This window comes from Salminus brasiliensis, chromosome 10 (genome assembly GCF_030463535.1).
Source record: "Salminus brasiliensis chromosome 10, fSalBra1.hap2, whole genome shotgun sequence".
Taxonomy (NCBI): Eukaryota; Metazoa; Chordata; class Actinopteri; order Characiformes; family Bryconidae; genus Salminus; species Salminus brasiliensis.
In genome coordinates, this window is record NC_132887.1 from 32,539,298 (window position 1) to 32,683,476 (window position 144,179).

The following is a 144,179-nucleotide window of genomic DNA, read 5'->3' on the forward strand; positions in this document are numbered from 1 at the left end:
CTTGATTTTCCAGGACAAATAACCATGTCCACCCTGAGGATTATAAAAATGTAAAAATTCAAAACACTACTGCAAAAAACACATGCTGCAAAATAATTTACATTCTCAATACTTCTTTGTTTAAATTAGACTATGTTTAAAGCTGCACAACTAACTATTTATGAATGTGTGGATCTGGAGACTTCTTCTTGTAGAAACATTAACTGCAAGCTTCTTGTGAAGTGAGTGTATGCTTATTAAACATTTTCACAACGCACTTCCTACTCATGAGTAGGGAAAAAATCACAATAATTATACTACAAAACATCCCTTGGTCTTGAAATGAGACAATTAACACTAAACAATACTTACATATCCAGGAACAAAACAACAATTCCTTTTGCAAACATTTCTCAAATGTGTCGTGGAGGAGAATATAAACATTTGTATTTAGCCCACAATCACTACAGAATTTAATGACATATTACAGAGTGCCAACTTCTTGTTCCTAAATGCATTAAGAAAAAAGTCTTATTTTACCCATACTTCTCAGTCATATCAGCTGTAAGGATATTGATCATCTTCCTTCTAGTGCTGTCAGTTAGGCTTTTGTTTTTGTTGTACTCAAGGATGACCTCCTTCCCACCAGGTTTTGTCTGCATTATGTTTTCAACCAGCTGCAGAAAAAAAGTCATTAAAACTACACAACAGTTTCCATATCCGTGTCTGGTACAATACATTACAACTCTGGGATATTAAATAAAAAAAGATTATATAAACTAACATGCCAACATTTGGTGGACCATTCTCAGCACAGCAGTGACATGGTGGTGGAATCTTGCAGGTGTTATGCTGAGGTTTTTTTTAATCCCTCAGTTTTACTTCTGGATTTAGAATAGTCTACAAACCTAAAGTATCCAGACAACAGCATGCTATAAATTATTATGTAGTATAGAATGACTGCAAAAACAGACCAAGTCAAGGCGGCCCCGTCCGCCTCTCAGGTCAAGTCAAAGCGGCCCCGTCCGCCTCTCAGGTCAAGTCAAGGCGGCCCCATCCGCCTCTGTTCGTGTCTCGGCAGTAGCATCTGCGCCTCCTATCAGGCAAGCAATGCCAGCTGCCGCAGTCTCAAGGTCTGGTCGGGCGGTGGTATCCGTGAATGCCCCAAAGTGAGCGGTACCGGCTGCCCACGGTCCAGCGATGGCAGGGCTTGCTGCCCGAGTGTCCATGAAGACCACGCCCTCTGCGTCTGTCCCTGCAACGGCGCCCTCCTGCACAGGGCAGTGGACTCAAGCCCAAGACGCCTAGACCCTGTTCAAGTTAAGTGGTTGTGGTCATTGTTGTTTTTTTTCTTTTCAGGGTCGTAGTTGTGTTCATGTTTTCACCCCAGATGTATTTATGGTTCCTGTTTTTCAGCTCACCCTGTGGGGCCCGGGCCCCTGGCCGTGGTCACCCCAGCGGACCGCCGCTGGAGTCTGAAAACCATCAAATCAGTGTCTGTGCAGTGCTAAGAATAAGCCACCACCCAGATAATACCTGCTCTGTGGTTGTCTTGATAATTGAAGAACAGGATAATGGGAGCCTAACATATACAGGGAAACAAATATATAAAAGAACTTCATATAGCACTTCATATAGCTATTTCTTTAATAGCTATATGAATATGAATAGCTACACTTTTATAATAGCTATTTCATGACTTGTGTGTATGGTACATAGTCATGTGGGAAAAAAATGCACCCTCTTTTCTAGAGCTGTATTTAATTTAAAATCTCCTAAGGTGCAGGTTTTGATACATGAAACAATAAAATGTAAAAATGGTGTACTCTTAACATGACTACATATTGCAATAAAAAAAGGGACATCAAATGTAGAATAAATACACTTCTTTCTTTTTGAGACTGCATTCCTGCAACTAAAATCAAAACATGCCACACACTTAGTACAGTGCATGTTTCTTTTGCATATTAATTTAGCAATTCTCAAACATGAAAGTATACCAAAGACTCACATTCCTGGCTTTAGTTTAGTCAGTACATTTCCACATAAACATGACTCCAATTTGTAACAATTATAAGCTCCAACACAGACATAATTCTGAATATAGCTACACAGAATATGAATAGAATTAACAAAATATGGTAATGTTGAAATTATAGCTAGATTTAAAATCTGAGTTGTTAAGTATACATGTTCATTCAGAAAGTAAAATAACAAAAAATTGCAATACTTGTTAGGTTTTAGACTTTTAAACTTACCTGTCAGCATTTTTTACATATTTCTGCTCTTTTCCAAACTTCACTTTGATAAGCATCGCTTAACCTGAAAATGAAATACTACTACATGAGCTTAACAGGAGTTAACCTGCTAATAGTGGCTGCTTGAACAATTTTGGCGCAAAAAAAAACCTTTAAATGCTGGCAGCCAACACTGCAAAAATCTATATTTCATGTATTTCATGTGAATACAGAATGGCGCTCTGTATTTAAACTTACAGAGAAAAGACAATCGTTACACTATTAGAGTAAAAAAAACAATTACCTTTCAATTAACTCCAACTCGAGTTGTACATCAACAAGGACTCTCCAGTTGTACATCAACACATTTGTGTGTCAATACAACTCCATTAGTGTTAATGATATTTAATGCTGTCATTTTAACACTGCTTAATTTACTGTGCATCCTTCAATACTAAACTTTTTGTTTTACTTACTTATTTTGATGTAAAAGCCTGGAAAAAGCATCACCACCAAAAAATAAAAAATTAATAAAAAAAAAAAAAAAACTGTAAAAGTCACCTTTAGTCAAGGAGTTATTTTCATGCATTTATACTTCAGTATAAGTATACTTTAGTAACAGTAAAGGTTTACAAATGAGGAATATTTTGCTAGGTAATTAACATTACAAACACATTTGTAGAAGGCTAAATATTATGCTCTATTATATAGAACAGCATACAAAAATGCATGAATAAATAGGAAAATTTTATTTAGCTGTTTATTTGATTTTGTTAGCATAATAATAGGCCCATGGGTCAACATTAACTACCCAAAGTGGGTTTCTGCTTTGAAATCAAAGGTAGGTTTTAAGTTGATTTGCATGACAGTCTGGTGAGATAATTTGATACTAGTAATAATATATGTTATTAGTGCAATACTTTAACTCAGAAAACAGTAGAATGATGTATACTGTGTTCTCCCCTTTGTGGAGATTCACAACATGCACATTGATTTATCTCATTTACGAATTGTGCAGCATAATGCAAAAGTTACAAAAGCAGAAAAAAATTAGCTACAGCAAGCAGGGACTGAGTCTTGTTCAGGGGCAGCAACAGAAACAGTCCTGCCTAAAGAGATGAGTCAAGAAGAGGGTGATTTGACATTACAGGAAGGGTTTGTGGAGTAAAGAGCTGTTGATAAAATGATTTTGCAATTGCAAAAATAGCCACCATGCAATATCCTACAGATTCATCCCATGTTAAAACATTTCGCATCAGATGCAATGAGAGCTACATTGCTATGTGCTGCAGTGTAGGGCCCTTACAACCAGATATGGTTTTCCCCAAAAGTGCTGAAGGGTGGTAATTCCAAAAGCATTGGTTTTCTAGAAATTTAGAGTATTTTCCCAGTACTGATTCAGTGCATTGTTTAAATTTGGGTGTACCTGTAATATTGTAAGTAGCTCTGGTGTGCTAAATGCTATAAATGTCTATAGCATTATTATTTATGATACAGAGTGCCTGTCAATTACATTGGTTAAATGTATTATTCATTAATGTATGTACTTATTGACAAAATTAAATCATGAATAGTTTTAGTACTGTTTTATTTGCAAACATAATTTCCAAAAAGCTGGGTATGAACAATAAAAAATATATATAAAATATAATTATTAAATATTAATGCAATCAAATAACTATCAAACACTGACTTCACACTTTAATAGTGGCACATCCAGAAGGGATCATTATGCTTTTGTGAATAAAGAATATACTAAACTCTAAACTGTGTCTGTAGTGCCTTTCATAACTATATTTTCTGTTAATTTAATATTTGCGCATTACATATGTTAAATAGTTTTTATTTATAGATTTTATAAATATCTTTTAAAGAAACAGCATTTCAACCAAGTTCCACACAGCAATACAACTAACTGCTTATAGTGCACAAATGTCTCAATAATCATGCACAATACACAGTTTATTAATAACATTTTTTAAAATTGGAAATTCAATAAAATGAAATAATTAATAAAACCACTGAAACAGAGTGTTATTTAGTATGTATGCATATCTTTTGTTTTCTTAAAAATGTACAAGAGTAGGTTTCTTAATCAAAATTGTTACATTTTGAATTCAAAATCATTTCAGCTAGGTCATGTGCAACACAAATCGTGGTGTGGCACAGAATCACCTGCAATCATGCACAGCCTGTTTAACTAGCACTGGGAAAATAAAACTAACTTTAATCCTCTAATAATTGTCGTTTGTCTCAATGAATATGTAATGGTTATTGTTTACAAAAAACAGTTGAAAAGCAACAACAAAAAAACTGGAATCAAAAGTTTATACTAAATATTCTTAAGAATAACCTTAAACAACACAATATACAGTTCCCTCCATAATTATTGGCACCCCTGGTTAAGATGTGTTCTTTAGCTTCTAATAAATTGAGTTTTTTTTCTAAATCATATAGGACCACGATGGAAAAAAAGAGTAAAATCCAACCTTTAACTCAAGTGAATTTTAAGGGAGAAAAAAAATCCCTGACTAAGAAATAATTATTTTTCATAAAATCACCTGTTCCACAATTATTGGCACCCCTAACATTTCTTAGAAAATAAATGTAATTAAAGTATTTCTGTCAATTCTACAGTAGTTTACGAAGTTGATCAGAGTATGTAGGAACATTTAATTACTAATTCACAACTTCCTGTTTCCCTGGGGTATAAATATGACGTGACACAGAGGCCAATTCTCATGGGAAAGACAAAGGAACATACCATTCAAGTAAGGCAGATGTGTGTTGACCTCCACAAGTCAGGCAATGGCTACAAGAAAATAGCCACTCACCTACACCTGTCCATATCTACTGTCAGAGGAATTATTTAAAACAAGTTTAAAACAACTGGAACAGTGGTAAACAAGCCTGGACGAGGACGCACGTTTATTTTGCCACCACGCACAGTGAGGAGGATGATAAGGGAAATAAAAAGGTCTCCAAAGCTCACTGTTACAGAATTGCAACAAACGGTAGCTTCTTGGGGTCACAAAGTCTCCAAAACAACCATCAGGCGCTATCTGCATGCCAACAAGCTGTTTGGGAGGCATGCACGGAAAAAAACCTTTTCTCACTCACAATCATAAACGCAAACGTTTGGAGTTTGCTAAGCAGTACTGGAACTTCAACTGGGACCGTGTGCTTTGGTCAGATGAAACTAAGATAGAGCTTTTTGGCAACAAATGGTCTAAGTGGGTCTGGCGTAACACAAGAGCTGAGTATGCAGAAAAGCACCTCATGCCCACTGTGAAATATGGGGGAGGATCAGTGATGCTGTGGGCCTGTTTCTCTTCCAAAGGCCCTGGGAACCTTGTTAGGGTGCATGGCATCATGAATGCTTTGAAATACCAGGACATTTTAAAACAAAATCTGGTGGCTTCTGCCCAAAAGCTGAAGATGGGTTGTCACTGGGTCTTTCAGCAAGATAATGACCCAAAACATATGGCCAAATCTACACAGAAATGGTTCACCACACACAGAATCAAGCCTCCCATGGCCATCTCAGTCCCCAGACCTCAACCCCATTGAAAACCTGTGGGGTGAGCTGAAGAGGAGAGTGCAGAGGAGAGGACCCAGGTCGCTGGATGATTTAGAGAGATTGTGCAAAGAGGAATGGTCAAAGATCCCTCTATCTGTATTCTCCCATTTTGTGAAACATTATAAGAGAAGATTAGGTGCTGGGGTTGTACAAAGTATTAACATCAGGGGTGCCAATAATTGTGGCACACATGATTTGATGTTAAACAATTATTTCTTAATGTGGGATTTTTTTCCTACTGAATAAATTCACTTGAGTTAAAGGTTGGATTTTACTCTTTTTTCCATCGTGGTCCTATATTATTTAGAAAAAAACTCAATTTATTAGAAGCTAAAGAACACATCTTAACCAGGGGTGCCAATAATTATGGAGGGCACTGTAACTATAAGTAAATCAAACATCTGTGAAATCAAACTGTCCACCTAGGAAGCAACACTGATTGACAATCAATGTCACATGCTGTTGTGCAAATGGTCAGTAATGGTGTGGGGTGGCATTTCTTTAGAGGGCCGCACAGCCCTCCATGTGCTCGCCAGAGCCTGACTGCCATTAGGTACCGAGATGTGAGACCATATGCTGGTGCGGTTGGCCCTGGGTTCCTCATAATGCAGGACAATGCTAGACCTCATGTGGCTGGAGTGTGTCAGCAGTTCCTGCAAGATGAAGGCATTAAAGCTATGGACTGCCCCACCTAGAATTTGGGAGTGGAGAGGATGGAACGCCTGCCAGCAATCGTGACCTTAACCCCGTTTACATACACACACACACACACACACACACACACACACACACACACACACACACACACACACATACACATACACACATACATACATACATACACACACACTAGAATACTGGATCAGAACATCTCCAAAACAGCTGGAGTGGATTTTGAAGAGATGTGAAGTGTTAGCACAAGAATTTCCCTGGTGGCTCCACATTTGTATACAGCTGCACAGTTATATAGAAAGCACAGTCAAAAAAGCCAAAGACAAAACAAGATTAGAATGTTTTTATTGCTCATCTTACCTGCACATGTTTACATAACACACCACTTATTAGTTAACTTAGACATAACACAAAAATTTAGGCAGCTTACATGGATGAGGTAAAAATGTTTTGTTCAAAACATTACATGTTTTTCTTTGAAGTGTTGATTTTCATTACTGTGATGTCACATGGGTAGTGCAGACAGTGGTAAATCTCCTCAGCTCTACAGCGGCTTAGGCATGCACCTGCCTGCAGTGAATCCACAGAACTGGAAAAAGACAAATTTTGGTTAATACAAGCAACTCCAACACATAACCAATATAGAAAATGAGGTCACCTACATTTTTTTTTCCTCAAATTTGCTTTTATCAGCCACCCTAACAATGTCTTAGTGGACAGAAAAAGGTGCAATTTCCCCAAAAGTGTGCATTTTCTTTGCTTTAAATAAGATTTATGAGGGCTTACGAAACTTGAGGCAATCATTGTTATAGCACTGCTTATTTTAAACCAAATATGGTCAGAACAAAGAAGAAATGGAGTAAAAAACATTGCAGAGAATGTTAGAAGAAAAAAAACATTAATTTAAATGTAAAGTAACTTTGTTCTAATAAGCACATTTAAAAGTAAATCGGCTGCATCAGATTTCTCCAAACAGACTCGTTTTAACATGGAACATCAAATTTGATTTTGGTGTGTTTGGTGTGTTCTGACTTGATAATGGAAAGATTTGTGTGTAAAATACGGTTTGTAATACCTGCGCACCAGATGACCGACAGAGCTGAAGCTATGACACATGTAGAGGGCATTAATGTAAGTGACACAGGGTACTGTGAGGTAAAACTTTAGAGCTTGCTGTTGAGGACCTTTGACCTCCAAGGGCACAGAGATCGCCTTCCCTTTTCTGAGTTCCGCCTGGGCCAATTCTGCCAATAGTGCAGCAGTGTCCTCTGGACCCTGGCTTACCAGCAGCCGGATCCCTGCCCTTACCAGCCCAGTTACAGCGCTGTCGTAGTAAGGGCTGCGCTGAAAGAATTTTTCTCCTAAGAGTGAATGTAAAGAGCCATGAATAAATTAACTAAATAATGAATGAAGTAAAGAAGAATGAATAACAATTTCAATGCAAATTTATTATGGTTACATTATCTATCATGGTTATTAACATCTACCCCACTGAAAACCAAAACATGTATAACACTGTGGCAAAAGGTCTCAATAAGCCCACATAGTCTGTCACACTTCAGCAAAATAAAAGGCATGCTCCATTGAGTTGAGAACAGGTTTGAAACCAGTCCATTTTATGTTAATCAGTCGATGTATATCTACTTAAATTGTCTTCAGTATTCCAGGCCTTTCGGTGGTGCTGAGCTTGCCAGTGCATTCCTTCTTTTTAAAAGTGCTCGTTTTGGGGTTTTTTTCAGCCTAATGTAGTTTCTAGATGGTTAATGTGATATTATTTTGGTAAACATTATCTGCATCACTGTCACATCTAAATTGCTTTATTTATCTTTATTAACTAAATTACTTTCAAATCCATTGAGGTGGTGTCCAGAGGAAATATGTCAAAAACAACCATTGTTCAAATACTTTGTTCCTGTGGACTAAATGGCTTTTCTAGACTTAGTTTAATTGCATTCTTTTTATTAAATCCCTTAAATTAAAGCTGAAGGTCTAAACTAGCACATTCAAAAAGAGGCTAAATGTAAAAAAAAAAAGAAATAATAAAAATGGGTCACTGTCCAAATACTTACAAACCTGACAAAATGCATTCATATGCAATAATGGTAAATGAGAAACAGGACACTGCATCAAATGGCAAATTGCATCTATAAACTGATACTGGACAGAAATTATGGTATCCTTAACTTAATATTTTGTTGCACAGCCTTTTCAGGCAATCACTGCAATCAAACGATTCCTGTAACTGTCAAAGAGACTTCTGCACCTCTCAGCAGGTATTTTGGCCCACTCCTCATGAGAAAACTGCTCCAGTTGTCTCAGGTTTGAGGGGTGCCTTTTCCAGACTGCATGTTTCAGCTCCTTCCAAAGATGCTCAATAGGATTTAGGTCAGGGCTCATAGAAGGCCACAGAATAGTCCAATTGTTTTCCTCTTTCTTGGGTGTTTTCAGCTGTGCGTTTTGGGTCATTATCCTGTTGCAAAACCCATGACCTGCGACTGAGAACAAGCTTTCTGACACTGGGCAGCACATTTCTCCCTAGAATCCCTTGATAGGCTTGAGATTTCATTGTACCCTACACAGATTCAAAACACCCTGTGCAACAAAACAAAAAAAGTTAAGGATACCATCATTTCTGTCCAGGCCTGTTTCATGAGTTTTTTTTTTTTTTTTATTCTGTTGAAGCATTGCTGAAAAGCAATGTTTGACTTTCATTGGTTAATTTTAATAGAATTTTATTTATTATTACTTTTGTCAGATTCAAGTTATTTCTGTGACCATTGTGGGTTTTTCTTTTATTAACCGAGGGGTACCAACAATTTTGTCCACGTGTGTATGTAGTATTGGGCTCACATTGAGCTCGCTATTGGCTTGCTCACTTGGGCTCGGTAAAGCTTGACGTTAAGCTGTTTTGTGAAAACATCTGTTTATAGCATTATATAAATAAACATAAACCTAAAAAACCGTTTGGGTCTTCTTTTGGACTTTGGCAAAGTGGCTACACTTTCTAGTAACTTGTTTGAACAGATTTGTTTGAACAGATGTCTGCTTAACACTTATTCTTACCAAAAAATAACAGTTCAAATAAGCCATTGAAATCTTAAGATGGCCAAGACAATGTCAATTATGAGTATATTTAAACCACCAACCAGAACTGCATGTACCGTATGTACAGACACACTAAACAGTAGTGAGTACTGGCTTCCTGTTAAGTTCCACAATGACCACAATGTCTGATTTGGTTTAATTCTAGCGTATCTTATTCTGCTTAATTCTTAATGCCATTTTGCTCAGCTCACACATTATTAGTGCAAACTCCTAAGGTCACTAAGGTGGGCTTATTGAGCACTTTCTCACACAAAAACACAGCATATAAATATATGGATTCCAACCATACCATTTTAAAATCAGCTTTACCGTACATTTCAAACACCCTGCCACACCCATACTCTTTACAAAGGTGCGTTTAACTTACCAGGTTTAGTATGCTCTTTCTCCACAATAAAGCATACCCGATCAAATAAAGCCTGCAGGTTCTGTATCCTCTTTTGCAGCCGTTTTCGACTTTGAGGGCTTGCTACCTCAGACTCGCTCTGCCACTCCACTGCCATGCGGTTGCTCACAATGAAATCACAGTTCATCAAAGAGCAGACCTGCACTGCTACCCCATGCTTTAAGCGAAGAGCGGACACAACATCTGCACCACTGATGATGCAACGGCTGTCAACTAGAATACTCCCACAAGTCTCTGAATCAGCAGCTTGGATGTTTGAGTAAGCAAAAACTACAGGACCATCGGCCACAGAGGATGAAGAACTTTCTGCCTAAAGACATAAATTAAAATTATGTGAAATTTGGGCACACTGAACACATTGTCTATTGTTTCTTTAGGTCACTACTGTTGCTTTCCTAATAGCTCCTTGCTGTCTTTACCAAGCACCATTTTTAACATTTTAACGTACCAATTGTATATATAAAAAATATATTAAATTGTATATTGTGTGTGTGTGTGTATATATATATATATATATATATATATATATATATATATATATATATATTTGGCTTTCATGCCTTACCTGAATTTTGTCAGCAGAAGTGGAAGGAGGTTCCTGAAAATCCCATTTTTCAGACAACTTTTGTCGCATCCTCTCCTTTTGGTGTTGCATAGCCTGCTTTGTGCACCCCTTTACAATAGGGGACGTTTTAGACCCTGTTTCAGTTGGTCTTTCAGAAACTGGGGCTTTCAAAGTGTATAGCCTCTTTATCTTCGTCCCTCTAGTCTTCTCTTCATCGTCACTAGAATCCTCCACTCGGATGATTCTAGAGCGCTTGATTTTCCGGGGCATCTCTGTCCCAGCCTGTCTGAGTTGAACTCTGCGTCGTGTAGCATACATTCTCCTCCCATCTATGTATGTGTCTTCTGGGCTGATCACTACTCCAATGTCTTCATCCTCATCAAAACTACTAACTTCATCTTCACTGCCACTGACCACAAAGCTGTCTTCCACATCAGTCTCATCCTGCTCAGGAACCTAAGTAAATAAAAGTGGGAGCTGATTATCTGCATATCCTCTTTTTCTTTGGATCTCATTTCGTCACTTGCAGCAAGAGAAACTGAGTTTAGTACTTGTTAACTTGTATATATTTGGCTTTTGGGTAAAACTTCAGAATAAACATAAATGCACTCTAACCTTTAAAGGTGAATTAAATGTAACCTTCTCTAAACTTTTTAATGCATATGTCCAACTGTTCAATGTTTCAGTACTTTTTGCACAACAGCAAAATTCACAGGTGTTTGATTCATTAATAGACCAATACATGTCCTGGTTCTAATGTAATTGGTATCTAAACAGTCCCCCTGAGACCAAGACAACACCTAACAATTGATCAACATCGTCTTGCATGAGCCAGGTAGCCCTTAGACTGGACGAAGGAACAGTCAGCCTCAGTGCTGTTCACTGATAAAATCTGATTCACGCTGTCGAGCAATGATGTTGGAGACGTCAAGTAGAACGCAAGGCATCAGTCACTGAGTTAATATATTGACATTATTGTTGTGTTATACCCACCACTGTTGTTGGCTTTTGTTTCAATACATTTTTGAGATGAGGAATTCACCATTGCATGCTTCTACTTCTACTGATATATTGCTGTAGTGTGACCTTTTTACCTTTTTACCTTTTTACACTTTTTACGTTATGTCAATTTTGCCCCGAAAGCCAAATATCCCCAACATATATATATATATACATATATATACATATATACACACACACACACACACACACACACACACACACACACACACACACACCACCTTTGGGACAAAGACATTTTCCTTTGATCAAAAAAAATATATAGCATCTCTAATATAGTAACCCTAAATTCAAAAGCATGTGCAATAGAAACTTGGATAAGACCTGATTAATATTTGGCACTGAATAAAGTCATCCCTGCAGGCTACAGTTATGTACAGGTCTGATATTATCAGCCATTATTGTAGAACAAAGGCTGGAAGCCTTCTGCCCACGTCCACAGCTAGAACTAAAGAAAATTATTTCCTCTGCAAATTGTACAATCTATGCACTCAATCCAACTCCCTCAAAAATACTGAAAGAAATACCCCTAATAATAATCAGACCTCTTTAACAATAGTACATTCACCCCTTAGCTTAGGGCATGTACCCAAAACAAACAAACAAAAAAAACAAAAAACAAAAAACACTAATCTTGATCCTAGTGTACTGTCTAGTGTACTGCCCGGAGGAGACGCTACAGCCCGGAGGAGACGCTACAAGCCCGCTCTTCCTTCTGTAGTCATGGGGAATGTGAGGTCGCTCCCCAATAAGATGGACGAGCTGGCTACACTAATGCGACATCAGAGGGAATACCGGGAGTGCAGCATCATGGTGTTTACAGAGACCTGGCTAACCACGCTGACTCCAGACACGCCCGTATCTGTGGAAGGATTTCACCTCAGTCGGGCGGACAGGACGGAGGAGAGCGGTAAGAGGAAGGGAGGCGGACTGGCAGTATTTGTGAATGATAGATGGTGTAACCCTGGGCACATCACTATTAAGGAACAAATCTGCTGTAAGAACATTGAACTGTTAGCCGTTAGCATGAGGCCGTACTATCTGCCGAGGGAATTCTCACACGTTATCATGATAGCTGCGTACGTCCCCCCCTCTGCTAACGCTGACTCGGCTTGTGATGTCCTGCACTCAGCTGTGTGCAGGCTGCAGACACAGCACCTGCAGGCCCTCCTTCTTATCTCCGGAGACTTCAACCATGCTTCTCCATCCTCCACTCTGTCCACCTTCACCTAGTATGTAACCTGCCACACCAGAGACATGAAAACACTGGACCTGTTTTTTGCCAACACAAAGGAGGCATACAACTCGTCACCTCTCCCTCCCCTTGGAAGATCTGATCACAGTCTGGTTCATCTTCTGCCTGTGTACAAACCCATTGTACATAGGGAACCAGCTGTCACCCGTACAGTGAAGAAATGGTCTAAGGAGTCTGAGGAGGCTCTGAAGGACTGCTTCGAAACAACGGTGTGGGAAGAACTGTGTGATCCTAATGGGGAGGACATTGACAATCTCACTCACTGCATCACGGACTACGTCAACTTCTGTGTGGATAACACCGTGCCCACCAAGACTGTTCTGTGTTTTTCCAACAACAAGCCATGGATTAATCCAGATATAAAGGCTCTCCTAAAAGCCAAAAAGAGGGCCTTCAGATCTGGTGACAAGGATGAGCTGAAAGCTGTGCAGAGGGAACTGAGAAGGAAGATCAGGGAGGGGAAAGCCAGCTACAAGAGGAAGCTGGAGGAACAGTTGCAGCAGAACAACGTCAGGGGAGTGTGGAAAGGCCTTCAAACCATTTCTGGCCACACAAAGTCCAACTCCCAGGTGGCGGGGGACCAGAAGTGGGTGAATGATCTCAATCTATTTTTCAACAGATTTGATCAATCAGCCCCCACACAGACACCCCTGCTGTATCCCCACTCAGCAGCACTACCATCATGCTGCCCTCCCCCTTCTTCTTCTCTCAGAACTTTTGGCTCACAATCATCACCATCATCATCCCCTAATGGCTCATCGTCTGGCAGCATCAACCACCCATTCACACATTCCAGCACCCAGCCCCCCTGCTCCAACATGTCCTTCACAACAACCCAGGTGAGAAATGAGCTGAGGAAGATCAAGGCAAAGAAAGCTACAGGTCCTGATGGAATCAGTGCCAGGCTCCTCAAGTCCTGCGCTGATCAGCTGTGTAGGGTAGTTGAGCATATGTTCAACATGAGCCTGAAACTGGGAAGAGTACCACAGCTGTGGAAAACATCTTGTGTGGTACCTGTGCCCAAAACACAGCACCCAAAGGACCTAAACAGCTACAGGCCGGTGGCACTGACTTCCCATCTGATGAAGTCACTGGAGAGGCTGGTCCTCAACCACATCCGCCCTCTGGTGAGCCCATCCATGGACCCTCTTCAGTTCGCCTACCAGCCTGGTGTCGGGGTGGATGATGCTGTCATCTATCTTCTACACAGAGCTCTTTCTCACCTGGAGAAGCCCGGCAGCACTGTGAGGATCACCTTCTTCGATTTCTCCAGTGCTTTTAACACCATACAGCCAGGGCTTCTAAAGGACAAGTTGGGACATTGTGGAGTGGACAGTCACCTGTCAAACTGGATACTGGACTACCTCACCAACTGACCACAGTATGTGAGGGCACGGGACGGTGTCTCTGACTTGGTGGTCAGCAGCACAGGAGCCCCTCAAGGAACGGTCTTGGCACCGTTCCTCTTCACCCTGTACACTGCTGACTTCATGTACAGCTCACCGACCTGTCACCTCCAGAAGTTCTCTGATGACTCAGCGATCGTCGGCCTCATATCCAATGGGGAGGACAGCGAGTACAGAGAACTTATTCAGGACTTTGTGGACTGGTGTCTGCAGAACCACTTTCAGATAAACGCTGGAAAGACTAAAGAACTGGTGGTGGATTTCCGCAGGTGCAGACACCCCCCTCCATCAGTGAACATCCAGGGTATGAACATCGAGAGTGTGGACTCTTATAAATACCTGGGTGTTCATCTGAACAACAAACTGGACTGGTCAGTCAACACTGCTGCACTCTACAAGAAAGGCCAGAGCAGACTCTACCTGCTGAGGAGATTGAGGTCCTTTGGAGTGCAGTGAGCACTCCTGAGGACGTTCTTCGACACAGTGGTGGCATCTGCCATCTTTTATGGAGTGGTCTGCTGGGGCAGTAGCATCTCGACGGCAGATAAGAAGAGACTGGACAAAGAGAGGGCCGGCTCTGTCCTGGGGTGCTTCTTAGACCTAGTGCAGGTGGTGGGAGACAGGAGGATGACAGCCAAGCTGGCATCCATGCTGGAGAACAGCTCCCACCCCATGCATGAGACTCTGGCAGCACTGGGCAGCTCCTTTAGCAACAGGCTGCTTCACCCCAAGTGTGTGAAGAAGCGGTATCGCAGGTCCTTTGTTCCTGCTGCCGTCAGACTGCACAACCAGCACTGCTCCCAGCGGACCACATACACACACACTTAACTACACACATGTTCACATGTTCAGGGAATACTATGTGCAATATCCCCCCCCCCTCCCATGTGCAATTAAGAGTCTTGTGCTGTAAATAATATTGTTATTGCTCTTTTAATTTTTAATTCTTATTTATATTATGTATATAGTGTAAATTATTTATCCAAATTTTTGTAACTGAGTGTCTTGCTATCCCTTTCTGCTGTTACACTGGGAATTTCCCCACTGCGGGACTAATAAAGGACTATCTTATCTTATATCTTATCTTATCTTATCACAGACCCATTTGAACCCTTTCTGCTGTTACCCGAGTAAGAATGACATGTATGAGAAATTCCAATTCTGATCCCATCACACCACTGAGGTGAAGGTTACAAATGATCTTTTTACCTGTGAGGCTACATATCTTTATTACCTCTACTCAACCTCAGTGTAGGCTTTGATACAATAGATCACACCATTCTCTTAGAAAGGTAAGAGAACATTGTTGGAATCACAGGAACAGCCCTATCGTGGTTCAAATCATATCTAACCAAATGTTATCAGTTCATAAAGGTAAAAGATTTATCTTGAAATTATAGAGTCGTCAGACACACTCTGATACTGCTCAACATTCTCTTCTCTCTATATAATTCTCTTCTCTCCTGCCCAATGACCCTGTTAAAACCTAAATGGACCCTTAACTATCTGCTACTATTAACATTACCACTATTAACTATCATTACTCTTACAATCACTGCCATGACTATTAAGTTATACTACACCATGACTATTATATTATGATCAGAGCAGTTCAACAGTACAGATGGTTTGGTAATTTCATTGGTATCAATCATTTATAAATAGTTCTGACCAGAGGAAGATGGGACCCCCTTGAGTCTTGATTCCTCCCAAGGTTTTTTCCTCCAGCTCAGAGGGAGTTTTCCATTGCCACTGTCGCCTTTGGCTTGCTTACTGGGGGTCTTAGATTTTTCATGTCTTTTTATGTTATTTCTTTTTCTTTTTTTCTGTCTTTTACTAATGACTGATTATATAAAGCTGCTTTGTGACAAAAACAGTTGTAAAAAGCGATATACAAATAAATTTGACTTGACTTGACTTTATTAAAAAATCATGTGAAAAGAGTCGGCGAGCTCTGGAGGACAAGATACTCAGTTTGGAACAGCAACATAAACATACACCTAACCAAAACAATTGGAACCAATTGGCTAAAGCAAGAACACAGTTTAACCTCCATTACACAGATGATATAAAGAACCTTTTTTTAACATGTATTTAAACATAATACATTACCAGATTCAAGATCAAGATATGGAGCAGCTAATGTGCACAGAGCTCTTAATATCATAGACCATCTTAGTAGAAACTCAGATCCTGCCCTCATTGTTTCCCTTGATGCTGAAAAAGCCTGACGGGGTCCAGTGGGATTGTTTGCTGTATTGGAGAACGCTAATCTGGAACCAATTTTTATTAATCTCATTAAATCACTTTACTCCTGTCCTGCTGCCATAGTTAGTACTAACAGCTTTCTTTCTGATATGTTTCCAGTGGGCAGAGGTTGTCGACAGGGGTCCCCACTCTTCTTTTTTTTCTCTTAGAAATCGAACCCTTAGTTCAGTCAATCAGATGTAATGAACTTTCTAGCACTAAGATTGGCGTAGATCATCACTATATTTATTTATGCAGATGTCCTCTTGCACCTATCTAACCCAGAGGCTTCTATTAAAGTTGTCTTCAATATGATATCTAAATATCGTATGGTGTCTGGTTACAAAATGAACAATAGTAAATCACTGGCCCTACCAATGAATATCTCCTTTTCAAATCACTAATGCAGGATTCAGATATCTTTGTTTGTTTATCATATCTAAGATTACCCACCAGTTTGGGGCAAAATTGAAAAAGAGTTACGTGTGGGGTTCTCTCCCCAATTCACTCTTTGGCTGAATTAACATAATAAAAACGAACATTCTACACAGACTTAATTATTATTTTGAAACTCTTTCTTGTTACATCCCATCTGACTTATAAGAATATAAATGCTAGTATAACAGAGTAAATCTGGAATAGAAAGAAACCCTGAATCATGTCCTCAAAACGTACTAAACCAAAAGAACTGGGAGGTGCTTCTCTTCCTAATTTCAAACTTTACTTCTGGTCAGCACAAATTAAACATGACATCTTGGTTTTTGGACAGATTTGATTCCAGATGGGTTGGAATTGAGTCTTCCTCTTGCAAGCCAATTGAGTTAGAATTTCGTCCGTTCATGAGTTCTACAGAAAAATGTTAAAATCTAATAGATAGATACATAATTTATGACACACTTCTGGCTTGAAAGGATGTTAGACAATATTTGAAAATCCCAAATCATCTCTCATTGTACTCTCCAATTTCTTTAGGTTTTCCTTTCTATTAAATTGAACAATGACATATGAAACAATATTTATGAGAAAATAATTCCTAAATGTACCTCGGTAAATATTCAAGAGCAGAATTTCAAACTTCTTCAAATATTTTACCTAACTCCAAAATGTCTCCATAAGAGAAGGCACCTACACTTTGACCTAAATGCAATACTGATTAAGATATACTTATGCATATGTTTTGGGAATGTACAAAAATTAAAACATTTTGGAGAGGAGTTCATCAAGCTGTTGGAGATATTGGACCCAAAGCTTCGTCTTCTGAACCACATTGTGTGTGTGTGTGCGTTTGCTTTGTATGTTTCAATCTCTATAAAAGTAAATAAATATACAAAAAAGTACCCTTCATTGCTATTTCCCAAGGATCATGGTGCCAAAAAGTGGGCACTGTGTACAAAAGTCCTGTAATTTCAACAGAGTGAAACCCTTAAATCAGGACAGGAGTGTGCATTTTAATAATGCCTGATTGTTTTGATTAGAAAATGTAAGCTGTTAACCATCTCAAGGCAAAATGTGTCTTTGTCCCAAAGATTATGGAGGGCTTGCATTGAAATCAATCAATCCTGCCCAGTATCCATTAGCATAGCAAATGTGTACAGGCAATGTAAATCCTTAAGCCTTGATACCAAACGCTGATCCTTGTGTTTAAAAGAAAACACATTTGTTTACAGCAATCCATACCCAGGCAACACACTGATTAGATACTGCATCAGGATCTTTTGCCTTTATTACTTACTATTAAATTCACATCAGGCTTTTTTCTCACAGTAGATGTATTCATTATTATACTACACATCACATTTGGCTTATACTTTTTTTGTTGTTTTGTTTTTGATGTTGAAGTGTACTAACCTGTGAGAAGATGTCCTCTGGTTCTCTGTTGTGTAGAGCCTTATATACCAATTTAAACTTGTTTGAGATTGCAGGGCTCTTCACAGACTTCAGATAAAATCCTTGCATCTCAGAATCTAGAAACAAGAACGTTAGAGGTTTCAATATTATGCACCCTGTATCATTCCCAGATAATATCCCATCCAAAAACAATTCCTGAATACGTTTATATGGATTAGGTTGTTAGTAAAACAGTTTAAATCAAAATGTGTAAATGTAATTCCTAACTTAAAAAGATATGGCTTTTAGGTTGGAAGTCTCATGCATACACAACTTTAAAGTTGCATACATGTCCATGTTATATCAAGATATGATATAATGCCATCACATGGATAAAAACCCGATGACTCATTCAGCATGCCAGTGTTTCATAAACAAAACTGTTCTACAAAAATAAAAGCAATACAATAAATACTTTCTTCCAGCTCCATTTAGCAATTTTTACATTATAGTCTCCACTGGCATTAAGGTCTATCAAGGTCTTTATCTTACCATTAAGGCCTTGAGAGAACTGGGTGGTATCCACTACAAATCCCTGCAAAGACTGGTCTTCTACTTCATCACATTCATCAGAGGAGCCAGTGCCTCCTTCAGAGAGCTCTGCCTCCATATCCAGGAACTGCCTCCCCTCGCTGTGCATTGCCTTCTGGAGGATGAAAGTAGTATATTACTAATCTGGGCACTCTTGCTGCAAAAGTCATAAATCAGACTCAATTTTTTTACTCTCTTTTGACTTAAAAAATAAAGCTAACCTGAGTAAAATGTGAAAAATGAGACTCCTCATCATGGCAGATTTTTGCCTAATAATAAAGTAAATGTAAGTACATCATATATAGAATTACCACAATCAGAGTGAGTCAACAGACAATCAATAGGCAGGCTGTTTTGCGTTCATGTAATTAAGAAATGTTTCACAATATACATAAACCCAAAAAGGTCTACTAGTTTTTTTGCTGACTCCATAATTACAGTAAACTAAAACATAACTGTTACAATTTGTTAAAAATAAAAGATGAAATATCTCAGAATGAAAAATACACTAGCACACATATGATATTGAAAACAATTAACTGTGCAGAGCAATGCCCACTGTACAAAGAGGAAGGGCAGCGTGGACCTTGGTGGCAAAATTAGCTCTTGGCACATGGAAATTATAATTACCTTACAATTTAATTTCCATTTAGAGTATTTACATTGCACTGAACGAAACTGTTTTCCATGTGCTGTGTTTAAATTATCTGTTTTACATGACTACAGTTTTGGCTAGCCTATTATTTTTTGTCCTACCCAAATAGGCACAGCATGTAAATCCATACTCCCAATTCATGTAGCATAAAAACAAACAAAAAAAACAACATTACTTCTGTTTACATAACTGCACAATAAAAAAAAAAGTATTTCTTTTGGTACTAAGCAGTCCTTACCTCTGGAGAGCTCAGAAGATTCATCTTAACCTGACCTTTTTTCTTCTTTATGACTACTTCCTCCTCGCTGTCACTGTTCTGTTGACCTTAAAGAGACACGTATATGATAAAACAAACATTAATCCAAAGAAGAAATTAAGTGGCTGTATAGTCTGCATTATCTGCTAAAAAAAAACAGGCATATCCATATGGTGTCAAAATGCAACTTAATCAATTTCCAGATAAAGTTTCAAAACATTCTAATTATAGGGTACTGTTCATTACTTCGTTCAGTACATTATATTTGTTTGTTGTTTTAATTAAGGGCATTTTACATGCGAGAATGTCTGTATGTATGTAATATCTGTATTGTCTATGCTTATACAGTTGAAACCAGATGTTTACAGACACTATATAAAAAGACACAAGTATTTTTAGTCTGACATGAATGTAGAATAACCTTCTCCCATTTTAGGTCAATTAGTATTACCAAAATTATTTCTATTTGGTCAATGCCAGAAAAATGAGAGAGGATTTTTAAGGCAATTTTTATTACTTTCTTCAAAGTCAAAAGTTTAAGTTAAGTTTTCATTAGTATTTGGTACCATTGCCCTTAAACTGCATGACTTAAGTAAAACATTTTGGATATCCTTCCACAAGCTTCTCACAATAGCTGGCAGGAATTTTGAACTGGTGTAACTGAGCCATGTTTGTAGGCCGCCTTGCTCGCACATGCCTTTTCAGCTTTGCCCATAAATTTTCAACACACACACACACACACACACACACACACACACACTCACTTACTTCACCCCTTGGTTGTTTTCACTTTTCTTGCTTTTGTAAGTTGGACTGCATAAATACTCACACTCTTTAAAAGTGACTAACCTAAATCAACAGAGGTCCAGGCTATTAGTGTAAGTAGTCACATAATTAGTGAAATTTTAATCACCTAAGTGCAGTGAATGTGCCTCAAGTGAATGTAGTAATATAAAGTAGTATAAAGACAACTGTCTTAAAGGTCCAGTCAGTTATTTAAGAAAAGGTTACTGAAGTCAGGGGATGGATACAAAAGGAATTGAACATCCCCTGGAGGTCAGTTGAAGCCATTATTAAGAAACTGAAAGAATACGGCACATAATAATCTGCCTAGAGCAGGCCATCCTCACAAACTAGTGAGAACAATTAGCGAGGAAGGCCAAAAAAAGACACTAAGCTTCAGGTGCTGAAGCTTTTAACCCAGTGAGGATGGCTTGCTACAGGCAGATTTACACGTCACTTTCCTTGACTTTTTACTCTCTTTATTAACCTTTTTCCATTTTGCGTGGAGTGTTCATTTGTCTTCAGTGTATTGTAGCTGGGAATACTGATTATCCAGTGATTGGACCTTTGAGACAGTTGTCTTTATACTACAATCACTTGACACATTCAATACACCAAGTTGAGTGAGTTTCACCAATTAAGAGACTACTAGTACCAACTGCCTGGACTTCTGTTGAATTATATCACTTGAAAGTGTCTAATAATGCCATCACTTATTTTACATTATGTATTTTTGTTTAAGTGACATTACTTTGTAGAATTGTTTCTACAAGGTTTTCACTTAGAGTGTTTTTATTCTTGTCAAAAATTCCATTATCCATCCTTTTTTTTTTTTTTTTTTTTTGACACAATAAAAGCAGAAAACATCCAAGTAGGTGATTTCCTTTTATAGACACTGTAGTGATATTGTAGTGACACAAAATTAAAGGAATTTTCAATAAATAGTGGGAATTTTGTTTTACTTAATGAATTTGCTCATAATTACCTGAACAAGCAGGGTCTTCATAAATGATCTCCCTGGACTGAAGCAGAGACTGTATGAATGATCTGGTGCTTCTTTCACAAGACTGTGTTTGAGAACTGCAGATTTTTTGAACATTTTCTTTTTTCTTTTGTTTTGGTGTGGCAAATGCAGGAGTCAACATGGAAGCATTTGACCTCATTACCAAATTCTTTCTCTCAGTGGTTATGGGAGACAGGTTAGTGTTGACCATGAGGGATGAAATTGTCTCTCTCTGGGACACTCTTGGAGTTGAAACACATCCAACAGGAAAGTGATCAGTGGCTGAATTAAGAGTGAATGAGGTAAATGTCTGTTTTTTTTTAACTACTGGTCTTGTGGTCATGTCAAGAGCTTGTTCTGCAGTTTCTTCCTCTGAGTCAAAAGAAAATCCTAGGTCAAAGTTCACTGAAAAAATGTCCTGAGAATAAGCAAAATCCTCAGAATTTTGTTGATATCCCAGTTCCTTTTCTAACAGTAGAGAATGGGGCATCTTTAAACTCCTTGATGAGTCAAGAACCTTGAAATTGTTTGATATTACACCAGGTGTTGTCCGTCTCCTCTGTTGAATATCCTTTTTAGGGGTTACTGAGTTTTTGTTCAGTGTTTCAGTTTCTGATAAAGACACTTGCAAGAAAGCTTCATCATCCCCAAAAAGGTCAACACTCTCCTCTAAGCTGGTAAACTCCAGATGCTTTTTAGATTCCAGTGGTAGATCAACCTTCTTGTCTGCCTCATCCAGACCATCGTCAAAAAACACATCCCAGATGGGGCTTTTGAAAGTACTGCCTGGTCCAGAGAAAAGTGTCTGGTCAGCGAACCTTGCAGATTGAAAATAAATATCTGGAGTATTAGGTGAGTCATGAAGGACATTTGCCATGTCGGAGTTAGAAGAGTCACCAGCTACTGAAATCTGATCTTGCTTAAGACTAAAACCAACCACTGGACAATGGTGTATATTCTTTGGTTCATTAAAGAGAGCAGGTCCAGTGTCACAGCACTTTCGTGGAGATCTAGAGAGGAAGTGCTTGACATTGGACAGAATTAATTTCAAACTTGCTGCATCATGTTTCAAAGGGTGTGTCTTTGGGCAGACATTCCATTTTGGTAGGTAGAACATTTTCTCAGTTGTTGAGTTTTCTGAGAGTTCTTGCTGCAGATTACAGTGAAGATGAGGGTTTGTTTTAATCATTTGACCCTCTGGATCTCTAGGGTAACTCTGTAGCTGCTTTTGTTGTGACAGGTTAAGGTTTGAGTACTTCGTTAGATCAGCTGACATGACCTGTACAACGCTCATATCACTCACAGGGTTGTCACAGATGCACTGGGATGCACAAAGACATTCTTTGACAGGACAAATTTCAAATTCAGCACCAGAAGTCCACAAAAAAGAAACTGGACAGGCCTTTTCATTCTCCCTTTTGTGTGTTGCAACTCTCACACCTGAATTAGCTGTTAAGATAGGGTGGCCGATGTCTTGACCAACAAATGCATCTTTAGATCTTCTCTGCCGAGGGGATTTTCCACTAATTTGTACTGGTGCACTGCCATCCTCCTTGCAATCCACAACACCCTCCTTATGTAGACATATGAGTTCTGACTCATATCTGCAGTCAACCTGTTGGATAACCAAAATTTGATTAACATAAATGTGCAGAAATTAATCTTGCATGTCGGCAAGAAAAATACAAGGTGGCAAAGGAGGATCCAAATATTTAACAATAAAATGTAAATATGTATCCCAACTGGGGTCAAATTATTATTGCAGTATGCAGTATTTAAAAGACACAAAAGTCCAGTCTAGTCCACTCACTACCCCAAACTAGCTTTTGCAGCTAAATACTGTGCACCAGCCACATTAACCCCATCAGAGTGCATTTTTCCAAATCGGCTAAATAGTTCACAAAACACAAAGCTCAATTTTACCAGAAAATGTGAACAAACTTGTGTTTCTTGCACACAACACGAAGGTGTAGGTCACCCTCTGTTTTATTATATTAATATTATTTTTTTCTTTTTACAAGGGTGATGCCCAGCTACGCTGCTATATGTGCTATTGTGTAAAATGTATTACAATAAGATGTGGTATTTTGTAAAAATATTAGTTTTTTTGTAATTACAATGTCAATTTAAAGTGTTTTTGTTTAAGCTGTGCTGTTATTGTAATGGTGTGGCCTGTGCTATTGTGTTAAATTTACTAAATTTTGTATTTAAGGTAATGCAATTTAAAGTGTTAATATTGCCCCCATTTTAACAGCACAATGTGTGCTACTTTTTAACATTTACTACACTCAGTGTTCTGTATTTAAACTGTTATTTGTGTTTTGTTAATTTTGGGAGGGCTTCGCTGCTATTTTAGCAGCAATATTCTTATTAGCTTGTTAAATACACTGCTCAAAAAAATATAGGGAACACTTAAACAACACAATATAACTCCAAGTAAATCAAACTTCTGTGAAATCAAACTGCCCACTTAGGAAGCAACACTGATTAACAATCAATTTCACATGCTGTTGTGCAAATGGAATAGACAACAGGTGGAAATTCAATAAAGTGGTTAGAGTAGAGTGGTTCTTCAGGTGGTGACCACAGACCACTTCTCAGTACCTATGCTTTCTGGCTGATGTTTTAATCACTTTTGAATGTTGGTGGTGCTTTCACACTCGTGGTAGCATGAGACGGACTCTACAACCCACACAAGTGGCTCAGGTAGTGCAGCTCATCCAGGATGGCACATCAATGCGAAAGGCTGGAGGCACTACCAGGAGACAGGCCAGCACACCAGGAGACATGGCGGAGGCCGTAGGAGGGCAATAACCCAGCAGCAGGACCGCTACCTCCGCCTTTGTGCAAGGAGGAACAGGAGGAGCACTGCCAGAGCCCTGCAAAAATGACCTCCAGCAGGCCACAAATGTGCAGGTGTCTGCACAAACGGTTAGAAACCGACTCCATGAGGATGGTATGATGGCCCAACGTCCACAGATGGGGGGTTGTGCTCACAGCCCAACACCGTGCAGGACGCTTGGCATTTGCCAGAGAACACCAGGATTGGCAAATTCGCCACTGACGCCCTGTGCTGTTCACAGATGAAAGCAGGTTCACACGGAGCACATGTGACAGATGTGACAGAGTCTGGAGACGCCATGGAGAGCCATCTGCTGCCTGCAACATCCTTCAGCATGACCGGTTTGGAAGTGGGTCAGTAATGGTGTGGGGTGGCATTTCTTTGGAGGGCCGCACAGCCCTCCATGTGCTCGCCAGAGGTAGCCTGACTGCAATTAGGTACTGAGATGAGATCCTCAGACCCCTTGTGAGACCATATGCTGGTGCAGTTGGCCCTGGGTTCCTCCTAATGCAGAACAATGCTAGACCTCATGTGGCTGGAGTGTGTCAGCAGTTCCTGCAAGGTGAAGGCATTGAAGCTATGGACTGGCCCGCCCGTTCCCCAGACCTGAATCCGATTGAGCACATCTGGGGCATCATGTCTCGCTCCATCCACCAACGTCACGTTGCACCACAGACTGTCCAGGAGTTAGCGGATGCTTTAGTCCAGGTCTGGGAGGAGATCCCTCAGGAGACCATCCGCTACCTCATGAGGAGCATGCCCAGGCGTTGTAGCACGTGGAGGCCACACACAATACTGAGCCTCATTTTGACTTGTTTTAAGGACATTACATCAAAGTTGGATCAGCCTGTAGTGTGTTTTTTCACTTTCATTTTGTGTGTGACTCCAAATCCAGGCCTCCATTGGTTAATAAATTTGATTTCCATTGATGATTTTTGTGTGATTTTGTTGTCAGCACATTTACCTTTGTACAGAACAAAGTATTCAATGAGAATATTTCATTCATTCAGATCTAGGATGTGTTATTTGAGTGTTCCCTTTTGTTTTTGGAGCTTTGTAATTAAATTTCATATTACTTTATTTGAAATTATAATTTTTATTTTAAGTGTTCAAGGAGTTCACATTAGTGTTTAAGGTTTTTTTTTTTTTTAATTGAACTTAACATTAATTTTTTTCATGTTTGCTCCGCCGCTATGATGGGTGCTACTCATGTTCCATTTTTAAATTTAAGTCACTTTTTTCCCGTTTGCCGTTTGTAATCCATAATAATTTTATAGTGATTTCTTTTAAAGCTAATAAAAGTTTTTTGCTTACAGAATGTTTTAATAGTTAAATAATGAAACAAACAACAAAAAACAAACAAAATGAAGCTTTGAATATTCACTACAAATCAGTGCTGAATATCTGAAGCTCAAAAAATTATTATTACTAGGGCTGGTATTCGGGCTAGCCCTAGTAATATTATATTCGCTTTTCTTTGCAAATAAGACTGAGGGGACACGGAGAGAAGCAAAAGCAAAGAAATACACATCCTCTTCATGATTTAACTGCAGCATTTCTTTGCTTAAAAGGGAGACTACAGTAAATTAAATCAGTTGTTGTAGGAAATTTGGGCATAAATAATTCTGCTCTCTTCTCCCAGACTATCTCTTCATCATTCATTGCACATGAATGACACATTGCATTGGTCATTCATGCACAAATAGGCCACTTAGGCCTACCCTACTTACAGCTTTCTGCACTTACATAACCATTATGAGAAGAGTTATGTAAGCCTGGTTGCCAACACTATCAGTCACTAAGCAATCACCTGGGATGGTATAACAACCAATAGCAAAATCATAGAAGCCATGCTTACCACATGCAATTCAATACACACTTACACACCACACACACTTTGACAAGCCAACTTAGTTTGTTCACAAACTTTCCTATTTTGAATTTATTTTAGTTTAGTATTATTATATTAAACATCTGGTTTGAATGTGGACAAAGATCAAATGACTGATGTGCAAGAATTACATAAAAAATATGGCAAAAAAGACCACCATAAAAGGAACTCGCTTCAGCAGCTACTCAAATGACACCAGCCTTTCACATTGTGAGAGTTACATCAGACACTGCAAGCTGTTCCCTGTACATTGTCACTGTATATGGTCTATGTACAGTTTAAAAATTGTGTAGGTATGCTACTACAATACATTGTTAATTATCAGCTATTTAGTGTTATCGGTATTGTAACATCAGTAACATAACTTTGTCCAGTTGGTCTTAGAACAGTCTAATATAACGCCAAGTAGCAAACAGTCTGACTGTACTGTAACTTCAATAGAAGCTAAGGCTAATGCTAGCACTAAGGCCAAAGCTAGACACATGAAAATAGCTAGTCCTTTAGGGGCGCCAGCAGTAACCATTAGCTGTTTACCGGGAGCCAGAGCACCAGACATTAGCGGAAGCCTTCTACCCACTTCTACAGCCAAAACTAGAAAAATTCCTCAGCAAATTGTACAACCTGTACACTCGAGCCGATTCTTATGATCAGACTTTTTTAACAATAGTAAATTCATTAGCTTAGGGCATGTACCCAAAACCTTTAAATTAGCAGTCATAAAACCTTTAATCAAGAAACCAAATCTTGATCCCAGGGTATTGTCTAATTACAGAACTTAACATTTATATCCAAGATGTGGTCCAACAACTCTGCTTATACCTGAGTAAAATTGACATGTACAAGAAATTCCAATCTGATCTGGATTCAGACCCCATCACATCACTTACTAAAACTAGAAAATTTGACCATATCACTCCAGTTCTATCAGCACTTCATTGGTTCCCAGTTAAATTCCGTACTGACTACAAAATTCTTCTATTAACATACAAAGCCTTACATGACCTCGCTCCTGAGTACCTGTGAGATCTTATTACACATTATTACACATCTCAGCAGGGGGAAGAGCATTTTCTTATAAAGCCCCCCCAACTCTGGAATAACCTTCCAGATAATGTTCGGAACTCAGACACAGTCTCAATCTTTAAATCTAGGCTGAAAACTCATCTGTTTAGCTTAGCTTTTGGTAGTAAGTAATGCTACCCCTTAGATAAAGGTTGTAGATCCAGGGGTTCACAGACAGGGAATTGTAGTATACTGAGATGCTGGAGCTGTCGTCTCGCTGCTTGCACGTGACCACTTATGTTTGTGTACGGTGTAACAACGTGGTTTAGTCAGACCTGCCAGAGTCATCAGACACACTGATACTGCTCAACATTCTCTGCTCTCTATAAATCCATTCAGAACTAACTCAGAGTAAATAGTCACCCAGCCTGACCTGCTGGAAGACTGCCCACTGAGGTTCCCTTTACCTGCATCAGACCAGCTGCCACCTACCAGTCCGACTAGCAGACCCCTCACCACCCCCACCCATGCCAGACCAGCGGCACACCCTCCTACCACTGCTACCTGCCTAATAACCATGTTAATACCTAAATGGACTCTTAACTATCCCCCAAGAGAGAACTGTCTGGTTAATGATAAAAGGTCACAATCTCTGAGTAAGAAGTCAGGGGGACAAGAATGTACAGGCTCTCCCTTTCTCTCTCTGAGATCAGACTCACTTAATCTCTATGTCACTTTACTCACTCTGACCCTTTCTATTATACTCTAAAGATTCTAAAGATATTATCATTGGTCTTTATATATGGCATCATAGATGATATTTACATCCGTTATCTGTATCATGTAACTCAGGTTATTGTGTAACATTAATAAAGCCATCTGTGTGACCTTAAACCAACATGAAATTTAGCCTACTGGTTTGCATTGTTTATTCTAAACTGTAATTTAGACCATAATGCTATGTTAACTCTTAATGTTCTTTGGGTATTTATATTTGAAGTTACTTAAAGAGTATTCATATCATTTAATCTCTATGGAGTCAGATTATTTCAGTAATTGGAAAATGGGAATTGAAAAATGAAAATTTACCCTTTTTCCACCAATAGTTCGGAAAAGTTGCCTCTTATGTCTCACCTCCTCCCCCAGTTTCATTCTGTCAATGAGGTCCATAATCGCAGTGAAATGGAAACAGCGGTTGGAGTGCTCCACTCTATGTATGGGAAGAGGCTGGTTTTGCCAATGTCTCCATTCCCAAAGAGACAGATCTCTCACTCTGTTGTGCATGGACATATCCTATAAAAACAATGTCACAATTACGGTTAAATGGTATTTTGATTTCTGTCATAATAGGAATTAATGACAAAACGGCTACAAGATCATACTTGGAACCAAGTGGATATGCAGGCACATGCATTATTTTACATAAACCTTCAATGAAACAATTTAATGAGGTGTAAGTTTACAACAAAAACATTGCATTTGTTTGTCCAAGTCATTAATTACTGAGTAATGCAAGTATACAGGCAACTGATGGTCTGCACTGAGAAACAGAAAAGATGACTGTCTGAGCACGAGCTGGGGTTCATCCTCCTGCAACTTCATGGTGGAAGCCCACACAGCTTGTTCAGCAGGGCTGAGAAAACCATCCTCCTTCACACGGTCCTGCTCATCACCCACTGCAGGAACTACCCAAAAAAACAAACATACAAACAAAACACATTCAACCTATCCCTGCCCTTTGACACAAAAAGATGTTAACTTAGTGAATTGCCATAATTAATAAAAAAGAAAAAAAAAGAAAAACTATGACATCAATTTGCTTCTAACAAATTTCTTCATAGAAAATAGCATTAACATTGTGTCTAGGAATCTAGGAAATCAGTCTTTAAAAAAACGAATAAGAATTTTCATTTCAACTCTGATTGAATGTGTTTAAAATACATACAACTCAATACATGTAACTCATACTCAAGTATTAGTAGAAGACCTATGACCAGCTTTTCACCAAAGTTCAGAAAAAAATGTCAAGAAAGCAAAAAATGTTAATGTTTTTATAAATCCAAAAAACTTAATTTGTGTGGGCCCTCTCCAATTACTCTTTAATCCAAGGAAACCCGGACAGATATTTCACTTAAACATTAGAAGCTTATTAGAAATTTAATAGAAATGGTGTAGTGGGACTATTGCAGAAACACTGTGTAAGCAGCAGGAAAACTGCCTGCCACCAAAGAACAGTGCATTCAGAACCAAGTGGAAGCCAACACTAATGCTAATACACACAGGCTATACAAGGGAACTGGGAGCTGAATGGTTAGGGAAGTCAGGGAGACCTCTGCCTCAGACTGCAAAGTACACCTGCTGCTTTCCAGCTCTATAAATTCTGATTTTATTATTGTAAATATCACTGGCCTGGCAGGTTTAAAGAGAAGAAATTCAAATTTAACCCTAGCTAAACAAATGATCTTTCAAAAGTGTGCATACTTTTTTGAACATTCCTTTAACATTTTTAAAGAGAGAACGAACTAATTACTACTTCCCTTTTTCGTAGGCTTTGACCTAAAACTACTTAAACATTTAGAAAGCCTTAAAAAAAAGTGTTTATACTACGAGTTGTCAACTTCAATATCAAGTTCACATAACACCTATAGCAAGTGAGATTTTAGCACACTAGTTGATTGATTGTGTCCTGACACTATCTGAAGACTATCTGATTTGTAGTTTGGTTAATTACCAAGGACTCTTATTGGTGTAAGGGCAGCAAGGTCACTGGAATCAAACCCTGGCCTCCCACATAGTGTGGTAATTCACTGGCAGGTAGTGATAACTATTGCGTCACACCAACCACAATGTTCAGAGTTGTGAATTTAGTTCATAATTCTCTGCTCTAGCAACACTATCTTCTAAAATAAAATAAATGAATAAAATCTTGGCGCCATCTTTGATTCCGATCTATCATTTGACCAACATATAGCTGATATTAGTAGGACTGCCTTAATACATCTTAGAAACACTGCCAAACTAAGAAATTCCTTATCCTTGCCTATGCAGAAAAGCTAGTACATGCTTTTATTACCTCAAGGCCAGATTACTGTAACACACTTTTGTCAGGTTGTTCTAGCAGAAACCTCAGTAAACTTCAACTAGTTCAAAATGCTGCAGCCAGGGTCCTTACTAAAACTAGAACATTTTACCATATCAGTACAGTTCTATCAGCGCCGCACTGGCTCACAGTTAAATTCCGTATTGACTACAAAATTCTTCTATTAACATACAAAGCCCTACATGGCCTCGCTCCTGAGTAACTGAGATGTTATTACATATTATGAACCATTAAGAATACTTGGGTCTCAGGGTGCTGGCTTCTTAATAGTTCCCAAAATTCAGAAATCCTCAGCAGGGGCAAGAGCATTTTCTTATGAAGCCTTGGAACTCTGAAATCCTTCCAGATCATTTTAGGGACTCAGCCACAGTCTCAATCTTTAAATCTAGGCTAAAAAGTCATGTGTTTAGTTTAGCTTTTGGTAATTACCAAAAGATAAACTAAACAAATGAGTTTTTACAACCTACAACCTTTACCCAAGGGGAAACGTTAATTAACATTTCCCCTTGGGTAAAGGTTGTAGGTTCAGGGGTTCACTGACACAACCACCCATGCCAGACCAGCGGCACACCCTCCTACCACTGCTACCTGCCTAATGACCATGTTGAAACCCCAATTGACTCTTAAATATCTGCCATTAATTTTAGTTAATATTACCAATATTACTCTTACCATCACTGCCATGACTATATTTAGTTATACTACACTATGATTATTATATTATGATTAGGAATATGTTGCAAACCTGAGCAGTACAACGGTATAGGTGGTTTGGTGACTTTTATCAATAATTTATTAATAGTTTATAAACCAAAAGAAGATGGGTCCCCCTTGTGAGTCTTTGTACCTCCCAAGGTTTTTCCTTGCCACTGTCACAGTTGATTTTAACAGTAAAATCTCAGACTTAGATTTAGGTTAAAAAAAAAAAAAAAGTTTTAAAGGAAAAATTAGACCAACTTCAAAAGGTTTATTGAATTTGCACACCCACAAGTAGTTGTACACTATCCATGTGTCACATATGCGGCCGGATACTTATCTAATTTGTAGGCATGTGATGTGGATGTGCACGGTCAGACTGGATTTCATTCTTTTATTCCTCTATCTTTTTGCCTGTACAGGTGCTATATTACTCTAATATTGAAATCCAATAATTTAATTTAGTCAATCACCAACAGCACTAAGCGCATGTATTTGCACGTGTGCCGTTTTAGGGACAGATACACATTACAAACTAAAAAACTAAACACTAAATTATTGGATCTCAATACTATAGTAATATATCAGCTGCCTATACATAACACACATTATCAAAAAAAACAAACAAACAAACAAAAAACTTTAAACATAAGCTAGAAATTAGTGCATCCAAATTGGCAAACAACATGGTCTGAGACTTTGTTAGGCTCTTACCTTGGGCCTGAAGGTTGAACAGTAATCTACCTCTGGGGAGTAAGTGGCTATCCTTGATGAAGCACCGGCTAGTGTTTTTAGGTTCAAAGTTGCCACAGGTAATGTGCATTTTGTGTAGGGTGGGAGTGACAGCAGTCGGTACCATTCTTGGGCTGTGTGGAAACATGTGAAGGCTGTGCTTGTTTCCCATGATGCATTTATTCACATGATTGCGGTTACTCTGGCTCTGATTATAGGTCTGCAGAGCAGATGAAGTGATAATGGAGAGAAATTAAACGTTTACAAGAAGAGACACAAAACTGTTCACAAAACAGGCATAAACACTACAATACAACAATAAAATTTAAATAAAATGTCAACGTGTCAATCAAATCATAAAGGGTGATATCTAAAATATATTTGCTTTATGTTAAATTTAGCTCATTATTACTGTGACCTATGAATATATAATATAAGTCACAGATACTACACACTAATTGGTCTAATTAATAACTGTAAATGATGAGATCAATCTAAAATCAGCCAAAGGCTGCATATCACTGTCCAATGAAAAACATCTTCAAAATGGTGAGGAGAAAATGTTCTTAACTTAAAAAAAATTTATGTAAAATAAGAGGGAATTTAGTAATTTAGAGCATTTGTATTGGTCTGTTCATCCAGAATTACTTACACAGTGTACAGAGCAGCTACAGAGTTCAAATGATTGAGAAAACTAAAAACGAACAAAAATGGATATAAAATGTTTTTCATTGGACAGCAACAATACCTTACTTGTATTTGAGTGAGTTCTTTTTTACTTTGTATATCTAATTAAATAAAAATAAGAGTAAAATGATTCAATACTTCAATTAAAGGTACTGCTTACCCGCTCCTCTCGCCCTTCAGCCAGTATGATCACTATGCGTCCCTGCCTATGGCGTCCAGTACGGCCCATACGCTGGACAAGACGGATGGGACTCTTCTGAGCATCAAAGCAGATGATGAGGTCTACTTCCCCGATGTCAAGACCCTCCTCCCCTACACAGGTTGACACCAGTGTGTTAAAGCGGCCATCTCTGAACCTCTGTACCACCTAATAACACAAAGTAAGATTAATCACACTTTACAGGTTTTGGCACAGCAGTACAATTGAATCCCACCTCTGCATTTAACTCATCTGTGGCAGTGAGCGCACACACATTCACTAATGATTAATTATAATTAATGATAAGGGAGTGAACACATCAAGAAAGGTGGGCAGCCATCTCAAGATCTAGACGGTACTCCTGGACGGTAGAGACAGTTAATCCAACAAAGTCAGGATAAACATGTGAGAAGGGTAAACAGTGTGATGAGACAGAAAACACAGCTTGTTCAGGCAGCATTACGTAAACGAAAGCACTTAGTCATGTCTGAACATGCTAAAAAGTTTACATAATCCCGGCTTTCTTGGCCTTTTTTAAGAGAACATGAATGATAACATTTTTTCCTCACTCATGGTTAGTGGTTGGGTAAAGCCATTTATTGTTAATAATTTATTTGTTTATTTGTTGTTCTCTTTTTAAATTGTAATGACAACCAAAAACATCCAAATGACCCTGATCACATACCCTGCTGATTTTGGCCTGATAACATGCACAGAAGTTGACACAAATGGGTTTGAATGGCTACTAAAGGTATCCTCACCTGTGACCTGTTTACATGTACTCAGTGTGTGTGCATAAAAGCTGAGTGAGTTTCTGGGATCCAGACAGACTCTTGCATCTTTCATCCAGCCACTGACGTTTCTGGATTGTGAGTAAAAGAATTGTCAACGGATCTACAGGAAAACTGAACTGTTTAAAACAGGAAATGGATACAAAAAGATCGAGGAATCGATAATACCAGTCAGCAGTGTTCAAACTGTGATTAACAAATGGAAAATCAGGGGCTCTGTAAAAACCAAACCACGATCAGGTAGACCAACAAACATTTCAGCCACAACTGCCAAGAAAATTGTTTGGGATGCAAAGAAAAACCCACAAAAAACATCAGCATGAGGGGGCAATACACAGTGTTAAAAACTGGGGTATGTAAACTTTGATCATGGTCATTTGGATGTTTCTGGTTGTCATTATGTTTATGATTATGACCCTGATCCAACATGTCATCATGATAATCATACACACGAGTATCCAAGATTAGAGTAAAATAAATTATATTGAACACGCAAAGAAAGAAATCTGGTGATCTTGCCCATCCAACTTGGTTAATGGTATTACAGAATCTGAAATAATTATTAAAAGTGTGTCAAAGTTATACACACACACACACACACACACACACACACACACACACACACACACACACACACTACAGGCCAAAAGTTTGGACACACCTTCTCATTCAATGCATTTTCTGTATTTTCATGACTATTTACATTGTAGATTCTCACTGAAGGCATCAAACTATGAATGAACACACGTGGAGTTATGTACTCAACAAAAAAGGTGAAATAACTGAAAACATGTTTTATATTCTAGTTTCTTCAAAATAGCCACCCTTTGCTCTGATTACTGCTTTGCACACTCTTTGCATTCTTTCAATGGCAAAGAACTCTCTGAGGATCTTAAAAGACGAATTGTTGCGCTACATGAAGATGGCCAAGGCTACAAGACGATTGCCAACACCCTGAAACTGAGCTGCAGCACAGTAGCCAAGATCATCCAGCGTTTTAAAAGAACAGGGTCCACTTAGAACAGACCTCGCATTGGTCGTCCAAAGAAGTTAAGTGCATGTGCTCAGCGTCACATCCAAATGCTGTCTTTGAAAGATAGGCGCAGAAGTGCTGTCAGCATTGCTGCAGAGATTGAAGAGGTGGGGGGTCAGCCTGTCAGTGCTCAGACCATATGCCGCACACTACATCAAATTGGTCTGCATGCCTGTCACCCCAGAAGGAAGCCTCTTCTGAAGTTTGTACACAAGAAAGCCTGCAAACAGTTTGCTGAAGACATGTCAACAAAGGACATGGATTACTGGAACCATGTCCTATGGTCTGATGAGACCAAGATTAATTTGTTTGGTTCAGATGATCTCAAGCATGTGTGGCGGCAATTAGGTGAGGAGTACAAAGATAAGTGTGTCATGCCTACATGGCATGCCATGGTCTGGGGCTGCATGAGTGCATCAGGTGTTGGGGAGTTACATTACATTGAGGGACACATGAACTCCAATATGTACTGTGAAATACTGAAGCAGAGCATGATCCCCTTTCTCCGGAAACTGGGTCGCAGGGCAGTGTTCCAGCATGATAATGACCCCAAACACACCTCTAAGACGACCACTGCTTTATTGAAGAGGCTGAGGGTAAAGGTGATTAACTGACCAAGCATGTCTCCAGACCTAAATCCAATAGAACATCTTTGGGGGATCCTTAAGCGGAAGGTGGAGGAGTGCAAAATCTCGAATATCCGCCAGCTCAGTGATGTCGTCATGGAGGAGTGGAAAAGCATTCCAGTGGCAAACTGTGAAGCTCTGATAAACTCCATGCCCAGGAGAGTTAAGGCAGTTCTGGAAAATAATGGTGGCCACACAAAATATTGACACCTCAGGAACTTTCAATAAGGTGTGTACTCACTTTCGTTGTCGTGGTTTAGGCATTAATGGCTATTGAGTTATTTTGAGGGAAGAATAAATTTACACTGTTATATAAGCTGCACACTGACTACTTTTCATTGTATCAAAGTGTCATTTTGTCAGTTTTGTCCCATGAAAAGATATACAGTGGGGGGAAAAAAGTATTTAGTCAGTCACCAATTGTGCAAGTTCTCCCACTTAAAAAAATGAGAGAGGCCTGTAATTGACATCATAGGTAGACCTCAACTATGAGAGACAAAATGATAAAAAAAAAAATCACATTGTCTGATTTTTAAAGAACTTATTTGCAAATAATGGTGGGAAATAAGTATTTGGTCACCTACAAACAAGCAAGATTTCTGTCTGTCACAGACCTGTAACAACTTCTTTAAGAGACTTCTCTGTCCTCCACTCATTACCTGTATTAATGGCACCTGTTTGAACTTGTTAACAGTATAAAAGACACCTGCCCACACCTGTCACAACAGTCACACTCCAAACTCCACTATGGTGAAGAAATAAAATTGTAGACCTGCACCAGGCTGGGAAGACTGAATCTTCAATAGGCAAGCAGCCTGGTGTGAAGAAATCTACTGTGGGAGCAATAATCAGAAAATGGGAGACCTACAAGACCTCTGCTAATCTCCCTCGATCAGGGGCTCCACGCAAGATCTCAGCCCGTGGGGTCAAAATGATCACAAGAACGGTGAGCAAAAATCCCAGAACCACACGGGGAGACCTAGTGAATGACCTGCAGAAAGCTGGGACCAACGTTACAAAGGCTACCGTCAGTAACACACTACGCCGCCAGGGACTCAGATCTTGCAGTGCCAGACGTGTTCCCCTGCTTAAGCCAGTACATATCCGGGCAAGGAGTTTGCTAGAGAGCATTTGGATGTTCCGGAAGAGTATTGGGAGAATGTCTTATGGTCAGATGAAACCAAAGTAGAACTATTTGGTACACAACTCGTTGTGTTTGGAGGAGAGTGAATGCTGAGTTGCATCCAAAGAACACCATACCAACTGTGAAGCATGGGGGTGGCAACATCATGCTTTGGGGCTGTTTCTCTGCAAAGGGACTAGTGTACATGAAAGAATGAATGGGGCCATGTATTGTGAGACTTTGAGTGCAAACCTCCTTCCATCAGCAAGGGCATTGAAGATGAAACGTGGCTGGGTCTTTCAGCATGACAATGATCCCAAACACACTGCCAGGGCAACAAAGGAGTGGCTTCGTAAGAAGCATTTCAAGGTCCTGGAGTGGCCTAGCCAGTCTCCAGATCTCAACCCCATAGAAAATCTTTGGAGGGAGTTGAAAGTCTATGTTGCCCGCCGACAGCCCCAAAACATCACTGCTCTATAGGAGATCTGCATGGAGGAATGGGCCAACATACCAGCAACGATGTGTGCCAACCTTGTGAAGACTTACAGAAAATGTTTGACCTCTGTCATTGCCAACAAAGGATATATAACAAAGTATTGAGATGAACTTTTACTTATTTACAATACTTATTTTCCACCATTATTTGCAAATAAATTCTTTTAAAAAAATCAGACAATGTGATTTTCTGATTTTTTTTTCTCATTTTGTCTCTCATAGTTGAGGTCTACCTATGATGTCAATTACAGGCCTCTCTCATCTTAAGTGGGAGAACTTGCACAATTGGTGACTGACTAAATACTTTTTTCCCCCACTGTACTTAAATATCTGCAGAAATGTGAAGGGTGTACTCACTTTTGAGATACACTGTAGATAGATAGATAGATGGATAATAATGTACCAGATAGTCGAAAATGATAGATTAGATGTTTAATTTGTCACAGTGTCTTACAGTCTCTCTTGCCAGAATAATCAAACCCAAAGCAGATGTCTATGGCCGCTCTTTCTAGGGAATGGAAGCGTGTCGCGCACAGTTAGGCTCCAAGGTGTCTGCACATCACACACTCTTACACTATTTCACACCTTCAGTTAGTATGTAGATTTGGTGTTCTTGGGGGTATTTCATGAACGCTGGTTTCGGTTTAGATCATGTGCTCCGGTCAGAAGAGGGTTCATATACAGGGGTCAAGGGTTCAATACCCTGGGGTATTTCTTGGACACAGTTTATATTATGTACTCCCGGTCAGGAGTTCATCTATATGTATTACAATGTATGTTCTATGTTTCCATATAAGGAGTAAAAGCTGAGTGTGCAGTCAGTGTCTCTCATCCATTTAGGCCATGACAAGAAATACTTACCTCTGTGAATGCTGATTGGGCCAGAGGGCCAGTTCAGGTATGCCAGGGTGTTATAAATTCCCATGCTGGAAAACATAAGTGCAGTTCTGGCTGGAGGATTGTTTGTTCAGACTTTGAGAGAGAAGCATAACTCATTGTCTTGGCCTAGATAGAAGAAAGATCAAGACTGAGACCACACTCAGTTTTACCCAGGGCTGATTAAATAACACCCGCCAACATTCTTATATTTAGCATGATGATTTGTCAAATTTCTACATTTTTCCATTGACGAAAAAAATGTGTCCAATGGGTTATTTCAATAAACTGGCAAAACTAGTTTTGGACACAATTTTCCAATATTCACAGTCCTTCAATGGTAGACATGTTATGTAAAACAACAACAGTGCCAATTATCCTCTTTTTAAATCAAGCAGCCAAAAGGCATGATGTGTATGATTTATGAGACATTGCATGTCCTACAACGTGAATATTGCATATGAGCACAATGCAATATATTGTGCAGTCTTAATGTTAGAGATGTACATTAATATATGACACGGTAAAACAGTAAATGCAATCTAGTACTGTATTTCTAAGGATCAGGGGACCTGTACGCTACTGATTTTCTTTGGGTTTTCTTTTATATGTTTTTGGTTTTCCTGTTTGTTGTTTGTTTGTTTTTTTGGTGACAGAGTTATCATTTATAGAAGATTTAAGGGAGCTTTATTATGTGGGAATGGAGCATCACTGAAAATGAGGGTTATCTATCTTATCTTATCTATCTTATCCTCAATGTATTTCCAAGCTGTCAATAAAGGCTAATATTTTTAGTCAGTATTTCCATGCACTTGATGCACTGCTGCAATCAGTGCACACTGCAAGCATAACAACAAAGGTGTTCAACACAACGGAAAAAAGGCATACACACTGTGTGCAGAATTATTAGGCAAATAAGTATTTTGATCACATCACCCTTTTTATACATGCTGTCCTACTTCAAGCTCTATAGGCTTGAAAGCCAACAACCAATCAAGTAAATCAGGTGATGTGCATCTCTGTAATGAGAAGGGGTGTGGTCTAATGACGTCAACACCCTATATAAGGTGTGCTTAATTATTAGGCAACTTCCTTTCCTTTGGCAAAATGGGTCAGAAGAGAGATTTGACGGACTCTGAAAATTGCCAAATGTTTGAAGCGTGATCACTGGACAATTAAGCGTTTCATGGCAAATAGCCAACAGGGTCGCAAGAAACGTGTTGAGAAAAAAAGGCGCAAAATAACTGCCCATGAATTGAGGAAAATCAAGCGTGAAGCTGCCAACATGCCATTTGCCACCAGTTTTGCAATATTTAAGAGCTGCAACGTTACTGGAGTATCAAAAAGCACAAGGTGTGCGATACTCAGGGACATGGCCAAGGTAAGGAAGGCTGAAAAACGACCACCTTTAAACAAGAAACATAAGATAAAACGTCAAGACTGGGCCAAGACATATCTTAAGACTGCTTTTTTAGGTTTTATGGACTGATGAAATGCGAGTGACTCTTGATGGGCCAGATGGATGGGCCCGAGGCTGGATCAGTAAAGGGCAGAGAGCTCCACTCCCACTCAGATGCCAGCAAGGTGGAGGTGGGGTACTGGAATGGGCTGGTATAATCAAAGATGAACTTGTGGGATCTTTTTGGGTTGAGGATGGAGTGAAGCTCAACTCCCAGACCTACTGCCAGTTTCTGGAAGACACCTTCTTCAAGCAGTGGTACAGTCGGTATCGTTCAAGAAAAACATGATTTTCATGCAGGACAATGCTCCATCACATGCATCCAAATACTCCACAGCGTTGCTGGCCAGTAAGGGTCTAAAATAAGAAAAAATGATGACATGGCCCCCTTGTTCACCTGATCTGAACCCAATAGAGAACCTGTGGTCCCTCATAAAATGTGAGATCTACAGGGAGGGAAAACAGTACACCTCTCTGAACAGTGTCTGGGAGGCTGTGGTGTCTGCTGCACACAATGTTGATTGTAAACAGATCAAGCAACTGACAATCTATGGATGGAAGGCTTTTGAGTGTCATCGTAAAGAAAGGTGGCTATATATATATATATATATATATATATATATATATGTATATATAAATAAAGGTGGCAGATATCCTCCTAAGATAGCCAAATCTTAAAAAAAAAAAAAAAAAAACCCACTCCAACTTCCAAAAATATTAAGCTTGAGTCTTTTGGGTTGATTGAGTTGTTGTTCAATAATAAAAAGAATCCTCTCAAATACAACTTGCCTAATAATTCGGCACACACTGTAAAGCCAAGAGTCATCCCTGTGCTGGAAAGAATGGTAGTCTCGAAGAGTTTGTTAGCAATTATATGAATTTGAATACTGTGATGGTAAATAAAACCTGTCACTGATTACTGAAAAATGGTATGAATTCTGGATATGGCATTTTTTATAGAAAAATGTCCCCCCCCCCCCATTTATGTTTCTGGCCTAATGTCTTGACACTTGTTTGTGCCTTTTCCAAGCAGAAAAACCCAAAATAAACATTCACTATACTTTAAACCTGGCATGAATAATACTGGGCTGTATATACATACACACGCACACTTTAATGCAAATGGAACACAAGGTTATAGTGACCAGTGATTGTACCTCAAGCTGTTCCTTCTGAGTAAACCCTCTAACCCCCTTCCGTGCTGATGCCTGCCCCATAAAAGTCATAACCCTAATCAGGGGCTGGTGGCGGTTAAGCATCTCTGCAATCTCCTGAACGCTCTCACGAAAAGAAGAGAAGATCATCACTCTTGTGCTCACTACTTCTGAAATGTCTCCAGAGCCTGGATCACTGCCTAGGACAAACAAAATGTGTTCAATTTCACTTTGAAGATCATTTTTACAAATCATTTATATAGAAAAATGTATCAGAGATGGTGTCAAAATAATTAGAATTATAGAAAAGATTCAAATACAAAAAGTAAGCAAAGCATGAAAACGTGATAAGTGGAGGCATTCGAATAAGAAAAAAAGGGATAGTTTACCTGAGTTTTCAGACCAAGCACTGAAATGCTGTAGAACTACCTCATCCAGTTTATGCAGTTTGGGGTGACTGTAAAAATATTGCTCCTCTGGGCCTAAAATAAAACCAAACCACTGATTAGGATAGTCTAATTAGGTCATAATATAATAACATAATGGTTTTAAAAAATATTACCCCTATTAGTGGTAAAAAAATACAACCTTTCATAAATGTAAGAAACATGGCCTCCATTTCTTTATAAAAAGTCATAAAGATAGTGCTGCGCTGGAGTTCGTTTCTGGCTCGTGTCAACTCTGGAAAAATATGAATCTGCATTTATTTATTTATTATTAAACATATTTTGAACGTATATTACTTTTGAACATTCACATGTATATATGAAAACCGACTGAACTGCTTACAATAATGAAAAATAAACCATGTTAGCAAAACTTATTTTGTAAGCCAAACTTCTGTATTGCCATCTAGCGGTTGAATGAAGAACCTGATCCTGATAGCTGTGTCAGATCATATAAGTTGCTGAGCGTTGCATAAGGTCACAGTCACAAGACGTAGTTCTTCACTCAACCGCTAGATGGCAATACGGACCTAACAGTCACAGGACAGTTTAACAGTTTAAATTAAAAGGTAAATAGCACCTTTAGAGTCCAGCATGATGTTCTGTAAAAACAGAAATAAAGATCGCAGGCCCATCTGCTGTAGAAGTTCATACCCATGGTACAGGCTTATACACAGAGCAAAATCTCCCTCCAATGTGCCATGTTGTGCTCCCTGTCACCAAGGAGAGGGGGGGGGGGGCAGAACTAAGTAGGCTCATCTTTACAGTTATACTTTATGGACTCCTAGTTTTCAATATGTTGACCATAATATACAATCAGAAAGAATTTACCAAAAAAAAAAAAAAACTGAATATAAACAAATATAAAAAGTTATATTCGTAAACTTATGACATCCATTTATTAGCCAATATGAACACTATTACTTCTAGTAGTATGCAGTACCATAATGTGAGGTGGAGGGTTGCGCCTGAACTGTTCCCGGGCCAGAATAAGCTGGTACTTGGTGAGGGTGCGAAGGTCATGATGTTTAAGCACCCTCATCTGGGTCAGTCGAAATGTGAACTTCTCCAGAACCTTCTCAGAAGAAACAAAAATGGTCTGAACACAACACTACATATGGCCCACAAACAGAATAATTTTAGTATTTTGTTTAAATCATTGTCAAACTCCACAAAGAAACCATGCAGCCAATGCGCATGAGCTTAATGAGAATAAAGTAGTAATTTAAGTAGTTTTAAAGCAGCATTATAGAGAATGGGTTTGAGTTGGGTCTGTGCTCATGGGCTCCCCCAGCAAGTAAAAAGTATAATTCACAACAAACAAAACAAAATTGTGCTTTGAGCCCCCTTATGGCAGATGTGCATTTAACATGGTAGATACTGAACCGACATCTAAAGTTAAAGAGGAATGTGGACTAATGTGGTAGCGTAATTTGTGTAAAATCCTGTAAGTAAACAATTACTTCTAAGTCGATCATTTTGTCAGATGACTAACAGTTTCCTCGGATAGTATCCAAGTATTTAAATATAGTGCTAGTTCTGCTGGCAGAAATGCCTTGTTAATGTGAAAGGAATGGCCAAACTGATTTGAGCTGACAGAAATGCCTCTGCTTCTATCAAACACTTTCAAAATGATACAGAATTCAAACTTCTTTGTAAAAGTCATGACAGTTAAGCCTTTTGCAACCAGCTTAATCCTCTTCATTCAAAAGAATTTTTTTAAGGGATGGATATGCGATCAAGAAAGTATGAGCCAGCTGGATCAAAAGCAGGCTTTTCTACAAATCATTATATAAGCAGATTAAACATTCGCCTGCCCATCATTTTGCCCAGAGTCATGGACTCATTTGCATAATTCTGGAGAAGGGTTTATTTCAGTCTAGGGTGACTCACCTAGGCCTAATGGTCTCTGCTCACTTATTCTAGTTAATAAAAAATGTTCTCACACCAGAGCTGTGGAATGTTGCTTTTAAAACCAGACCCATTTGAATTAATTACACAGAGGAAAAAATATATAGAATAATTTGCTTTCCACTGATGTCACTTCAGATGTGTGACCATGCTCAAATGTATCACAATGGTCATATAGACAGATCAATAGTTTTTTTGTGCTGTTACTGGCTGTATTCTGATACTCACTCTGCTGAGTAAAGGGTTGTGTGTGTGGTTAGTGAACATCAGTAAACATTTTCTCAAACTGATAAAACAGGCCAATGATCAACCCTCACAAAACAATGAAAATGTAAAGACATAAGTGAAAAATGTTGTATCCCATGTGACATTTGAGTGTGATATGCTGTTAAGGGATATATGGATGCATACCTGTAATACCTCTGTTTTTTTTTATCTTTTAGGTGTCTCAAATGGAAACCACAATGTACTATATCCAATATGATTCAATTTAAAACAATAAATGAAAAGGGAATAAACAGCAACAACAAAACCAAAAAAACATGCAATGCAAGCTTAGTCTCAAGCCCAACCCTATCTTAGTTTGAAAGCTATCTTGCTAATAGTAGCTACCCACAGAAACCAATATTTTGGAATGTTTTGAATGAGTCCATACTTTTCAGTGATTTCAAGTATTTAAGTATATTTTAGCATTGTTGATACTGCAGTGCACAAAACAGTCTACAAGGTTGGTTAAGATTGTGACTTTTTTTTCTTACATGGACCCTCACTCATTAATGTACAGTAGAACCTTATTAAATTCTTTATCGTATCTGTCTTAACCCTGTATATCTACAGAATGTGTACAACTAACAGGTCTCATGGGGAAGCAGAGAAAGAGTTTGAACACCATTAACTGAATACCCCTTTCTGTATGTATCAGTCTCTCACATCGTTCTAGTTATTTGGCCTATATATCTTTACTGTTCACTGAGATTTGTGGGCAGTTTATGCTCAGCTCTCATAATTCCAGATTACAGCATTTTAAATTAGGTTGAGTTCTGGATTTTGACTGGGCCATTGCTACACCTTCATTCTTTTTTTCAGCCTGGTTTAGATGTATATGGTGTGCTTGTAATCATTGCTTTCTTCTGATTTCATAGTGGAGTTAACTGCAAGGTGCTCAGCTCCTGTGGCTGTAAAACAAGTGCTTGACAGTCAGCAGTCTGGCGTTTGTGTGAATATGCTGTATTCGGTTTTCTGCAAATGTGGTACTGTGCAGTATGGCCAAACATCTCCAATTGTCTTATCTGTATAAAGGACATCATTCCAGAGGTCTTGCGGTTTGCAAGTTCCCAAACTTAAACCGTACTGCCATGATATACACAATGCATCCGGAACGTTTTCAGATATTTTTACCTTTTGTTGTGTTGCGACTTTGTGCTTTAAAAAAAAAAAAAAAAAAAACATATTGAAAAGAAAAGGATACAAATATTGCACTGATAAGTAGTTAGACCCTTTATTCAGTTCCTTTGGCAGCAATGAAAGCCTCTAGCCTCCTTGGGCATGATGTACCAAGTTTGCTCCCCTAGATTTGGGGATTTTCTGCCTTTCTTCGTCTCTGCAGATTCTTTCAAGCTCGGTCAGAATGGATAGAGACCATCAGTGGAAATCCATTTTCAAGTCTCTCCAGAGATGTTAGATTGAGTTTATGTCAGGGCTCTGGCTGGGCCACTCAGGGACATTCACAGAACTGTACCTAAGCCACTCCTGTGTTGCTTTGGCTGTGTGCATAGGTTTACGGTCTTGTTGGAAGGTGAACCTTCAGCCCAGTCTGTGGTTCTGAGCACTCTGAATATCTCTGAACTTTGGAAAACACCTGAATGATATTCGTCTGCGACAGAAGTTACTAAGGATAATACTAAAGAGGTGGTTAAACTGGCCCAGACGATGTCCGATGCCGTCATTTGCTCTGGTCCCATCCCAATGAGGCGCGGCGCTGAGTCCTACAGCCGACTTACAGCGCTGAACCGCTGGATGTCCAAGTGGTGTTCGGAAAATCATGTGGGCTTCATAGATAATTGGTTACAGTTTGAGGGCAAGCCTGTTTTTTTTTAGGTAGGGATGGCGTCCACCCCACGCGGGAGGGTGCTGCCTTACTTTCGTGCAGTCTCTGATCCAGAGCCGGGACCGGGCCACAGACAGTCAGAGGCTAAACCGACCGTCTGCGAGCTGCTTTGAGGCGTCACCCAGGTTTCACCATATTGAGACTGTGTCTGTGCCCCGAATTAAACCCAAACATAGAACATCTAAATCAGCTCGTTTTAATAATTTAATCAGTGTTAAATTCTCGCAATCAAACGAAAACAGCAGCACCTTATACCTAAAGCTCGATCTACTTAACATTAGATCACTAATCTCGAAAGCAGTGATCGTAAATGAAATTATATGTGATCAGAAACTAGAAGTTTTCTGCCTCACTGAAACCTGGATTAGACCTGATCAATATATAGCACTAAATGAAGCCACCCCCACAGGATATAAATATGTACATAGCCCTAGATTATCAGACAGAGGAGGTGGAGTATGCATAATCTACCAGAATACACTAGAGATTATTCAAAAACACTGTAACACCCTCACTTCTTTTGAGATTCTCTACATCAATATTTCAAATCCAGCCACAAATAAAAATGCATTCACACTGATTAATATTTATAGGCCTCCAGGGCCCTATTCTGAAAAATTACTATTTAGTAATTTTGCTGCAGACTTTGCAGTGTGCAGCGACAAAGTTATAATAGTAGGAGACTTTAATATTCACTTTGAAAAAGCAGACGATCCATTAACAAAGGCGTTTGTATCAATTTTAGATTCTGTTGGCATTACACAAAACGTAACTGGACCCACACATTATTGTAATCATACCCTAGATTTAGTCCTGACCCTGGATGTTAGCATTGATCAGCTAAATATTCTACCTCAAAGCTCAGTAATATCAGATCATTATCTAATCTCCTTTGAGCTACATCTTAGGCAAAATGTTAATTCGTCCCCCCAACATTGTCTAAAGCGCACAATAACCACAATGCCAGCTGTACAGTTTACCAAAAACCTCCCACCCCTATCGACCTTAGCTTACACTCTGTCAGACCAAACGGAGCTAGTTAAATTAACAAACAATCTAGAAAATACCCTTCGATCAACCTTAGACAAAGTAGCACGGTTTAAAAATAAAATGATGAGGCAAAAAAGGCTCGCACCGTGGTACAGTGATCATACTCGTACCTTAAAACAAACAGTGCGGAAACTAGAGCGTTAATGGCGGACGACCAAACTAGAGGCGTTCCACTCTGCGTGGAAGGACGGCCTTAATCAATAAAGAAAGGCACTCATTAAAGCTTGCTCAGTGTATTTGGCCTCGCTGATCGAGAAAAAGAAAATCAATCCCAGAGCTCTTTTTAATGAGATCTCTAAACTTACTAAAAGCCAGGCAGATACTCAACCCCAGATTCCAACATCTTTAACCAGTCATGTTTTTATGGACTATTTTAATAATAAAATAGAAAATATTAGACAACAAATCCAACCCTGCTAATTAAATCAAACATGGCCATCACCTGATGTAGCTGCTTTAGAACATAACTTAGTTGTAGAACAAAGGCTGGAAACCTTCTACCCACTTCCACAGCCTGAACTAGAAAAAATTATTTCCTCAGCTAATTGTACAACCTGTACACTCGACCCAATTCCCTCTAAATTGCTAAAAGAAATACTCCCAGTTATAATCAGACCTCTTTTAACAATTGTAAATTCATCCCTTTGCCTTGGGCATGTACCCCAAACCCTTAAAATAGCAGTTATAAAACCTTTAATCAAGAAACCAAATCTTGATCCTAGCATATTATCTAATTATAGATAATAAATAAATTAATAAAATTTAGAAAAAGCTGTGGCCCAACAACTCTGCTTATACCTGAGTAAAAATTACATGTATGAGAAATTCCAATCTGGATTTAGACCAAATCACAGCACAGAGACAGCCCTAGTGAAGATTACAAATGATCTCCTTCTTGCCTCTGATCAAGGCTACGTATCTTTATTAGTCCTACTAGACCTTAGTGCAGCCTTTGATACAATAGATCATACTATATTACTTATTAAGACCTTATATAGACACAAGTGTCTTTCCAAATTATGTCTAATCACAGCCCAGTATTATCAGGCAACTAGAAATATTGTATATATTACTCTGAAACATACATTATACAGTCATTTCTTTTAAAATTCTTTCCATCAACACTACGAATCCGGCCAGAAACAAGAACTATAATATTTATAGGCCCTACTCATAATTGTTAAAAGAATTCAGTGACTTTGCTGCAAACCTAGTAGTATGAAATAATGTAATAATTGTAGGACAATTTAACATTCATTTGGACAAGGCAGACATTACCACTCTGCCTAAAAGGACAGCTTTGAGTACATAGAAGGGCACTCACTAAAGCACACTTTGCTTTCAGTATCTGGTGTGACCCGCTTGTGCAATGCCCGCATACTTAACGTTTCAAAAGTTGATAAGTCTCACACATAGGAATGGGCTAAAATGTAACCTATGTACAAAACAGAATATGTGGAATGACCTCAGGAGTTAAGTCAAAGTCATCTTTGCAACACCACTGTCAGTCATGAGAACCGTGGCCAGTCTCCTCATTTATGATGTCTGTATTTGAGTCGTTAAGTCAGGGATAAGTATATAAACCGTGTCACAGAACATTCTGACTGAACACCTTAGTTATCTAAGCACCTCAAAGACACACATCCAGATCAGTACACAAAATTCAAGGTAAGGGAGATTTGTCCAAATGTTCATAACCACAAAATGTTACCTTCCCAGTTTGTCCAAGTACACATTTGTTCCATTTTCCAAGCAGCTGGGAAATGCAATATAAATGCAATGTTGCCATTAAGCAAAAATTTACTTTTAATTTGTTTGTTTGTTGTTGTTTTTGTTTTTTTTTGTTTTTTTGGGGGGGCGCTGATATTTTGTTGAAATGAGTAATTGGAAACAATTAAAAAAAGAAAGAAAAAAAGCACTTAAAGCTGCTATATGGCATGTGTTTCAGTTGTTTAAACTTATCTTTTTTCATTGTTTTGGCTGCTATAGTGAACTATATATTTTTTGTTTTTGCTCATTAACAATCTTTTTTACTATTCTTTATGGTTTGCTTGAATTGAAATGCTACTAAGATTGTTTTATTATATACATTTCATTATTAATCTATATTTCATATATCGGTTCAGCTACATCGCAAATGAGGGTCATGGTCAAATGTACTCAGAGTTTAAATAAAGGTTTAATAAGATTTTTGTTTAGCATTTGCTTTGGCTGTGTTTTGTAGTCTCTTACCTTAGCAAAGTTATAAATGTCAGATAGTTTAGGTTACTTACACACCTATGATATAGGTTATTATGGTAAAGCAATGAAATCACTGTACTGTTTATTTGTATATGGCATAATAACTTGTTTTCCGCCTGTTAAAAGTTGTGTTCTTACAGAGTTGTCTTACATCATATATGCAAGTATGTCGAATACTGTATGATCAACATTATTTACACCATGAAGTGTATACCAGCTCAGTTACCTAACATGTTCCATATTTTTTGATACATAAAATCCCACACTAAAGACCTATTCATGCAGATACAGTAGCTGTGAGTATTTGTGTGGCCCGAGGCGTGGCATGATTCCTGGCCTGAACAACTGTACCAGTCTGGCCCTGATGACAAATAATCACCTTTTTGTCTCCGATCCAGGCAGCATATTCTTGCTGGTGTTACTCAACTTGTGCAAAGTTTGATACAATAGACCACACTATTCCCTCAAAAATGAAATCACTTCAGACATAGGTTGTAGATTCAGGGGTTCATGGACATAGGGATTTGTGGTAAACAGAGATATTGGTGCGGTCATTCCACCATTTGTTGTCCTATGTGCTACCTGCCTCAGACTATACTGAAGCTTACATGGACTTTATCACAATTCCACCTTATAAGCAGTTCCAATGCAAGGCACATAACTATAAGATTAACAAGTTGCCCTGAATTCCAAAGTGGAACAGAGTTTACACGGACACTGAAATTAAGGTGGAACTGCATTTATGTTCGCAGTAAATTTAAGGTGGAACATCAATTAACATAGCACTAAAATTAAGGTGGCACAGAATTCAAGTTAAATAAACAAAAACTTACCACCCCACACACAATAAGCCCACTAATTGTTAAGAATTTTGTTTAATTTCTCACCAAAAAATTTAAAAAAAGTAGTATGTCAACATAATTTGTTGTTTTCATACTAGTAGTTATAATCAATTATATGCTTAGCAGTAGTGATGGTAATATAATATATCAGTAAATCCAACAATAACAATGGACTTGTGTGGTGTTAAGGTGACCCAAGTTTTTAGGTGCACAAACGGGGTCAAATAAAATAATGATTATGCCAAATTGATTTATATAGAAATGTGCCAGTTGTACAATCTTTCTGAATCAATGTGATTCTAGATTATTTGAGAATTGGGTATGGTAAAACAATCTTTCAAAACTGAGTGGCTCAGGTGTAGAGACGAAGAGCTGGGAGAGATGCTAAATAAATTTCTAAATAAACATTTCTAAATAAACCTCTTTCAGTTGGGACAGTGGGCATACTCTCTACCTTTTTTCATCTTTTTTCTCTACAAATGTGTGCTTAAAGTGTCTATGGGTTCTATTCAGAGATTTACTTAAATGTATCAGAGGAACATTTAAATGAAAGGGAATTTGAAAAACCTAGGGTCAGGGTCAAAGAACTTGACCCTTCTGCCTATTAACAGTATACTTCACTAAAGGAGATTACAAGATTTAGTGGACTGGAAGAGCGTAGCTTGTAAACATCTGAGCTTAAACAAAGATAAGCAGAGATAAGCTGGGAGTTGCAATCAAAATTACTCAACCCCCAAAGCAAATTAGCGTTACTAGCTAAAGTTACAAACATTTAGCTGTTTGCAATAAACTGATCAAACAATAATGAATTAGCTCCACACAATATAAGACAAGTGGTTTCTCCAAATTTTACACACTGCTTTTGATGACTGCAGTTTCAGAAACATTCCACCCCTTCATAAGTGTCTTTAGCACTCAGTATAGCACTCTTTTGGTGCTGGAGGCAATGGCCTCCAGTTCACTTATATTTTTGGGTTTGCTTTAGGGCAAGAAATTACATTGATATTTTTATCAACTTTTTGAGCTCCATTAATCTGTTCTGTTAGCAAACCTGCACCCACTTGCATTCTTTCTCTCTCTCTCTCTCTCTCTCTCTCTCTCTCTCTCTCTCTCTCTCTCACACTCACACACATTCAGCAAAAATATATCTAGATTTTTTTTTGGGTAAATATCGCCCCCTCATCCTTACTTCGGTTTCTGTAGAAACCCTGTAGAAACTATTCAAGCATCCACTGGCATGGTCCTCTGAGTTTTGAGCTTCTTTAAGACATCTGAAAAATTTTTAAATCTCAGTGATAAGCAGGAACCTTTTTTTAATTCACTAATGAAACTGAAATGAACTATGAAATGAATTGTATATTGTGGATTTTTACAATTTTATTATATGCTAAAATAAATCTAAAATCACTACACTGTAATACACCACCCTCAACCATTTAAATACAGTATCCTGTCGCAAGTATTTATTGTCATGAGAGAATCTCAAATTACCCCTGTTGTGACACAGCTGTCATTTTCTCAACTCGCCTTAGAAGAGGCGGAGCCTGTGCCTCTCGCGTCATACTGATGATGCGGTTATAAACATTGTACGTCCATGAGAAACGGCACGAACGGAGAGCTGCGCACGTTGCTGTACACGAGATCTGAAGCTTTAGCTAAAACAGTGACCTCTGTGGACCGACACTGTTTTCTTGTTTCGTTACGTCAAGAAAATGGGTTTGGAATTTTACATGGCCGAGCGGCTAACAGCAGCGCCATTACAAGTGGGGTAAACCGACAGTTCCTGTTCTAGCCGGCTGTGCTAAAGTAGGCCAAGTTACAAAACCGTGCTTCGACCAACAAACGGTTTAGAACTTTAGTTACGACTGACGTTATATCGACTTAACCAAGAAGTGTAATCAGCATGGATCGCGGAAACTGTCGTTTAAATGGAAGTGGAGGCGAGAGCCAGGCTGGGGAAAGCCAGGGGTCCGAAAGATCCCCGTATGGGGTGATCACACTGGAGGACCTGGAATCCTTCTCCGAGGATCAACTCTCAGACTCCGGCAATGGCAGTTTGGAAGAGGGAGAGATAATGGAGGACGAAGATCAAGACCGACTTCTCCACTACTGGCAGGGCGTCGGTAGAGGACATAGAGTGGAAGTGCCGAGAGGTAAAATATTGTAGTTTTAATACTATGTTAAAGCAGACATACATTTAAAACAGTTTCCAGGCAAGGAATGTCTCAAACACAGGAGGTGAAACTCCTCCTGTCTAAAAAGGCACCTTATTTTGACGCCTGAACGTACCGTAAACGTTCAAAATAAGTCTAGGCATGAGGGCAAAAACACGTACAAATGTCATGTAAACTAAGCAACTGTGTCTTTGCAACTTAATTACAATCAAAGTGCTCTACCACGGTTATTTAGGTTTGCAGTATTACATTTGAATACATTACTTTAAAAACATAATGCAGCTATAATTTATAATGCAGCTATAGATAGTGTTGCATTGTTAAGTTTAAGGAACAAATTATGCCAACTTTATGGTCATAATAATCAATCTTGGTTGTGTGAGCGGATGTTTGAATTTGTCTGGGGTGTAGTGAAACAGAAATCTGTTATGGCCACATTCATTCTCTACCTGATCAGAGTGCTGGTGCGGTGAATATATTTTATTTGAAGTTGCTTAAAAAGAACAGAGATTAAAGCCGTAAAAGCTCTGACTGGTTGAGCAGGGAGCTTATAGTGACTACGTTAGTGAGCTTGTTTATTTTTTTTACATTCAATTCGAACTTGAATTTGAACTCTGAATATAATGAGCGTTACCTTCATTTACAGTGAAACAGAGGCAATACATAAAGTATAAATTGAATATAAAACCAATAATTTTCTATAGTGCAACAAGACCTAAAACAAAACAAATGTTAGTTAATTTATGAGTAGAAAGCAAACCATTAAAAAGTACAAAAAATTGTCAAAGAGCAAAAACAGATAAAAGAGCAAAAAGAAGAAACTATAGTTAAGCAGTAACTATAAGATACAAATAAAAGGGTAAAAAAGTTACATTAATTTAAACACCAAAATCATATAGAAATGTTAGCTAAAATCCAATAAAACAGTTGCAGGCTGTGTGAAGGTGGTTAGTGTCTTAAGAGTTTAACATTATCAACTAACACCAGGAAGCAACACTGAGCTTTAGAGTTCCTTGTAGTAAATTCCAGCTGACTGGTGCACTGTAGCTAAAAGTAGATTTTCCCAGGTCAGTAAAAATTCTTAGTTCCTAAAGGGTGATCCTGGAACGAGTGATCACATTTTCAGTGAGCATTGTTTCTCAATGTACAGCAAGAGATGACCAAACAACCTTCGATACAGTACAGTTTCTTGTGTGCATTGGAAAACACACATTGTTTCAGTACAGTAAGCCAAGGTTTTTGCCTCAGTTTGACTGTAAGCTTGTTAACATGTTGCTTAAAAGTGCGTCAACTAGCCATTACTTCAGGGTTTTTGATTTTAAAAGCATTCAAATAAATTTTAGATGATCTGGTAAACAACACAAATTTAGTTCAACATTTCAGACTAATTTATGATTGTAAAAAGCAATGGAAATGGCTGCACAGTGTTTAGATCAATGGCAGTTAAGATACTCCTCTAAAATGAGTGTAGTTACAAAAACTGTGCTATGTTTTTCTGTAAAACCAGACTGGTAGTCTGACGAGATTGAATTTGCACAGAGAAATATCTTGAGTTAATCATTCACTATAGGATTCTAAAATGTTGGGGAGGGTTTAATACATAGGGGGACTTCCATATTAGCATGCTCAAATAAATTAGCAGCAATAAATGGGTATTAAAAGCTCTCTCTGATCAGTGATCTGACAATGGTTTAATAAGACATGGGTTGGAGTAAGCCTGAGTAGGTCTGATTTGTTTTTAAGCATATTGACCAACTTCTAGAATTCAAAAGAGAATCTGAAGCGGAGTTTGTAAATAGAGGCAGGTATTATTCTGATTTAGCCTTTCTAAAGTGGGAGGTACATTTCTTTTTTAACTGCCTGAAAGAAAGCCATGCTCTTGTCCTTGCATTCAGTAAGAAGGCTATTTCAGTGGTCATCTAGGTTAGACCTATCTTGTATTTTAACATTTTTATAGGGAGCATACTTGTTTACCACTGCCAGAAATGTTATACTAAAATGGTCTAACCCAGCCAACATCTGGGATTTTGTAGTGAAGAGCCATATATAATTAAAATATTTATAATTTCTTATAACCACTATTTGTTTGTGTTGGTTATGTAACCAACTAATTAGGGATTACCACACACTTCCTCCAGGTGATCAGATGCATTAGCCAGATTAAAATCACCTAGGATCAGCATTTCTAAGCATTTTCTAAGCATTTCAATGTATGGAGATAAAAGCTCAGCTAACACACCTACAGCATGAAAGGGCTCGAAACTAGGTCTGTATACACAAGCTATTACAAAGCTGTTGTTCTGTCGTGCGCAAACTTGTAAAGCCAAAAATGCAAAGCACTCCCCCTTTGGGGCCCACACCCAACCAGTGGTCTTCTTCCAGTTGCAATGAGACCACATCCACCCTGGTCATTGAGGATGGAGCCTGTGCTGTTGCTAACATAGAGTCTAATAAGTTCTCATCCTCTTTAAATTGGTTCAGCAGTTTGATTCTGCCCTTTAACTCCGCCATCTTCTGCGTTAAACGGGTACAGCTGTTCCTACTGTGGGAAGAGGTAGGAGTAGGCATGGCGGTGGGCCACCGGCATTAAGATAAAAACAAAAAGGAAAAACTAAGACAGTTCAGTTTATATAGTCGGTGTTTCGCTAAGCTAGTTTGCCGCTCACACTTTTTATACCTGGTTTAAGTTCAGATTTTGCTTAACCACATAAAAGAAGAAAGTAAAACTATTCTGGTTACACAAGTGTAAATTCAGATTAAATACAGAATGGGAGGAACGTTGGATCTTCCCAAATGGATCTAATGTAATAAAATGTGTCATTGCAGAACTACAACAAACTGGGTGTTTTTGGCAGTGCAGACATCAGAAAATAGTCCACCTAACACACTCTTTACCTGCTGCTCTCTCATTTACAGCGAGGCGCTAAAAATAAACTAAACTTTTCCTCTTTCTCAAACTTTCCATTTCACCTTAACTAATGCAGCAGTTACGCTCTGCTGTTGAAATGAACTTAATGGATCTGTGACACCATGTAAGATGGTATGCAGAGTTAGTCTAAAGTTAGAAGCTAACTTTATGCTGTAGTGAGGTTTGGTTAAACTTGGAAGACATTTTTTCAGACTCCAAGGCAGGCGTATGATCTGCAATCAGATTCACACCTGTTTTAGAAATACTGGCTACTTTAGGTTGCACCAATTGCTGACCGATAACCACTGGCACCATACCTAATGTCAGCCATGGGCAAGACGGGTATAAACAGCCTCCCAGCATTGAGCAGTGCAGCAGTGGAACAGTGTTCTCTGGAATGATGGTGCTCCATTCAATACTTTAGTTATTGGGGAGTTGGTGGGGTGGTGATAATCCAACTGGACAATAGAGACACTTACTCAAATATGGCAGGATAAATTCTATTAATACCATTGATTTTTGAAAAAACAATGAATGAATAGGTTGTAATAGTGGAGGCTTTCTGTAGCCAAGAGTAACCTATTACAGGTTGGAAAAGGAGCCCAGTTGTTCACAAAGCTTTTTACTAAGAAGCAAGCTCCTAGTTTCTCAAATGGGAACAATTTATTCACTTAATAAAAAAAAAAAAATTGTCTATTTTAGAAAAAATGGATGAAAAAAAATACTAACAACAATTGGTAACAAATAGATACAAGATTCAAAGCTCCCAGGAATACTGCTCCATTATATGTCTGGTCTATACACTTCCTTCCATATGCTTATGAGAAATGAGCTGAGGAAGATCAAGCCTAAGAAAGCTACAGGTCCTGATGGAATCAGTGCCAGGCTCCTCAAGTCCTGCGCTGATCAGCTGTGCAGGGTAGTTGAGCATATGTTCAACCTGAGCCTGAAACTGGGAAGAGTACCACAGCTGTGGAAAACATCTTGTGTGGTACCTGTGCCCAAAACACAGCACCCAAAGGACCTAAACAGCTACAGGCCGGTGGCACTGACTTCCCATCTGATGAAGTCACTGGAGAGGCTGGTCCTCAACCACATCCGCCCTCTGGTGAGCCCATCCATGGACCCTCTTCAGTTCGCCTACCAGCCTGGTGTCGGGGTGGATGATGCTGTCATCTATCTTCTACACAGAGCTCTTTCTCACCTGGAGAAGCCCGGCAGCACTGTGAGGATCACCTTCTTCGATTTCTCCAGTGCTTTTAACACCATACAGCCAGGGCTTCTAAAGGACAAGTTGGGACATTGTGGAGTGGACAGTCTCCTATCAAACTGGATACTCGACTACCTCACCAACCGACCCCAGTATGTGAGGGCACGGGACTGTGTCTCTGACTTGGTGGTCAGCAGCACAGGAGCCCCTCAAGGAACGGTCTTGGCACCGTTCCTCTTCACCCTGTACACTGCTGACTTCATGTACAGCTCACCGACCTGTCACCTCCAGAAGTTCTCTGATGACTCAGCGATCGTCGGCCTCATATCCAATGAGGAGGACAGCGAGTACAGAGAACTTATTCAGGACTTTGTGGACTGGTGTCTGCAGAACCATCTGCAGATAAACGCTGGAAAAACCAAAGAACTGGTGGTGGATTTCCGCAGGTGCAGACACCCCCCTCCATCAGTGAACATCCGGGGTATGAACATCGAGAGTGTGGACTCTTATAAATACCTGGGTGTTCATCTGAACAACAAACTGGACTGGTCAGTCAACACTGCAGCTCTCTACAAGAAAGGCCAGAGCAGACTCTACCTGCTGAGGAGATTGAGGTCCTTTGGAGTGCAGGGAGCGCTCCTGAGGACGTTCTTCGACACAGTGGTGGCATCTGCCATCTTTTATGGAGTGGTCTGCTGGGGCAGTAGCATCTCGACGGCAGATAAGAAGAGACTGGACAAACTCATAAAGAGGGCCGGCTCTGTCCTGGGGTGCTTCTTAGACCCAGTGCAGGTGGTGGGAGACAGGAGGATGACAACCAAGCTGGCATCCATGCTGGAGAACAGCTCCCACCCCATGCATGAGACTCTGGCAGCACTGGGCAGCTCCTTTAGCGACAGGCTGCTTCACCCCAAGTGTGTGAAGGAGCGGTATCGCAGGTCCTTCCTTCCTGCTGCCGTCAGACTACACAACCAGCACTGCTCCCAGCGGACCACATACACACACACTTAACCACATACACACACACTTAACTACACACACATGTTCATGTTCAGGGAATACTATGTGCAATATCCCACCCCCATGTGCAATTAAGAGTCTTTTACTGTAAATAATATTGTTTATTGCTTTTTTAATTCTTATCTATATTGTGTGTATATAGTGTAAATTATTTATTTATCTAAATTTTTGTAACTGAGTGTCCTGCTATCCCTTTCTGCTGTTACACTGTGAATTTCCCCACTGCGGGACTAATAAAGGACTATCTTATTTCTATAGAAACCAGTTTTTCATTATTTGCTTCAACCACTGCTCTTGCAGCTTGTGTAAGCAAATCAGGAATACACAAGTTGCAAAAGCAGTGAATACACAAGTTACAAAAGCAGTGGTTGAAGCGAATAATAAAAAACTGGTTTCTATAGAAATAAGCATATGGAAGGAAGTGCTACAAAAAAAATTAAACCAGCTAGGGGAAATGTGTTAAACAGCTCAGTACAAAGTCATCAAGAGTGAAAGTTGGTTTATAGAAAAGAACTGAAAAATCTGCATTCATTTACCTGAGAGAAGCACAAAGCCAGTGTGCTTAAAAAAAACAACAAAAAAAAACAGTGGCTACCCACAGATCAAGGAGGTAAGAACCACAAAAATCAACCAACTTAAATTACATCAAGCTACAGCTCCATCGCAGCTCACAAATGAACACATTTCACCCTTTTTCCCCTAAAATGTACAGACTTAGTAACAGAAAAAAGTGCAATTTCTCCAACTAAATTGCAGAGTTTGTGGACACATGTCTCCTAATGAATGCATGTGCTGACACAATAGCAAATGCACATACACAACTTGTCTAGTTCCTGTACACAAGTATTGCCATCAGAAAAGGGCTTTCTGGAGCAGATAAACATGAGCCTATTCCTAGGCACCATTACTAATGCCAAGCATGGGCTAGAGGGGTATAAAGCAATCATTCTCACCTCACCTCACTAATGCTCTTGTCGCAGAATGGAATCAAATCCTCACAGCAATGCTTCAGTAGAAATAGAAAGTAGTCACTGGAAAGTAGAGACAGTTACTCCAATAAAAGCAGGAGAAACGTTTACCTTTTTTAAAAAACTATGAAGATGTCCCAATACTTTTGGCCAAATAGTAGTTCACAGGACTATTGTTTGGTCATTAGCCTCATTTTATGAGATGCATGGGATGTGTATCATTTGTTGGTTCTCTATGAACCTTCAACATGGTGGTAATTGGTAAGTGGCTCCATAACAACTTAACGTGCAACCAAGTGACTAAAGAAACAAGTAGAAAAATTTGCATGTGGGGTGGAGAAATCTCTTAACTACACAAATGTGACTAACATCTGGTCATCTTGCCTTCACAGATATGGCAGAACCTATTCAGCAGATAACAACTAATAATAATGGCGCACACCCCAGAGAGACCGTTCCCTACACATTTATCTCATGCAAGGAGAAGGTATGTCTGCGCACACACATGCACAGCTATGGTTTCAAACCATACATTTTTACATAAAGTTAATGATGGTATGCAAATTCCAATCTGAATATGTTGCTGCTGAATGACTAAACCCTTTCAATACCATCAATAATGAGTGAAAACCTGTCCTAAAATAATAGGTAATTCAGTTTTTAAATTGTCCACATCACCAGTCAACAAATCATCAAAATGTCAAACCAAATTACTTTGAAAATAGTAAATCATTATTTCAAAAGACAATTAGCTTGGTCATGGAGATATAAGACCAACTAATACACTTAGCTCAGGATATGGTCTTCAAAAGTAAAGGGAGCAAACATTGCAAGAAAACCACATTTCGTTATATATGTTTCCTGGAAGGAAATATGTACAGAAGCAAACTAGGAAGTAATCACTAGATACTTTTGAACCCCAGAAATCTCAGTTCAGTTTTTTTTGTAATTTCATGTTTCACAATAAAAAATATTTTGCATCTTTAAAAGTGGTACTTTGTAAGGTAATAAAACCGGGTGAATGCCAAGGGGGTGAATACTTTTCCAAAGCACTGTATACTTATTAGATCAGGCATCTTTTTACACAAAAGTTACCTGAGGTGAATCGTTTCCACTGATACTGCTTAAGATGCGTCTACAACTTAACTCTGAGCAAACAGCAAGCCAGGCCAACACCAATTAGAATTATCTGCAAACCACAGAAACAGAATTGTGTCAAGGCATACATCTGGAGAAGGCTACAGAAAAAATGCTGAAGATCAACCATCCAGGCAGCATTCCACAAATCACACCATTATGGTGAAGTGGCCAAACCAAAGGCACTTTTTAGAGATAGAGGGAGATAAATGCAGCCAAGTACACAGAGATCTTGCACCTGATCCAGTGCACTCTGGACCTCAGACTGGGGCGAGGGTTTAACTTCCAACATGACTACTTTGGAGCACGCAGCCAGGAAAACAAAGTGGCTTCTAAGAAAGTCTGTGAATGTCCTTGAGCAGCTAAGCCACAGCCCAGACCTGAATCCTAATGAACATTTGTGGAAGGGGCCAAAAAATGGCTGTGCACCAACACTCCCCATCCAATCTGATGGAGCTTGCAGGAATATGCCAAGAGGAATGGGCAGAAATGTCCAGAAACAAGTGTGCCAAGCTCGTAGCTTTTTTCCCAAGGTGCACTGAAGCTGTAATTGCCATCAACCAAGTATTAGGCTAAAGGTGTGTACAGATACCCATAAATAACTTGTCAGTCAAATATAATGTTTTCTAAACATTTTTGACTTGGTAATTATTGCAGATTATGCTTAGATGAATGAGGCAAAAAATCTATCGTAGAATAATTCAGTAACATAAAATGTGGAATGATCGGCCCCTATGCTCTACTTTTCTCTGGTAATGATTTGTCTATTTAATGCAGTTTCAGCTCTTGCTTGTTTTGGGCCTCATTCCCTTAAGTTTTCTCTCCAGCTTATGGACTATATAAAGGTGTTAAAAGGCTTAGAAGCAAGCATAGGTATATTATGCCTGTCCTAATAAAGCAATGGAACAAATGGAGTAAACAAACATCTAATACTGTTTATTTCAATTATTTCTGAAAAAAACGTTATGACAGACACACTGCATCACATTCGATTGTACTTCAAACTATTTTGCTGCATCTGGCAAGTCAGCTTCCAGCAGCCATTTGATGTACAATCACCATAATTGTATGTCCACTGATATATATGTCCAGGTATGGACTCTTGAACTTTGAGACACTGTCAAACTAAAAGCAGTAAATTGGAAAATATTCACTTCTAACATACAAAATATTCCAGCAGCACATGTATCTTCTTTAAAAACAATAGTGATGATTTTTTGAATATCAAGTAATGCAGTGCATAGTGTGCAATAGGGTTTAGCAAAAATGGACCTACCTTGTATATAGGGTTGCAACGGTATGAGATTTCACGGTATCTCTATTTTCCAGGTTTTTCCACTGCTCAAGAGCATAAAATATGCTACACAATTCTTTGGTTTGTTTAGATGAGGGATCTAACTTAATTCCCTTTAAATATGACTGTGACCGTTGCCTGAGCTGAATCAAGAAGTGTCTTTACACAGCTAGCTTGGCCCTAAAGCATTACAGAATAATAACAATAATAATAAATACTCCATTATAGATAGATGGATAGGTAGACAGTAAAAGCACTAATACTACAATTTACATGTGGTTTCTATAACAAATTTGAAGGCTTTTCAGTAACATTTCCTCATGAAATTGCTTCTGGTTTATATAGAAGAAAGAGAAGAAAGCCTCACGATTTGGGTGTGTAAATGGAAAAAAAGGGCTGGAGTGGAGAGGTTAATTAGATCAGCAGCAATTACAACAGTTTGTGACAAACAATATGCACTATATGAACTCCTGCTCATTCATGGATTTTTTTCCTAAATCAAGGGTATTTAAGTTAGACATTTTTTCTTTTTTTGTTGGAATAACTGTCTCTGCTGTCCAGAGAAGTCTTTCTACTACACTTTGTAGCATTGCTGTGAAGATCTGATTGCATTCAGCACAAGAGCATTACTGAGGATGCTTGATGATCACCACCCCACCTCATCACAGAAGTATTGAATGGAGCACCATTATTCCAGAGTACACAATTCCAACTCAGTGCTGGGGGGGCCTTTTAAAAATTTAAAAACATCAAAATTGAGATGCAAGGTTCTTGCGTGACAGTGATATGTTAAAACCAAAAGTCAGTTGATCACTAAACACTGAATAGTTCAAAACAAATATTTATTTAGAGTCAAGTTGGCTTGCTAAGGACGTTTTCCCCTGAATGTACAACATTTAAATAACAACTACTGTTTGTTTGTTTTTAGTGTGGAGTTGTGCTATATGAGAAGCGGCAATATGAGAAAGCACATTGGGCCTGCATCACTGTAAAGGAGGACACATATGAACAAAGCATCTGCTATGGCTTCATGAGAATCATGAGATACATCTGCCAGCAAAATTCATTAGGTGACTGCAAAGTGGACTTACAGTTGTAATTTAAATTATTCAATCCCAATTGCAGTTTTAGCCAAATTTACAAACTGTTACTGTTATAAACCAAATTAAACAAAACTATTTAAATGGCTCAAAACAACCAAAATAAATGGTTTTAACACATTCAACACAAAATGGCATTTTTAATTACTAATGCAGTTACAGAACAAGTGTATTTAGTATAGCTCCCTTCTGATGTTATGACTAGCTGCAAATGTGATGCATTGCCAGACACCAGCTTCTGGCAGCGTTCCTAAAGAATATTGGCTCATTCCACATGGCCAGTACCCTCTAGTTCTATTATATTTTGTAGTTTGAGTACTGCAACCGCCTTCTTCAAATCCCACCAAAGATTTTCTATGGAGTTTAAGTCTGTCGCCTTGGTGGACTTTGAGGTATGCTTGCGATACACTGTACTGTTGGAAGAACCAATGACATCCAAGCTATGGCTTCCTCACAGAAGGCATGACATTATCTCCTACAATTTCCTGATACTTGATTGAACCCCCTGAATGTAATCCTTCATAAAAGCACATTTGCAAATCAGGTCGCAAATTGAGGGCCTCATTAGTTGCATCAGATGTGCTGGCTTGTGGTTTAGTGTTAGTGTTTGTTGTGATGTATGTGCCCATTGTGTATGTTTGTATTTTTGTTTGTTACAAATGTGACATTTGCATGTTAACAATAGGTCAAGAAAGTGATCCAGAAAATGAAGAGAAGAGATTGTTACCTTGCACAAACAAGGAAAAGGACTTGGACATGTGGAATGGGCAAAGATTTCCCAAGAACACCACCAGAAGCTGGTGTCTGGCTATGCATCATGTTTGCAGCAGGTCATAACAGCAAAAGGGTGCTCTATTAAGTACTAAACACACTTTTCATGAAGGGGTGGAATAATTCTGAAACTGCAGTAGCCATTGTGGCATTGTGTTGAATTTGGAGTAACCACTTGTTATATTAGTTATGGTGAGCCATTTTAACTGTTCTTGTTTGAATGTTCTAAGAAATACTTATGTGACCAAATACGTTCTGTTGTTATAGGCAGGTACTTGGGAATGACTATACCTATTGTGACAGTGGTTCATACAGATGAGATGCATGCAACCCTGTCCAGAACAGTCACTATAGCATACTACCTGCCTGCAAACCACCAAGCTCAGCCACCTCAGCCCTATGATACAGATATAGTCATTGAGCAGTGGCCAGCCACCATACTCTACACAAGGTAAGTTTCATTCATAACATATACCCATTAAATGAAAGCTTATTTTGCCCCATCTGATGTAATTAGCTCAGCATAATAATTCTAATTAACCAAAGCAGTCTTTTGCAGAAATGACACTGTTGACAGTTTGTGAGTAATAAGATCATATTCTTATTCTTGGACAACCTTAATAACTTATTGTTTTCCAAATATCAGGTCCTTCACTGGAGCCACAAACGAAGCGACCATCATCAGTGAAATTAACATTATGACAGAGGTGCTGGATTCTCCAGGAATCTGTCTCAATGACTCCTTCATTGTGGCTGGCTATACTAACCCTGCAGCTGCCAACCGTCAGAATGAGATCTGGTTTTTTGAAAGACCCTGAAGACCACCCTCCCACCAGAAACCTGTACCCACACCTGTACCTGCACCTTGTCCTTCATCCCCTTGTCTGACCAGCCAACGACCACAATCTGCTCAAGACACTTTCTTAGAGTAACAGAGTCTGAAGCAAATATTGTTTAAGTTGTTGAGGGCCCATGGACACAGCTTTGTCAGCAGAATACCAACATTAACTTTCCTCAAAATCAAAAACAGTTTCTATACTTTTCCAATGGCAACTGATTCTGACCTCTGCTGCTGTTCCACTAAGCTAAATGAAATATACATTTAATAGTTATGTTCTAAGAACAGCTTAGCCATACAAAGGAAAGATCATCTCACACATTCACTCACACACAACGTTTTCAGTAAAACAAAAATAATGATATAAGAAAAGCAAACCAAAAACTGATGTCTTCTGCTGGCTGACAATCAAGTTTGCTATGTGTATTTTTGTCTGATTACAGAGGTGCATTCTTAATCTTTGAAGCCATGCTCAAACTAGACTAAACACCTCCAATTTTTTCCCTGCATTGCTTTGTGTCATCGTTAGCACATATCTAGTTTGTTAAATGATCAATATACATACTCAAATGTTTTTGCAATGTTGAATTGAAACACATAAAACATCCAACTGGTGTCTATCATTACTTTGTAGCTCCTTTCCTTTTTCTGGCCTTGATGACTGACCTACAGTTTTTTCACAATTTCAATAGGTTTAACCCCCCATCCCCAATTTTTGATTTGTCCTCCGCATTTGACCAATCCATGGTGGTAAACGTACACTAAATGAACTAGGGGCAGTCAGCTCCAGCTCCAGGGGAGCAGAGAGGGTGAAGGGCCTTGCTCAAGGGCCCAATAGTGGCAGCTTGCCGAGCCTGGGTCTCATACCCACAACCCGGTCATCAATGGCCCAGAGCTCTAACTGATGAGCCACCAAAAAAAAAAAAAAACAGTTACTGAAACCACTGCAAAGTCTTGCATTTTTGTGTAACTAAGTATGCAAGTTATGTGAATGTTCTTTTAAATAAGCTTGTAAAAAGGACATTACACGTTATGTTAAGGTTTTTTCACAATCTTGCTTGCTGTTTTACTAAAACAAAGTATAAAAAAAAAAAAAAAACTTTGATATTTGATAGATCAATATAGTCATACTGATTTAGACTTATTAGCATGTTTTCTCCCTGCTTTTTATAGCCCTAAACACACTGATGTTTATAAATTACACGTTTAGTTTATATACTTATAAAGCAAATATATTGGCACCTGGCAGTAAAAGACAGATGTAATAGGTCAGTTAGGAAAATGTATAAAACACTGTCTCTTTAAGGTGAGTTTACTGAGCTGTAATGGCAAAGCAGGAATTAATGGAAGGATTTTGGATTTGTGTTTGTGTGAAACATCTGGGACCTTAAATATTTTTCTTTTGCATAAATAGACAACTAATTCTTCTTCAAAATCAATACAATACAGTATGCTTTTGTGGCACTAAACCATTTAAGCACTAACAATTCTGATGTATTTTAGAGTAAAATATAATGTGCAGTCAGCAGTTTTTAGCTTTATTAATAGCATTGCTTTAGTGAAATGTTTTTCACAATGAATGCTTATTAAAATGTGACTGGTTTGCTTATAAAGAGCTGAAAAATACAGTGGGGAAAAAAGTATTTAGTCAGTCACCAATTGTGCAAGTTCTCCCACTTAAAAAGATGAGAAAGGCCTGTAATTGACATCATAGGTAGACCTCAACTATGAGAGACAAAATGAGAAAGAAAAAAAAATCTGAAAATCACATTGTATGATTCTTAAAGAATTTATTTTTAGGTCAAACGTTTTCTGTAAGTCTTCACAAGGTTGGCACATACGTTGCTGGTATGTCGGCCCATTCCTCCATGCAGATCTACTCTAGAGCAGTGATGTTTTGGGGCTGTCGGTGGGCAACACAGACTTTCAACTCCCTCCAAAGGTTTTCTATGGGTTTGAGATCTGGAGACTGGCTAGGCCACTCCAGGACCTTGAAATGCTTCTTACGAAGCCACTCCTTCGTTGCCCTGGCAGTGTGCTTGGGATCATTGTCATGCTGAAAGACCCAACCACGTTTCATCTTCAATGTCCTTTCTGATGGAAGGAGGTTTGCACTCAAAATCTCACAATGGCCCCACTCATTCTTTCATGTACACGGACCAGTCGTCCTAGTCCCTTTGCAGAGAAACAGCCCCAAAGCATGATGTTGCCACCCCCATACTTCACAGTTGGTATGGTGTTCTTTGGATGCAACTCAGCATTCACTCTCCTCCAAACACAACGAGTTGTGTACCAGTTCTACTTTGGTTTCATCTGACCATAAGACATTTTCCCAATATTCTTCCGGAACATCCAAATGCTCTCTAGCAAACTTCAAGATCTGGCACTGCAAGATCTGAGTCCCTGGCGGCGTAGTGTGTTACTAACGGCAGCCTTTGTAACGTTGGTCCCAGCTTTCTGCAGGTCATTCACTAGGTCCCCCCGTGTGGTTCTGGGATTTTTGCTCACCGTTCTTGTGATCATTTTGACCCCACGGGCTGAGATCTTGCGTGGAGCCCCTGATCGAGGGAGATTAGCAGCGATCTTGTAGGTCTTCCATTTTCTGATTATTGCTCCCACAGTAGATTTCTTCACACCAAGCTGCTTGCCTATTGAAGATTCAGTCTTCCCAGCCTGGTGCAGGTCTACAATTTTGTTTCTGGTGTCCTTCGACAGCTCTTTGGTCTTCACCATAGTGGAGTTTGGAGTGTGACTGTTTGAGGTTGTGGGCAGGTGTCTTTTATACTACTAACGAGTTCAAACAGGTGCCAGTAATACAGGTAATCAGTGGAGGACAGAGAAGCCTCTTAAAGAAGAAGTTACAGGTCTATGACAGCCAGAAATCTTTTACAGCCAGACATCTCAGAAATCTGACCACATACGTATTTCCCACCATTATTTGCAAATAAATTCTTTAAATCAGACAATCATTTTGTCTCTCATAGTTGAGGTCTACCTATGATGTCACTTACAGGCCTCTCTCATTTTTTTAAGTGGGAGAACTTGCACAATTGGTGACTGACTAAATACTTTTTTTGCCCCCACTGTATGTATCCCCACTTTTTTTCCCCCACTGATGAATCCTACAGCCATATCAGAAGAACTTTATCTGTGCTCCAAATTAAATGTTAAAGTAAATTTACCTGTCCTAATAATTTAATATTAAAATCATATACACATTGCAAATGCAGCACTTCTGACCTAAAGTGCAGTCTACTAAATATAAGATTACTTTGTAAGCAATCATTGTGAATAAAGGATATACAGATTGATATATAAATGCCAGTCAAACATACAACAGGATGTGCAAGTTAGTTAGTATTAGTTTAGTTTTTAGTTTAATATATTTAATTCTGTTAATGGTTATGAATTCGTATTTAAGTAAGCCATCTATTTTTTTCAGATACTTATTCAGATAACCTGAGGCATGCTAAGAATGCTCTCATTCAAGAGGAGGAGAAGAAAGAGTTTAGGAGGACTACCAGTGAAATGTCAGAGGCAGAGCCTGTGAAAAAGGCAAACCACAGCAAGCAGAGTTTTTAATGAGATCTTAGAGAGCTAGACAGAGACAGGGTCTGCAAGTGCAGCCTTACCTTGCAGAGCAAACCATCCCAAGGTCAGAAAACTTTCCACAGTACTGAGGGGCTCATGCTACACAGTTTTCCTCAGTGGCTACTGCTGCAATCAAGTTTCTATATGCCCCCAGGACAAGTGTGGACACAAGCAGTACACCACATTTCCCTGTATCCCAGCATTAAACAACAGAACTGTTATTTTATGTGTGTGACTGGATTTTCCACTCAAAGGGGAACTGTGATTATCTTACTTATATAAGTCTTCTAGTTTTGCTACTACAATGCTGCACTAAATTAAATTCACACAAAAAAATTAAGCAATAGCAGGCAATTTATTGCAATGCAAAGCTATTTTGGTATCAAACATGTGCACTGGAATCATTTATGTAATGTACTAATGTACTTGAAGTGTGCACTGCAAACAGTATTATCTAACTCTTATTTAGACAATATTTAGAAAATATTTTAGAAAATGTAGAAAAAGTATCGGTTTGAGACTAGATATCAGAAGACTCAGATCTGTGACAAAAAAAACCTGATAGGGACATCCCTAGTTAGCAGCATAACAGTCTGCTCACCACAGAACAAAGTCAAATCTGACTGAAAGCCCACTTATAAATTCTTTGATGAGAATGACTCGAGCAAGTGGTGACTAATGATTGAACTGCTTAAATCTGAATTTAAAGGTTTTTCCCCTCATGATTTTCATCCATTTTTGGATCAAGCTCTGCTACAGCTCCCCCGAATCTCAGACAGCCCAGTGCAGCTGCTGCTGAATAACTGCTAAGCTACCACAAACTTGTCAGAGAGCAAAGTCGAGCAACTGCTGTTGGGAGAGATGAAATGAGACAGGTTCTGCCGTTTTTGGACCGGCAGCTAGCTACTAAGGCTTCGCTAGCATGCTAAACACCACAGCATAGACAGTGTTACAGCTAACTGAGGCTCTACAGTCCTCATTTAGACATACTGTCGACATTTTTAAATACCGCGGTATATGGTATTAATATCACACCACCCAAGCAAGTGAATGTCAGAAATTGGTACTTTATCAATAAATTCCAGTTATCAGTTGGCCAAAGGGCCTCTTGAATAATTATTATTATTCTATGTATTTATTTATTTATTAATTAGCTCTGGCATAATATAGTGCAAACATCTCAATACTTATTATGACTCCTCCAGAAATTTTGAAAAATTTGTGGACAAGAAATGCACAAACTTATGTTTTCAAAAACAATTCTTACAATAATTAAATGAAGATAGAAACATACACCGAATATGAGTGCTAGGAACATCACATAACATACAATGAGCAGCTGAGAATACTTGGACATAAGGGCTGTTTATCTCATTTCTATGAAGCATATAACTTTGTAAAAAATAAATAACATATGAGTGTACAAGTGTTTGTATTTGACAGTTGTGGATTTGACCGTTGTAGGGTGTGTGCACATTTACACACCATAGGCTGTATCCACTACCTAAGAGAAAATCTATATGATACTAGGAACAACATGTAACTTGCCCTGCTGTCTGTTCAAAAGAAAAACAATTAAAGAAAGCCTTATGCATTTGCGGGCTTTGTTGTACCGATCCTGTATCTTCTTGTGACTGTGTACTGTTACACATTAGTTTTTTGAAATCATGTCCTACCTGTAAGTAACGAGCCTGGTATTCAGTCAGTGGCTTTCCTAGGGGGACAACCAGCTTTTCCACACTGCGCTGGTGACAATGGGCCTGAATGTCTGGGCTCTCCTCTGACCGCAGCTCTATGTGAGAGACTAGCAGATTGGAGACAATCTGCTGCACAGCCTGAAAAGACAAAAAAAAGAATATTTATTTACATTTACAAAGTATATCAGAACAAAACAAATCCTGATTCTGGAGAAATTCCTCTCAAGAACTAGAAAACGTTGCACATAAACAATTTAGGCAGTATAGAAAAAATTCACAGTCCCTCTGTTTACACACACAGGGCAAACATTTTAGCATATTCCAACTGCCTATATTGCAAATTTAATTAACCTTTAATTAAATCTTAGCAAACCAACCCAAAAAATTCAAGGTCATGTTAGATATTAAAATGTATTGACTACTTTTACCAGCTGGCTAATAATAATGAATAATTTATAATTAAATATTTTAACATGGACATCTGCGTGACTGTTTTATTACAGTATTCTATTTCTCACTTTCTCACTAGTGGATTTAACAGTTAGTGTGATGGCAAATAAAGGTCATTACATTTTAAAGTAATCAGTACACTGCACACCTTAATGTCTCCACCAGGTGTAGCGCTAAGGGCTAGAACACGAAACTGCTTTGTTTGGTTCCACAACTGCCGAACAACCTAAAGGACAGAGTGGCAAACATGATTAAAAAAAAAAAAAAAAAAGCAACACTGCATTTTCTTCCAATGTGATCAACAAGGACTTGATACAAGAACCAAGTTCAACAAAATACCTGACAATATGCATGGTTCCCTAATGCCTTGTGGGCCTCATCAACAACCACGCACTTAACTTGAGCTCCAGGACAGATGTTTCGTGACAGATCATTCACCATCACCTGCGGTGTAAGGAAAAAAACCCGCTTTGATCTCCACAGCTCCCTCCTTTGCAGTGCTGGAGTGCTGCCTAAAGAAAAAGAAATAACATGTTTCAAATATTTTTACACATTCAATGTAGAACAAAATTATACACTGACAGATTTCTGACAAATATTTAATTAATATGCAAATATATGATGCCATTACTTCCAACACTGCTTAACCCTCCTGTTATGTTATGGGTCAAGTTGACCCGTTTTAAATAGTTTAAAGTATTTTTTCAGTATGAAACTTTTTCTGCTTGCCTTAATTAGTGTAATCAACATAGTATGAAAATGGTTCATCTCACATATTTGCAACCACCCCCTGCATGTTTATATCACATAGATACTGTTCGGGTCAATTTGACCCAGAAGTCAAACTGGAGGTAAAAGGGTATCAGAAAGGGCAGAGTATTTCTTTCTTTGCAACTGAAAGACATATTTCACCCCAATCACTCACTCACACACACAGGTGCAGATGTTATGACCTTTTATGTTCTCGCGGGAAAACTCCACCCAGGAGGATGTGTCTGAAGAGGAGGTTACTTAAAATTATTGACCCCCAAGTATGAGCTTCCTGGACGTAAATACTTCACGAAGCAGGCACTGCCTAAACTGCACAATGACGTTCGAAATGAGATTTCACAAAAGTCATCATGAGCTACGTACTTCACCACCACCACAGATTTGTTTTCAAGTAGGACATGTGAACCATACATAAGCCTTACAGTACATTTCATTGAAGATTGGAAGAGCTACTGCCTGCAAATCTGTTACTGTCCAAATGACTACACAGCTGAAATCATAGCACAAGGACTACAAGATGCTCTAAAATCCTGGGGATTACAAGAGGAACAGCAAGTCTGTATCACAACGGACAACGCAAGCAACATTGTTAAAGCCATCAGCTTAAACAAATGGATGAGGCTTCAGTGTTTTGGTCATCGCTTGCATTTAGCAATTGGTAAGTAACTTAAGTAAGTAATCTCAAGGTTTAAGGAGAGAGCTAGCAGCAACATTCTATAATACTAGAGAACTTCTTCATGACTAAAGTAAACGGTGCCTTGGCAACCTGCTCTGAAAAAAAATTATATAATGTTTCACCTGGTGAGATAACATCAGGCATTTGATAAATATGGAAGTACATTGTAAAAAAAAAAAATTGTCTGTACCTGATTTTATTATTATTATTTTGTATTATTATTCTTATTGTTTAAATTGTTTGGAAAGATTATGGGCACTAGAACTTATTTAATGAACTTAAGTAAATGTATTATTTTCTCTTGATAAAAATGAAGGTGTTTATGTATGCCTGAGGCCAAATTTTCTACTTATTTTTCTCTACTCCAACAGAATGTATGAAAGACCCACGCATTGATCGTGCTGTAGCTTTGTGCAAGAAGGTTGTCAGCAGTCTTGTGACAAAAAAACACGGAATCTTGTTCCCACCTGGCAAAATGTAGAGGTCCAACAGGAGTCAACAAGGTATCAAGTCCCCTCCAGGAGTTTACAGGTACTTTATCAGGTAAGGAGTATGTTACAGTCTCCTACATCAAACCAGTGCTGCATTTATTCAACACCAGCATTCTGGCACATCTGGAAGAGGACACTGTACTTGCAAAATCCATCAAGTCCTCTATTCTGGATTACCTCAATGAAAAGTGATCCTGACACAAATAACCTAATGGACATGGCATACTTCATGGAGCCCAGGTTCAAGAGTACCTACATTGGCCCTGATAACGTTGAAAATGTCTACGGCCGAGTGCTTTCAGAGGTGTAGTCCCTTCTGACTGACCAGGGCAGCTCACAGCCCAACACAGCACTGCCTGAGGAAGCAACAGATCTTGACATGGCACAGGGTCTCGAGGGGCACAACATAACCTGTGACAATTTTTCACAAACTACAATTAGGGTCAGGAGCTTCTAAAGAGACAGCTCACAATGGTTGGAACTGTCTGAAAGAACAGGGCTGAACTCTCTGCTTAGCTGCTAGTAATCAAGAACAGGGTCCTTAAAGTTTGAAAATGTATTTTTTCTAGGAAAAGGAAGGAACACCATTGCACTAAATATTGATAGAATAATTAGTAATGGAGTTTGTAATGAAATAGTGCTTGTTAGGATTTTTCTGGTTTCAGACATCTTTTGGATAATTAAACATGCACCGGGTCAAATTGACGCGGGAACACCATTGCTGTTCCTGACAAATGAACATAACAGGAAGGTTAACTCCCATCCCAACCTCTTAAGAGGTTCATGTACCATTTTACTCCAACAGGTAATCTGGAAGATGGACAGAAACAGCAGGACAAAATTCTGCACTCTCTACTGCAGTAGAATGAATTAGACGTGGAAGCAAAACAAAATAGGCATACCTGTCAACTCCGCCATATGCTGCTGTGGTATCCCCATCACTTTATAACAAGCCTCAATTTGCTGTGCCACAAGAGGTTTGGTGGGGGCCATAAAGACTATCTTCCCGGAAGGATACCAACGGTACAAGTTATACATCACCACAGAGGCAATAAAAGTCTTCCCGAGGCCGGTAGGCAAGCACACAAGCGTGTTTTGGAACAAGGCAGCTTCTGACATTTTCAGCTGGTAGTCCCTGACTGGAAAGTTGGTTGGAAAGATCCACACTTTGCCTGAGGAGCGGTCATAGCCGGAAAAGTCTGAAAGATTTTCTGTTGAATCTTGTACTAAGTCATCAGTAGCTGACTCGGTGCAGTTATATATAGACTTTTCAGTTTCATATGCAGCTTTAAACATTACGGCATCGTCCAGCTCCAGATCCTCTTGCGTAGTGTCTTTGCCCACCTCCACCCCCTGACAAACCTCAGTACGACGTTGCGACACTTTTTTAACGGCTAGTGCCATTTCAGGAACACCTGCACCCCATGTCTGGAACAAAGTTTTCTGATTGCCCCTGCTCATTTTACTAACCGAATTCGATATACGAGCGAACACGTCTGCTGTATAATTATTGAAAAGAAAAAAAAACTAGCAAAAGTCAGAAAACGCATACGGTTAGCTGGCTTGCTAGCAAGCAAACAAACAAACAAGCTGCAGTCAGAGCTAACGTACATTGACGTGCTTGGTTATAATATACTACAATAACATTTAACGTTAATGAGTCAACACTTGATTTATTTTTTACTTTAGACTCCACACATCTTCAGTCCGAATCAGCAAAACTCAGCCAAGCGTAGCACTAGCTTCGTTGCCCAACATTAATTAGCAAACTAAGTAACATGGTTCAGAGAAAAAAACCGTATCCACAACCTGTGATCGATATATCTAGTGCAACAATAAAATAAAAACGTAAAATATGCAGGAGGCGGTAGAGAACAAAACAGATCCAAGCTTCGAAATGTCTTTTCCACGTTTCAATTCTCGGTGCTATGCATCAAATGTGGCGCTCAGAGTGGGTCAGAGTGCGCATGCAAGACCTGTTGTATTCAGGAGCACCAACGCGCGTAAGAATTGCGCAGGGAGTGAATACTCTCTTTTATGCATCAACTCAAGTTGTGTTTAAATTTATTCAGTTTCAAAACTTTCCGCAAATTGTAATGTAATGTAATGTAATGTAATGTTTTTTTTCTCTTGCTATCTCCCGCATAAACAGCACTGCAAAGATTTTTGGTACATTTTTATTGGTTACATTATTTAAAATGTATCTCGTTTTAGCTTGTAAAAACATGACATAATTAAAACGGATGCAAGTAAACATACCTACAAGAAAAAAACTAACAAAAAAATTACTTTGTCATTATAAAATATTGTCAGTTACTTTTGTTAACAGATTTTTCATGGACGCTCCCAGCCAGTGTGTGGATTGTTCAATTTCAACTCCACCAACACCAATTTCTCAGATAGCAAAAAGTATTTGTTCCGGATCCAGGTAAGATATATGGTAACATCTGGAAAGGATACACAAAACGGATCAGGTCCAAATGTGGAGCAGATCCACTTATAGCCAACCTTGCCTGGATTTCTTTTGTGGTAACCTGTTACCGGTTGAAAAGCATAAACCTTATGTGGCCATATATGGTTTTATTTGTATATGTTTATATTTAAACATTATTAAACTTAAGTACTTTATTTGCAATAACACATTCTTTAAATAGTTCTTTATTCTTTATATATATATATATATATATATATATATATATATATATATATATATTTTTTTTTTTTTTTTTTTTTTTTTTTTTTTTGTGGTAACCTGTTGAAAAGCATAAACCACCCACATATGGCCACATATATATGGGTGGTTTATGCTTTTCAACAGGTTACCAAAAAAATAATAAAAACATAAAAGAAAACAAAACAAAAAAGAAACAAAATGGTGGGATACCTACTGTAAGCTATTTTTGCTTACTGTAAGCTATTCTTGTTGTGTCATCATTCTGGATTCCGCACCATGTGATTGTCTGAATTTTCTAAATGGGATTTGGTGCTCAATGTAATGACATGTCAGTCTCTGCCTAGCTTGAAATATTTCAAAACAGATGACCTGCCTCTAATTTTTGTACAGTGTTGTCCTTGGTTGTTTTCTATAGAATCTCTCTCTCTCTCTCTCTTTCTCTCTCGCTGATCAAATAGGAATTAATTTATCACACCTCTGAATGTTCATACTTCAAAACATCTGGAACTTTTGGAAAACAAAGAAAGGTGTGCAGTGCAGAGACAAAAATAAAATGACCCCTGACACAGGTACACATGTATAAGCTTTGCTAAAGAGTCTAAATAGCATTCTTCCAAGCTTTAGTCCTAAATATTTTAATGATTTTGCAGCTTTTTCATTTCATTAGTGTCATTTCATTAGTGTCATGCCAAAGGCTAACAATGTTTATTAGTCCCTTGCCAGTTTCCATTGCAATATTATTTTCTGTGATATATATATTACTATACTTGAAATTTCACCAGAAAATTAATAACACACACCGTGTGCCCAAGATTGAAGCAAAATGAATGCCTCTGGTAGATCTGTCATGTAAAATGAGACCAGTGCAATTTTTTGTATCAAGCTGCAAAAAAAGTTGATGTGCTTGAATTAATTAATTTGACATTGTACATCCTGCGATGTGACTATTGAGCATGCACACATGACAATAATGATGCTGAAAAACATACTGTCCAGCCCTAGTAAAAACACTGGTAAAAAAAACTGCATAATATGCATGCTATTACTGGTATGGACATGGTAGCACACGTGGGTCGCAGTGGGTGTTGGAGAGATTGGAGATGGCTAGTCTGAAACTGAAGTGCATACCAAAGCCAACTGTACTTTTTAGGAACAATTCTATGAACAAGACTGGAGAACAGTGGCATACTTCTCCAGACGTCTAAGTGAGGCCAAAAACATTAGAGAAGGAGTTAGAGAAGGAGTTTGCCGGGTGTTTGGGCAAACAACACTATAGCAGAGTATGCACCAAGTAAAACCTTAGTCATAGCCAATGCATTGTCAGCATTACAGCCCTCACAGCAGGGCAAATGGGTGATGTCTCTGTGGCATAGCAAGAAAGCTAAGGCTAATGCTAGCGCTAAGGCCAAAGCTAGTAATTGGGGAAATGGGACAGCTGATCCATTTTAGATATGATGTTGACTACTGATGAACTGAGCCAAGCACAACACTCGCTTTCAGCATACCCCTAGTCCATTTAACTGTGTTAATTGTGAATTATATATTTATTTATTTATGTATTTAATTTTTTTTAGTTGAAATCAGAAGTTTACATACACTATATAAAAAGACACATATGCATTTTTCCTCACTGTCTGACATGAATTTAGAATAAACTTTTCCCGTTTTATTTTTTAAATTATTTTTATTTGCTTAATGCCAGAATACTGAGAGAGGAATTTTTAAGGCAAGTTTTATTACTTTCTTCAAAGGCAAAATTTTAAATACAATTTCATTAGTATTTGGTACCATTGCCCTTAAACTGTATGACTCACGTAAACGTTTTGGATATCCTTCCACAAGCTTCTGACAATAAGTGGCAAAATTCTTTTGACAGAACTGGTGTAACTGAGCCCTGTTTGTAGGCCACCTTGCTCGCACATGCCTTTTCAGCTTTGCCCATAAAATGATTGAGATCAGGGCTGTGTATAAGTACCTCTTTGTTTCAGCCTTTGTCTGGTCTTGAATGTGATAATGTTGGTTTGTGTTCATTGCGGTTCACAGTTTGTTAGGTTTGCCTGTTTTGTTCTGTTCAGTTTCTGTTTGTTTTTGTTTGTGCTTGGTTTGTTCCCTTGTTTGTATTTCTTTGTGTTTTGTTTGTTGTGTTTAGTTTTCATTGCATTTAAAAACCTGCATTTACGTTCGCCTCTGCCTCCAAGCTCCTATAGAGTATATGAGCAAGCGGATCTGGCGCATTTTTATGTTTTGTACTTATACTTCGATGTTGTGGCGATGAGGAGGCAGGACTGAGTCGTGGGGCCCGCCCTTGGCGCCACCATACACCGCCCTGATTCCATTTACACTAATGAACTCCACAGAGACAGTTAAAGCTTCACCCCTCCAGTGCTCTTCAAATAGAACCAGAGCTTCACCCCTCCAGATTTCCTCAAAGAGAACCAGCGCTCCACCCCTCCAGATTTCCACAGAGAGCCAGAGCCCTGCCCCTCCAGCGTTTTCCTGAACAAACCAGAACTCCATCCCTCCAGTGCTCCATAGAGTGAGCCAAAGCTTCGCCCCTCCAGTGCTCCACAGAACGAAACAGAGCTATGCCCCTCCAGCAGTCTTCAGAAAGAGCCAGAGCTCCACAGAGTGAGCCAAAGCTTCGCCCCTCCAGTGCTCCACAGAGTGAAACAGAGCTATGCCCCTCCAGCAGTCTTCAGAAAGAGCCAGAGCTCCACAGAGTGAGCCAAAGCTTCGCCCCTCCAGTGCTCCACAGAGCGAAACAGAGCTATTCCCCTCCAGCAGTCTTCAGAAAGAGCCAGGGCTCCACCCCTCCAGCGCTCCACAGAAGTGAGCCAGGGTTCCAGTGCTCTGCTGCAGGGCTGCAGTTAGGTACACCTGATAACATCATCATACAAATGAGCTGTATTCTTGTGGGAAGAGTCTTTCAATGGCCGTGGTACGAATAGCTCAAAAAGCATGCAAGAAATTTCCAAATGACAGCATCACCATTTCAAACTTACTACCACAACAAGATATTCCCTGTGAGGTGATCAAAGAAATTAACAAGGTTGTCAGCAGAGAATGAGAATCACCCAACGCTAACACCAGAACACCTTTATAACCATGTACATGTGACCCAAAGCAAGATCTGGATGTTGGCCTACGATCTGGGAGAAGCTGTACAAAGCCACCTTAAAAACACCTTATTACCATGAACCCAAGAAAGGAGGACCAATTAGAACCACATCCAGCAACACAGCACCCACCAGATCCAGACTTTCACTACTGCATCCAGAAGATCACGGCATATCACTGCAGAATACAGCAGATACACTGCAACACTACTGCAGCACTGGACAGAACCCTGCCCAGAATAGCAGAACCCAGCCCAGGACTGCAGCACCCAACAGAACCCTGACCAACACTATAGCATCCAGCGGAACCCTGCCCATCACAGCAGCACAGCCTCTTCCACCACCAGGCTAACAGCCCGCCCCGGCCTTAAGAAAGTGAAGCAAATGCTCTTATTATTTTAAGATTAATATTATTGTATATACTAATTACCAATTGCTTTATGTTGTGTATATAGCCAAAAATCAATATATAATAATGTACTTAGAATTAAATCACTTTCAAGGACTCAACATTTCTACAGCATACTCCTGGAAACATAAGTACAGATAACACTAACACTCACTGTCTCCCAAATTGTGAAGAGAAAGTTGTGAAAGTAGAGAAATTGTGCTGCCCTTTTTTAAACAGAAAAACTGTTTAACTGTTTGGTAGAGACTCGGGTTGGTTTGTTAAATGGTATAAGACTGACCTATCGTCCTTTTTATCCAAATTTAAAAGACAACCCACAATTTTATCAGGCTAAAATTAAGCAATAAAATAATAAGTGACTTACATATGTGCAGCTTACCTTTGTCAATCTCAGGTCTGTAAATGGTTGGATCTGAGGAGACTCTTTAGGGATTTTTACATACTGCTTAGCTCTTGGAGTTACTGACATGGACCCCTCCACTATTAGTGCATTCCCTGTCAGACCACAACTACCACTTTCAGGTCACTGTCAAATCAAGGTTTATCATAAAAGAATCAGTCAGAATCAAACCATGAAATATGAGCCCTGCAATACATTCCATTAAATTACACATTCAGATGGAATCATGAAAGCAAAGTGATTTTTTAATGTATTTTAAATTACATTTGATTTATCAGAATCATTTGAAATAGACAAATCAGGAGTTATTAAGCAGTGTCACAAATGAATGGAATTTATTATAAACTTGAATTTGCTAGGTCTCAAATTCATAAAACTCAAACCTAAATCAAAACCACAAAAGGTTTAATGGTTAGATGAAGTCTGTGAAAGAATCAGAAAGAAATTAAGACTTATCATACCAAAAACACAGAGAACCAGACAATAATTAAGTTATCAAATTATGCTGCAACAGTAAGAGAATATAAAATGATTTTAAGACACAAAAAACACAAATATCTAAATCAACCAAAATCAATTTGGGGGACAAAACACAAAATCTGGGTGGAGAATCCACAAATCTGGAAAAATCACTTTGAAAAATGTATATGAGCAATTAACATTAGCTAGTCACAGTTTAGAGCAGCAAAACATCAAAGAAAAAGTATGTTAGAGTTTACAATTCAAAACTATCCAACTGATTTCCAAATTTCATAGGAAGAATTAAATACCCAAATTAAGAAACTTCAACTGAGAAAATCTGCAGTCCTGATAGCATCAGGACAAAGATGCTGAAGTACAGCAGCCCTCAGCTGCAGCAGGCTCTGCTCAGGTTGTTCAACATCATTCTCCAGTCTGGCTGCTTTCCTGTGATCTGGTGGTGGGGGCTAAATTTGACCTCAACAACTAACAAGGTGTCTGTGTGAGCAGTAACCTGGGGATGGTTTTCTGCTGTATCATTAACAACCAAAGGTGTCAAATTCAAGTGTTGATACTAGGATTAGAAAGACTTATCAACTTCAGCTTTTTACAAGTGTAAAAGTACTGATTTCAAAACTACTTAAAGTATAAAAATAAAAAGAATTAAGGAAAACAAATGCCAAAAGCTTAGGCCACGCCACCAGGGTTTATAGTGTACTGCCCCACCTCCCCAAAAAACATTTATCTAAAGCCATAATGACTGTAATGTTCGATTAAAATGTTAATGTTTAAATACTTTGGGATGCACTAGGCTACCTGTTTCAGCTGCATAGATACCCATTGAAAATTAATGCATTTTAGTAATATCATATATATTAAAGGTCAATCTATTTGTACGACTGAGCATTTTCACACTTTCCTTTTTTTTAAAAAGAAAATAAATATATGTATTTATTTTTTAATAATGAAAAGCCGGAATGAAACAAAACGAAATTAAATAGGAGTAATATGGCTATCTTTAAAATGTAAAGTAGAAAGTACAGATAATTATGTGAAAATGTAAGGAGTAGAAGTAAAACATCAGCTGAAAAATAATGACTCCAGTATAGATAACAAAAATTTCTACTTAAGTAAGGCAACAAAGTATTTATACTTTGTTACTTGACACCTCTGTTAAATACTGGATGCCGGATACAGGCATTTCTTACCGAACACAGTGTCCTAAAGGAGTAAAGGACAAATTGGCTTTATACCAAATCATTGCACTACTGACCATATTTACACCTACACACTAGGGCTGGGTAAGATGGTAAAAATACTATATCCTGATATTTTAAGACATTTTCACGATACACAATATTTATCACGATACATGTATTTACAGACTAAAAATATTAGTAGCAACAGATTCTGAAAAACTACTATTCAAATACTCTCCCTTGTGCATAGTGTTTTTTGTTCAACATCTGCAGCACTTCATCCAATTTAACAAGTCTAATTACACTGTTTGTAATGAAACCTACAGTTGATCAGTGTTCTTTAAGCACTACCAATACCCTCGATATGATTAGAAAAGCATATTCTGTATCAAAATTAGAAAATTGATCACAATACAATAAAATTTCGTCATATTGCCCAGCTCTACTACACACCCTAATCCACCAACATTTACACCAACACAATAACACTAAAGTTTTTGCAGGGTTTTATAGATTTTAAAAAAGCATTCGATTCAATCTGGCAAGAAAGACTATATAATAAAAATCTCCAAAACGGTATTGAGGGTAATGTCTATGACATCATTAAATCAATGCATTAAATCAGTCAGTAACAAATGTGGAGTAAAAATTGGCAATAAAATGACTGAGGTCTTCACTCAGGGTTGTGGTGTCAGGCAGGGCAGCAGCTTGTCTCCTACTCTCTTTTATATCTATATCAATGATTTAGCAGTGTTTTTGGAGCAATCTGTAACTCCTGACCTGACTAAACCACACAGAAGTTAGATTTCTCCTCTACGCAGATGACTTGTTGCTGCTGTCGTCAAAAGAAAAAGGGCTTCAGTAGCATTTGGATCTGCTAGAGAAGTCTTGTCAGATATGGGCCCTGACAGTAAACCCCAATAAATCTAAAGTCATGATCTTCCAAAAGAAAGCCGAATCTCAGGAAAGCAGGTATGTATTCAGTCTAGGTGACACCACTCTAGAACTAACCTTGTCTTATGATTACCTGGGACTCAAAATCAGTGCCTCATAAGGCTTTGGTCTGGCAGTGGATGCACTGAAAGAAAATGCCTGTATATAGCCCTCTACTCAATTTAAAACAAATTCACCAAGATTAACATCCCAATTAGAATCTGGTTAAAGATCTTTGACAGTATAATCCTGCCCATTGCGCTGTACTGTACGGCAGATTCTGAGCTCTGGTCATCTATTGCTCTGGCTACCAAATAGAAGCACAAACACTATTGTAAAATAAAATGTGTTTACTATAGCCTACTGAATATTGGTTTAGAAAAAATAAATGACACAGGGAAAAAACATTAAACACAATTAATTAAATTTATTTAATACTTTGTACAAAAGCATTTGTTAGTGAGGGCAGCTTCAAGATGCCTTCTGTATGGAGAAACTAGTCACAAGCATTGGATCAGTTGTGATTTTGGCCCATTCTTCTACACAAACACTTAATGTTTCTGTGGGCTTCTTCTATAAATACTGAGCTTTAGTTTCTTCCATGGATTTTCAGTTGGATTCAGGTCAGGTGATTGGCTGGGCCATTCTAACAGCTGTATTTTCTTCCTCTGAAAGCAATTGATAGTTTCCTTGGTTGTATGTTTGGGATTGTCTTGCTGAAATGTCCACCCTCGTTTCATCTTCATCATCCGTTTAGATGGCAGCAGCATTTTTATCAAGAATGTCTCTGTACATTTGTCAATTCATCATTTCTTCAATTATATGAAGTGTGACTGTGCTCTATGTTGAAAAACAGTATCACACCAGGATGTTTCCACCTCCAAACTTCACTGTTGGTATGGTGTTTTTGGGGTGATATGCAAGGTTTTTTGACCTCCAAACATGGTGTGTATTATGGCATACAAACAGTGGTCTCATCTGACCACACCACATTCTTCCAGTATTTCACAGGCTTGTCTAAATGTTGTTGAGCAAACTTTAAACACACTTCAACATGCTTTTTCATTGGCAATGGAGTCTTTCATGGTGAGCGTACACACAGGCCATGGTGGTTGAGTGCATTACTTATTGTTTTCTTTGAAACAATTGTACTTGGCTATTGGACCCAGGGGCGATTGTAGGCTTACACCCAAATCAAAACAGCTCAGGTCAGAAAGCTTAGTCTACAAGTATTGTAATGTATTAAGACATTTTATTAAAATTAAGATATAATAAAGGATGTATACATACTCACTGGTCGCTGTTCAGAATATTTTGACAGGATTATTTGTCAGTGAAACGTAAGGATTCTTCATTGAATTTTCTGTATTTATACAGTTTATGAATATAACAAAAATATAGGAAATATACTGCTAATGACAAAGTAAGCATGGCAGGTTAGGCTATCACTATTTTTTGTTTATAATTACATACTTATCTGTGCATCCTTGCAATCCTGGGCAAGACTGTAGATTCTTTTCATGGAGTTCCGTTCAAAACCTTTTTTAGATAACTGCAGTTCTGTGCAGCTCCTACAAACAGTACGGTTTTATTGAACGGTGTAGCGGAGAGTGGCAACATGTTGGCGCTTGCGTAGTCTGTTAATTTTCCAGTAATAGATTGTGAGGTGGGGGACAAAGAGTTTGTTTTGCGCAATGTTAAATTCTGGGTCAGTAGGGGGAGCTCCCACAAATATGAAACATCATCTATTTTGTAAAGAGGTTTGAGAATTACAATATGTTCATGTGCAGATAACACACATAAAACAGTATTATTGGTATTGGTAATGCAGTACTGTCAGGTTAGTTGATTAGTTGTTCTTACCTCTAAACAGTAGGCATATGATCATAATTGAGCCTATGTCAATATGTAAAAAGCTAAAAGAAAAGGGGGTTTATAATTACTGGCATATGCTCGCCAATTAGCTCGCCTAGTTGGGTTATTTGTATGGAATACTAATAATATATACAGCAGTGAGTGAAACTTTGCCAACTGACCCCAATGTTCACTACATTTAATGATAACCAGAAACCACATTTTAATTAAAATCAAGGTGCAATAGTAATATAGTGCTATTAAAATCTGTTACGATCTAAAATATACAAGTAATTTAGAATGCTTTACATAAGTAAAATGAGACGTAAGACAAAGACCAAGTTTTACATTTTAGATTCGTTCTGCTTTCTTATTCAATAATCCCAACGTCAATATAAAGCCTTATTGGGTTTTGTTTCAGTTTTAATCTATTGGTCTACAATTCACAAGCACAGCTTGTCTCTTTAAAATATGTTACTTGAAATTATTTATTGTACGATAGGACTAATTGATTTAACAGGTTAATAGAGGCATTATTCTACAACATTCTGCCGAAGGATAATGTTGGGGGTGGGGGGCAGCGCAGCCCGTGGGGAGCAATTGCAGCGACTCTCCGAAGATTGCAGCCCCTTTGCACTCGCAACATTGCAAATAACCTTACTGGCATGCTCCATATCAGACCAGGCGGCGATCAATCTGCGCAGCGTTGGACAACATACGTCTGCAAAGACAGAGTGAGCATCTGTCATATCCAGTACCTTTTCTGTGCATAAGCAGATAAGCAGGCTAAAGACATATGCCCAGAAATCTTACTGAGCTCAAAATCTCCTTTCTCGTATTCTATCGATTTGAGACTTTCCACCAAGTGTATCTGACAGATCCGATGAAAAGTTGTAGCTGTTGTGTAGAGGTGTGGACTTAATACCATACAATACAATGCAATACAACTAAGTAAAATGAACACAGCAAGAGACAAGTAAAGATGAAAGCTTAAAGCAGAAACACTCCCGCCATTCAAGTCTGAAGAAAAGGAACTCGTCCTATTTTGTTTTTCTTTTACCACCAAAGAGGGCTGTTTAGACGTTTTCTTCCACCCCGGCATTACAATATACATTCAGATTATTGGACGTGAAAGGGTTGGCCCTCATTTGTCATTAATCCTTTGTATAGAGTTTGAATGTCGAGAAATATAATACTTTAGAAATGTTTTATGCTGTAGCATGTTTAAGAAAAGTGCATGTGTCTGTATTACATATTAACTATTTAGAAAATAGTATTTTACACACAAACTCAGTAACACCACATACATTTTTGATTTTAGGAGAGCCCTCTAGAGCCTTCCAAAAGGAAGACATGATTAAATACCAGTTAACCTTACTAGATGTACAACTTTTTTGTTGCAACTTTAGTCTCAACATCTTGTGAAAAAAGTAGCATGTGTGTAGTTATTCTGTACAGAAATAAAACATTTTATTATATACCTCAGTTTAAAACGGGAACCTAGAAACATTTAAATTAACACCATATATGCAGAAAAGCTATTTGAAACTGGCACTATACTGAATACAAATTCTAGATCATGGCATACATTTATGTGTAACCTATACAAATATGCATATTAAGTTCATTTTAAAGCTAGAATTGATCATATTTTCTTTTACTTTTTAGCAAAAAATACAGCTCCTTTGCATCCAAATATGTTCCTTTAGGCATTTGTGTACATCACCATATGTAAAATATAAATTTGCATTAAATTTGTCACCAATAAATTTGCTCATTCAAAGAGAGGACAGCTCCCACTAACAAATGGTATAATTAATGATGTGTTCATTCATGCACAAAAGATGCATTATATACCGCAACATTAAGCTAAATCTGTGCCACTACACTCCTCAAATACACACAGTACTAAAGTACATTTTTAAATAGCATGCACTAAGGTTTGGAACAACAATGCTGGACTTCCTATATAAACATCACATCACAAACAACAAAACATCAGGCTACACACGCCTTCCCATTGTGCATTTAAGAAATTACATTCCGAATGGTTCACTTAGGATGTCAGCATTATAAAAAACAAACAAAAAAAAAAACCCCAATAACAATCACATGACAATATATAACAATATTCTCCATGAAAAGTGATAGTTACTATTTCAAAGTGCAACAAGAAGAGTACTCTCAGTGCTAAACCTGATTGTTAGAGTGTTAAACCTGATGCTACAAGCTAATATCTGTGCTTCATTGTGGACTTTTTCTGTTAATTCAAAGTGTTAATAGCTGAATTCTTTAGTTTATTTTTTTAAGTATAGGCACTGTGATAAATGCAGGGGTATCTCTGCTATTGAGTACAATACATGATTTTTGTTAAGTAGGTTTAGCTTTGGTCTAGAAATCAGGATGTTTAATCTATTTTAAAAATACAGGCACTGTAAGATCTGCAAGGACATCTGTCTTCAAGTACATTTAATGTTTTTGTGTAGTTTAGTCTAAAGTTTGTTGAGTGTAGTTGCTATCTAAAACATTGTGTAGGTGAGCTCAGGGGGTTGAAAAGTTCTTGAGAAAGTCATTCAGGCTCTGGTAGATATTGGAAGGTTGGGAGGAAGCACAATCCAGCAATGCTGGACCCATTTGCAGGTAAAGGGCTTGACACAGGTTGGAGGTGGCTCCTCTAATAGTACCTCCTCTCCCATGGACAGTACCACTGTTGCTTGAAGTCCCAAGTAGGTGCCAGAGTAGGGGTAACACTTTCTGCTCTACTAACTGTGGCTTTTGTGGGTACAGCTGATTAATCAGCTCTAAAATTGAAAGAAGAAAAAAAAATTAATAGCACCAAGCATGTCATGATGCATGTAGAATCATTGGTTACATGGGCCACTTGGGTTACTAACAATATTTTGACCATGTTACTTTGATAAAACAAGAAAGTGAACTACTGCAGGACTTATTTTTTCCTATATTATAATATATGAACACAACATTTCCACAACTTACATAAATAGCTAAAGCTGGGTAATGGGAACCCATTTACCTTTATCAAGATAAAGTATATCACAATATGTTACAATAGGATTTCCTGAGCTGAGTAGAATCTAGAATGTAAAATCTACAGTCTACATAAATTCATTGGACATGAATGTCAAAGCAATATTTGGACTTGAATTTTGAATTGTTCTTTTTTGGGGGCAGAATGAGTGTACAACATACATATTTAGGAAAAAACACTAACACCAACTTTTTAATTAATTTGGAATTTGGAAATGTGACTAATACCTGATGACCAGTTTCATGTCCGTACAAGTTACTGTTTGGTCTGGGCAGTTAATTTTATCAGGGACAGAGAATAGGGGGGGGGGGGAAAAAAAAAAGGAAATTTCAGCAGAAGCACCAGAAGAAAAAGGTGCAGAAGATGAAGAAGCATAAGAAGAAGAGACATAAAAGCATAAGAGACAGCAGAAAGTCTATAGAAAGTCTAAGCACACCATGTGTATCTTTGTCCATACCTGCAACTTTATGAACAAGATCCACTTTAGCCTTCCCACTCAGAAATTTAGCCTTAGTGCAAAAAGGTTGAAGAAGAACTGTGCTGTCTGAAAAATTATAAAGGCCAACAACACATTAAAGTTTAGTAGTATTGCTCTGTTTGATGTTGAAGAAATTTGCTTTGCTAAATTTTGTAATAATAATCTTAACATAAAATATTAAATTAATGAAACATAATACACATGCACTGCATTCTCAAGCAAAACTTAGCATCAATCACTCTAGTTTCATCACAAAGGATCCCGCCAAAATACTGATGAACAATTATAAATTTACATATGAGGCAGAAGAATCCATTAGCAACCAGATATTTTTTTTTTTTAAAGAACAGAAATAGTTTAGGAGAATAAATCAATACATGTCGGTCACTCAAGTCTGTCAATCAAGTTAAACCTGCAGTAAATTTAAATACTCAGTTATTATTCTCTTTGGCTGTTATGCCAAACAACTCTCACCCACATGAACTTGATGTAAACATTCAGACGCTATATAAACAAACAAATGCATTTTTTGCAGACAGTCACAACATTTGTTATTATTTTAGGTTATACCCACCAAGGTTATTGATGAGAGCTTGAATGCCACCTATTGCAGCCATGTAAATGGCATCATTCTTAGAGTTGAGGTGACTGTCTACTATAGCGGGGACAAGGATGTAGACAACTTGGGCCAAGTTGTCCTTGAGCAATTTGATTATCTTCTGTAAGGCCTCCAAAGCATAGAGGTTAACCTTGCTATTTGACTCCTGCAGTCGTGATTTAAAAGCATCAAATACCTTTTGCAGAGAAAGAAAGACAAGTCAAAGACTGCGTGTGCCTGATTATTATAAGTGATCATACTTTACATTTATTTTAGTAAACAGTCATGTCCTAAAGGGCCTACTTCTTTACTCAGAAAATGCTAGTAAATATGCTAGAGCCCAAACAAATTAGATCTTAGATACTGGTAATTTAAAAACAAACAAGCAAACAATCTAGCAATTTGTTAATCCAAGGAGTGACAACAAAAATGTGATGTCAAATAAATATCTATATAACTAAAACACCTTACGAACAATACAAAAAGGGGGAAATTAAGTGAATTAAAAAAAACAACAAAAAACATACCACAACATTCTTGTGGTTAAAGCGCTCTCTGCTTTAAAGCACCTGTACATTTCTCTATTTTTCAGACAGATGTTCTTTACAGACTATGTGAAGGCCAATGTGAGAAGTCTTGGCCTTCACATAGCTCGAAAGTTAGCATAAAACTCACATAAACACACTGCTAGCTTGCAGAACACCACTATCCCCCCATTCGCGTGTCAAACAGATTTGCCCCACTCAGCAAAACACCAACTCAGGTGTTAAAAAGTACTCTGGTCATAGGTGACGTATCATTTTACACATAAAAGTAGCTAGTTCTTTAGGGGCTCCAGCAGTAACAATTAGCTGTCAGAGCCCCAGACATTAGTACCAACCATAAACTGTTAGCCAATAGGAGATATTCGTGAATAGTTATTCATGAAGGGGCCAACAATATTCTGTGGCAGTCTGAAGTGATATTGGTCATAATATTAAAGAGGTGTCTGATGCTATAATTAGGTTTGGCCTCATCCCAATGAGGTGTTGCGCTGAGGCTTACAGCAGACTGAACTGCTGGATGTCAAAGTGGTGTTCAGAAAATCAAGTGCTTAATAGACAATTGTCTATTAAGCACTGCCTTGAGGTGTCACCTAGGTTCAACTTTATTGAGACCGTGTCTGTGCCCAGAATTAAATCTGAAAACCAAAAAACTCAAACTGCCCATTTTAATAACTTAAGTATTAAAACATCATATATCATATAATCTGATGAAGGCTGTGTATTCTTGTTAGTACAACTAATCCTCAGTGCAAGTGTAAGAGGCCGCACTGTCCTCCAAGAAAGATTAGAAAACATGGTTGGAATCACAGCAACAGCCCTATCAAGGTTCAAATTGTATTTAACTAAATGTTATAAGTTCATAAAGGTGCATCTTCAAATTTTGCAAAAGTGAGATTTTATCCCACTATTTTAGAAATGTTGTTATTTACATGTTGAATGTGGACACAGGTTTAAGCAAACATGAGAGAACTTCCATTGTTATGCAGATGCTACACAACTGTATCACCGCCAAGCCTGATGACAAATTTTGAGGACTGTATAAGATGTGAAAACTTGGATGTTGTAAAATTTCCTGCTTCTAAACAGTGGCAAAACAGAGGTCATTCTTTTGGGTTCAAATGCTACAGTCAGGGTCCTTACTGAAAGTAGAAAAAATCATATTAGCCCAGTTCTATCAGCACTGAATTGGCATCCAGTAAAATTCTATATTAATTTTAAAATTCTACTACTGATATATAAAGCCTTACCCAGACTCATTCCTGTGTCTCATTACCTATTATAAATTCACAAAATGTAGAAAACTTCAGCAGGGGGAAGCCTTTTCTTATAAAGCCCCTCAACTCTGAAATAACCTTCCAGATAATGTTCAGGACTCAAGACACGGTCTCAATGTTCAAGTCTAGGCTGAGAACTCATTTGTTTAGTTTAGCTTAGGGTAAATAATGTTTCCCTTTAGATAAAGGTTGCTGAGCTTTGGCTTGCTTCAACGGGGGTCTTTATGTTTTTTATTTTTATTATTATTTTTTTTTTTTTTTTTTTAGGTTTTATGCTTTGTTGATCTCGTCCTATTACTAGACTCCTGTAAAGCTGCTTTTTGACAATGACAGTTTTAAAAAGAGCAATAAAAATAAATTTGTATTTGTAAAATGTCTGAAAGATGATAATACTAAATATGAATGCAAATGTGTTACCGGAAACATGTTTCCAATGACCATATATGGGCTGTCCTCACAATCTGTGACCAGCTGATCGATGCCCTTGATGCGCTCCCTGAAATCTTTTGAACACAACAGGGACTTGAGCTGCTTGATGTATTCCGTCTTGTCTGCAATGCTGTGGATCTGTGCTTTGTCTTTACTGAAATGGACAGCAGTAGTAAAACTATTAATCAGATAAAGAACCAGAACAGAAAAGGAAATGCAACTAAACGAATGCACATGAAGTGGACTAAATATTTGTGTTAAAACGTTTACCTATGGGAATGCTGAAGTTCATGAACGAGAGAAGACACACGCTCCAGTCCACCACCAGGGAGGGAGCGCCTGCCTCGAGCTGAAGGAGTGTCATGAAGCATCTCACCCAAGCCCTAAAATGACAAATCATCTTTATTACAATGATTCTTTACATAATTGTAAACAAACAACACCAACTTGTGTATTTGATAAGAACATGTTAGAGCATGTTATTTGATTTGAAGAACTCCAAACAGAAGGCCCTTAACAAAACAAAAAAAAGTCAGTGCTTTGAGATTGTATTTAACTCCCTTAAAAAAACATCAGATTAGTCTGGATTACAATTGTACACTGATAATTAGTGTTGTCTCTTATTTTATATCAAACCATTAACCCTGAAATCTGATCAATGTTATGTGATCTTTGCAGAACTATATCCTGACAATAAATAATGACTGAAAAATAATTAAAAGTAAGTAAACTGGCATTAAAAAAACACTACTAACACTACCAAACTACTAATTTGGGTGTCACTACTTTAAGTGGAAAAATAGTGAAGAGTTAAATTAAGACACATTTAGAATAGTATTCATGCTGGTCAAAGTGTGTGCGCGCTTCACTAATATGTTACATCACAGGTATTACCGGCTTGTATTATAAGATTCAGAATATGTATGCACATAACTGTTTTGTTTAAAACTTGGCAGTAGTTGTAGATTGCTCCAATTAAAAAAAAAATAATATTATTGTAAGATCCGAGAGGATACAGGCAGCAACAGTGTGACATCAACATAAAAAAGTATAAATAAAAAAACATCAGTATTGTTTGTTTACATTTAGGCAGTGTACAACTTGCTGTATAACCTAGATTGTTTGTTGCAAAATATTGTACTTATAAAACCTAAGGTTACTAGTGTAACCCCTGTTCTCTAATAGCATGAGTGAGGTGTCTCACTGAGGTGCTGACGTAGTGAAATAGAGCTTCTGAGGTATATGCGGAAGGGGCGTATCCCATAGTGAGACACTGATTGACAATCAATTTCACATGCTGTTGTGCAAATGGAATAGACAACAGGTGGAAATTATTGGCAATTAGCAAGACAGACTCAATAAAGGAGTGGTTCTGCAGGTGGGGACCACTTCTCAGTACCTATGCTTTCTGGCTGATGTTTTGATCACTTTTGAATGTTGGTGGTGCTTTCACACTCGTGGTAGCATGAGACGGACTCTACAGCCCACACAAGTGGCTCAGGTAGTGCAGCTCACCCAGGATGGCACATTAATGCGAGCTGTGGCAAGAAGGTTTGCTGTCTGTCAGCATAGCGTCCAGAGGCTGGAAGCGCTACAAGGGAGACAGGCCAGTACACCAGGAGACGTGGAGGAGGCCGTAGGAGGGCAACAACCTAGCAGCAGGACCGCTACCTCCGCCTTTGTGCAAGGAGGAACAGGAGGAGCATTGCCAGAGCCCTGCAAAATGACCTCCAGCAGGCCACAAGTGTGCAGGTGTCTGCACAAACGGTTAGAAACCGACTCCATGAGGATGGTATGAGATGGGGGTTGTGCTCACAGCCCAACACCGTGCAGGACACTTGGCATTTGCCAGAGAACACCAGGATTGGCAAATTCGCCACTGGCGCCATGTGCTCTTCACAGATGAAAGCAGGTTCACACTGAGCACATGTGACAGATGTGACAGAGTCTGGAGATGCCATGGAGAGTTATCTGCTGCCTGCAACATCCTTCAGCATGACCGGTTTGGCAGTGGGTCAGTAATGGTGTGAGGTGGCATTTCTTTGGAGGGCCTCATGAGGCTGGAGTGTGTCAGCAGTTCCTACAAGATGAAGGCATTGAAGCTATGGACTGGCCTGCCCGTTTCCTAGACCTGAATCTGATTGAGCACATCTTGGACATCATGTCTCGCTCCATCCACCAACGTCACGTTGCACCACAGTGTGTCCAGGAGTTGGCGGATGCTTTAGTCCAGGTCTGGGAGGAGATCCCTCAGGAGACCACCTCATCAGGAGCATGCCCAGGCGTTGTAGGGAGGTCATACAGGCACGTGGAGTCCACACACAATACTGAGCCTCATTTTGACTTGTTTTAAGGACATTACATCAAAGTTGGATCAGCCTGTAGTGTGTTTTTCCACTTTAATTTTATGTGCGACTCCAAATCCAGGCCTCCATTGGTTGATAAATTTGATTTCCATTGATTTTTGTGTGATTTTGTTGTCAGCACATTCAACTTTGTACAGAACAAAGTATTCAATAAGAATATTTCATTCATTCAGATCTAGGATGTGTTCCCATTATTTTTTTGAGCAGTAAATATTATATATATATAGATATATAATATATATAGATATATATATATATATATATATATATATATAGTGTGTATATATATATATATATATATATTATAATATATAAATAATGAACTGAGAAGAGCCTACACTGAGAATTATATGTGACCGAGAAGCATCCGATAAAATCTGATGTGTGCAGTGATGGCATATGCACAGTGCAAAACATTTACACAGAGGCTTAAGAGTAATCTCATTGTAGTATAAGCTAAACTAATAGCTTCCACCAGCGTTGGGATGACATAGGTGAACCTCGTTGCGAGGGAGCCCAAGAGACGAAGAGCTGATTAGACTTTCTAAAGCTCCTTGTGCGTTCTATGTACATACGCGAAGTGCGCATGGGACACACACAGTGCAGTCTCTGGGCCTCATTAGAAGGGATGGAGGATAGAATACCACATGGAATGCTCTCCAGTGGTTCTAAAGGCAGCTGAAAAGTGCATCCAGGAAAGATAAAGTTGTGTAAGACATCAAGCAGAAAAACGGAGGCAAATGAAATGTCAATTTCGAGAACTAATGGATTTTATATATATTTTAGAAATAATGAATTGTTCCACCATCTCAGGGTTTCTAAGCACTCTGCTGATACCCTGATATGGTCCAAGTGGCGGTGCAGGCATAAGCATAGAGCTTGAACTCTTAACGGGCCAAAGGTAACCACTGAATAGACGGAGACAGGTCCTGAATGGGACTGAATGACTACTGTGAAAGAGGAACATGCAGTGTCTGAATAACAAACTTTTGTAAGAGTGCGACATGGAATGAGCTAGAGTTTCATTTCAGCTCCAGGTACTGGAGTAGGGTGGACAGGCCGTTGCTTAGAAACAGAAGGGGGAAGGTTTAGCCCTCTGCTTTTGCACTGGAGTGTCTGGTTGAGGAGCGGCTGTGTCCGAGATCTAGCCAGTGACTTCTCTTGCCCACCACTGACAAACCCATTACAGGCTCTGAACTCTGGAGAGCACAGTGACTATGGAGATTTCCACCCACAGCCTGGCTTAGTCCAGCTGAGACCCCAGGTCCTTCAGTAGCTCAGCCTGGTATGTGCAGAGGAGCAAACGAGCTCTAGCCTTCTAGCTAGCACTACCCCCCCCCCCCCCCCCCGAAAAAAAAAAAAAAAAAAACCAGGGCCCTGGTTGACTTGGGGACATGGGGTCTCCAACAGTGGGAGAGCGGTGGTGTCTGCGGAAGTAGCCACCTCTCCAGCATCTCTACAGGCATGTCGCAGCACGAGATGCACTGTGGAGTGAGGGTCCAATGCAGCGACCAAAGCGCTGCAAGCCACCAGGCAGGAATGAGCAGAGTCACAAAAAGCCATGGATAATTAAAAATGCCTTCATTTTGAATTAAATTGAGAAAGTAAGAACGGCACATTTGGGTGCTGCTTATATAAGGGGCAGGGGCTCTCTCATCACTGCTGGTCAGCTATCTAAATTCTTGATTTAAAACAATTCTCAAACTGTTTGAGTTACAGCTGTACTGATGATACTGGTTTATGGTAGAAAAATTACACAAATGACATTTTAATCTCTGCTTTTTTGTACAGAGAAAAAACAAGTTTACCAGTTTTATATTCAGTTCACAAATGATAAATGTGGTAATATATGGTTAACATCTCCGATATCCTAATCATGTGATTAACTCTAATAGACTGTTATTATCTTTTCACTAATTTTTAAACTAGCAAAAATAAACTTGACACCCCCCATCTGAAATAAAAAAAAATCACTGATGGTGATAAAGTTTTACAGTTATAGATTCACTAACAGCATTGCATGTGATTAGCTGCCTAATTAACAACTGCATGATTAAAAAAATACAATTTTAAGCAATGAGCCTGCTTTTAAATTTGTAGTGAGTACTAAAAAGTATTAAGTGACAAATACTCAAAAACTTCAAAAACCTGCTTAAGTACAGTACAAGTACAAGCCACCTCTGCTCCTGTCCAAATCAACTTATAACTGTTGGAAACTGCAGTGTTAGGAGTCCTACCAAGGGACAAGCGTCCTTTGCAATTCAGACAAATCTGATGACTTTTGAAGGGTTAAATACTTTTCCAAGTCATTGTACACTGTGCTGTAAAAAGTATTTGCCTCTTTCGAATTTCTCTTATTGTATGTATGTCACATTTATGTTTCAGATCATCAAATTTATTAAGATAGACAGCATTAGTTAACACACAATGCAGCTTTAAATGATCATTCCATTTCCAAAAGTAATTGCCACACTAAGAACATTCAAAAGTGGAATGCTCAAGTCACACTGCATTTTTTTATTCATATTTCACTACTTTTCTTACTTTAGACCCTCTTGCTCCTTGTCATAGCTTGCATCAGTTACTACAGAAAAACTCTGGATCCAAGCTGGCCGAGTGAGATCCTGAGGAAGAACAAAGGGCAACAAGCGAAGTGGACTCTGCAGAAAGCAAGCCAGTGTCAGAAACAGGCTATGAGCTAGAGTACCTCGAAGGCAGGTGGAGTGCGTGCGTTATGGTGAACAACTGGTCAACCATGCCACACCCAGCCTGGAACTGCTTGCCCTCAAGTTTGTCCTTTCTACCTTCCTCAATAGTTTACATCGATTATTATCTTAGTTTCTTCAAGCTATTCAGACTCTTAACCAGGATAGTGGCTATTAAGACAGTTGACTTATACCCACCCCCTCTTCCACACAGGACATGCGCTAGTTATTATCTACAGTGGGGAAAAAAAGTATTTAGTCAGTCACCAATTGTGCAAGTTCTCTCACTTAAAAAATGAGAGAGGCCTGTAATTGACATTATAGAAAATCACATTGTCTGATTTTTAAAGAATTTATTTGCAAATAATGGTGGAAAATAAGTATTTGGTCAATAAGAAAAGTTCATCCCAATACTTTGTTATATATCCTTTGTTGGCAATGACAGAGGTCAAATGTTTTCTGTAAGTCTTCACAGGGTTGGCACACACCGTTGCTGGTATGTTGGCCCATTCCTGCATGCAGATCTCCTCTAGAGCAGTGATGTTTAGATTTCAACTCCCTCCAAAGGTTTTCTATGGGGTTGAGATCTGGAGACTGACTAGGCCACTCCAGGACCTTGAAATGCTTCTTACAAAGCCACTCCTTTGTTGCCCTGGCAGTGTGCTTGGGATCATTGTCATGCTGAAAGACCCAGCCACGTTTCATCTTCAATGCCCTTGCTTATGGAAGGAGGTTTGCACTCAAAATCTCACAATGCATGGCCCCATTCATTCTTTCATGTACACGGACCAGTCGTCCTAGTCCCTTTGCAGAGAAACAGCCCCAAAGCATGATGTTGCCACCCCCATACTTCACAGTTGGTATGGTGTTCTTTGGATGCAACTCAGCATTCACTCTCCTCCAAATACGAGTTGTGTTTGTACCAAACAGTTCTACTTTGGTTTCATCTGACCATAAGAGATTCTCCCAATGTTGGTCCCAGCTTTCTGCAGGTCATTCACTAGGTCCCCCCGTGTGGTTCTGGGATTTTTGCTCACCGTTCTTGTGATCATTTTGACCCCACGGGCTGAGATTTGCGTGGAGCCCCTGATCGAGGGAGATTAGCAGTGGTCTTGTAGGTCTTCCATTTTCTGATTATTGCTCCCACAGTAGATTTCTTCACACCAAGCTGCTTGCCTATTGCAGATTCAGTCTTCCCAGCCTGGTGCAGGTCTACAATTTTGTTTCTGGTGTCCTTCGACAGCTCTTTGGTCTTCACCATAGTGGAGTTTGGAGTGTGACTGTTTGAGGTTGTGGGCAGGTGTCTTTTATACTACTAACGAGTTCAAACAGGTGCCAATAATACAGGTAATGAGTGGAGGACAGAGAAGCCTCTTAAAGAAGTTGTTACAGGTCTGTGAAAGCCAGAAATCTTGCTTTTTTGTAGGTGACCAAATACTTATTTCCCACCATTATTTGCAAATAAATTCTTTAAAAATCAGACAATGTGATTTTCAGAATTTTTTTTTCTCATTTTGTCTCTCATAGTTGAGATCTACCTATGATGTCAATCACAGGCCTCTCTCATTTTTTTAAGTGGGAGAACTTGCACAATTGGTGACTGATACTTTTTTCCCCCCACTGTATGTATATATTTACACTTATTTGACAATGCTGTGTCTTCTTTGCTTATCTTACTTTATATGTTCTACTTTACACGTACCTTACACTATCCTGTTGTTGCATTTGAGCAGACAGTTATTAAAGCATTTCACTGCTTGTTCTATGTATAACTTTGTATGCGATAAATAAAACTTTGTGCATATGTACAAGACAGGCCAAAACCAGATGGGATGGCATGTCGCTGCAGGATGCTGTGGTAGCCAAGCTGGTTCAGTGTGCCTTCAATTTTGAATAAATCCCCAACAGTGTCACCAGCAAAACACCCCCACACCATCACAGCTCCTCCTCCATGCTTCACAGTGGGAACCAGGCATGTGGAATCCATCCGTTCATCTTTTCTGCATCTCACAAAGACACGGCGGTTGGAACTAAAGATCTCAAATTTGAACTTATCAGACCAAAGCACAGATTTCCACTGGTCTAATGTCCATTCCTTGTGTTTTTTGGCCCAAACAAATGTCTTCTGCTTGTTGCCTCTCCTTAGCAGTGGTTTCCTAGCAGCTATTTGACCATGAAGGCCTGATTTGCACAGTCTCCTCTTAACAGTTGTTCTAGAGATGGGTCTGCTGCTAGAACTCATTGGTGTGGCATTCAACTGGTCTGTGATCTGAGCTGCTGTTAACTTGCGATTTCTGAGGCTGGTGACTTGGATGAACTTGTCCTGAGAAGCAGAGGTGACTCTTGGTCTTTCTTTCCTGGGTCGGTCCTCGTGTGTGCCAGTTTCGCTGTAGTGCTTGATAGTTTTTGTGACTCCACTTGGGGACACATTTAAAGTTTTTGCAATTTTCCGGACAGACTGACCTTCATTTCTTAAAGTAATGATGGCCACTCGTTTTTCTTTAGTTAGCTGATTGGTTCTTGCCATAATATAAATTTTAACAGTTGTCCAATAGGGCTGTCGGCTGTGCAGTAACCTGACTTCTGCACAACACAACTGATGGTCCCAACCCCATTGATAAAGCAAGAAATTCCACTAATTAACCCCGATAAGGCACACCTGAAAACCATTTCAGGTGACTACCTCTTGAAGCTCATTGAGAGAATGCCAAGAGTGTGCAAAGCAGTAATCAGAGCAAAGGGTGGCCATTTTGAAGACACTAGAATATAAAACATGGTTTCAGTTATTTCACCTTTTTTTGTTAAGTACATAACTCCACGTGTGTTCATTCATAGTTTTGATGCCTTCAGTGAGAATCTACAATGTAAATAGTCATGAAAATACAGAAAACGCATTGAATGAGAAGGTGTGTCCAAACTTTTGGCCTGTACTGTATGTTTAAGCTTTAGGTCATAAATTGACGGGCAGGAATTCTCCTTAAAAATGATAAATTAGGACAAGTTGTACCGGCCCTGCAGAAGGAAAGCAGCACCATAATAGCATCACTATTATGCTAATAGCTACCACCAGCATGTTTGACTGCTAGCATGATGATCTTACGGTGGAATGCAGTGTTAACTTTAAACCATATATAACAGGACCCATGTCTTCCAAATTATGTGTGACCTTTGACTCATCAGTTTATAGTCCACTAACTGTCATGTTAATTTGATTAACTGGTTAATGTAGTAGATAAGGGGTCAATTACTTATTCACAGGGGTTTTAATACATCTTTATCATTAATAAATGGAATGACCATTTAAAAAATGCATTGTGTGTCTGTGTCTTATATTTAAAATACTTAGATGATCTGAATCAAATGTGACAAATATGCAAAAATAAGAGGCATTAGACAACTAAATACAAAGATGTGCTGTAAAGTCACCTTGGTTTTCAGAGAGAGTACAGTGTCTCGGATGGTTGCCAGGTCTTTGTCCGAAACGTATTTTACCACCATTTTATCAAAGTCTTGGTGAGAGGACAATAACAGCAGCATCCGGCGACCAAAGTATCTGAGGGGAATAACAAAGCACAAAAATAAAAAATATACAAAAAAACATAACAGCGATTTAGTATTAGCCAGGTAACTTCAATAAACCTTCTATGTAATATTTTGCAAAAGACCATTATGATCTACAATTGAGGTAATGATCAGTACAAACCTGGTTTCTTGGGAAGAATCCTGTACCAGTTTGCATACAGCAGGAAAGATTCGGTCAGTGAGATCTTTGGATCCAGACAATAAGCGTCCAGCACCCATCTTCTCTACCAGAGCAGCCAAGTGCTGAGAAGTACACTTTCTTACTACAGCATTTAAGTGCCTTTTAATGGCAACAGAAAACGGAAAAAAGAAGGGAAGTTATTCATAGCATTTACAAAAGAATAAACAAATCATTAGCAAGCAAACTGAGAAGCTAACTTGCCCAAGTCCTCCGTTGATAAGGGCACTCATGCTGCGGGTAGGTGTGCAGTTTTGCACCATGCAGTCCAGTGCTGCATCCACATCCAGTCTGATAAAGGCATTGGACTCTCCAGCTTTGTGTAGAAGGGCCTTGGCTGTAGAATCCAACTCTTGATCCATTCCCTTCTGCAGAACAGAATACAGCTCTCCCAAAGTCACTACTGCCATTCGTGACACTCCAGACCGCAGGTTACGAACCTATGAAAGAAAACACAGCTAGTTCAAAAAGGGTTTACTTACTATGGCATTACAAACATAGACTGTATGTCAAACGCTAGACAGCCCCAACATTTCTTCTGAAACCAAAAGAAAATATATTGGGTACTTCTGTGTAACTGGCAGTAATCTGAGAGTTGACAAGCCAAAGAATAAGAAGAGGTGGATTTTCCAAAGAAGAGTATGAAAGAATCCTTGTTAAAACCAGGAAAAACACTGGCTTGGCTTTTAAAAGGTGGCAAAACCTCATCAAGTGCTATCCTTGCTTGATGTTAAGAAGTATTTCATCATAAATGAGCAAAACAATATATAGTACAATTTCACATGGTAATTTATTTACATTAAACTGCATTAATAGTTAAAAAAAGGCTATTTCATTTCATTCAAAAGTCACAACTGTGGATATACAGGTTTTCTGTAAAAAGGTGTCAGTATGTATCTGCATTTGAATGGTTTAAAACCAAAATCCAATATGCTATTAGATTAATAAACATTACAACAGTAGCTATATAATTCTCTTGCACCCTCTAAAAACATTTTCTTCACAAAGTTTTGACTGAGCTCTTTCTGAATACTTCTATCCGTAAACCTGCAGTGATCAGGTTCCTCCACTCTGAAATGAGATGTAATACTGCTGCCCCAGGACAGAACAGCATTCAAAAAATGACACTCAACATCACAGACTTACAGAAAGTTCTTAGCAGCTGGCCTCTCACACAAAATAATTTCAGCCTCAGAAATTAGAGTTGGCTCACTTCAGGTTGTTAATGACTAGACACCGCCTTCACCTTACCGTTCTGAGGATTGTGTTCAGTTTGTCTTCTATAGTCCACCGTACACTCTCAATTCTCACATTCAGCTCTTCCTGAATACTCATTATGCTCTTTCTGACCAGTTTTAAAGCCAGTGACTCAAAGGTTTGTTGTTAGCAAAACAATGCAATATAAATCTCATCACAAAACAGGAGATCAAAAAGCTTAATGGCAAATCTTAGTAATACATAAATCATTGGCTACGACACTGGACTTAATTTGACTGATGAGTTTTCATCATAAATTTGGCAAAATTTTTACAAAATAAAAAATAATAAACAAACTGCATACTCAAAGCTTACCATCATACTTGGAGTACATCTTTGAGTTTATTTTATAAACTACTGGGCAAATTTAGTCTCACAAAGTACTGAAACAGTACGCTTATTAGTACACTATACTACTAATACATGGTGTAGGGAATCCACTGGAAATCCGTTTCATCCAACAAGGTGTCTGGTGCAGTAATAGGCAAGTACATGGTACAAAAGTGCAAGGACAACAGACAAAACACGAGACGTGGTACATAGACAGTAAGCACAAAATACAAAATAAATAAATACAAAATATACAGATACATGTATGTACATATGCAAGTGTACTATATCATTTTGTCTTGGGATTAAATTGCCCCACTTTTTAGTTTAGAAAAGTATATTTCTCAGCATACTTTAAGTGTAAGTAGTAAACTTTTCACCATTTTTGTCGAACACAGATGGAATTTGGCTTCCGCCTTTAACCCATCCATGCAGTGAACACACATACACACCAGTGAAACACATACAGTGACTGTAATCACATGTGCTCCGAGCGTTGGGCAGCCATTACTGCGGCTCCCAGGGAGCAGAGAGTACCCCGAATTAAATCCAAACATAAAACAAATAAATCAGCTCGTTTTAATAATTTAGTTCCTGTCAAATTCTGACACTCAAATGGTGACAGCACCACCTCAGACCTAAAGTTCGGTCTACTTAATATTAGATCACTAACCTCGAAAGCAGTCATTGTAAATGAAATTAAAAGTGATCAATTAGATTTAGATTAGATTAGATGTGTTATGGAAAATTATAACCACATTATAATTTTATGTTGATTCATAATAGACTCATTCATTGTAATCATGCTTGGCCTGGTGATAGTGTGTGCTAACTATAATCATGTGTTGGCCTTGCAACTGCCTGCACGGCATATGTTAAATCGCCCTTCTCTTTCCATGAAACACTATTGTTTTTTCCTAGCATAGATTACAGCTGCATTGGGAGTGCACCTGACGTATTTACAGCCCATCTTGACCTGCTAGTAACCTCTCAACTCGGACAATGTGTCCTCTCAGGCGCCAGCACTTTGATCTATGGGTCACAGCGACCTGAACAATGTATCTCTTCAGACGTCGGTGTGGCACGCACACCCTCTCCTCCTCCCTTTTCTCAACTCCCTAATCTATACTATAAGTATGTATGTTAAACGTTTTTACCTCAGTCTGCACTGTGGTTTCGAACTGCTAACAGACTCAATAAAACTTTGCTACTCAATGCATATTCTTGTCTGCCTTATCGATTCTTGACAGAATTTCACGACAAACTTGGCGTCACGAACAGGATGAGCACGGCCTTGCAGCGGAGGTAGAGCAGCTGTGCGCACACCGGGGACGCCCTCCGGAGAAACGAACCGGACCCAAAAGAGGAAGACCCACAGAACAAGGGCAAGTACCGTGGGGGTGATCATCCCTCCGCCTGCAAGTCCTGCCTCATCCAAACGAACCAGTGGTGACCTATCAGAACCTGAATTGGATCACTCAGTGAGTATAACAATATACTCCGAAATCCCTGGAGTTTTTGCCTTGGTCCTCCACCACCTTAGTGTATATTTCACGACGTACTGTGAAATAGGCGCAGTAGACTGCTGCGGTTTTGTCCTCTATTAGTAGACGGAAGTTAGTCCTCTATTATTAGACCGACGTTGGTCCTCTATCATTAGATGGATGTTGGTCCTCTATCATTAGACGGATGTTGGTCCTCTAGTAGTAGACAGACGGGTTTTTACTCCGCTATTATTAGACGGATAGGTTTTAAGTCCTCTATCTTTAGATGTATCAATAGTGATTAGTGACCCGGGTCCAGGTGGTGGGGACGTAGTGAGAAATTGAGGCAAAAAACTCACAGTAAAAAACTTTTTGGGACTAAATTGCAGAAGGTACAGTGCATTGAGAGAGCAAAATGGGATCCCATAGTAAGTTTTTATTATTTTTTTATTTATATATATATATATATATATATATATATATATATATATATATATATATATATATATATATATACAGTCATGCCCGAAAGTATTCATACCCCTGTCAAAGTTTGACTTAAATTTACTTTTATTTAACCAGAAATTATATTTTTGCCTGGAAATGACACAGGCATCTCCCAGGAGATAACACGATGATGTACAAGAGGCATCATTGTGAGAAAAAATATTTCTCAGCTTTTATACACATTTGAACAAAAAGTGGCATGTCCAAAATTATTCATACCCTTCTCAATAATTAATAGAAAAGCCTTTATTGGCTATTACAGCAATCAAACGCTTCCTGTAATTGCTGACCAGCTTTTTGCATGTCTCCACTGGTATTTTTGCCCATTCATCTTTAGTGATGAGCTCCAACTCTTTGAGGTTCGAGGGTCTCCTTGCCATCACCCTGATCTTTAGCTCCCTCCACAGATTCTCAATTGGATTCAAGTCAGGACTCTGGCTGGGCCACTGCAAAACATTAATGTTTTTGTCTGCTAACCATTTCTTCACCACTTTGGCTGTGTGTTTTGGGTCGTTGTCGTGCTGAAATGTCCACCGGTTCCCAAGGCCAAGTTTCTCTGCAGACTGCCTGATGTTGTTGTTGAGAATCTTGATGTATTGCTCTTTTTTCATGGTGCCATTTACTGCGATCAAGTTCCCTGGTCCATTGGCTGAAAAACACCCCCAAAACATTAGGTTCCCACCACCATGTTTGACAGTGGGGATGGTGTTCTTAGGGTTGAAGGCTTCTCCTTTTTTACGCCAAATGGTGCACACATCATTGTGGCCAAACAATTCAATTTTTGTTTCATCTGACCATAAAACAGAACACCAGAAGTCTTCTTCTTTGTCCAGATGAGCATTTGCAAAGGTCAAGCGGGCTTTTGTGTGCCTTTTCTGAAGAAGTGGTGTCCTCCTTGGCCTGCGTCCATGGAACCCAGCAGTGTGCAGTGTCCGTTGAACTGTCTGCCTTGAGATGTCGCCACCAGCAGAGTCCAGATTCACCAGGATGGCCTTGGTGGTGATCCTTGGATTTTTCTTCACCTCTCTCACTATTCTCCTGGCCAGCACAGGTGTCACTTTTGGCTTCCGACCACATCTTCTGAGATTTTCCACAGTGCAGAACTTCTTGTATTTTTTAATAATACTTTGCACTGTAGCCACTGGAACTTGAAAACATTTTGATATGGCTTTATAGCCCTTTCCTGACTTGTGAGCGGCCACAATGCACAGCCGCAGGTCCTTAGTGAGCTCCTTTGTCTTAGCCATGACTGTCCACAAACCAACTGCAGAGAGCTGCTGTTTTTCTCCTGTTGAGTTGATTAAAACAGCTGTTCCCAATGAATCAGGGTAATTAGGATGCTTTAAAACAGCTTGGACTATTTGGAATGGTATAGAACTTTGGATTTTCCCATATACTGTGACAGTTTTCAAAGGGTATGAATAATTTTGGACATGCCACTTTTTGTTCAAATGTGTATAAAAGCTGAGAAATACTTTTCCCCACAATGATGCCTCTTGTACATCATCGTGTTATCTCCTGGGAGATGCCTGTGTCGTTTCAAGGCAAAAATATAACTTCTGGTTAAATAAAAGTAAATTTAAGTCAAACTTTGCCAGGGGTATGAATACTTTCGGGCATGACTGTATGTATATATATATATATATATATATATATATATATATATATATATATATATATATATATATATATATATATATATATACACACATACAATATATAATATAATAAAAAGAAGCAGCATTTTTTCAAATGCGAAAAGATTATGGGGAGGATGTCACACAGTATGTGCCCTTCTGGATTAAATATTTTGGTTTTCCTCATAATGATAATAAGTGTTAAATATCAGAAGAAATATTTGCAGAAACTCAAAACTAGGCAGTAAGCCAAATACAACAGATAAAAAAGCTTTAGATTATTGGTCAAATCACAGTGTGGGAATGCTGAGCATGCTGAATTTCTGGCTGGGAGAAGCAGAGAAGCGTCAAGGCCAGATACAGGCTAGGGAGGGAAAAGGGGGAACTAACGGTGTCTCTCAGTGTGTGTCTCTCACAGCCGATCCCAACCTCGATGCCGCACCTCCAGTGCCCTGCCAGCAGCCAGCAGCTCAACCAGTGGCTCACCCGGCGACTCAGCAAACGGCTCAACCAATGGCCCGACCAGCAGATCCACCAGCGGCTGGAATGCAAGCATCGACACCCGCAGCAGAACCCCCTCCATACCCAGCTGAAGACGCACCGCATCAGCCGCCACTACAAGCCCAATTGCGAGACCAACTACAGGACTTTGAGGGGGCGCTAGATAGGACCACACAGGAACTGGCATCCAAACCAGTTGGAAACACTTCAGAGGGACCATATGCTCCACTGACCCGTGAACAGGACCAAGGCCTGACTGAGAAAGAACGAGGGCGAGTGGAACAGGCCTCAGGAAACATCCCAGTGAGTGGACATACCTGCTTTCAGCAGCAGAAGACGGGCCTACCACCCCCCAGCAGCGATCCACCACCAGGACCGGTATTTGCAATGCAAGCGATTCCATAGAGGAATACTGGCCTCCCCCACCTCCACCCACACCAGTTGGACAGTTCCCTATGATTGAGGTGGCTGAAGCAGAAGGAGTGATTATGGTACACAGACACTGGACTGAAGCTGATATTGCAGAGGCAGCTTCCAGTCTCCCCCATCCAGCTACAGTGGGGGGAGAACGTTTCAGCCAAGAGTTACAGAACTTTGTGAGATCCTGCCGACCCACAGCTATGGAGCTAAGACGACTGCTGTTGCGTAAGCTTGAATACCTGTACAACACCAGCTGACACTGGAAGAAGCGGGCAGCAACTGACGTGCGGTGGAGGGGCGGGATGGCGAGGACACAGACGGAGACACACTGGACAGGGAAGTACTAAATCCATATTACTCTTTAGCCCAGCAACTCAGTAATAACCCCACAGCTTTACCACAAATTGAAATTGTAATAAATGGGAAAAAATTGAAGTTTTTGGTAGATAGTGGGACAGCCCACTCAGTAATACAAAAAGAACAGATTGTGTGTCCACTTCAACCTGACATAACTGTAACTATTATAGGTGTAGGGGGTAATACGGTAACAGAAAGGGTGTCCACTCCCCTCCAACGCAAAGTAGAAACTTATGAGTTTGAACATTGTTTCACCTGTCTGTCCAGTCAACCTCATGGCACGAGATTTGATGTGCAAATTGAATTGCACACTCCAGAGCACCCCAAAGGGGCTCTCCATTTCTTTCGGGGAACCTCAGATGGTTCAGTATGACCCAGGTACACCGGGGTATGCCTATGAGTGGCAGTGTTTGGACAGCACAGGAGAAACAAAGAAACACTTCCTCAGAGAGGTGAAAAGCACAGTCTCAACCCATTTGCTTTGGGAAAAGCCGGATGATTTGTATTGTATGGCCAATGTTTCTGATGGACCTGATTTTGAAACTGAGTTTTCTAAAGTAGACAGAGAAATGCTGAACGTGTGTGCACTCGTGTGGAGTGATCGGTGGGCTGCTGCCCTAGTTCAGTTGTGTGAAGTACAGAGTGAGTTGTTTGATGTGTCGGATTCGACTCCTCACATTGCGTTGGGGAGGTCGGAGGACACAATGCAGTGGGAGGAGGTGGGGCCACGGCCTGCATGGCTCAGTCGACTGTCGGACTGGCAACCCACGAAAACCCTAGAGTTTTCTTTAGCTCCACTGCTAATGCGTGAAAAACAGAGCATGCTTGCGAGCTGCTGGTGAACCGAACTGTGGAGCTGCTCACACAGAATGAGCTCTTCACCGGTGTTGCGCTCACCCCAACCGAGGAGGAGGAGCTGTCATCTGTGCCTCCCACACTTTGGGCGTGTGGGAAACATGATGTGGGGTTGGTTAAGAACTGTGAACCAGTCCGTATTGTGCCAAAGTCAGATTACAGGCCCAAATAACATCAGTATCCTTTAAAAAAGGAGGCTTTGGAGGGCATTAGGCCCGTGTTTCAGTCGTTGAAAGAAACTGGAGTAATTATTCCATGCCCCTCCTCTCCTGTGCGAACTCCAATCTTCCCAGTTAAGAAACCAGGCAGAGATGAGTGGAGATTTGTGCAGGATTTACAAGCTGTAAATGCAGCTGTACATCCACGAGCACCGGAAGTACCCAACCCACACACCATCCTCTCTCAGATACCAAGCGATCATGGGTGGTTTTCAGTAGTTGACCTGGCAAATGTTTTTTTTTCAGCATACCTGTCCACCCAGACAGCCAATTTTGGTTTGCATTTTCATTCGAAGGTCAGACTTATACCTTTACAAGCCTTTGTCAAGGGTACTGTGAATCACCCACCATTTACAACTCAGCCTTGCATCAAAGTTTGAGTTCCTTGATCCTACCTGAGCAGGTGACTCTAGTTCAGTACGTGCATGACCTGCTCGTTAGCGCCCCCCCACGCGGAAATTGTGTCAAGCAGGCACCCTGGCACTCCTCACTCATTTAGCCAATGAGGGGCACAAGGCCAGCACAAACCAAATTTGCAATATTGCAAACAGGAAGTTACATTCCTGGGTCACATACTTTCCCGAGGCACTCAGGTCTTGTCAGCTCATCACACACAGGCCATAGTCTCTCTCCCCAAACCCAAAACGAAGAAGCAGCTGCTCTTCTTTTTGGGAATGTGTTCATACTGCAGAACATTTATCCTTTCTTATGCAGAAAAAGAGGGCCCTCTGAGAGACATCATTCCCAATAAGGGAAGCAGCAGCTCGGTCTTAAAGTGGACTCCAGAAGCAGAGCAAGCTTTTAATGAGTTAAAAAAGGCCTTACAAACAATGCCTGCTCTGGGAATCCCTGATCCAACAAAACCATTCACTCAAATGGTAGATGCTAAGGACAAATACATGACATCTGTGCTCACTTAAACACATGGTGATAAACAACGCCCAGTGGCGTATTTCTCAGGCAAGTTAGACACTGTAGCACAGGGTTTACCAATGTGTCTCAGAGCAGTAGCTGCTGCAGAAAAGGCAATTACAGCATCCAGGGACATTGTTGCTTATGCTCCACTGACAGTGATGGTCCCACACGCGGTTCACCGCATCCTGCAGGACCAGAAGGTGTCCCACCTATCTGCACAAAGGTGGTTGAGGTATCACACCACACTCTTAGACATGCCAAACATCACTGTAAAGCGATGCTCCACTCTCAACCCAGCCACCCTCCTCCCAACAGCTGAGGACGGGGAACCTCATGACTGCCAGGCAGTCCTACAACATACATGTAGCCCCCGCATTGACCTCAAAGAGGAACCATTACAAAATGCGGAAATGGAGCTTTTTGTGGATGGCTCTGCTCGCAGAGACAACACAGGTACTAACAGAGTAGCATATGCTGTGGTTTCAGAGACAGAAGTGCTCAAAACACAGCCACTGCCCCCATCATACTCTGCTCAAGCTGCAGAACTTGTAGCTCTGACTGAAGCATGCAAATTAGCCGAAGGCAAAAGAGTAAACATTTTTTGCGACAGCAGGTACTCTTGGGGCATTCTGCATGACTTCGGGAATATTTGGAAGCACAGGAACTTCCTAACCAGCTCAGGGAGCAAAATCAAACACCATGCATTAGTCAAGGATCTTCTGGAAGCTGTTATGCTACCAGCTGAGGTTGCAGTAATGAAATGTGCTGCTCATACAGCAGCCCAAGATCCTGTCAGCAAAGGTAACGCATTTGCAGATGCAGTTGCCAAACACACAGCCACTACAGCCGCCGTACAAGCTTCACAGCTACCTGACACTACACAGCCTGCAAGCATCACTGAAATTCAGTCCATGGCTACTGCAACAGAAATTAAGCAATGGAGAAAAGCCGGATGCAGCAAACTAAATTCTGTTTGGACACACACACACAAACAAATCGCCCCTGCTTGCCTAGAGCATACATGAGGGGCCTAGTTGAAATTGTACATGGGCGTAGCTACATGTCCAAAGGGGGAATAGTTGATAGCATAACAAAACATTGGTCACTACACTCACCCGAAATTTTTGTTCAAAATGTTTAGTGTGTGCACAAAACACAACTCGTGGCCAGGGACTCACAAGAGTCACCCCCCAGCAACTGGACCATTTCAGCACTGGCAAATTTATTTTGTAGAATTTACTCCAGCTGAAGGGGAAAAATACTTGCTGGTCTTGTGCATGTTCAGTATGTGGTCTGAGGCTTTTCCAACAGAAAAAACAGAATGGAGCAGCAGTCACAAAGGCGTTCCTGAGAGAAATCATCCCAAGATGGGGGCTGCCAAGCCGAGTTTCAAGTGACAACAGGACCCCATTCGTGCACACAGGTGAAAGCAGTGCTGCAGAGCCCAGCAGTGAGTCCGCTGCACGAAGGACCTGCGGAGAAGGAGGTGGAACCTACCAGGGTGGACAGACCGCATCACGTGCTGATGGTCACCCACACAGCTGTGAGGATTGAAGGACGAGCGACGTGGGTACATCACATGCACTGCAAGAGGGCACCACCGGTGGAGGACAGCGAAACACAGCACACCCAGTCTTAGGTCAGGACCTGTGCTATAGGGCGTTTTCAGCAATGCCGGCCACTATGGGCACTTGGGGACTGTCAAGAACACGGGGGTGGGGTGTGACTGTGTTTCTGCTCATCTACTGCGTCCGGATGGCAACAGCACAAACATATGCAACTGTCACTGTCCAATGGGAGACTGAGGGACCTGCCTCAGACATTGGACTTGCCAAGATGGGATGCAAACACCTAATCTACACATCCAGCGGGCGAGACTACCTGTGGAAACATGCATTTGACAACCCCCTGCGTCAAATGATCACAGCACATGTGAATAAGCCACAGGTGCTAAACTGTCGCATCATAAAAGTACCCAGCCATCTTTATAGCTATGCAGATTACCGGAAATATCTCTATGACCCCATTGCCCAGTCAGAGATCAAGAGTGGGGCCAACATAACACTAATAACACTACCAGAAGATGGCAATCAGCTGGGTATAAAAGTGACTGGAAGATGGAATGAAACTCTCCCTAGCGGCAACTACCAATGCTGCATTGAACGAGCAGGTGCTGATTATTGTGCTCCACTCTCCCTCATCGCTCTCCCCCCTGTACCAACGGATGAACAACTGCTGAAGGAAAGACTGCTAAATGCACAGGACGCAGAGGAAGAGGAAGTAGTGGCAGAAGACTTGGAACCAGGTTTCCAGGGCCGTAGCATGACTGAACAAGAAAGGTTAGCAATACAATGCCACCACAACAGAGCCTGCATGTCTGCGGTACTACACGTCAGGTCCGCTGAACAGCCACACTGCCTGGTATGTCAGCACGTCAGTTCCATGGGTCGTCATGCCACTTCGCCGAACTGACCTGGTCTATCACAACGTCACTCCCTCCATGTGCAATGTGATCAGCCAATCGACAACTTGCTCATCCCCAAAAGATCACAACCCGCCAAAAATTGTGCTTCACGTCTCGTCAAGCAAGGGAGAAACCTGCGCTTGCTCTTTAACTGGGACTCATAGTGTCGGATAGTCAAGATGTGACAGATACATCACGGATGGAGGCACCAAATGCAAGGGGAACACCACTAAATATGACTGTAAATGACTAAACCTCAGGGCACCAAAAATCTGTTATGGATCTGTGGGGATAAGGCCTATGGACAGCTCCCCAGGAACTGGACCGGCTGCTGCTATGCTGGGGCTGTTCTTCCCAGGTCCACGGTTTTCAGCCTACACAACGCCGAACAACCTCAAGCTTCTCACACAAGGATGAGGAGGTCACTTCAACAGACACACTACGGCCAGTATCGCCTGATGGAGTCATTCACCACACTCACAGGTACCATCGGGTGGTCACTTCTGCCCGGGATCGGAACAGCAGCGACTCTAATGAAGATCAAACCTGGCGTACGAACTCATGGTAACAGTGAATGACACTGCTGGGGCTGTAGGAGCTCTGAGACAAGAACAACAGGCCATACGAGCGGCCGTGGTACAGCATCGTATGGTGTTAGATTTACTCACAGCACACCAAGGGGGGGTCTGTAAAATGATAAATACTTCATGCTGTTTTTATCTTCCCGATTTCAGTACAAACATCACGGACTACATGAGCCACATGCGTAAAGCAGTGATTCCTCCGGACACTATGCAAGGGGGAAGGTGGGCATGGTTGTCAGCCCTATTAGGGCATGAGGTACTCAGATTGTGGTCGATGGTAGCTCCAATTGTAATGTTGATATTGACCATTTTGATTCTAGGCCCATGTTTTTTCTCCTTGGTGGGACGCTGTGTCTCAAAATCCATACAAGTACAAGCTGCAGCCCTTTTCTTAGAGACGTCCAATTCTGAGAATGATGGCCAATTTGAGGGCCTTAGAGAAATGTTTCATAATCAAGTTTAAATGATTTATTAAGAATAAAAGGGGGAAGTGTTATGGAAAATTATATTATAACCACATTATAATTTTATGTTGATTCATAATAGACTCATTTAAAATCCACTCATTCATTGTAATCATGCTTAGCCTGGTGATAGTGTGTGCTAACTATAATCATGTGTTGGCCTTGCAACTGCCTGCACGGCATATGTTAAATCGCCCTTCTCTTTCCATGAAACACTATTGTTTTTTCCTAGCATAGATTACAGCTGCATTGGGAGTGCACCTGACGTATTTACAGCCTATCTTGACCTGCTAGTAACCTCTCAACCCGGACAATGTGTCCTCTCAGGCGCCAGCACTCTGATCTATGGGTCACAGCGACCTGAACAATGTATCTCTTCAGACGTCGGTGTGGCACGCACACCCTCTCCTCCTCCCTTTTCTCAACTCCCTGAGATCCAAGTAATCTTAAAGGTTCATAATATGTAATAAGATCTCACAGGTACTCAGGAGCAAGGCCATGTAGGGCTTTGTATATTAATAGAAAAATTTTGTAGTCAATACGGAATTTAACTGGGAGCCAATGCAGTGCTGATGGAACAGGACTGATATGGCCATATTTTCTAGTTTTAGTACGGACGCTGGCTGCAACATTTTGAACTAGTTGAGGTTCCTGCTGGAACACCCTGACAATACATTACAATAACCTAGCCTTGAGATAATACAAGTGTGTACTAGCTCTACTCCATCCAGTAGAGATAAGAAATTTCTTAGTTTGACAATGTTCCAAAGATGTAGAAAGGCAGTCCTACTAATATTAGCTATATGTTGCTCAAATGATAGATCTAAATCGAATATGACGCCATACTTTAAACTGCTGGACCAGAAATAATGGAAATATGCCAAGTCTAACATTAAGTCTGACTAGTTTATTTCTAGTGTCTTTTGGACCTAAAAGGAGAACCCCGGTTTTGTTACTGTCAAAAAGAAGGAGGTTATGTGACATCCAGAGTTTTATATCCTTTAAACAGTACTCAATTTTCTTTCATCTAGAAACGTCAGTTTTGGCTGATATATAGAGCTGTGGGTCATCTGCATAATAATGGAAATTAACACCATGTCTGATTATAACTATGCCCAGATATACATGTTACAATAACATGTATATTGTAAATAATAGTGGACCTAAAATAGCTTTTGTGGAATTTGAGGATAAATCTTTTACTTTTACAAACTGGTAGTGTTCGGTTGGATATTTGAACAATGACCGGGCTTTTCCTGAACCATGTTCTTTGTCTAAGAGAATAGTCTGATCTATAGTGTCAAAAAACGGAGTTTGAATGGAGCTAATAATGAAACATAGCCTTAAACAGAGGCAAGAAGGAGACCGTTTGTAATCTTTACTAGGGCTGTCTCAGTGCTATGATGGGGTCTGAATACAGATAGGAATTTTTCTATCTAAGATATGTCATTCTTACTCCGGTATAAGCAGAGTTGTTGGGCCACAGCCTTTTCTATCTTGGATATAAATGTTAAGTTCGATTTGGGTCTGTAATTAGACAATACACTAGGATCAGGATTTGGTTTCTTGATTAAAGGTTTTATGACTGCTAATTTAAGGGTTTTGGGTACATACCCTAAGCTAATAGATGAATTAACTATTGTTTAAAGAGGTCTGATTATAATTGAAAGTATTTCTTTTAGTATTTTTGAGGGACTTGGGTCGAGTGTACAGGTGGTACAATTAATAATAATGTTTTCTATTTCTGCCTGTGGAAATGGGTAGAAGGCCTCCAGCCTTTGTTCTACAACTATGTTCTAAATCAGCTACACCAGTTGACTGCCATTATTGACTTAATGATGCAGACAGAATCTACGATTGATGCAAACGCCTTTGTTAATCGTCGGCTTTATCCAAATGAATATTAAAGTCTCCTACTATTATAACGTTGTGATTTAGATATGTTTGGGTTTTATTCAGGGCACAGACAGTTCTCTATACAGTAAAACCCGGGTGATTTGCTTCATAGCAAACAGCCAACAGGGTCGCAAGAAACATGTTGAAAAAAAAAAAAAAGCGCAAAATAACTGCCCATGAATTGAGGAAAATCAAGCGTGAAGCTGCCAAGATGCCATTTGCCACCAGTTTTGCCATATTTCAGAGCTGCAACGTTACTGGAGTATCAAAAAGCACAAGGTGTGCGATACTCAGGGACCTGGCCAAGGTAAGGAAGGCTGAAAAACAACCACCTTTGAACAAGAAACAAGGTTTTATGGACTGATGAAATGCGAGTGACACTTGATGGGCCAGATGGATGGGCCCGAGGCTGGATCTGTAAAGGGCAAAGAGCTCCACTCCTACTCAGACGCCAGCAAGGTGGAGGTGGGGTACTGGAATGGGCTGGGATCATCAAAGATGAACTTGTGGGACCTTTTCGGGTTGAGGATGGAGTGAAGCTCAACTCCCAGACCTACTGCCAGTTTCTGGAATACACCTTCAAGCAGTGGTACAGAAAGAAGTTGGTATCGTTCAAGAAAAACATGATTTTCATGCAGGACAATGCTCCATCACATGCATCCAAATACTCCACAGAGTGGCTGGCCAGTAAGGGTCTAAAAGAAAAAATGATGACATGGCCCCCTTGTTCACCTGATCTGAACCCCATAGAGAACCTGTGGTCCCTCATAAAATGTGAGATCTACAGGGAGGGAAAACAGTACACCTCTCTGAACAGTGTCTGGGAAGCTGTGGTGTCTGCTGCACGCAATGTTGTTCATAAACAGATCAAGCAACTGACAGAATCTATGGATGGAAGGCTTTTGACTGTCATCGTAAAGAAAGGTGGCTATATTGGTCTTTGGTTTTGTTTTTGAATGTCAGAAATGTTTATTTCTAAATTTTGTGTTGTTATATTGGTTTACCTGGTGAAAATAAACAAGTGAGATGGGTATTTATTTGTTTTTAATAAGTTGCCTAATAATTCTGCACAGTAATAGTTACCTGCACAAACAGATATCCTCCTAAGATAGCCAAATCTAAAAAAAAAAAAAAAAAAAAACACTCCAACTTCCAAAAATATTAAGCTTTGATATTTATGAATCTTTTAGGTTGATTGAGAACAGTTGTTGTTCAATAATAAAAAGAATCCTCTCAAATACAACTTGCCTAATAATTCTGCACACACTGTATTAAATTGGCTTTATCTCTCTCTACACAGAGTAAGCATTTCTACTACATATTTCTGAACTGCAAATTGGTCACCAGGAAATCTCAAAGAAACTACTCTCTTCTTACAGACTGAATGAGACAATTACAATATTGTAAAAGTTGTTTTGAGAGCTAGACCTTCCTTTTAATTCATGGATCACAGTGCCAGCTTTCACCTGACTTTCCATGGTTGTAATTCCTTGGTCTCAAGATGAAAGCCATTAGCGCATTCTAAACGCATTCTCAAACTCACTTTCAGAAATCCAACCTTAAATGTTCATGAATCGACGGACACCTCCAGCAGGTAAACTGGTGAAATACAGACATTTGTGAATCCATGCAAAAAAAATACTCTACAAAAGTTGACCAAAGATCATGAAGGTAATTACATTATTTTATTTGATATACCCAATCCCACCTATCTTTAGTTGCTAAAGCTAATTGGTGGAAGTAATTTGATACCCACCATAATGAAGGACACTATACAGTGAAACTGTCACACAACAGTGATACTGCTGTAACATGGACCCAAGAAACAAAAATATTTGCATATGGCAACCAAGTTGACTGATGTCCAAAGTGTTATTGATCAAAGTAGGATTGTTGTATTGTATTAGTTTTTTCATACATCTACTTATATATGTTACACTGTTATTCCTTATCCCCTAACCATGGCATACTGTTTTTTCTTGTATAACTGCATGTTAAATGTTTCTTTTTGTATTCCTCTTAAAATGTATGACTAATAGTAATCTTTTACATACTTCTATTAGGATGAAAACACTGTCATTTCGCTACAAAGATTCTACCTAGGAAGTAGGGTTGCAATATTATGGGAATTTTGTTGGGAAATTATGGGAATTAACGGGAATAAAATGAGAATATTTAAAGCTAAATATTAGAAACTTAAATCTAGTTGGTCAAAAATATACCAAAGCACAATCTTGGCAAAAATAATTAGATTCATCCGAAACAGTTGAAACAGCTGTTTCCTTAATCCTAGGCACATGGCACATTACACACTGAAGGGCTAATGAGACCACACCCTTTGCATGCACTGTTCATCCCATCACCACATGTACAGCATATATTCTAGAAACCTGACACTCACCCCTAGCACCACTAGAGAATACACTTAATTTAACTTGATATTAGCAATGATTAAGTATTCATTCTTGGTTACAGAAAAAATGTAGGTAGCTAGCCTGTGCTAGCATTGGTAAGCGAACCTCTTGCTAGCCTGCTAGCCTTGGTAAACTAGTCTCAAATGAAATGGCTCACAGTTGCTTGCTATTTACCAGATAGCAAGCAACTGTGAGATTACACTTAACTTAATCGTTGCTTGAACATTTCAGTGCTATCACGGTCAAATATGAACCTCGTCAAAATATTACCTGACTTTAGGTAGTCCTATGGTCAACAAACAAATGTGTGCTTTTAGTAGTGGTGTCAAGTTTCTAGAAATCATCTGGATATATGCTGTGAATGTGATGGAGGAATGAACAGTGAATGCCGGGGGTGTTGTCTCAATAGCCCCCGGCAGTGTGTATCTGTCGTGTGCCTGGGATTGAGGAGCAGCTTTGCAATTCAACTGTTTTGAATCTGAACAATGCTCACACTTTGAAAAGTGTGTGTATGTGTGTGGTGTGTGAAGAAGCAGTGAGAGGCCTGTTTGTGATAATGAGAAATATTGTGAGAATATCTGTTGTCTTCTGTGCTATATATTTGATGTGTGTGTATTTCTAACTTTGGCCCAACTCTGGTCTTTTCTAAGTAATTGTAATGTGTACAGAAAGGGGTGAAGAACATGATTAGACAGTTTTAGGTTGAGTTTCTAAAAATGCTTCGGATTTCGTCTCTTTTTAACTGAGAAATAAGGTAGATATTAAACATGTTTTGGGGGGGGGGGGGGGGGGGGGGTGCTTTCTGTTTCACTTTCCTTTAATTTTCCCTTTCCTGCAATGAAGAACCTGCATGCATACCCCTGGCTAATAAACAGAACAAAATAAATAGTAAAAGTAAATAAGAATAACTCAAAACTAAGCAAAATAAAAACTAGTTTTTGCTAAGGTTTAATTTATATAATTTATTATCCCAGTTATTGTGTGTACACAACTTATTAATTTTATATTATATATTATAAAATATTCTTATATTGAGCGAGTTGTTCTGTGTGTGTTTTCTCACAAATTGGTCAAAATTCAGCAACCCCAGAGTAGGAGTCTCCATTTTGAGTGAGACTCGTATCATATGGCACCCATTATCTTAGGAGTTCCCTTCTTCAATCTTGCAGTGTTCAAAATTAATTAAAAAACCTAAATACAGGTACAGTTTTAGTTTAACATTCATGAAAGTCAAAAGAAGGTTGTGGCTCACCTCTTGAATGAGAACAAAGCAGACATCATGAAGCCTGCTAATAAGCACATCAGAGTGATACTGGACTAAACTACGCAGAAAAGTCAGGCCCTCAATTTTCTTCTCCCTAAATGAAGACATCAGATAAATGTATACTGGATACACTGGAAAAGCAAAAGGTCCTTATAACTCCAACATACCAAGTCCGATGTAGAAGGGCCCAAATCAGCATAATTGAGTTAATTGCCAGGTTTAGTTGGTATGCTGTTCTTTGGTATTATGAATTTAAAATGAAAATATAAAGAAACGCTATATTACCTGATAACTAGGTTAAGTGATTTGTCATTTTGATGAATATATGCCTATATGTTTATGTTATGGCTGATTGTGCATGTTGTGGTATATGTTATTAATTGGCTTCAAGAGTCAGTTTTGTAGGTTGCACAGTTTCAGACTCACCAGTCATCGGAGTTAAGCAGTCTAAAGCTCTGAGTAAGGGCAAAGTCCGGTTTTGAGAATGGACGCAGCTCACGCTGCTCATGAGGGTCCTTCTTGGGGGTACCTGGTGTGAATTAATCTAGTTATATATAAAAAGTATTTTTACTTTGGTTTAAGATGTGACCATAAAATTATGAACCATATAATGTGACCATTTGTTACTCTATATCAAACAAGGTTCTGTTTGAATTAACGTTTTTTTTGGTAAAATATCTCTCCATGTTCTCATCATAAAATTAGATAATGCCAAGAGATTCAAGAAGAGCAGACAAAACAACTATACAAGATGTATATTGCATCATTCAATTGCACAGTCTAATCTGATTACTGTAAATTTTAACCTTCAAATCATAGAAAATGACTTGCTAGAAAAGTCACCACACATTACAGAATAGTACTCACCAGATCTGTTAGAAAGAGATGGGCGCGCTCTATTTAGACTGATAGCCCTTCTACGACATGGCAGTGTGTGTCTGGTAGGTAGGGCTGTGGGCGGACTGGGCTGATGGTGTGGAGCAAAACATTTAACCGGACTTTGAGGTGCCTGCAAACTGGTGGGGCTTGAGTCATCTGTGACGGCTCCAGTCTTAGTTGAGGCTAGAACACTACCACTTTGTTGCAAATCTAGGAAAAAGGAGGGAAAAAAAGGCAATGACGACTCAATCTGTTTGAGTCTCTCAGTCTCTCTGCTTGTCATGTTAAGGACGAATAGTTACCTTTTAGAGGTGTTAATTCATTAGAGTTCACGTCGGACATGGTGTGCGTTAAGTGCTGCACTTCTTCCATTCTGTCCTGATGTTCCATTTGCTCATTCTGCATGGACTGGGCTTCTTGCGGATTTATCTTACCCCTTGCTAATCTGGACAGTTTTAGTTTCTCCTGCAAATATAAAACCTTAAAACTTCAATTTAAATCTGTGTATACAATTAGTTTTACAAAATAAGCCTGTTCACATCCTAGTAGGAGATGTGTAATTTAATTTAGAATCAATCTTATCAACAGCCTAAATCAATTAAAACATGACATCTAGCAACATCGGATTTATTATTTATATGCAGTATAATGATTTTAAACAATTTTGAACATTTCCACCTTTTTTTACAACCTATACCTTTTTCCAAAAGTTTCTGAAAAAGCTTCTCATCACAGTCATGCATTATCTGCCTGACATGTACGAAGTCGTGTGTCCTCACATCAGTGTAGGCAGGCGCCTTCCTACCGAACACTATGTCTGCTTTGAGACCACTACTCATGCGCAGCTAACCTCCACTGCCCTGCTCTCCACCATGGATGAGCTACTCACACTGCATACAGAAGAGGTGAGGAGAGCCTTGATGCACTCAACTCGGAAAGCCCAGATGGTATCCCAGGAGTCCTAAAAGCGTGTGCCAACCACTGGGCAGACATCTTTACCATCTCCCTGGAACCTGATACCATTCCTGCCTGCCTTAAAGCCACAACCATCAGCCCAGTTCCAATGAAACCCACCATTTCTTGCCTGAATGTCTACTGTCCTATCACTCTTTCACCTATTGTGATGAAGTGCTCTGAGGGGCTGATTTTGGCTGACATAGGGAGCGGCCTTCCTAGCACTCTGGGACCACCTAGAAGGAACAAACATCTACATCAGAAAGCGGTTTCTTCAGCTTTGCCTTTAACACAATAATTCTTGTCCAGACTGGTCTCCAAACTCAACACTCTGTATGTATCATGGTTTTCCTCACTGGCAGACCACCGCACCCTCATACTCAGAACTGGATGCCCACAAGGCTGCATTCTCTCACCAATGCTTTACACTCTGTACACTGTGCTTTGCCAAACACAGCTCCAACACAATCAAGTTTGCAGATGACCACAGTAATCTGCAACATCACCAATGATGATGAGGGACATCATACAGGGAGAAAGTGAAGCTCCTTGCAGAGTAGTGCACTGACAACATCTCTCTCACGGTCAGGAAAACCAAGAAGCTGAATGTAGACTTCAGGAGTTCTGTACATAGCCCTAAGCATTAAGGAGATGGCTGTGGAGAGAGTGAGCAGCTTGTGCTGCTGAAAGTGGTGAAAACCGCCCACTACAGTCCATCCAGTGGTGAAGACTGCTCACTGCAGTTCATCACTACAGCTGACCCCCCCCCCCTCACCCATATAGGACCTCTACAACAAGAGATGTTGGAGGACAGCCATCAGCATGTCCCCTGACCCCAGTTACTTCCCCTGCAGGAACAGGAACACCAGATTCAAGATCAGGTTGAACTGGTCTCTCCCTCTCTCTCTCTTTCTTTCTCTCTCTCTCTCTCACACACACACACACACACACACACACACACACACACACACACACACACACACACCGACCTCAACCTGTTTTACTCCTCATTTACATGAGAAGCAGCACAAGCTGCTCACACTCTCCACCACCCAGTCTTATGCACCCATTTGCACATGCATATTTACTGTCTTTGTACTTATTGTTTATGTATTGTCTCATGTTTTGGCTAATAACCTTTCACTATTGTACGTACTACCTATTCTGCACTAGAAACGTAGCCTAATAGTGTTTCAATTCAGTTTCGTTGAACTGAATTGAATACAGAACCCTTAAACCCTTAAAGAATCTAACACTAGACAGCTCAGATATCTGCAAAAAATATTATACTTGTCTACAATAAACTGTCTCTGTTTTTCCATTTATGATCACCTCCAGGACCTCTACCAGTCTGGCTTTGTTTTGATCTCTCTGTAGCCTTTAAACAATTGACCCCAAGATCCTTCCTCTGTTCTTGCCAATCTTGGAATCACAGGCAGTAGTTTGCATTCAACTTAGAGAGATGCTCTTTGCAGACATCTGCTTTCACATCTGATCTACACAGACTTTCCACCCACAAGGCTCAGTCCTCTTCAGTTTTTACTTCATATTCGCTGTCTTGGTGCAGTAATATCTTTCATCTATCCATCTTTCTTTCCAAACTTCTGACACCCAGGTGCCTACTCATATGTACAGCTGTGGTTGTGGTTGACAGCCTATCACCTGATGCTTAACCCCAATAACCCTACATCCCTGGTACAGATCCTTGCAGTGATCTTGCCATCCCCATAAAGAATATCCCGGTCCCTCCAGCTGCAGAAGTGCAAAGGCTATGCGTAGCTGTGAATGACCAGTGATTGGCTTATGCTGCAAACCTGACCTGGTCAAGCAGAAGTCTCCTCTACGACATCTGGAGAATACAATCCTTTCTTTCTAATGAAGCCACCCAGGTGCTTGTTCAATCTTTTGTGTCTCAAGGCTTGCCTACTGCAACTCAACTGCACTTGTTCTCCTTTATACTACACACAAATCTTTTAGCCATGTTGCCTCTAACAATAGGCATATTATAATAACAGAGAAATCAGCGAAATGTAACAATATGTCCTAATATGACCTAAAATGAGAACCTCTGCTTTGTCAATGCTTAGAACCAGGAAGCTATGTAACCTCCAGCATTTGTATTTTACACAATTATCTTCTTGAAATGTTTTTATAAATCTATATATTGTAGGTGATGCATCTGCACAAAACAGTCAGTATATACACACCTTTTCTGAAAGGGCCCAGACGGGATAGAGGTTCACCTTCCAACAGGACAATGACCCAAAGCATACTGCTTAAGCAGCACTCGACTGGTTTAAGAGGAAATGTGTGAATCTATTGGAATGGACTGGTCAAAGCCCAGACCTTAATCCATTTAAGAATCTGTGGTCAGACTTGAAGATTGCTGTTCACCATCGGAAGCCATCTAACTTGAAGGAACTAGAGCAGTTTTGCCTTGAGAAATGGGCAAACTCCTAGAGACTTATCCAAAGCGACTTGCAGCTGTAATTGCCACAAAGTACTGAAGTTTTCTGCTATTTGTTGTTTGCTTCAGAATTAAAAAAAATCCAAACCCTCAAATAATTAATTCCAGGTTGAGATAAAATATAAAAAATGCCAATGGGGTCAATACGTTTGAAAGGCACTGCATGTTCAGTTGTGCATCATCTGAATTACATTGGAAGTAAACACCACATTTGCTAAAACTGTGCCTAGGTGCAACATGTATAGGGTAACGCTCCTAAGATATAGCCTTACAGGATTCTATGTTCCTGCGATTCAAACTATGTTTTCTAATCTTTCCAGGAGAACACTGTGATCTATCGCATCAAGATCTTAGATAAAAACAGGTCTGTAATTACAGTGTGTGCAGAATTATTAGGCAAGTTGTATTTGAGAGGATTCTTTTTATTATTGAACAACAACTATGTTCTCAATCAACCCAAAAGACTGGAGTGTTTTATTTTTTTGATTTGGCTATCTTAGGAGGATATCTGTTTGTGCAGGTAACTATTACTGTGCAGAATTATTAGGCAACTTAATAAAAAACAAATATATACACATCTCACTTGTTTATTTTCACCAGGTAAACCAATATAACACAAAACTTAAACATTTCTGACATTCAAAAACAAAACCAAAAACAAATCAGTGACCAATATAGCCACCTTTCTTTACGATGACAGTCAAAAGCCTTCCATCCATAGATTCTGTCAGTTGCTTGATCTGTTCAACATTGCGTGCAGCAGACACCACAGCCTCCCAGACACTGTTCAGAGAGGTGTACTGTTTTCCCTCCCTGTAGATCTCACATTTTATGAGGGACCACAGGTTCTCTATGGGGTTCAGATGAGGTAAACAAGGGGCCATGTCATCATTTTTTCTTCTTTTAGACCCTTACTGGCCAGCCACGCTGTGGAGTATTTGGATGCATGTGATGGAGCATTGTCCTGCATGAAAATCATGTTTTTCTTGAACGATACCGACTTCTTTCTGTACCACTGCTTGAAGGTGTCTTCCAAAAACTGGCAGTAGGTCTGGGAGTTGAGCTTCACTCCATCCTCAACCCGAAAAGGTCCCACAAGTTCATCTTTGATGATCCCAGCCCATACCAGTACCCCACCTCCACCTTGCTGGCGTCTGAGTCGGAGTGGAGCTCTCTGCCCTTTACTGATCCAGCCTCGGGCCCATTCATCTGGCCCATCAAGAGTCACTCGCATTTCATCAGTCCATAAAACTTTAGAAAAATCAGTCTTAAGATATTTCTTGGCCTAGTCTTGACGTTTTATCTTATGTTTCTTGTTCAAAGGTGGTCGTTTTTCAGCCTTCTAAGGAAGGCTTGGCCATGTCCCAGAGTATTGCACACCTTGTGCTTTCTGAAACTCCAGTAACGTTGCAGCTCTGAAATATGGCAAAACTGGTGGCAAATGGCATCTTGGCAGCTTCACGCTTGATTTTCCTCAATTCATGGGGAGTTATTTTGCGCCTTTTTTTTAACACATTTCTTGCGACCCTGTTGGCTATTTGCCAATGCTTGATTGTTCGGTGATCACGCTTCAAAAGTTTGGCGATTTCAAGACTGCTGCATCCCTCTGCAAGGCATCTCACAATTTTTGACTTTTCAGAGTCCGTCAAATCTCTCTTCTGACCCATTTTGCCAAAGGAAAAGAAGTTGCCTAATAATTAAGCACACCTTATATAGGGTGTTAACGTCATTAGACCGAGATGCACGTCACCTGATTTACTTGATTGGTAGTTGGCTTTCAAGCCTATGGAGCTTGGAGTAGAACAACATGTATAAAAAGGATGATGTGATCAAAATACTCATTTGCCTAATAATTCTGGACACAGAATTATTTAGTTTAGTCAATATTAAATATTTAGTCAATATTTAGTTTATTGTTTAAAGGTTTAATAACTGGTAGTTTAAAGCTTTAGGTCCATGATCAAGGCTAAATGATCTGTTAACTTATCTGTTGTATTACCACTTAAAATCCAATCTAGTGGTTTCAAAGTAGTTTCGAAAATGCATCCAGTGCATTGTTGCATTGTTTCATCATCATTAGGTCAGATGTTTGTTGAAATATTGCTAATTAATGCCCAGATTCAAAGCTAAATCCAGGGTATGATAACAGTAATGTGAAGGCCCTTATATTTTGGGTAATGCAGACAGAATCTAATATTGATCTTAATGGCTTGACAGGGCAACAAGCAAAAAAAAAAAAAAGATGGTCACTCACCATGGACTCCTTTGCCTTTGTGCTCTCATCTGAATCAGTATTGCTGATAGAAAGAGCATACCCATATACCCCAGCTGGAGACTTCCAGAGAACTTTGCTCATGGAGTCCTCCTGCTCATCACATGCTGCCACAACAGAATGGGTGGGAAAGACTATGGAATCAAAAACACCTAAACAAGGAAGAAAGAAATAGTTGGATTTAAGTGCAAAAATAGTCACCCTTTCATGTTCAAGGTGGTAGTAACTTTAGGTCTCATTCGCTGCGTGCGTGTATGCTTTGATACACTTCTCACGATGGCCTTTAGCATGCCCAAATGCAAAATGGTCAGGCATGTCCGCGAGTAGGCCTGTGTTATTGGTGTGGTTTTACGACCCCAAGCCAAATCTTTGGGAATACAACAGCAACAACAGTCCTGGTAGATAAAGGGAAGGCATTAAATTATTGTGCTATCTCTCTCTCTCTCTCTCTCTCTCTCTCTCTCTCTTTCACGTCACGCTCTTTCTCTCTTACTTTCTTGTTGAAATCTCTTTCGCTCTTTGCCTCATCCTTCTTAAAGAACCGCAACCCCCACTCCTTTGTTCCCAACAAGAGTATTTAGCGAGACTGGGAATATTTATGACAAGGAGCCATCTCACAGGAGCACATGCAGAACAGTTGTTGATTTTTATTTATACAGATGGTTTGAGTCAGTGTTTAATAAATGCTAAATTCAGAAATGTTGTGCATCCATGCAAATAAAGCGAAAAACTAGATATCGACCAAAAACAAATAAAAAAACACGATCCCCCGCACCACATATCTGCCATCGTCTGACCCTAACCTCTAAACATCAGCTATAGAAAAACCCATATCGTGAACTTACACACGCAGGGTGACTAATTTTATGTCAGTCTTACCTGTTTGACATATATAACTACATATGAAAACACAACAGACAGATTACACTAATTTGCTTGACTTGCTAATTTACCTTAGCATGGACTTGCTAATTTAAAAGCATTGACATGCTCCTGGGTCTAAAAGGTCTAAAATGTAGAGGCACCACTATAAATATAAATAAAGAGCTTGTATGCAAATCATTTATCACCTGCAGGACATTTCAGCATACCTTGAGAAACCGCTTCAATGCAGGAGGGAGCCTTCTGTTTTGCTGATGACACTCTAGCAATTTGTGTTTTTGCTGCAGAGTTCCCAGAACTGCAATATGAAATTTAACATATTTAAATGATTAAATGTCTTCCAAATCACTTACAGAAAATACATGCTCTGTGTTGCACACACATTGTGGGTGTAGTAGATTAATAATCTAAATCCAAATTCAAAAGATTGTCATTCAAGAAATCTCTTAAGAGAACTGTAATCTGACAAATTTGATACAGACTGATATTGATCCCTACTATGTAATTTTGTTATGTCTACCACTTCAGTACAATTATGACTATTCCTAGACTGAAAGAAATGTCTGTAGATCAGAAATCAAAATAAATGTAAAGGAAAAACCAAACCAAAACCTACCTGCTCTTGGTACTGTTGATGATGGGAGTGGGAGGGTAACAGAGGCTGGAAAGGTTACTCTCGTTCAAGTGGCTGATCATAGACGGTGATGTGTGAGAGGATGAATCTAGAGTCGGCTCAAGCCGAACTGCTGAGTCAGGACTGTCTGGGTCTGGCTCAGAGCCACTCAGACTCACTTTTGCCCGCTTCTTAGCTGCACTGTTACGCAAGGAGCGCAAGGAGTTCTTCATCTAAAAAGAAACAATTCATATATGGGTATGTATGTGTATAGATTCTGGTTACGAGCCTCTACACAGTGACTAAGCCTTCAGGTCTAGAGAAAGTGCAAGCCACTCCATTTGAGGTACCCCAGTCTCCAGCAGCCGTACCCTAATGATGCGATCTCGATGAGTTGGAGCATTATCATTAATGAAAATGAAATTAGGCCTGTGTTGTTTATGCGGAGGCACAATGATTTGATTAATGATGTTATTCAAGTAGTATGGGCAACTGCACTGTACTCTCCTTGACATCTCAAACATCGTTGATGGCCATCATTTCTGCTCAGCGTGAATCGACTTTTATCAGTGAACAGCACCGAGGCCCACTGGTCCCTTGTCCAGTGTAAGAGCTCCCTGGCCTATGCAAGACGATGACACAGGTCTTCTAGCACGCAGACCACGTTGATGTTAATGGTTTCGAATGGTCTAACGTGACACTTGGGTGCTTCTCACCTCCCTTAAATGTGCATGAAGTTGTGTGGCATTCATCATCCGGTTCCGCAGGGCACTGTTCACAATGAAGCGGTCATCAGTGTGGAATGTGGCCAAAGGACGGGCACTTCTATGCCTTTCTGTGACTCTTCCAGTCTGTCTGTATCGACCTGCTGATGACACTCTGTGACACTCTAAGCTCAGTGGCCAGAGAACATCCTGTTTGAAGCCTCGCAATGGTTGATCAACTGTTAGGTGTCGTCTTGGTCTCATGATGTCAAAATGTGAACAGCATGATGAGGAGGACTGTTTGAATACCAATTGTAACTGAACCAGAAAATTTACTGGTAGATTAATGAATCAAACAGCTGCTGTGAATTTTGCCATTAAACTCCTTGTTAAAGAACAGCAAGAATGTGCATTCAAAGGTTTAGAGAAGGTCATATTAAGTTATTTACTTATTAACCTGTAAAGAGTATACACACACACACACACACACACACACAATCCTTGCCCCCCCCCCCCCCCCCCCCCCCCCCCCATCAAGCACATGTAAATACAGCAGATATGCAATATAATAAAATAGAAAAATAAAAATAAAAGTTCTGGTACTATGTCTAATGTTTTTTATGTCTAAAGAAATGTAAATATAAAACAATTTGCTGATCACCTCCTCTCTGTCCACTGGCTCCTCATCTTGATCCTGCAGGGTCATGAGGGACAGGTCCAAGTAAAACCTCTGGCCAGATTGATTTTGCCAGGAGTCCTGCCAATACTGCTGTGTGACTGGAAAAGTTGCTGAAGACCTGGCTATATTCAGGGTCTGACGAAAGGATGAAGCTGAAGTTGTGCTTGCTTGAGAGGTGCGAATAGGCAGTGGAGAACATCTGCTGGAGCTAAGCTCACCTGCATGAAGATATTAGTATACATTTATTTTGTCTCAAACTGACATTTTAGTGTTCAGAGAAAGCAAATACACAAGCATCAAGTAACTGCTCATTTTAAACCTATAAGATTAAGCAGGAGCAAGCAAATCCAGAATAATGCAGTATTATTTTGTTTGGGCACATTTTTTATTTGTAACCTGTTAAGTTTAGTTACATTAGTCAGTAGCCAGTAAACAATTAGGTAACATCAACCAGCAAGTTTTTTGCAGATGATCCATTTATTTACTATCTCTAAGAAAAGGGGATTATATCTTCAAAAGAAACTTTGAATCTTGAAAATTAAAAAAAAAAAAAAAAGTCAAAAGTCATTCTGAAGCATGTGATGCTCCCTCTACCATTCGGTTACACCCTGCAGTTATGGCAACTGAAATCATTCAACACAGTGCTTCTCAACTTCAATAGGGCTGTGGTATAGGAATGGAGATGTAGGGCTGCTGAGCCTGAAGCTGCTTTTGTTGGTCCTGACACAGAATAATTTAGCATAAATAGCTGCTAAAAGATTTGCCTGCATTAATATTAAATAACTAACGTTACCCTTTTTCACTATGGACTAAACTAAAAGAATAATTTCCAACACTCACAGACTACACCCACCCTTCTTAGTGTAAAATTGGATGACCTACGGTCACCCTTTACTTTCTTTCTCCTGTCTATGTTTTCTTTCTTTGTGTTTCTGGAAACCAGATTTTTCTAATGAATGCAACAAAGTGCGTCACTCTAACTACTTCATGTCATTAGGCAGGGGGTGGCAAATCAAGCAATGCTTCGTCTGTTTTACTGTTTTAACAAAGCAAAATAAAATATTCTATGAATGATAAAGTTTAATCATTCAGTATTGGAATAAATATATATATATATATATATTTTTATAAGTTCCAAAACATTTTTAGGGCCCCTGTCAACCACAGGTCTTTAGACTTGTCCTAACCTTTTCCCCCAAAACGGCACTCCTGTGCATGATCATCTCATTGTCTGATCATGACCGGGATGAGGTCAGGAATGAGGGAGTCTCTGCTAAAGGGCCATAGCGGTCAGATGACTTGGTGAGTTGAACAAGACTATGAAAGGAAGGTTGTGCAAGCAAGAGAAAACCCTTGATTTTAATAGAAACAGTGAATAAGCTGATGTCTCAATACTTCTGTCCATTTAGTGTGTCAAATTTTTTGAGGCCTATACTTCGGTCAACAGCTTCGATTTTGGACTTCGACCAAGTGGAAATGCGAACATATGAGACCCAATATTTATATATAAAGTACCCCTGCTTTAGTGTCTGGAGTTGTGAAAATGACTCTTCCTTGGTCACTACCATGCACATCTGCATCAGGTAACTTTTCATATCTTTTAGTCTCGGAGACCTGAAATTCATATTCAAGCCCACTCTTCTTTGTAGAACTGCCTTAATTCAAAGACTGGTTTTCAAACATAAACTGCTTATGAGAGATTTACCAATGTTTCTATATTTCTCAAATTGTAGATCATTTATCTCACTGTGGTTTCAGCAGCTTTGATTCAAAAGCTCCTTGTGACAACTCTGTGGCAACTTAATTAATGTGAATGCAAACATTCATCTCACTAAGTGGGCTATTTTCACATGGGTGATCTGTAAAAGGGCTCAAGAAAGTCCGAAAAGGATCAAATACAAAAAAAAAAAAAGTATTTTTTGTGGATACTGTAAATGCATCAGCATAGCCTATGTCCTTGGTGATAATTTTTAACTAGTTGAATGTTTACAAATGCTTTAAAAAAAGAACCCGGGGCCAGTGAGAAGATTATTGGACTGAAATATGGTCAAAGACAATCCTAAAGGAAAAAGAACATTCACTTTTCTCATGACTACCTTGCCACACACAATACACATATACACAAAGTAACAACATTCCAGAACATTGTCATAGACAAATTAATTCTTCATCCCACTAAAAAGATTTAATGCCACAATAAGCCTGGTAGCCCAGTTGTCTTGTGCATGTCAGAGAAAACATGTGTGACTGCACCACTGATTATTGCTCTGTATTTAGTACATCTACTCCCAGGTTCTGTTAAGTCATTAGTAGTAGGCTAACGTGGCTGCTTCAGTGTTGGGTATGCAAGAGAGGAACTGCATATTTAATTCTTAAGTAAGCATGCTTCTTAAAGCACTTTATAGGATTTAGTATTGAATACTTGCAAATACTTCATTAATTTAAATTCTCACCAGTATTGTCTTTCCATGGGCTTGGGTCTCTTATCTCTTGCTTGTTAGGCCATGTGTTGGACATGGTGAGTGAGGACTTGTCATGGCATCTACGAGGGAGGGTGGAAGTCAACTGAACAACCGGTGGAGTAGCCAGAGGGCAGGAAGGTAGCAGGGAGGACCCAGAGAGAGGTGAATTAGAAGGGAGAGAAAAGGTGCGTCCTACATTGTTACCAGACAGCAACTGGATGGGCTTGGGAAAACCTGGAATAGAGGCAAGCATCTATTCTCAACACAGCAAAGCACAAGCTATTCATTTAAATCATACAGAGAATCATTGGCACCCTGGTGAAGATGAGCAGGGAATAAGCTATGGAAGCATCCCATTACTCCATTCACTTTTGTGCATCTTCCCATTAATACATTTATATGAGATAGAATGGCATTTACCAGTGCATGCAGGATAAACTGTGTTTAGGGTCGTAGCATACTTGCTTTTTTAGGCAGAACAAATCCTGCACCTACAATCGTGAGCAAAAGGCATAATAGTCTTCACTAACAATGCTGCACGTTACAGAGAGTACAGTGAGTACAGTGGGGCAAAAAAGTATTTAGTCAGCCACTGACTGTGCAAGTTCTCCAACTTATACAGTCCTAACTGTACTTATAGGTACACTTCAACTATGAGAGAAGAAAGAAACCAGGAAATTACATTGAAGGATTTTAAAATAATGTATTTGTAAATTATGGTGGAAAATAAGTATTTGGTCACCCACAAACAAGCAAGATTTCTGGCTTTCACACACCTGTAACTTCTTTGAGAAGCTCTTCTGTCCTCCACTCGTTACCTGTATAAATGATACCTGTTTGACCTCGTTATCGTAAAAAGTAACAAAGGCTACCATCAGTAACACTACGCCAAGAGGGACTCAAATCCTGAGCTCATTCAACAGAGTTTCAGATGTTGCATTGTTTAGTTCAAGTTTAAGAGGCTTCATAGCGGTTTCAACTACATAAAACATAGTAAAGTGAACTTGTTCATCCAAGACCATGGTACAACAAAACACAACAATACTTCTATGTAAGATTACATATAATTTATATGAAAGATCAGTTGATCACACGGCTATACCAGGGCTGCAGGGCAGGGACTAAACCAACAAATAAATGGATGAATAAGCCATAAAACCATTTGTCACGGGCAATGTATGAACACCAGCAAAAATGGTTGAGATATCATGCTTTGTATGGATACAAAAAAGATAATGCACCACCATGTGTAATGGTTGCGCCAACACATACCATGGTTAAGGAGGTAGCCTATGTGTAACTATGTTATGAGCAATCACAAACCATTTTGTATGCTATTTACTTTCTTTTTTTCACCAATACAAATTCAGCACATCATACATTCAACTATCACAAGAGCTAATGTCCCAATGCGTGTGTCTGGAGAATTTAATGATGCTGCTGAAAAAAAGACAGGTCTCTGAATCTGTTTAAAGCTTTTTCTCCACTAGGACATTTATACCAATTCAACTCACTATCCTGTATAAGGCCAATGCTTAGAGACAGACCACTAGGACAGTAACATCACTAGAGGCTGCAAAATTACAGAAAGAGAGCACTGAGGGTATAAAATGGGACATCTTTTTTTTTAACTAATTAAGATGCTGATCTCACATCACAAATTACACATTAACTTCTGTGTGAACTTTGTTGTACCCCTTAAGACCCCTAAATGCGTCCTCAATACTGAAACCATACACTGGAGACCAAAATGGAACATAAGAATATTCAATTTGATAATTGCTTCACTGTCCTCTACACTGTCTTTACAGCTAAACACAATCTTACTGGACAATCCACTTACAAGTACCAGCAATTAACACATTCTCAATATCAAATTGTCTTCTTTTCTATCATTCTATTTTCTTTTGTGTATTTCTAAACACAGACAATAATAGCCATCACAATATATCACAATATACACACCATAGACAAGGCAAATACAGTATTTTTGATGTTTTCATATTCATCTGACCTCTTTAAAAAAAAAAAGAAAAAAAAAAAGGGGGTTACAATCAAAGTTCACTTCAATCAATACACATCTCACTTTCAAACGTCCGGACTTCAAAGGTTTGCAACTTATTTTTGTGCCAAATACATAGAATATTAAAATAAATAATTTTGTATATAATAAAGACTAAAGGGTTTGTTTGGCCCCACAAAATTAGCGAGTGCAGAGTTAGAATAGAATCTTTTTTACTGTCTCTCAGAGCCGCTGGTTAACAACACATCCTCTTATCTCGTAATCATGAGAAAACACCAGTGGTAGTTTTTTTCTAAATCAAATAGATGCAAAAACAGCCCTTGATTAATGCGCTTTTTGTTGTAAACCATACTGCCCAGCACTTGGCACATCTAGCTGGCACATACTAGCCATTTTACCTTCACAAAACAGTTATTTTTAATGTAAATTCTTATAAAACCATTTAGGGCTTTTGGCCAATCACCCCCCCCCTGCTTAATGTTAGTTTAACTTAGCCATTCCACTGATACTGTGTGTGTGTGTGGGGGGGGGGGGGGGGGGCAACTTGCCCAATTGTGTCCAAGTTTCAAAAGGCTAATTAATGGTTTGAGGTTATACTAAAGAATTATTTAGGTTGTCCTCCTTTATTACTTCCCACTACCAGTTCCACTGGCAGCAAAACAGCCCCACAGCACACTGCTACCATCACCATGCTTAACATTTAGTACAGTGTTCTTGGGGTTTAATGCTTTATTTATCACAGTTAACTGGTGTTCCAGCACCTTTTAGTTAATGGCAGGCCTATGCCTTGGTAATTCTTGGATTATTCCTAACCACCAGGATCTACTTCTTCAAAACAAAGGTTGACAGTTGGGTCTTCTTTCACCTCCCATTTTGTATTTACATATAATTATTGAATTGATGATCTTGGAATCATCATCATGGCAGTTGTTTAGAACTTCCTCCATAAGACATGACTAGATCTGTACGGAGTGCTGGTCAATCCAATGAGTGCTATTGAACAAACCATTTATTTGTGGGTACAGATACGCTACCAGCTGTGGTCAACTGTAATCACTAACTGTAAGGTAAGGGGTGATGGCCTTGGTTAATTAAGACATTTAGGAACTTAATGCAGGTAAATTAATAATTTAAGCATGTGCAAGTATGTCTTTGACCTTACATGTGTTGTTCATAGAACACACCCCCACAAAAAAAGAAATAATTATTGTATGTGGTACACTAATTTTGCCCTAGAAAAAGAACAGTTTTAATAAATAAACTTTATACAACTTCATACAGTAAACATTTAAAAATGTTCATGTGTATGTAAACTTCCAAACAACTGTATCTCCAACCCTCATACTACTAGACTGGGTTGTTTTTCAGGAGTTGGGTTCTGCCCCTTAGTCTCAGTAAAAGGAACTCTTAATGCTTTAGCATACCAAGAGATTTTGGTAAATTTCATGCTTCCAACGGGAACAGTTTGTTGATGGCCCCTTTCTGTTCCAACATGACTGTGCACCAGTGCACAAAGCAAGGTCCATAAAGACATGGTTGACCGAGTTTGGTGTAGAAGAAATAGATGGACCTGCACAGAGTCCTGACCTCAACCCGATAGAACACCTTTGGGATAAATAACTTCACTTAACCTCACAAACACGCTTATGGAAGAATGGACACTCCTAAACCTTGTGGAAAGCCTTATCAGAAGAGTTTAAGCCGTTATAGCTGCAAAGGGTGGCTTGCCATTATATTAAACCCTATGGATTTCACTCAAGGGAATTCAATGGGATGTCACTTAAGTTCATATACATGCAGGCAAGCGAATACTTATATAGACAATATAGTTTATCTGCTGAGCCCTGTACACAGTCTAGGATAAATGCGTAGATATTCATTGTATTCCGTATCGAATACAAAATTCTTCTATTAACATATAAGGCCCTACATGGCCTCGCTCCTGAGTACCTGCAGGATCTTATAGTATATTACGAACCATCAAGACTACTTAGATCTCAGGGTGCTGGCCTCTTACTCGTTCCCAAAATTCAGAAAACCTCAGCAGGGGGAAGAGCCTTTTCTTATAAAGCCCCCCAGCTCTGGAATAACCTTCCAGATAATGTTCGGGACTCAGACACAGTCTCAATCTTTAAATCTAAGCTGAAAACTTATATGTTTAGTTTAGCTTTTGGTAATTAATGTTTCTTAGATAAGGGCTGCAGGTCCAGGGGTTCGCGGACCCAGGGAATTGTAGTACACTGAGATGCTGGAGCTGTCGTCTCGCTGCTTACACGCAATCACTCAGGTTTGTTGACGGTGGAGCAGATAGATGCTGGTGTTCTCAGGGTACGCCCGTGTCCGTGTTACCTTCTGGCTCTCTCCTTTTAATTATGCTGTGATAATCACACCTGCCGGAGTCGTCAGACATACACAGATGCTGATTCTCAACATTCTCTGCACTCCATAAAATTTCTCTTAGAACTAACTTTTCTCTCTCTACCCTCTTCGAGTAAATGGCCACCCAGCCCGACCTGCAGGAAGATTGCCCGCTGAGGTCCCCTCTACCTGCATCTAACCAGCTGCCACCTACCAGTCCGGCCAGCGGGTCCCCCCCAACCCGCCACCACCCATGGCTCACCCGCCTGCCGCTGCTGCCTGTTTGGTGGCCGTGCTGAAACCTAGATGGACTCGTGCCTGTCTGACACTATTAATATCACCACTATCAAATTTCTGTTGTATCTGCTTTGGTAATTTTTATCATTAATGTTTAAAATAGTCTGGCCAGAGGAGGATGGGTCCCCCTTGTGAGTCTTGGTTCCTCCCAAGGTTTCTTCCTCAAGCTCTGAGGGAGTTTTTCCTTGCCACTGTCGCCGTTGGCTTGCTCACGGGGGTCTTTGACCCTTCATGTTATTCCTTCTTTCTTCTCTGTCTCTGTCCTTTATTAAGTACTAATTATGTAAAGCTACTTTGTGACGACAACAGTTGTAAAAAGCGCTATACAAATAAATTTGACTTGACTAGACTATAAGGATCACCTTTAGAACAGATAGAGCCATAGAGCTGTTCAAGTTCAGCCCGAGAATATGAATGGGAGTTCTCATAAAACTCAACTTGGCATCTAATCTAGATAAAGTCTTACTCTTTAACCAAAATAGCCAATCAGCTTGCTGGTTACACCATAACCATTGTTGAGTTAGTGGGGAAAGCCCCCTCAATGTGGAAAATATATTTGAAATCAGTTTAGAATATTTTGGTCTCTCCCCATTAATAGAGTTAAGAGCATGGCATGTGAACATGACTTACCTCAGCTCAGACAAGGGCTCAGCTCAGCCTTTTCAATTGTTGTTAACACATCAATAGAGAGATAAAGTTTTAGTGTGGAAAAAGCCATGCTATTAACAGCAGTTATAATGCTTCTCAACCAGATTGTGAGGTCAGAACTGTTGTATAACAAACAAATCAATAAATGTATTACTATGAAAACAATTAAATAAAACATCACCTCTTTCCGCGTCTCTGGTGCTAGCTGCTTTGAAAACATCTTGGTCTGAATCAAGACTACCACTTCGGCGAAGCCTGCCCATTGTCTCTCTCCTCCAGCCTGGAGAGCGTGGCTCAAAATGCTCTGTTAAACCTAGAGATTAAAAGAGACATATTGGCAGATACTAGATTATTCACTTTTGAATAATAAAAATGACAATGAACTGTTCAAGGATATAAATGTTTGAATAATGACATGTTTAAACAAAACTGCTAATACTGGGTAGAATGGAAGAAAACAAAAAAAGATAGTTATCCATAAGTCATTGTTTTCCTACATGGCAGCATGGACAAAGAGTGAGAGTCATCTCAAACATTTATGTTAGTTATTTTATCCAACAGTCAGAATTCTATTCTAATCTGTATTGTCTATTGGCCTCTTTGATAAGTTATTCAGAGCCATTGTGTAGTCATCAATGCTGTGAGACAAATGCAGTGGAGTGGGGACAGCATAAAAATTCATTTATCAGCCTTGTGGATCCATCCTCTATGTCAACTCTAATCAAATCACGCTTGTCCCATCACATCAACACAGATGTAAAGGGGAGTGAAAAACTTGGGTGCATCGGCTCCCGTGGGAAGTGTAGTGTGAATGAATTGTCAGATGTAGGGGTGAGGCACAGCCGTTCAGGCATCCTGAACACTGCTGAAAAAATAGTCAAGAGCATTTTTGTTTCCTGGTAAAAAATATATAAATAGTCTACATTTCATTAACACATCTTCCATGGAAAGCCATTGTGTACAGTGTATCATATGGTAACTTAAATGCAAAGCTCACCTTCTTTATTTTTTCCAGACACTGCAGCACACTCCCCTTGGTAGACAACACGTGTTTGAGATTGGATTGATATGTCTGGTATTTTGTCCCATAACCAAGTCTCTGTAAATATAAAAACACAACAGTCTCTGATTTCATGTTGCGTTATTTTCTTGGCTTAGAGTTTATCTTAAGCCAGCCTTTTTTTTGCCTTTAGTCTAGCATGAAGACCACCTCACTTAACTTTTCCCAGCACACATTGTTCTCATTTAGACTGTAGGAATGTGTGGTGAACAGTTAGCACAATCCATGAAAATGTTATATTATGTATTATGTCTTTTTCAATATATTTAAACGTGGATATTTGATCCTCACTTAAACATGACTGTAAGATGGAGGAAATATAACTAAACACATACAAATTTTATTGATTTAATAACAATTTGTAAAATGTTATGAATACAAACACTCTTTAGAGAACATCACCAGAGGGGATTTGGAATAAGAATGTCTTATTTAAAACATTTGCTCTTTGGTTAATTAAGTGTTTTTACCATGGTGAGATCCAAAGAGCTTTCTGGGGCATTCAGAAAGAAAGGTTGTAGATGCATAGAAGTCTAGGAAGGAAATTACAAATCTTAGAACAACAGAAATCAGTCATCCCACTGCACAAACTAATTTACACGTGCAACAATTTCAAACATGGCGGTGGAGCAGATGGACGTCAGCGTTTCAGGGCGCTCCTGTGATGTTAATTAGGCTCTTATAGTCGGAGTCATCAGCCACACTCTGATACTGCCCAACATTCTCTGCTCTCCATAAGCTGATACTGCTCAACATTCTCTGCTATTCATAAATCCATTCAGAACTAATTCCATCTCTATACCTTCTCCAGTAAATGTCCACCCACTTATTAGGCCCGACCTGCGTGGGACCAGCTGCCACACACCAGACTGACCACCAGGCTTCCCTGCCACCCGTGTCAGACCAGCTGCCCACCCTCCCGTTACTGCTACCTGCCTAATGACCATGTTAAAATTTACATGGACCAACTATCTGCCACCATTATTCCTCATTACTCTCACCATCACTACTATGAATATATTACAGCCTTATTGGAGGTACAGTGACTTTTATCCATGATTTAACTAAAGCAGCTGTGCGACAGCAGCTGTAACAAGTGCTGAACAAATAAATTTTATTTGAAAACTCAAGTCATTTATAACATCTGTTGTGTTGTGTTAACAGTGTGGAGTCTAGCTGTAAGCCGCACAATGGTGGCATTATTTAGCAGTTAATTCATATATAACAAAATTAACACTTTTACATTTGACACTATGACACTGTAACAAGAAATGCCTTATGCGTAGGGGTGTGCAATATTCACAAAACATATTACTCAAAGTTATTCATTGTAATTTTGTAAAGGTTTTAAGTTAGTATTGTATTTTGTGCATGTTTAAACATCTTAAATTCAAGATCTAGTTCACTTACGCTGTAAAGTACGTGACTACACTGTTTCTTATAGAAGTATACAGTACAGGGGTCACACTTTCCGGCGGCATCACATTTGGTCACCCCTCTACACTTCTAGACGAAACAGTGCAGTCACATAATCTGATAATGGCTGTCAGAATATGTGACTGCACACAAGTAGAAATCTTAGAAACTACCCAGGTGTACCCAGTTGAGGTGTTTTTGAGCGGTTTCCACAAAGTCAAGTCAAGTGGCTTTTATTGTCATTTCAGCTCCGTACAAGTACACAGTGCAATGAAATTATGTGCAATTTAAAACAAAATGATAAAAACAATACCGTAAAGGACAGACTGCAGAAAATGCAATGTGCAAGACAATACAATAAATACATCAATTCTTGAGTGTAAGGTGCATAGAAATTTAACAGGTAGGTATTGGTAAGGTGCACAGAAATTGAACATGCTGTGACATTATATGCAGACAGATTTATATTCACATGAAACATGACAGCAGGTACTGAGGTGATGAAGTATTAAACATAAAAATAAGATAAATGGGATTCAGACAGGTTAAAATATTCTCAGCTGTCCTCACCATTTGCTGTAGGGTCTTGTGTTTCGAGGCATTGCAATTCCTAAACCAGACGATGATGCAGCTGCTCAGGATGCTCTCCACAGTCCCTCTGTATAACATGGTCAGGATTAGAGAAGGACGATGAGATTCCCTCAGTCTCCGAAGGAAGTAGAGGCGCTGCTGGGCTTTCTTGGCTATGGAGCTGGTGTTGAGGGACCACGTGAGGTTCTCTGGGATGTGGACGCCGAGGAACTTTGTGCTCTGGATGATTTCCACAATAGAGCTCAATAGAGCTCGTGGTCGCCTCGCACTCTTCTGAAGTCAACAACCATCTCTTTAGTCAGTGCTCAGAGAGATGTTAAGGATGTCTGTAAAAACATCGGCTAGCTATTTGGCATTCTCTGAGAACTCTGCCAGGAATGCTGTCTGGTCCAGGGGCTTTTCGTGGGTTCACTCTGAGCAGCGTTTTCCTCATGTCAGCGGTGGACAAGCACAGTACCTTATCATCTGGAAGAGGTGTGGTCTTCCTTGCTGGTGTACAGTTCTGTGCTTCAAATTGAGCATAAAAGTTATTTAAGGCATCTGGAAGGGAGGCGTCACTATCATATGTAGGTGATGGTGTTTTGTAGTTGGTGACAGCCTGGATGCCCCGCCACATGCGCCACATGTCTGCAGTGTCTTGGAAATGGTCATGGATTTTCTTAGTGTAGGTGCGCTTTGCCTCTCTGATGGCCGGGGAGAGCTTGAATCTGGCTGGTCTGAGGCCTGTTTTATCTCCTGGCTTGAACGCCTTGACCTGGTTGGGGTGAGTTGTGGTGACTTTGGAGACAGGAACATCAATGCACTTGCTGATGTAGCCAGTCACTGACTCTGTATACTCCTCCAGGTTGATAGAATTACCAGAAGTTGCTGCTTCTCTGAACATCTCTGAATCAGTGTGCTCAAAACAGTCCTAAAGAGCAGAGACAGCACCTGGGGGCCAGGTTTTCACCTGCTTCCTGTCTATTTTGGCACGTCTGATGCTGGGATGAGCATTACAGAGAGGAAGTACTGTTGGAAACTTACTGGAATGAAGTTAAATGTCTGACCAAAACTTTTTAAATGTTTAAGAATGTGAAATGTGTAGTTCACACTCAAATGTCACTGAACTAAAGCAAAATTACCCTCCATGGAATTGGGAGGAATAAATGTCTTCAACACTGGTGTTTTATGTTTCCTATTTTATGCACTGCCTGGTTTCACTTTAAGATGCAATTCATCAGTTAGAACGAAGACTTTTGAGTTTTGACTAAAAATTAAGAAATTATGTAAAAACTGTGAAAAACTACTTACAACTTACAGATAGTCTGTTACAAAATAATGAAATCTGGCTTGTAAGCTAATGCAAATGTATTACTTACAACCCCTTTATCTACATAAAATCAGTGTAGGAACAGTGTTATGACATTCTGCACCACAGTATTTTGGGGTCATTATGCATTCCTTTAGTACCTTTAGTACTTTTTACTTTTTTAATTTATCCCCTACCCTATTTATTGTTTAGTGTCATTTTCCTTTAGTTTAAGACTGTGTTCTGTGTTTTTTGTTACTTGTCATACGTGTTGCTCTCACCAAGACAAATTCCTTGTATGGGTAACATACTTGGTGAAATAAAGAGATTCTGATTCTGATTCTGATTCAGATTCCTAAATAAAGGACGGCATATTGACCTCCGTAAAGTGTTGCTCTCCTTTGAAAATGACAAAGTAGGGCAGAATGTTGAGTAGTTTCCTACACCAAAAAGCTTTTTAAAACTAGAGAAAATTAAAGAGGTCTGGTACAGAAAGAGGTGCGACAGGCTCACATCATCAGAAGACAAGTTTCTGAGAGTCAACACCTCTTGTGATAGGCGGCTTACTTGACAACACCTGGTGGCACATCTTACCAAACTCACAAATCCATGTCTTTATGGACCTTGCTTTGTGCACTAGTACACAGTCATGTTGGAACAGGAAGGGGCCATCCCCTAACTGTTCCCGCAAATTTGGGAAAATGAAATTGACTAAAATCTCTTGGTATGCTGAAGCATTAAGAGTTCCTTTCACTGTAAGGGGCCGGACCCAACTCCTAAAAAACAATCCCACACCATAATCCCCCCTCCACCAAACACTTGGCACAATGCAGTCAGACAAATACCGTTCTCCTGGCAATTGCTAAACCCAGACTCGTCCATGAGATTGCCAGACGGAGAAGCATGATTCGTCACTCCAAAAAACACATCTCCACTGCTCTAGAGTCCAGTGGCTAATCTGAAGGCCATCTGAGCTAATCTGAAGGCCACATGAAGTTTGGAGGTCTGTAACGATTGACTCTGCAGAAAGTTGGCAACCCTTGTGCACAATGCACTTAGCATCCGTAGACTGTCATTTTACGTGTCCTACCACTGACAGTTGACTGTGGAATATGTAGTAGGGAAGAACTTTCACAACTGAACTGGAGTTACACAGGTGGAATCCTACCACAGTACCAAGATGGAATTCACAGAGTTCCTGGGAGCGACCCATTCTTTCAGAAATGTTTGTAGAAGCAGTCTGCATGCCTAGGTGCCATGCAATTGATTGGAACACCTGAATTTAATGGCTTGGATAGACACACAAAGGGATTGTCTGAGGTTCAAAAAGTGTGAGACACAGTATAATTACTTACCAAAATTGGTAGTACATGGTTCCTGGGTCCCCCCTTGTCTCAAGGAGGCTGTCAGATCTTCAATGCTAGACTAAAGCCAAAAAAAAAAAAAAAAAAAAGACCAAGTCATTTTGCTTTTATACACATTCACAATGGATTGTAAATTAATCAATTAAGATGTGATTGAAGTGTTGCCCTTCAGCTTTAACTTTGCATTAGCCACATAGGAATTCTAGCTATTTCTTTATATACTCAAAAGTAATTTGACAATTGATAAAAGCTGTTTTGTAGCCTGTTCTTTCGTTATTTCATGACGATTGAAGGAGATAAAGGTGACAACTGAATTTGGTAGCTGTATGGGGGAAATCTTAATGTGTGATCCAAGTGAGTAAGACAGTTATTAGGCTAAATGAAAAAGGATGATCTTTCCTTGGTGAAAAAACACCTTTACAACATCCTGTCAGATGAAAAACACTCAAGGATGTGGGTATATCATCAAACTCTACAATCAAAAGATGTCTTACTAAATAGGTTACCTCAAGATGCAAACCCGGATAACACTCGAGAACAGAAAAAAGTATAGAGTAAGGAAGGGCTCTAAATCTAAGGCATACAATATCTGTCAAACATGAAGGGAGATGATGTGGCATAGGTATATATGGCTGCCAATGGAACTGGCTCACTGGTGTTTATTGATGTCACTAGTTGCGAAGTGGAATATTTTTTGGATGTGAATAAGATTTAAAACTCACATTTAAATTAAACTACATTTAACTCATGAGAATGTTTAAATTATTCGTAGAACAAATGGTAAAAATTAGCCATCCTTGTAATATCGAAGACCTATGCAATCAGCACCAAGTCATATTAAATACCTAACTCATTATGAACAAATAACTTTAGCACATCAGATCTGTTTAGAACATCAGATCAGATGTAATTTAAGACTTTTAGGTATCTGTACTAATCTGTATTAATCCACAATCTGTATTAACCACACCAGCTAAGATGGTGTTAGCTTGCAACTAGCTCATTTGTGCTAGTTTGACAATTGTGTCTTTGAAGTTGGTTTGATAAGTGCAAACTTAAGTCGTTCAGAATTCCCTGCATCAGTTTAAATGCACATATTTGCTGTTTCTCCAGAGAAATCATCTGGACAAATGCTTCAGGGTGTAATGTGTCTGGGATTGAGGAGCAGCTTTGCTATTTAACTAAAGCTATGTTTTGGTATAATATCTAATTATTTTAGCCAAGATTATGCTTCAGTATATTTTTACCAACTACTTGTAAATTTCTCACTTTTGGCGTTGAATATTCCCATTTTATTCCCATGGTAAATTTATGATGAAACCATCATAAATGTATACTGCCAATATTAACATATGTTTGTATCACTGGACCTATTTGCTTGTAAAGATAACAGAATATTCCTCATTCCAACTTTTGTGTATGTCTCTGATTCAGACTTGCCTACATTCGATAGCACCTGACAAATGTTTTTCATAAAGTTTGAACCTAGTTCATGATGGACATTCAAAATGGTTAAAACTTCCTAAAGCTTCATCATCCAGCTTCCAGTTTAACTCTATTCTGTAAAAGGTGGCAAATGTCCACACCATGTTTAAATTTATGATCTATGATAGAAATATAGTAGTATAATTTTCTACGTTTTTATAAACTACACATGCGGCAGCATGTTTTTAAGGGGAAAAAACTGTATTAACAGTAGGGCTGGGTGGTGTGACAAAAAAACCCTATCACAGATTTAAGATTTTTTTAAAAGATTCTGTCAGCTTTCTACACTATCACTTTGCATAGGTTTGTGGCTTATTCTACTTTACAAGCGTACACATTCCATGAAGCTCTCTTAGCACTGTCTTGAGCTAATCTGAAGGCCACATGAAGTTTGGAGGTCTGTAGCGATAGACTCTGCAGAAAGTTGGCAACCCTTGTGCACAATGCACTTAGCATCCGTAGACTGTCATTTTACGTGTCCTACCACTACATGGCTGAGTTGCTGTCTTTCCCAATTGCTTCCACTTTGTTATAATACCACTGACAGTTGACTGTGGAACATAAAAAAAAAAAAAACATAAAAAAAGTTTCGTCTTGTATAAACGAGGGCTTCTGACAACTATAGGGTTTGCTTTGCACCATAAAAATCACAATATAATCAGCATGAATGATACAACTGCCAAATGAAAATTAGAGATGGACCGATCAGTGTTTTTGGGGCAATGCCGATCATCTTTTAGTACAATTGGTTGATTATCAGGGCTGGACCCCACATTAGTGTCATAAGTGGTTGTTTATTGCGTAAATTAATGCAAAGTTTAAGCAAAGTTACTCTTATAAACTGCTATTTGCACATGTGAGGACTTTTTAACCCTAAGTGCCTGCTCCTGAATGGATATAGCATGCAAAGCACTACATTTACAACTGCAACAAACATTAACAAACATCAATATACTTTGTATGGTCTAAACCAGCACGTCTCAATTTTATAACAAACCAGAACATCAATTTCAAAGGTAATCTATGTCTTACCTCCAAGTCAATGGGCCATAAATGTTTAAGCAGTAGAAGGCAAATTGACTTACAACAGTCAATTAGCTTGTTCACTGAATATGTGGATCATACATACTGTAAAAATGTGTGAAAAACTCTGACACACTGAAAAATGTGTATCACAATGCAGAATTTTAAAACTGGTAAGCACCAGTCTAAGCAGACTCTGTGCTGATAGTCAAAAGTTAAATAATTAAATATTCTAGGTGTTTTGCAAGGTAATCTCAATAAAATAAATGTTTGGTTACACTAAAGATATGAATAAAAGCAAAGTAGACCTAAATCTAGGCCTAACAACACTCCAACACAAGAAAGTCTTGTTCCATTTATAATCCAAGACAAAGAAGAGGATATATTCATTTATACCACAAAACCTTTCAACTGTCATTTGATACTTGATACTTAGAATGTAAATGAAACTTTTTTTCAATGATTTAAGTATTTGTATCCTGTTCTCATGCGGACATTATTATCTTCTCCTAAATTACTCTTTTTTTATGCATGCAAAATAAACAAGCCTACCTTATCAGATGACTTTTCGTCTGATGTGCTGTTTGGCTGCTGGTTTACGGTGCATGGGAGACCAGAATTCTCCCAGGGTAGCTTGTTTTTTCCCTTTCCAGCACTAACTATTCTCCTTTGCAAAAAATGATCATCTGTCAGAGACCCGAGGCTACCATATCCACTTAACCCATTTGAATCTAGTTCCGTCTGACCGCTTTGAGCACTATTAACTCTAACTCCATTGAGGACCCAGTCTAGGTCAGCCCCAGAGCACAACTGGGGCCTGCGCCGCTGACCAGGCTTGGGGATAACCAGTGCATATTCCACCATGCCATCTGCAGACAGGCGGGGGAGGATGTGTCTGGCCCTTCGTGCTTGTACTGCAGCCATAAGTCCTTCCATATCCCCAGTTAGTTCCACCCGATCTATGGCCTTCATGAGGGGCTGCTTTTTCCCTGTGTCAAGGCAATAGTCGAAAACAGCAAAAAGCTCTAGAGCTGCATGACGGACCCTCTTTTTGTTGTCTGCTAAATAAGGAGCAACCACATAACATAGATCTGGAATGTTAAAGTCTTTCCTAGGGTGTGTGAGCATAGCAGCTGTGATGATGTTGATGACATCTTCTCTGACTCTGGAATTTTTGTGCTTCAAATGTCCTATTACAAGTTCCAAAATCTTCTGTGGACCAACAACCCTCATAAGATGTCTAAAAACATTCATGTATTCATTCCGGGGAACAGTGCGTGCATCCCCCAAAGTTTTAAGAGCCACATATACAATTAGCTTATAATATCTGCCCACACTGTGATCCAGTTTTTGAATCAGGAGGTTGATAACCTGTAAAGTACCATACAACACTTTAAAGTTTGTATCATCCAGGAGTGTATTCAAAAAGTGTATAAATTCCACAATACGATCAGAGGAAACTGTCTTCAAGTCAAGCTCAGAAATAATGTTTTTCAGCTCCTCTACCCCATTTGTTCGATTCTGGTAGTCCTCGTGATCAAGGAGTTGTGCAAGTAATTCTGGAGGTATTAATCCACAAACCATCATTAAAAGTACTGCTCAGAAAATTGCATGGTCAACGTTACTGAAAGGCAGCTGCTACATACAAAGAAACAAATAGTTCTTAAAAGCTACACTAGACAGATTCATTCGTAACCCATTCTGCTGTAAAGGCCACACACCCTAATTTATACTAATCAGGCACCCGTAAAGCAAGGGGAACATATACAACGGTACAAGACATTTTAGATGACGGAAACCCGTTTCTCGGTCAAAATGAGCGCCTCTAACCTAAAGCCACAGTGAAAAATATGGTAGCTAATAGTCTCTCCAGGTTGTGACTAAGGCACTACGGTATTCTACTTTGGTCTACTGATTTTAATCCATTATATAGCACTACTTTGCTGTCCAATGTCAGCTAGCAGGCCAGCTGGCCAGCTAGCTAGCACAAACGGTATTAATACCCACCCCATAACTATTAACGTTAGTTATAACAAACACACGGCGCACAAACCTCTTAAGAGCCATTGTATAAACAAGTAGCTAGCTATCTACCTTAGTTTAGTGTACTGCAAAGTTAAACACTTCTAACTACTAAACACACTAAATGTGGTAGCCTCGGGAAACGATATTTGACCTCAGAAGCAGTAATCCGTCATCAAGAAAACTTTTCATGAAACCTCTCACGATTACTAAAAACATACAGCGTGAAAAACACGTATCTATGTTAGTTAGCTAGTGCTAGCTAGCTAGCTACGTAAATACATCACATTCCAGTAACTTATCAATTAGCTAGCACTAGTTTCATTTCAAAGAGCATAACCTCCAAGAAGAACGAGCATTGACGATGATGTTTTCTTTTCTTCGACCTCGTTTCGATACACACATTTAGTGGCTTGTTTAGACAACTGCTTGGTTACCAGTTAAATGTCTCTCTTTTGCTGTCTCTTCTGATTGGTGTTATGAAATAAAATGGCGCATCATGTCACAAACCGACTGCTTCCATGGTGACACGAGTTTTAGTAACCGCGGAGCAGTGAACTCACGCGTGGAAACGCGAGACTTGGTAGCACTTTGACTGGCGAGGCGTCTACGAGTTTTCCATTTTAAGCGTATAAACAATTGCACATGTGTAGACATATGAGGGATTCTCATGATTAAATTGAACTCGCTTTTTAGTGAAAAAATAAAAAAATCATTACGTGTGTTTGTTAGAATGCTCTCAGTTGCTTTTCCTTCTTCACAAGAAGTATTTACTACTAGCTCCAAACTTACTGTTTGGAGAAGTAGCAAACTAAAAAGCATTATGACTCCAGTAAAACCACCTACTACAAATATGGTGATAAAATTAAAGCTTCTATAATACATTACTTTATTTATAAAGTGATGTATTATATGTATACAAGTGTATACAATGTATACAAGTCAATTATTTAACAAGTAGGCAGTTCCAAGTTCACAGTCCACTGATCCACATATCCAAAGCACATTAAAATGTAAAATTAATGGTCCATCAGTGTGACTAGCTTGGCCAAACCCGTCATGCTGATAGACCAGTTAAACCATCAAACTGCTCAACCAGCTTAGCCAGCCTGCTTCCCAGCACATTGTATATTTTTGCCTGGATGACAAGCTTTTTAACCACCTTAATGATGCAGTGATGTGTTATTCTGTATCTGTATAAATCTCATATTTATTTAAAATACGAGAAGTGATTTTGAAAAAATCATTTATTTTAGTCATTGAAAATCTTGATTGCCAAATATGGACATAATGACACCTAGCTTCAGTGGTGTCCATGAAAGACTATAAAGATCAGGACACCAGGTCTTCTCATGCCACCATGCCCTACTGTAACTTAAAAAAAAAAACTTTTTTTTTTAATCAGTCTGTTCTGTGAACTAAATACGTTTGGTATATTACACAATGTAATACATATACAGTAGTATGAAAAAAGGCTCCCCTGATAATTTTGATTATTTTTCTTTATAAATCATTGGTTGTTCGGATCAGCAATTGCAGTTAAATATATCATATAGCAGAAGAACACATATTTGAGAAGTGAAATGAAGTTTATAGGACTTACAGAAAGTATGCAATAATTATTTAAACAAAATTAGGCAGGTGCATAAATTTGGGCACCCTTGTTGTTTTATTGATTTGAATACCTTTAGCACTAATTACTGGAACACAAAATTTGTTTTGTAAGCTCACTGACCCTTGACCTGCATACACAGGTGAATCCAATTATGAGAAGGTGGTCAATTGCATTAAGGATGCAATTGAACTCCTCTTTGCATCTTCTCTGAAGACTGGCAACATGGGAGCCTCAAAACTTCACCTAAGAAACCTTGATCTTCAAATACAAAACCCTAATAGTCTCACACAAGTTGTACCGGTGCAAACTTCATTAGAATAAATGCTTCGACCATTAGTCAGAGTATAAAAGAGGCCTCAATGACTAATAAAGGTGCTAGGCAAGATAATGGAGCAGCAGGAACACAGAGGGAAAGTGAGAGTAAGAGACAGCATGGCAGGCCGAAGAGGGGGAAGAAGATGAGAAGGAAGGCAAAGATGAGGCAATCTTTCAAATGAGGTATGTGTAACCTTACAGTTTCTCAATTGCTGAAATGCTAAATCCCATTGGCTAAACAGGGTTTGCAGGTGCCTAAACTCATTTAGCTAATTGTTCAATTTGTTGTCAAAACATTTCACATCTTACTTACATCTTTTAGCAAAACACATTGTCATTCTCTAAACACATTCTGCACTCTAAGGCACGTCATTCATACTGCTAAACACAAGTGGCAACAATTATAAATACAAATGAAGCACACGTCACTGATTAAACACAACCACTTAAAATTTATTTCACTTGTTTCAAATAATGTGACACAACCAATAGCAAACAGGTTGTTGAACATGGAAAAGAGAAAGTCTAAGATGGAGAAAAGAAACTATGTGAGAGGACTGTGTCCTCCATCATAACAGGAAACAAGTATACAGAGTACCTTTTTGAACTCACCAATGGTGAAGGAACTGCGAGCTCAGTATGTGCAACTATATTGGCATCCAGATACATTTACTGTAATACATATTGTCTAAAGTACTGCCACATGCTATGGGAATGACATTACTCTTCAGTACATACAATGTATTTAAATCAGAAGTTTTAATGAGGGGGTACTTCAGGACCGTAGCCCTCCCAATCAGTCTGATACTGAAGTTTACCCCCACGTCTTCTAGAATCCAGCACCTCCTTGACGGTGTATGCCGGGGATGTCTTGTCCAAGGTGCCCGATACCACTGGCTTAAACATGGAAACATAAAAAAAAAATGTTATGCATGCGTGAATGTGGAGGCAACTTGATCAA

General features: G+C 39.4%; 3 protein-coding genes across 10 annotated transcripts; 1 reads left to right on the plus strand and 2 right to left on the minus strand.

The window, feature by feature from the left end:
- Nucleotides 1-6,796: 6,796 nt before the first annotated feature.
- Nucleotides 6,797-71,914, minus strand: fancm (FA complementation group M). 4 transcript variants are annotated; one of them, XM_072689868.1, is made up of 22 exons: nucleotides 70,889-71,914; nucleotides 68,388-68,560; nucleotides 68,197-68,274; nucleotides 67,578-67,736; nucleotides 41,683-41,814; nucleotides 41,320-41,452; nucleotides 40,882-40,974; nucleotides 40,683-40,775; nucleotides 40,297-40,493; nucleotides 32,698-32,904; nucleotides 31,833-32,070; nucleotides 28,844-29,007; nucleotides 28,457-28,615; nucleotides 21,570-23,202; nucleotides 19,784-19,869; nucleotides 19,112-19,159; nucleotides 18,852-19,005; nucleotides 18,321-18,436; nucleotides 10,545-11,000; nucleotides 9,941-10,289; nucleotides 7,544-7,829; nucleotides 6,797-7,057 (listed from the first exon to the last, which is right to left on the minus strand). In XM_072689868.1, exons 1-22 carry the CDS (start codon nucleotides 71,445-71,447, stop codon nucleotides 6,931-6,933), a joined length of 5,640 nt encoding a protein of 1,879 aa, XP_072545969.1. In that variant the 5' UTR covers nucleotides 71,448-71,914; the 3' UTR covers nucleotides 6,797-6,930. The 4 variants fall into 4 exon arrangements, with proteins under 4 accessions (XP_072545969.1, XP_072545967.1, XP_072545968.1 ...); XM_072689866.1 differs by having other exon boundaries at nucleotides 28,412-28,615; XM_072689867.1 differs by having other exon boundaries at nucleotides 28,826-29,007.
- Nucleotides 50,475-63,090, plus strand: soul3 (heme-binding protein soul3). 2 transcript variants are annotated; one of them, XM_072689863.1, is made up of 5 exons: nucleotides 50,475-51,043; nucleotides 57,563-57,657; nucleotides 61,387-61,531; nucleotides 61,740-61,923; nucleotides 62,119-63,090. In XM_072689863.1, the coding sequence occupies exons 1-5, from the start codon at nucleotides 50,794-50,796 to the stop codon at nucleotides 62,288-62,290; spliced, it is 846 nt and encodes a 281-aa protein (XP_072545964.1). In that variant the 5' UTR covers nucleotides 50,475-50,793; the 3' UTR covers nucleotides 62,291-63,090. The 2 variants fall into 2 exon arrangements, with proteins under 2 accessions (XP_072545964.1, XP_072545965.1); XM_072689864.1 differs by lacking the exon at nucleotides 61,387-61,531 and adding an exon at nucleotides 60,530-60,671 and having other exon boundaries at nucleotides 62,119-63,052.
- Nucleotides 71,915-82,475: 10,561 nt separating the features above from the next.
- LOC140564424 (TOG array regulator of axonemal microtubules protein 1) lies at nucleotides 82,476-141,807 on the minus strand. Of its 4 annotated transcripts, XM_072689871.1 has the most exons (23): nucleotides 139,819-141,805; nucleotides 136,750-136,819; nucleotides 132,037-132,138; nucleotides 131,221-131,352; nucleotides 126,490-126,531; nucleotides 125,705-125,947; nucleotides 123,234-123,469; nucleotides 121,872-122,101; nucleotides 121,465-121,553; nucleotides 120,356-120,525; nucleotides 114,983-115,145; nucleotides 114,669-114,890; nucleotides 114,228-114,330; nucleotides 113,790-113,895; nucleotides 96,439-96,674; nucleotides 96,178-96,336; nucleotides 95,901-96,027; nucleotides 87,674-87,786; nucleotides 87,392-87,557; nucleotides 85,132-85,351; nucleotides 84,537-84,623; nucleotides 84,307-84,346; nucleotides 83,738-83,831 (listed from the first exon to the last, which is right to left on the minus strand). In XM_072689871.1, the coding sequence occupies exons 1-23, from the start codon at nucleotides 140,851-140,853 to the stop codon at nucleotides 83,822-83,824; spliced, it is 4,101 nt and encodes a 1,366-aa protein (XP_072545972.1). In that variant the 5' UTR covers nucleotides 140,854-141,805; the 3' UTR covers nucleotides 83,738-83,821. The 4 variants fall into 4 exon arrangements, with proteins under 4 accessions (XP_072545970.1, XP_072545971.1, XP_072545972.1 ...); XM_072689869.1 differs by lacking the exon at nucleotides 84,307-84,346 and having other exon boundaries at nucleotides 82,476-83,831; nucleotides 139,819-141,802; XM_072689870.1 differs by lacking the exons at nucleotides 84,307-84,346; nucleotides 126,490-126,531 and having other exon boundaries at nucleotides 82,476-83,831; nucleotides 139,819-141,802.
- Nucleotides 141,808-144,179: the final 2,372 nt, after the last annotated feature.

Bases quoted from the DNA above. Each gene is read 5' to 3' on its own strand.
- fancm (XM_072689865.1), bottom strand. From the start codon at position 71,447: ATGAGCAGGGGCAATCAGAAAACTTTGTTCCAGACATGGGGTGCAGGT. The intron at 40,975-41,319 runs GTGCTATTTACC...ATATTTTTCCAG, and splicing joins CATCATGCTGGACTCTAAAG to AGTTGACACGAGCCAGAAAC. The intron at 28,616-28,825 runs GTAATTAATGAC...TTGTTTTTATAG, and splicing joins CTGTATACTTGCATTACTCA to GATATGTCCATGCACAACAG.
- soul3 (XM_072689863.1), top strand. From the start codon at position 50,794: ATGGATCGCGGAAACTGTCGTTTAAATGGAAGTGGAGGCGAGAGCCAG. The intron at 57,658-61,386 runs GTATGTCTGCGC...TGTTAACAATAG, and splicing joins TTATCTCATGCAAGGAGAAG to GTCAAGAAAGTGATCCAGAA. The intron at 61,924-62,118 runs GTAAGTTTCATT...TCCAAATATCAG, and splicing joins GCCACCATACTCTACACAAG to GTCCTTCACTGGAGCCACAA.
- LOC140564424 (XM_072689869.1), bottom strand. From the start codon at position 140,853: ATGATGGTTTGTGGATTAATACCTCCAGAATTACTTGCACAACTCCTT. The intron at 121,554-121,871 runs GTAGGTTTTGGT...TTCATATTGCAG, and splicing joins ATCAACAGTACCAAGAGCAG to TTCTGGGAACTCTGCAGCAA. The intron at 96,337-96,438 runs GCAAGTTAGCTT...TGCCATTAAAAG, and splicing joins CTTATCAACGGAGGACTTGG to GCACTTAAATGCTGTAGTAA.